The sequence below is a fragment of the Nuphar pumila genome, chromosome 9 (genome assembly GCF_984573655.1).
Source record: "Nuphar pumila chromosome 9, dmNupPumi1.hap1.1, whole genome shotgun sequence".
In the NCBI taxonomy this organism is placed as follows: Eukaryota; Viridiplantae; Streptophyta; class Magnoliopsida; order Nymphaeales; family Nymphaeaceae; genus Nuphar; species Nuphar pumila.
The window spans coordinates 125,938,510-126,082,688 of record NC_143257.1 but is presented as its reverse complement, the minus strand read 5'-3'; the positions used below and the strand labels follow the sequence as shown (position 1 = coordinate 126,082,688).

Genomic DNA, 144,179 nt, shown 5'->3' with positions numbered 1-144,179 from the left:
GACGAAATTGTCAAGTGAGAAAAAAACAAAAACAAACAACGGTTTTTGCAAAATCAGGAGCCGCCTTCCCCTTATTGCGTAGAGGGGGAGGATAAACCTCACCTCCCATGATCGATGAGTGGGGGTGAGGTTTATCCTCACCCACCGTGAGGGCTTTAAAAGTTCTCACAGTGTGTCTCCTCTACCCGTCGATCAAGCAAGAGAGAGAGAAAGAGAGAGGTGTGAAGAAAAAATTGAAAAAGTTGCAGAGAGAGGGGAAAGCTTATCAAAATCGCCGCCGATGACAGTACAAGTACGAATCCTTCTTCTTCATGATTTTTTCAGTCAATTCGAGGGTTGGCAGCCATGGCTGCTGATGAGTTGCATGAAAAAAAAATGAAAAAGACTTTGCAACAAAGAGAGAGAGGGTCGGTCGGTGCTGGCCCTATGCTACAAAGAGGAAGAGAGAGAGGGTTGACTCTGGTTGTCGACCCATCTACATCTGAGAAGAAAAAAAAAAGATGTAAGGGGTTGTGCCCCTTCAACCCTTTTCTTTATATATGGCGACCAGCCAGGTTAGTCTAAGTGTGACTCAGACCGAACCATGCAGTCTAGGTTGCACTAAGACCAAACCAGGTAAGTAAAAAAAATACTGAATCAAACAGGTTCATATCAGACTGGCCCAAACTGAACTGGTGTGAATCGAACCAAACCAGTTTAGGCCGACTTAGTCAGACTGAACCAGTCTAGGTGTGAACCGGACCGAGTCAAATATGACTGGGTCTCGATTCTCTGTTTGGATCTGGTTTGATATAGACTATACCGAATCTGGGTTTAGTTCGATCTAGTCAGTCTGAAACAATTTAAATGAAAATGGATCTAGATAAATCTGGGTCTGGATCTTGCCTGACAAATCTGGATCCAGGTCAGAGCTGGATCTAGTTCGGATCAGTGTTGAATCCATATCAGAATTGGATCTGGATCCAACTGAATGGATCGGTTCTGGATCTAGTTCAGAATTATATCTGGATCCAGTTTGACAATTTTGAATCTGGATCAGGGCTGGATTCAGATCAAACTCATAACTGGATTAATCAGTTTTGGATCTACATTAGAATTGGGTCTTGATCTAGTATTACAGTTCTGGATTTAAATCAGAAATTAATCTAGATCGAGTTTGTGATTAATTTTAAATTTTGAGAATCCAATTGAGTTTTTAAACCAAGACCAGATGGGTTGAGACTAGGTTCAGTAAACCTAGTACTCTAAGCTCAGACCAAACCTGTTTTGACATAGGATGAGTCATGTCAAATCATAAGAGACGAAATAACCAAATTACCCTTGTATGTACTCAATATTCGATTAAGTAAAACGAGCATAACTTTGCACTCCGAACTCAAAATTGAGTGAGGTTTGGTATGTTGGACTCATATCGTAGAGAAAAATCTCCTTGTCCTTTGATTTTGGTTAAATAAAGGGCACAAAAATCAAAGTCTAACGAGTCAACTCAGGAGGAGTATTTTGATGATTTTATGAAAATATAAAAAGTTATATGTATTAATGTGAAGGTGCTTATATGATGATCAGATCTTACTGTTAGAGCCTCTTAAAACTCGATTACGACTAGAACACAATATTCATATTCGAGATAAGAGATATTATAAGTAATCATAGTTATGAATAAATCATTTTGCATTGCATGTTATTGTTGATGTTGTGTATTAGTATGATTATAAAGATAGCTCTTGAGTGTGAACATGATATGCATAAAATGATCATGCATTGCATTAAAATTTTTATATACACATATTAGTCGTGATATGTCATGCAGATTAGAAAAAGATTATTTTGGTGATAGCATATTTATATAATAACTTGCATTGTGATGAGATTATGATTAGACTTGAATCCTCTTATTCTAGTCATGTCATATGAATTTTACATTGAGATTAGTATGCATAATCACTTAAATATCGAAAGTAACGACTTGTGAAAATGGCTACTTGGTTCGCAACCAGAGTGCAGTCATCATGGAGAGTGAGTCGTCAGTGATTTAACGACGTAGAGACTACATCGTTGCATGTTTAGTATGATATAAGGGAGAAGTCTAATGCATTCTAAGATTGAAAATGAGATCCGTTGTGATCATTTCACGATATCATTCGTGAGAGAATGAGTGAAACATAAGTTTGAGAATAAAGTTTGATGTAATGAACCTAAATATGACTTAAGGTTATATTCATACAGTATTTAAGACTCTAGACAACCATGGATGGTTGAAAGCCATTATGGTTAGGATGTACCATGATTCATGCCGACATTGAGTTTGAGTATGACCTCTCAGCTAGCTACCGATGGGGTCTTCTTGTTGCTTTACAGGAGTGTCTAGTGATTCAGAGATCACTAGAAGTGTATATAGTTCGTTGTCTAGCCAACATTGTATAATTGGGGTATTCTACGTGGGTTGTTACGTCCATTGGCGACTATAATCGGTATAACCAACCTAATATTATAGCTGATATGAGTGAGTGTTTTAGAGAGTTAAAGGAAAAAAATTAAAACATACAAACCTTATGTGGTGTGTCAAAAACTAAACTAAAACTAGAGGCTTAAAGTGTACTACAATTGCAAGTTAAAGTTATTATTTGCTTATAAATATTAATTACAACTGTAGCTTCCAGGCACACTAGCACAAGCATGGCGTGATCGACTAATTCAACAGAGTACTTGGTTGTTTTTATTTTCTTGTCATTGAGTACTCATGTATTTGTTATTTTTTATTATTATTAATGATGAACATTGTGAAATTTCATTAGAAAAAAAAAATTAACTATATTTTCTCTTAGTGAATTTTGTATGCTTTCCTTCTAGAAAGCAATACTAATCAGACTTGAACTCTCGAGATCCCAAATCGAGGTGTTACTACTACTTATCTTAGTTTTTGTTCATAGCATATTCATATCTCAAAGTTACTTTACATGGCTTAGCCATTCAGTTGACTGTGTTGATAAGCCAAGATGGGTTAGATATCACGGTAATAAACCTTAAAGATGATGGCTGATCTTAGAAAAAAAAAATCATGAGGATTTTCTTAATACCAAATTGATGAAAAATCATAAATGGCGTAGAAGAGATGTGAATGATATATATATATATATATATAACAAATTAGAACGGGCATGGATTAAAAAAAAAACAGCGAATACACGTGCATCCAAATAAATCAGATTTTTGGCAGATATAAATTCTATCATATACGCATGTAATAAAATTTTATTTTCAGCAGACGTAAACATATTATACTAACAAGTGAATGAACCAAAACATATATTGGTCTAATTCAAAAATCCAATAAAATCTAAACATTGTTAAAGTAGAAACATGCTTGAATCATAAATCTAGACATCATGAAACAAAAAGAATCAAAGTTTAACTAACCTATCAAATAATAAAAAACACCATCAAAAATCGATTTTCTTTTTTCTTTTATATATACCCAATCATGGAAAAATGCACATCCTAAAAGAAAATCGAACCGATTATTTTCTTAAACCTATACTTGAATCAACCAATGCTATTTTCCTTACCTATTAAGTCACAAGAGAGAGTGCTTGTACGTTTGGTGATGGTTGAACTATGACTAATAAGAAAAATAAACGCAGGTGAGCCTGCTCCTTCACCACTCTCTTCTTTATCACTCTCCCTCTTTCTCTTGCTCTCTCGCCGCTGCCGTCTTGTTACCCTCTTTCTTTCTCTCTTATTGTTGCCGTCTCTCAAAGTCGTGTTTTGAGAGAGAGTGCCCACTTTCTATTTGTTTTAAAAAAGGGGAACTCCCACCTTGGAAATCCTTAGGAAAGGTAACTTTCCAAACTAAAGGCTTTCTTTATAATTTTTTTTAATCATGGCTATGCCTTAAATAAAAAAATCAGTTTCTTAGTTTAAATACGCATCCATACGGGTGGACCATGGATTTCATTCAGGATCCATGATCCATTAAAGGTTCACACCTAAATTAATCCTATTGTTTCAAAATAATAAAATAATATTGTTTTAAACATAAAATATAATTGAACCTAATTTTTTTACGGGGTCTTACACCTAACCTTCCCACCCATCTTCCCCCTACCCATTGTGGGGTTTGGGAACAGGTTTCAAACCGGTTCGTTTCAATCTCACTCCCATGCTCACCTCTCTTGTTTTTACTTAATCGGCATAAAAAAACGGGTTCTCCACAACTTTTTATTCTTAGTAAGTTTTTTTTTTACCCTAAACCGACCCTATTTATTGACCCAAATTACTTCAAATGCCTACCTAAACCCATCAAGTCAAACTGAAACCCAAATGTTGTAGCCCAAATCCATCAAATCAGTCCCAATACTTCTATTTTGAACCATCTTGATTTGAACCCATACCCACTTCAACACTCAACTACACTGACCTTGATCCAAATACCTATTATAACCAAAAACTCTACTTAAACCAACCAGTAACTTCAGTCCTAACTTATATTACCCCAACCAAACTGAACTTGTTGGACCCAATCGATGCTTCAGTTTCAATATGAACTAGGTCAATACCAGACACAACAATATTGTGGGTTTGGATTGAGTTCAACCAAAGATCATTATTCCCAAACCCCAATTCAGAACCAATCCCAACCAAATTCGAGTCCAGTGGCATATTATTATCCAGATTTGATTGCGATCCAACAAAATTTCACCTAATTGCCCACTCCAAATGAGCCCTAGCCGAATCTCCTCCCCTACCTATTTAAACCACGACCCCAACTTAACCCGATATCTAAAATTGATCCAAATCCATTCTTATATCCAAGACAACCCACAAATCCCAAAATCCGATCCCATCAAGGTTAAATGTGTATTGGATCTTGAAGAAAAGTTGAAACAGGAAAATTATAAGCTTCTACATGTCCCTAAAAACACCAAAACTGAAGTAGGTAAGATCCAAACAAAACCCTGTTTCAATGAGCCTACCTTAAAACCTCTTCTAAAGTAAACTCCAAGCCCCGATCCAATTAAAAAATACTTGGATCTGGAACCATGCGATGAATCCAATTCTCTTTAATTGGTTCCCCTTGAGTTTAGTTTGAATCCTAATACCGTAAACCATGAAAAAACTAACTTGGACCAAAACCAAAATCAGTTAGATCCAACCCAAGACAAGCCTTCACATGCTCTATCAATGTCCAAACCCAATTGGATCTATCCCATAATGAACCCTATCAAGCCCTACCTTGTAACTAAATCCAAAAGTCTCTCAAACCCACTTTGTCCAACCCAAGTCTCATAAAAACAACAACCAAACTTAGCTTTCTTTTGGATCAAGCCAACACTAGACAGATTTGACCTGTTTGATCTAGATGTATATTGGGGCTCAAAAGAAGATAAAGGATGGTTTGCCAAGAGTATTCTTGAATTCCTTATGCTTATGAGAGGAACCCTACATGTGTGGGATGGGGGCGGTTAATATTTAAGGGTTTAATATTTGCTACCCTTGTGGGTAAGAACTCCCAAATTATAAAATTTTAAAACTTTCAATGTTTTGGGTTAGTAGAAATCAGTGTTTGGATCTTGTTATTCCAACAAATATGTAAGCTTTTACAAGGGTTAAAACAATATCTTATAATATAACAAAGTTTCAACCCTTATAAAATGATATTTTACTTTGAAAAATCATAATTTTATAGTCAAATAGTTGATTCTTACTATTTTGACCATGTCGTGGCTTGGGTATGACCCGATTTGGACCCATAATGAATTTGACAGGGTCAATGTTTGGTAACAAAGAAAGGAGTCTGATTAACTATTTGGGTAAGACCCATGAAGTCCAATATGGTTTATGAAATTTTATACCAAAATCAGATCCATCCCAAGTTCCATCCACAATATTCAATGTAAAAATATATTATTTTATCTGGTTTGGTTTATGTAATCCTTATCGGATCCAAGTATTGTCTTTCTTAAGAAATATCATATCAGATCCGAATTTGAATATGATATCGACACTTCCTACTCGGATTCGAGTACAAACTCACTTTACGCACCTGTAGAGTGCGTATATTTTAAGTATTATATTTGCTGGAAGTAGCTTCTGTCGGACCTGATATATGATTTGGATCCAACCCAATTACACCCCTACTTCGAAAAGCGATCTGACGAGGCGTTGTCGCCCAAATAGTATAAAGAAAAGCTTAACGGTAATGAGAGAGAGTGCAGGAAAACAAAAGAATGGCGTGCCCGCTGCTCTCTCTCTCTCATGCCCCTTCACCGGGCCGAAGCCACCATTGCTGGAGAGAGACCTCTGCCAGCGATCGTCCATCGTCGAAGAGAGAGATCCATTGTCGGAGGCTCACGCTAGACGTCCTCCACGGACCACCATTATTGAAGACTGACCCACCAGAGAGAGAGAGAGAGACCCCTTTTTCCCAAGTTCCTCGTTGCACCCTCTCTGCCCACTATTGCTCCTCCATCGCGAGACCACCGTCACCCTTCTCAAATCCAGTTGCCTTATATCCACCTGATATCTTTACCACCTTCCTCAAAACCCTCAATCAGAGAGAAGGATGACTCCCATACTTGAAGGAAGATCGTCAGGTCATAGGATTTTGTAGGTTTTGGCTGCCAAGGGTTTGAGCGTTTGGGTTTGATCGGTAGGTTTCAATAGTTCTTGATCACTGGGCGACAAGGTTTTGATCAATAGGGGTTTGAGCAACCCAGGTTTGATCGAGCAGGGTTCTACAAGGAGCATCCATTGTTGACCTCATGAGGTAAATAATTCTGTCATCTCCCTTTCCTTGTGTCTCTTCCTTTTTTCCAATCTCTATTGCCTTCTCTTTTTTAAACCTGCGTGGTTGTTCTCTCTTTCAATCACCTCAAGCACCCCTGGCGGTGCCAGAGCAGGTTTTAGGGTTTCTTTTAAAGGGGTTTCATCTTCTCCCATCCTCTAACCTATTGGTTGGAGGGATGACTCTTTGTCTCTCTCACTGTTGCTGCTTACTCTTGCCATCCTGCCAAGGTAATACGTAGCTGATAAGTTTCGTGCAATTCTGTGTCCGTGGTTTAATGGGCAAATTAGAATTGATATTTGTGCACTTTATACCAACTAAAGGTTGCTTCCTTTGTGTCTGTATCTATTCTTACTGAGGTTTATGAAAGTTGACATCTGAAATTGGTCTATCGAGGTGTCAAGATAGCAATAACCCAACACAGTCTACATGTGTGGGATAGGGGCTGTTAATATTTGAGGTTTTAATATTTGCTACCCTTGTGGGTAAGAACTCCCTAATTATAATATTTTAAAAATTTCAATAGAAATTAGTCTGTGGATGTAAGTTTTTACAAGGGTTAAAGCAACATCTTATAATGTAACAAAGTTTCAACCCGTATAAAATCTTATTTTACTTTGAAAAATCATAATTCAATAGTCTTGATTCTTACTATTTTGATCATGCTATAGGTTGATAAGGTTTGGTAACAAAGCAAGGTGTCTGATTAACTATTCGGGTCAAGCTCATGAAGTCCGTTATGGTTTATAAAATTGTATATCAATTCTGAGTTTCATTCATAATTTTTAATGTAAAAAAATATTATTTTATGTAGTTTGGTTTATGTAATTTTTATCGGATTCAAGTATGGTCTTTCCAAATTTGAATCCGATACCGATACTTCTTTATATCCATTCTGAGTTTCATTCATAATTTTTAATGTAAAAAAATATTATTTTATTTTGTTTGGTTTATGTAATTTTTATCGGATTCAAGTATGGTCTTTCCAATTTTGAATCCGATGTTGATACTTCTTACGCAAATCCGAGTACGTTATTTTAAGTATTATATTTGCTGAAAGTAGCTTCTGATTTAGATCCTACCCACTTACACCCTATTTCGGAAAGCGATCGTGCGGTGTCGCCCAAGATCCTACCCACTTACACCCTATTTCGGAAAGCGATCGTGCGGTGTCGCCCAACAGTACAAAGGAAAACGGTAACAAGGGTGAGCGCAAGAAAAAGGAAAGAATGGCGCGCCCGCTGCTCTCTCTCTCTCATGCCCCTCACCGGGCCGAAGCCATCATCGCCGGAAGAGGTCAATCGTCCCTCGCCGGAGAGAGATCCACTGTCGGAGGCTCACTCCAGACGTCCTCCACGGACCACCGTTACCGGAGACTGACCCGCGCGCGAGCGCGAGAGAGAGAAACCCCTTTTTCCCAAGTTCCTCTCTGCCCACTATTGCTCCTCCATCGCCAGACCACCGTCACCCTTCTCAAATCCAGTTGCCTGCGAACCATCTTTCTCAAATCCCTCTTACTTTCCCCATTATCCACCTGATATCTTTACCACCTTCCTCAAAACCCTCAATCACGGAGAAGGACGACTCCCATACCTGAAGGAAGATCGTCAGGCCGCAGGATTCCATAGGTTTTGGCCGCCAGGGGTTTGAGCGTTTGGGTTTGATCGACAGGTTTCGATAGTTCTTGATCGCTGGGCGACAAGGTTTTGATCGACAGGGGTTTGAGCAACCGGGGTTTGATCGAGCAGGGTTCTACTTCTACAACGAGCATCCATTGTTGCCCTCACGAAGTAAATAATGCTGCCATCTCCCTTTCCTTGTGTCTCTTCCTCTTTCCCAATCTCTATCGCCTTCTCTTTTTTAAACCTCATCGGTTGTTCTCTCTTTCAATCACCTCAAACATCACTGGCGGTGCGAGAGCAGGTTTTAGGGTTTCTTTTAAAGTGGTTTCATCTTCTCCCATCCTCTATCCTATTGGTTGGAGGGATGACTCTTTGTCTCTCTCACTGCTGCTGCTTACTCTTGCCATCCTGCCAAGGTAAGACGTAGCTGATGAGTTTCGTGCAATTCGGTGTCCGTGGTTTAATGGGCAAATTAGAATTGATATTTGTGCACTTTATACCAACTAAAGGTTGCTTCCTTTGTGTCTGTATCTATTCTTACTGAGGTTCTTTATAGGTTTTTTATGGAAGTTGACATCTGAAATTGGTCTATCGAGGTGTCAACATAGCAATAACCCAACATTCTTCATTGTAACTCCCCTCCCCAAGAAAGACGTGCACACAGAAGGTGAGGTCTCTCTCTCTCAAACTATCATGGTTAGGGTTCGTTCCCCTGTTCATCAGAGATGTTTTAAAATTTTATTAGTAGTCTTCAGTTTCCTGGGAATGGTTCGTCTCACCTTTTTCTTGTTGGTGTTGCTAAATCTTAACGGTATTGATGTTCAAGTGAAAGAGAACGAGGGCAGCTTCTGTAAAGTCCAAGACAGTGAAAGAGAGAGTTCATGCTCAATTACTTTTTATTACGGGCCTTGCTGGATCTCATCCCTCTTTGCTTAATTTATGTTTTCCTATTTGTTGAGTGTTAGTATGTCAGAGTATGCTGCTATATCAAAGGTTCTAAATATTGGTTTTCTGTTCATGATTATTTTTGTAACTTTGTTGCTTAGACGTTTCCTGATTGCCTCTTCAAGTCCGTAGGTGTGGGTGTTCTTGCCTGAAACTGAATGTATTGATTAGGTTGCTACAAGTTCATCCCACATAGTATCGACTTATATACCTGTTATATTAAAAAATATCATTAGAATGGACATATCCCTGGATCTACAATAGTATCCATGTGACACGGATTAGTTGCAGTGATTGAGGTAAGATTTTCCTCTTCACCGTGTGGGCAATGGTGGTACATACTGATCTTTATTATTAATATTTTTTACATATTGATCTTTATTATATATATATATATTTATATATATTGAATCTGTCTTGTGCTTATTCCAAAACCTAGCATCAGACAATTCTCTTGGTTGCCGCACTAGGAAACTTAAGTACAGCCTCACAAAGACAAGCATCTTGGTTTGATAGATGCCAATGGTCTATATGGTCCATTCACTTGTTTTCGTTATATATATATCATTTACTGCTTAAAATGAAGGTGAATCAAAATTAATTGTTATTCTCCTATTTCTTATATTTCATTATCAATGATAGCAATAAAAAACATACATTTCTATAAGTCAGCTCTTATATGTACCTAATCTTAGAATTATGAACCTGATGTTAATGTGTATCTTTCTCTATGCTGCAGATGTAATTTTATTATTCTTTTTATGTGAATGTGTAGATGGATTCACCAATCTCAAGTCCACTGAGCCCATCCCAATCAAACAATATGGTGCCACCTCCTCCTCCATTGATGAATGCACCAATAGGGCCTTGGATGGATGCAACAAATTCAATCCTTCAAAGCGTGCTCCCTTGGGCTGAGACTGTGATCAGGTTGCATGGGAACAACTCCACATTCTCAAGTCCCAGTTTGTTTCTAAATGAACAGGAACATCCACACAAAGTATGTTTCCCCTATCTTTCTGTTATTTTTCATTTGTCTATGTGCATGTGCACCTCTTATGTTTAATGTTAGAATGAGTTCATCTGTGTTGAACAGCACTGACGATATTTGGTCAAGGTGCTTTTCTTCTCTTTGCTCATGTGATTTTGAGCTTTGTACTAGTTCTGCTAATTACTAACCTTCTGACTTAATAGATTGAATTTTACTGATACTAATTGAATCTAGGGTTTAAAATTGTATGTATTTAATGTGCTATTTTGAAAGTAAATGTTTCACATGACTGTTGGTAGCCTAATGGTTGTATAAACTTTCAATGCATGTTTGAGATTGGGTAAATCTATCTCAATTGTGTTGTTTATTTTTGTGTTTATCTTCTTGGTATTGATGCATATTTGTTAAGAATTATGCATAAAGCCATTTTTTGTATCTCTTTGTAAAATTTTGGCTTTTTTCAAAGCACTTCCCCCAACAATTATTCATAATGATTATTCCGAAATGTTGATGGTTGCCTTGACCTTTCCATCGCTAGTATATATTTTTTTCACTATATCCATGTTAGTATGGATAGATATTGATCGCTTGGCTTTAATGGTAATGACTATTAGGCTGATCTTCCAATTGAAATGAATTCATTTATTTACTGCTGAATAAGGTGGTGGTAGATTAGCCTAGCCACTTGGTTGGCAATCATTATAGTTCCTTTTACTAGTCCCTGGCTCTATCATTTATGAATATACTTGGCCATTAGAAATTTGTGGACAATATGCAAATTTTATGATTAATGATCAAGGGAAGTATTTGAACAATAGCTCTTTCTGCTATGGATAAAGATGGACCTGTATCACAATCAAATCATAAAGAAACAGAAAAAGCTGAAGGGTACCATGCATGATGTATTTCTCATGCTCCCATGTTAGCCTTGTCCTATTTGTTACAATAAGGAGATGATTGCCATGGTGAATGTGATAAAAAATGGGTGAGGAGGCCGACCGTGGGTTTGTGCCTTAGCTGGATTTCATATTATACCAATTATTCAATCTTTTAAGGATTATCAACTTCAAAATCCAGGCTTTTCTTATAGAAAGAACTGGTGTGGTACCTTATTTCATTTGAAATTGCAATGTCCTGTTTGAGGTTGTATATATATTATAAATATTAATTTGAAAAACTTGTAAAGAAAATTTGCTTTGTGATGACTTTTCCATGGCTTTCCTTTTACAAAGTGTTTTAAGTTTGAAAGTTTTGAAACAACTTGGTTGTGTTCATACAAAATACGCATAAACATATTTTTTGTTCAAAAACATATTTTAACATGTCCACACACATTTGCTAAAATGATTGATATACTAGTTTCAAACCGATGTTTGAGTGTCTTTTTGTTAGAGAATTTCAAAGAAAGTGATTTTTTTTATTATAGAAAATCAAAGATATTTTTCAAAAGCGTCACAAAATAGTTTGGGAAAGCAAGTTGTTTTCATTAATGAAAGCATCACAAGTATTTTTCGAAAATCTAGGTACTTCAAATAACTACGATGTCTAAAAGATTTTGAACACATGGAAAAATGTTTAAAGCCAAGTTGTTTTCACTATTCGTTTATCAAGGCATCACAAATATTTTTTGAAAATGTTGGTACTTAAAATAATTTTGATTTTTAAAAGCTTTTAATAATGTCTTTCCATTTCGCATGTTTGTTCTAATTTTGGTCTTTCATTTGAACTCTGTAAAATGTTTTAATTGCAAATAACATTGAGTTTTTAAAGCTTTCTTGGACTAGTACAAATGTTTTCAACACCTACCATAATTGAGTTTTCAAAGTTAGAGTATTTTTGAGGTTGCATTATTCTGAAATATTTGATCGTGATTTTTTTTCATACAACAACAACAACAACTACGCCTTCATCCCAAAACAATTGGGGTCGGCGATATGAACCAACAAAGAAAATCATTATGGGTCTTCCACATGAATCCTTCTCCTCCAATCATTGGTTTGAAAGTTTTGAATTGTTTGGGTTGTATGCATATAAAATATGCATAAAGTTATTTTTTATTGAAAAACAAAATTTAACATAATTTTCAGTTCTAAATGACTTTAAAAAGATGTGCTTTGTTCTAAAGGTGTTTTCTCTATTTTGATCTTTTATTCCAACGCATGGAAACGTTTCTAACTTAAACCAAAATTAAGTTTTTAAAGTTTTTGAAAACAAGTAGAAAATGTTTTTAACTTCTATCAAAATCGAGATTTCAAAGCTTTTGAAATTAAGTTGTGGTAGTACTTCTTTGCCGATGTAATAATGCTTAGAAATTTGAATGGTATTTTTTTCTTGCAATTGTGATATTTTAGTAAGTTTCACGATGCAAAACCTATGCTTACAAGAATTTGAGTTTTAAGATGTACATTAACGAAACCTAGATATTTTCTTGTTACCATTAGATTTAGTTTTGTCCAGGCTGGTTTGAAGGCTTTAGCTTTAGGTCATTGTTGTGGCTTTGTTGCTTGATTGTGGTTAGGTCTATCCATAGGATTTATATGGTATCAAGTCACAGCCAATACATGAGCTATGCTTAGTATACTAATGGGCTTTAGTCACCAACTTGTGAATAGGTTTCATTGCTCTATTGATCGTTTTACCTCATCGCATGCATTATTTTTGAAAATATCTGTCATAATTTTTCTTAGTACAACTTCATACTTACATGCCTAGGAAGCAGTGAAAAGCTTCAAGTCTTTAATGTGAAATAATTCTCTCAAAATCTTCTTCATGATTTTATTTCTCATTTATTGTCACCCCTAATCACTATTAAATTGTCATAGTGGAGAATTCTCGTACTCGACTTGGTCAACGGTGCTATTGAATCGTTCAAGTGCTTCTATACATCAATCCATTTCTTGAGGTTGCTCACTTTTGTGAAAGAGAATGATAGATGCTACACATCTAATGTCCTTTGGTTTAAGTTTATTTCTATTATGGCCATAAATGCAAGCGTGACATGTTTGTGAAATATCCTAGGGATGTCATATAGTGATTTTGATTTTTAAATTCAAAATTCCTTGGATTTTTTTTCCATGAGCTTCACTAGGCTTGGTATTTATCACATTGGGGCCATGAAAACACATTATATTGATTGTTGTCTAGTCTATTTATTCCTTACCACAAAAGATGAGCAACTAGTATTGAGGATCTATTTCTACCTCAGTCACTCAAGGTCCACACGATTGTGGAATTTGAGATTCTTTTACCTGTATAAAGTACGATTCAGTTCCCTATATATGTGCCTACAAAATGATGCTTGTGGTGACGGCTCAGAGATCTTCTAAGTAGTAATATATTCATCTAACCTTATTGCTAAAAGGGAAGATCTTCAATATTTTCAACTCTCACGAACCTAAAGGTACAAAAAAATTTAGACAATAGTTATTGCCAAAGAACTAATAGGTGAAGGTTAGAAAAAAACTAAAAACATGTTATGCTCAAAGCTACATTTTTTAAGAATTGAAGTAGGACAACCATGGACAACTTCTTTTCAAGAGGTGAAGCTTGAGAGCAATCAACAAGTTTAATGCAATAGAGAAGTGTGAAGATGATTTATAGGAAGATAGTTCTTTCTTGCTTGATGCGTATTTGTGATGCTAAAATCAAGACAAAGATGTTTATCTTGGTGAATGCAATGGAAATAGGGTCAAGAGGCCTCTTATGGGTTTATATCTTACCCGGATTTCAGTTGATACAAGTCTTTAATCTTTTAAGCATTATCATGTTCATGATCCACGTTTTTCACATGGGAGGAATTAGTGTGGTACCTTATTTCATTTGAAATTGCAATGTCCTGTTTGAAGTTCTATATATTATCGTTGTTAGTTTGAAAAAAACTTGTAAAGCGAATGCGTTTTGTCACGACTACCTTGGATTTTTTTTTCTACAAAATGTATAAAGTTTGAAAGTTTTGAAATATCTTGGTTGTGTTCATACAAAATATGCATAAACATAATTTTTGCTTGAAAACATATTTTAACACGTATAATTGCTAAAATGATTGATATACTAGTTTCAAACCGATGTTGTAAGTGGCTTCTCTTTAGAGAATTTCAAAAAAAGTGGCTTTTTATGTAAAAAATCAAATATATTTTTCAAAAACATCATGAAAAAAAGTTTGGCAAAGCAAGTTATTTTCATTAACAGAAGAGTCACAAATATTTTTCTAAAATGCTGGTAGTTAAAATAATTCTGATTTCCCAAAGGTTTTAATAATATGCGGTTCCATTTCAAATGTGTTTTTTCTAATTTTGTTCTTTCTTTTGAACACACGAAAATGTTTTAATTGCAAATAATATTAAGCTTTTAAAGTTGTTGTAGTACTTCGGCTGCATTATTCTAAAATATTTTAATGTTATTTTATCATATTTTCCTTTGTCATAATATATAAAATTTGAAAGTTTTGAATTGTTTGAGTTGTATTCATACAAAATTTGCAGAAAGTTATTTTTGATTGAAAAACAAATTTTATCCTATTTACCCACATTTGCTTAAATCATTGTTTCATATACGAGTCTCAAATTAATATCGTCAATGGAGTTTACTTCAGAAAATCCAAACAAATCGACTTTTTCTATTCAATCAAAAGTTTTTTTTGAAAAGAAAGAATTTGAAATACTTTGAGTGGTGAAGTACTTAAACAAAAGGCTTATTAGAAAGTTTTTTGACACAATAGTTTTTTTTGAAAATGTAGGTACTTGAAATAATTTTATTTTAAGTCTATAAGTGTTTCATTCTAAAAGTGCTTTTCTATTTTTAGTCTTTAATTCCAATGCATGAAAATATTTCTAACTTAAACCAAAATTGTGTTTCAAAGTGTTTGGAAATAAGTAGGAAATGTTCTTAGCTTCTATCAAAATTAAGATTTCAAGGTTTTTGAAATTAAGCTGTTGTAGTACTTCTTTTTCTTTGTTGATGTTATAATGCTTAAAGATTTGGATGGTAATTGTGATATGTTACTAATTTTCTTGATGCAAAACCTATACTTACAAGATTTTGAGTCTTAAAAAGTGTATTAGCGAAACTTTGGTTTGTTCTCGTTACCACTAGATTTAGTTTTGGTTATGCTGGTTTGATGGTTTTAGCTTTAGGTCATTATTATGGCTCCGTTGCTTGAATGTGGTTAGGTCTATCGAGTGGATGTATATGACATCCAATCATGGCCACTAAATGAGCTATACGTAACTTGTGAATACCATTGCACCATCGATTCTTTTACCTCATTGCGTTTACTATCTTTGTAAATATATCACAGATTTTCCTTAGTACAACTTTATACTTAATTCCTAGGAAGTAGTGTAAAGCTCTGAGTCCTTAATGTGAAACACTTCCCATAAAATCTTCTTCATAATTTTAGTTCTCATTTATTGTCACCTCTAATCACTGTTAGATTTTTATAGTGGTGACAAACTCGACTTGATTAATAGCACTATTGAATCCTTGGGACCAACCTCTTAAAATATAGCATCAATACATCAATCAATTTCTTGAGGTTGCTCACATTTTTGAAAGGGAATAGTAGATGCTATACATCTAATGTCCTTTTGCTCAAGTTTGTTATGTTGTAGAGTGATTTTGTTTATAAGATTCAAAATTCCTTGGGATTTTTTTTCTCCATGAGCTTCCCTATGCATGCTATTTATCACTTTATGGTCGTGAAAGCGGATCATATTGATTGTTATCTAGTGTATTCATTTCTTACAACAAAAGATGAGTTGCTAACTTTTTTCTCAATCACCCATGGTCCACTCAATTATGGGATTTGAGATCATTTACTTTTATAAAGTATGATTCAGTTCCCTATATTTGTTCCAACAAAATGATGTGTGATCATTACTCAAAGATCTTCTAAGCAATAATATATCCATTTAACCTTACTGCTTCAATGGAAGATATGTATTTTCAACTCTCACATAGAGAAAGTTAGACAATAGTTATTGTCAAAGAATTTTATGTGGAAGGAACATGTAATACTCAAAGCTATATTTTTTAAGAATTGAAGCAGGACGATTGTAGACAACCTCAAGTTCGATGCAACTGAGAAGTGTGAAGATGTTATATAGGAGGAAATTTCTTTCTTGTTTGAGGTATATTAGCGTCCTTACAATTAAAAATGAGATGATTACCATTGTGTCTGTGATCGAAATGGGGTGAGGAGGTCTGTTGTGGGTTTATGCCTTAGCTGTATTTCATACGATACCAATTGTTTATTAACTTCAGAATGTGGGTTTAGGCCTTGGCTGTATTTCGTGCGATACCAATTGTTTATTAACTTCGGAATGCAGGCTTTTCATATAGGAAGAACTTATGTGGTACCTTATTTCATTTGAAATTGCAATGCCCTATTCGAAGTTATATATACATTGTAAATCTTATTTTGAAAAAAACTTGTAAAGAAAATGCTCTTTGTCATGACTACACTAGCTTTCCTTTTACAAAATGTTTGAAGTTTGAAAGTTTTGAAACATCTTGGTTGTCTTCATAGAAAATATACATGAACATATTTTAACAAGTCTACACACATTTCCTGAAATTATTGATATACTAGTTTCAAACCGATGCTTCAGTGGAGAATTTCAAAGAAAGTGGCTTTTCTGTAGAAAATCAAAGATATTTTTCAAATGCATAAAAAAAAAATAGTTTGGCAAGGCAAGTTGTTTTCATTAATGAAACTGTAAAAATAATTTTCGAAGACGTGGGTACTTAAAATAATTTTGACGTCTAAAAGATTTTGAATACAGGGAAAATGTTTGGCAAGCCAAGCTGTTTTCACTTTTCGTTTATCAAAGCGTCACGAATATTTTATGAAAATGTTGGTACTTAAAATAATTTTTATTTAAAAAATGTTTTAAAAGTACGTGTTTCCATTTCAAATGTATTTGTTCTAATTTTGGTCTTTCATTTGAACACGAGAAAATGTTTTAATTGCAAATAATATTGTGCTTTTGAAGTTTTCCTGAACATGTATGAAATGTTTTCAACGCCTACTAGAATTGTGTTTTCAAAGTTGTCATAGTACTTCTTTTGTGGTTGCATTATTTTAAAATATTTAAATATTATTTTGTCATGATTTCTTTTTGCATAATGTATCAAGTTTTGAAAGTTTTTTTGAACATGTATGAAATATTTTAAACACCTACTAGAATTGAGTTTTCAAAGTTGTAATTATTCTGTGGGTGCATTATTCTAAAATATTTAAATGTTATTTTATAGTGATTTTCTTTTGCATTATGTATTTTAAACCAAAATTGAGTTTTGAATTGCTTTTGTTTTATTTCTATAAAATTTGCATAATATTAATTTTTCTAACTTATTTACACATATTTGCTTAAATCATTGTTTCATATATGAGTCATATTATTGTTATCAAAATTTCAAACAAAGCGACTTTTTCTATTCCATCGAAAGATTCGTTGAAAAGAAGGAATTTGAAACTCTTTTAGTGGGGTGAAATACTTAAATAAAAGGCTTATCTGAATTTTTTTTGCCACAATAGTTTGTTTTCACCAATCATAAGGTGGTGCACATTTTTCGAAAATGTTGGTACTTGAAATAATTTTTAGTTCTAAATAGATTTTCGAATAAGTGCTTCATTCTAAAAGTATTTTTTCTATTTTATTTGATTTGAAATTGCAATGTCCTGTTTGATAGTTTGGAAAAATTTGTAAAGGAAATGCACTTTGTGATGATCAATTTGGCTTTCCTTTTTTAAAATGTATGTCATAGAGTGATTTATATACTAGTTTCAAACCATTGGTTTAAGTGGCTTCTCTTTAGAGATTTCCTTTTTCAAGATGTATGTCATAGAGTGATTTATATACTGGTTTCAAACCATTTGGTTGAGTGGCTTCTCTTTAGAGTTTTTTAAAAAAACTATTTTTTCTGTAAAAAATTTAAGATATTCTACGAAGGCATCATTAATGAAAGAGTCGCAAATATTTTTTGAAAATATTGGCACTTAAAATATTTTGATTCCTATAAGTTTTTAAAAATGTCTTTATGTCTGAAAAGTGTTTGTTCTAATTTTGTTCTTTTATTCGAATACAAGAAACTGTTTTAACTTTCACAAAATATTGAGCTTTAAATTTTTTCTGAGAATTATGAAATGTTTTCATCACATATAAGAATTGAGTTTTTAAAGCTGTTGTAGTACTTCTTCTTTAGTTTTATAATTATGAAATATTTAAATGTTATCAAGTCATGATTTCCTTTTGAATAATGTATCAAATTTGAAAGTTTTGAAATGTTTTAGTTGAATTCATGCAAAATATGAATTAACATATTTTTTGCTGAAAAACATATTTTAACACGTTCACACGTAATTGCTTAAGTGTTTGTTATACTAGTTTTAAACCAATGTTGTCAAGGGCTTCTCTTTAGAGAATTTCAAAGAAAGTGGCTTTTTCTGGAAAAAAATCAATGATATTTTTTGAATGCATCATGAAAAAAAGTTTGGCAAAGCAATTCGTTTTCATAAACGAAAAAGTTACAAATATTATTTTAAATGTAGGTATTTAAAATAATTTTGATTTCTAAAAGTTTTGAAAAATATGTGGTTTCGTCACAAAGTGTTTGTTCTGATTTTAGTCTTTAATTCGATTACAAGAAAATGTTTTAACTGCAAAAAATATTGAGTTTTATAAGTTTGCTTGAACATGTATGAAATATTTTCAACACCTACCAGAATTGAATTTTCACAGTTGTAGTACTTTTGTGGTTGCATTATTCTAAAATAGTTAAATGTTATTTTGTCGCAATTTTCTTTTGCATAATGTATCTTAAACCAAAATTGAGTTTTGATTTGTTTTTGTTGTATTCATATAAAATTGGCATAATATTACTTTTTATAACTTATTTACATACATTTGCTTTAATCATTGTTTCATATGCGAGTCAAATTAATATTGGCAATGACTTTTACTTCAATAAATTTCAAACAAAGCTACTTGTTCTATTCAATTGAAAGATTCGTTGAAAAAAAGAATTTGATACTCTTTTAGTGGGGTGAAATACTTAAATAAAAGGCTTATCTGAAATTTTTGTGCCACAATAGGGTGTTTTCACCAATCATAAGGTTTGGCACATTTTTCGAAAATGTTGGCACTTGAAATAATTTTTAGTTCTAAATAGATTTTCGAATAGGTGTTTCATTCTAAAAGTGCTTTTTCTAATTTATTTGATTTGAAATTGCAATGTCCTGTTTCAAGTTTTATATATTATGAGTCTTAGTTTGAAAAAATTTGTAAAGAAAATGCACTTTGTGATAACCACTATGGCTTTTCTTTTTCAAAATGTATTTCATAGAGTGATTTATATACTAGTTTCAAACCATCAGTGACTTTTCTGTACAGATTTTCAAAAAAGTGTTTTTTTGTAAAAAAATGAATGATATTTTTCAAAGGCATCATTAATGAAAGAGACAAATATTTTTCGAAAATATTGGTACTTAAAATAATTTTGATTCCTATAAGTTTTTAAAAAGGTATTTACGTCTGAAAAGTGTTTTTTCTAATTTTGTTCTTTTATTCGAACATAAGAAAATGTTTTAACTTCAAAAAATATTGAGCTTTAAAATTTTCCTGAGAATTATGAAATGTTTACATCATCTGCAAGAATTGACTTTTTAAAGTTGTAGTACTTGTTGAGCTTCACTATTATGAAATATTAAAATTTTATCCCATCATGATTTCCTTTTGCATAATGTATCAAATTTGAAAGTTTTGAAATGTTTAGGTTGTATTCATGCAAAATATGCATTAACATATTTTTTGTTCAAAAACATATTTTAACACGTCCACACATAGTTGCTAAAGTGTTTGTTATACTAGTTTCAAACCAATGTTGTTATTGGCTTCTCTTTAGAGAATTTCAAAGAAAGTGACTTTTTCTATAAAAAATCAGTGATATTTTTTGAAAGCGTCATGAAAAAAAGTTTGGCAAAGCAATTCGTTTTCATAAACGAAAGAGTTTCAAATATTTTTTTTAAATGTAGGTACTTAAAATAATTTTGATTTCTAAAAGTTTTGAAAAATATGTGGTTTCGTCACAAATTGTTTGTTCTGATTTTTGTCTTTAATTCGATTACAAGAAAATGTTTTAACTGCAAATAATATTGAGCTTTTAAAGTTTTCTTGAACATGTATGAAATATTTTAATCACCTACTAGAATTGAGTTTACAAAGTTGTAATTCTTCGGTGATTGCATTATTCTAAAATATTTAAATGTTTTTTTGTCATGATTTTTTCTTTTGCATTATGTATCTTAAATCAAAATTGAATTGTGAATTGTTTTTGTTTAATTTGTATAAAATTTGCATAATATTATTTTTTATAACTTATTTACACACAATTGCTTAAATCATTGTTTCATATGTGAGTCTCAGATTAATGTTGGCAAAATTTCAAACAAAGTGACTTTTTCTATTCCATCGACAGATTCATTGAAAAGAAAGAATTTGAAACTCTTTTAGTGAGGTGAAATACTTAAATAAAAGGCTTATCTTATTTTTTTTGCCACAATAGTTTTTTTCACCAATCATAAGATGGTGCACATTTTTCGAAAATGCTGGTACTTGAAATAATTTTTAGTTCTAAATAGATTTTCGAATAAGTGTTTCATTCTAAAAGTGTTTTTCTATTTTATTTGATTTAAAATTGCAATGTCCTCTTTGAAGTTCTATATATTATGAGTCTTAGTTTGAAAAAATTTGTAAAGAAAATGCACTTTGTGATGACCACTTTGGTTTTCCTTTTTCAAAATATATATCATAGAGTGATTTATATACTAGTTTCAAACCATTGGTTTGAGTGGCTTCTCTTTAGAGACTTTCAAAAAAATGTTTTTTTCCTTAGAAAATTTAAGATATTTTAAGAACTTATCATTAATGAAAGTGTCACAATTTTTTTTGAAAATATTGGTACTTAAAAGTGAGTTTAATATGAGTCAGATAGATTTTTTCCTACTTAGAAAGAGAGATAGGGGTTGTTGCATCGATTGTAAGGTTATACCTGAAGAAAGTGTAGCTACACAACATAGAGTCTTAATTTTAGATCTTAGAATTAGAAAATGCCGCAAAAGGGATAGACATAGGATAGATCCTAGAATTAAGTGGTGGGCACTGAAAGGAGCTAAACAAGGAATGTTTGTAGAGCAGGTAGTTAAGGAAGCTGATTGGTGCTTGAGGAGGATTCAGAATCAATGTGGAATAAGATAGCGGGTGGCATGAGAAAGGTGGTTAAGGAGGTATTGGGTGAGTCTAAAGGCGGTGCACCGCTAGGTAAGGATACATTATGGTGGAACGAGGATGTCAAATTAACTATTAAGGTTAAAAGAGAGTGTTATAGAAATCTAAGAGTCGTGATAATGAGAATTTGGAGAAGTATATGATAACAAAAAAGGAAGCTAAAAAAGTAGTTCGAAACGCGAGGGCTAAGGTATATAAGGAGGTTTATGACAAGTTGGATACCAAAGAAGGCGAGAAGGATATTTATAGGCTTGCAAAGATGAGAGTTAGGAAATCGAAGGATTTGGGTATGGTTAGATGTATCAAAGATGAAACGCAAAGGGTTTTAGTCAAAGATGAGGAGATTAAGGAGAGATGAAAAGATTATTTTGATAAGCTATTTAATGGAAGTCATGCTCAGGATCTTGGAGACTTCTCCATTCCTTTTTATGAGATGAATCGTGACTTCATGCGCAAGATTCAAAAGAAAGAAATTGCAGAGACTTTGAAGAAAATGAAATCAAGAAGGACAGTTGGCCCAGATGGTATACCTATCGAGGCTTGGAAATGCTTGGGTGAGAAAGGTTTAGAATGGTTGACAAATCTTTTAACAAGATTTGGCGGACAAATAAGATGCCTAATGAGTGGAGGAAGAGTACTTTGGTGCCTCTATATAAGAATAAGGGTGATATACAAGATTGCACAAACTATCGTGGTATAAAACTCATGAGTCATACTATGAAACTTTGGGAGAGGGTGATTGAGTATAGGTTGAGGAAGGTTGTCATGATATCGGAGAATCAATTTGGTTTTATGTCTGAAAGATCAACTATGGAAGCTATACATCTTCTTAGACAACTTATTGAGAGATATAGAGAGAGGAACAAAGATTTGCATATGGTTTTTATTGATTTGGAGAAGGCATACGATAAAGTACGTATGGATGTTCTCTGGTGGACAATGATGAAGAAATGTGTTTCTCTCAAGTACATTAGTATAATTAAAGATATGTACGATGGAGTAGTAACCAATGTCCGCACTTGTGGAGGGGTGACAACCAATTTTCCTGTAACGGTTGGGTTACATCAAGGATCTGCATTAAGCCCTTTCCTATTTGCTATAGTGTTGGATGAGCTTACGAGATCAATTCAAGAAAATGTGCCGTGGTGTATGTTGTTTGTTGATGATATTGTTTTGATTGATGAGTTTAGAGTTGGGGTTAATGCTAAGTTAGAATTATGGAGACAAACATTGGAAGCAAGATGTTTTAAGTTGAGTAAGAGTAAGACAGAATATATGGAATGTCGGTTTAGTAAGCAACGAAGTAGTGATGGGAGTGTAGTGAAGCTTGGTGAGTAAGAAATACCGGTGGATGACTGTTTCAAATATTTGGGATCTATCATTCAAAAATATAGAGAAATTGATGGAGTTTAAATCATAAGATAAAGGTTGGGTGGATGAAATTAAAAAGTGCAACTGGAGTGTTGTGCTATCGAAGAATGCCATTGCAATTGAAGGAAACGTTTTATTGGACGATAATTAGGCCCACTTTACTATATGGTACGGAATGTTAGGCTGCCAAGAGACATCATATTCAAAAAATGAGTGTAGATGAGATGCGTATGCTTAGATGGATGTGTGGAAATATAATAAAAGATAAGATTCAAAATGAGGAGATACGTAAGAAGGTAGGCGTTGCATCCATTGAAAATAAGATGAGAGAGAATCATTTATGGTGGTTTGGACATATTCGGCGAAGGCCTAATAATGCTCTAGTTAGAAGGATGGAGAAATGGGAAAATATATTCGTTAAAAGAGGTCAGGATAGGCCTAGGAAGACATGGATGGAGATGATAGGAAAGGTTATGAATGCTTTGAACCTCGTCGAGGACATGGCATTGGATAAAAATGATTGGTGGAGAAGGATTCATGTGGAAGACCCAGAATGATTTTCTTTTTTTGGTTCATATCGCCGACCCCAATTGTTTTGGGATGAAGGCATAGTTGTTGTTGTATTGGTACTTAAAATATTTTGATTCATAGAAGTTTTTGAAAATGTCTTTACGTCTTAAAAGTGTTTGTTCTAATTTTGTTCTTTTATTCGTATACATTAAAATGTTTTAACTTTCACAAAATATTGATCTTTAAATTTTTTCTGAGAATTATGAAATGTTTTCATCACCTATAATAATTGAGTTTTTAAAGTTATTGTAGTACTTTTTCTTTAGTTTTGTTATTATAAAATATTTAAATGTTATAAGTCATGATTTCCTTTTGCATAATGTATCAAATTTGAAAGTTTTGAAATGTTTTAGTTGAATTCATGCGTAATATGCATTAACATATTTTTTGCTCAAAAACATATTTTAACATGTCCACACGTAATTGCTAAAGTGTTTGTTATACTAGTTTTAAAACAATGTTGTCAAGGGCTTTTCTTTAGATAATTTTAAAAAATCGCTTTTTCTGAAAAAAAATCAGTGATATTTTTTGAAAGCGTCATTAAAAAAAGTTTGGCAAAGCAATTCGTTCTCATAAACGAAAGAGTCACAAATATTTTTTTAAAAAATATTGGCACTGAAAATAATTTTGATTTGTAAAAGTTTTGAAGAATATGTGTTTTCATCTCAAAAGTGTCTCAAAAGTGTTTGTTCTGATTTTAGTCTTTAATTCGATTACAACAAAATGTTTTAACTGCAAATAATATTGAGCTTTTAAAGTTTTCTTGTACATGTATGAAATATTTTGAACACCTAATAGAATTGAGTTTTCAAAGTTGATGTACTTGTGTGGTTGCATTATTCTAAAATATTTAAATGTTATTTTATCATGATTTCCTTTTACATAATGTATCTTTAACCAAAATTGTGTTTTGAAGTGTTTTTGGTGTATTAGTATAAAATTTTCATAATATTATTTTTTATAACTTATTTTCACATATTTGCTTAAATCATTTTTTTCATATGTGAGTCTCAAATTAATTTTGGCAAAATTTCAAATAAAGCAACTTTTTCTATTCAATCAAAATATTCGTTGAAAAGAAAGAATTTGAAACTCTTTTAGTAGGGTGAAATACTTAAATAAAAGGCTTATCTGATTTTGTTGCCATAATAGGTTGTTTTCACCAATCATAAGGTGGTGCATATTTTTCGAAAATGTTGATACTTGAAATAATTTTTAGTTCTAAATAGATTTTTGAATAAGTGTTTCATTCTAAAAGTGCTTTTTCTATTTTATTTGATTTAAAATTGCATTGTCTTGTTTCTTTCTTTTCTTTTTTTAAACTGTAGAGTGATTTATATACTAGTTTCAAACCATTGGTTTCAGTTGCTTCTCTTTAGAGATGTTCAAAAATGAGTTTTTTTTTTGTAAAAAATGAAAGATATTTTCTGAAGGCATCATTAATGTAAGAGTCACAAATATTTTTTGAAAATGTTGATACTTAAAATAATTTGAATGCTAAAAGATTTTAAGAATGTCTTTACGTCTGGAAAAATGTTTGTTCCAATTTTGTTCTTTTATTCGAACACAAGAAAATGATTTAACTTCACAAAATATTGAGCTTTAAATTTTTTTTGAGAATTATGAAATGTTTTAATCACCTACAAGAATTGAGTTTTTAAAGTTGTTGTAGTACTTCTTTAGTTGAATTATTATTAAATATTTAAATGTTATCAAGTCATGATCTCCTTTTGCGTAATGTATGAAATTTGAAACTTTTGAAATGTAGTTGTATTCATGCAAAATATGCGATTTCATAGAAATGTTTGTATTGTCAACGGCTTCTCTTTATAGAATTTCGTAGAAAGTGGCCTTTTCTGTAAAAAATCAATGATATTTTTCAATTGCGTGATGGAAAAAGTTTGGCAAAGGAATTTTATTTTCAATTTTGGTCTTTTATTCCAATGGATGGAAGTGTTTTTAACTTAAGCCTAATTTGAGTTTTAATTTTTTTTTAAACAAGTAGGAAATATTTTTAACTTCTATCGAAATTAAGATTTCAAAGTTTTTGAAATTAAGTTGTTGTAGTACTTATTTGGTGATGTTATAATGCTTGGAGATTTGAATTGTAAGTTTTTTAATGCATCTGTGATATTTTACTAATTTTCTCGATGCAAAACCTATAGTTACAAGATAGTGAAACCTAGATATGTTCCCTTTACCATTAGATATAGCTTTGGTTATGCTGGTTTGAAGGTTTTAGCGTTAGGTCGTTATTGTGGCGTTGTTGCTTGGTTGTGGTTAGGTCTATCCAGTGGATGTATATGACATCATGTCACGAGTCACGACCAATAAGTGCGCTATGCCTTGTATACTACTGGTAAAGTGGTTGAGTTTGTTTAGAATCCTTTGATTCTTTCAAACATTATTAAATGTTTCACTGGCTTTAGTCTCCAACTTGTAAATATGATTCATTGCACTATCGATAATTTTACCTCATTGGAGGCATTATCTTTGAGAATTTCTATCACAAATTTTCACTAGTACAGCTTCATTGTTGTATGCCTAGGAAGTATTGAAAATCTTTGAGTCCTTAATGCTAAAGAATTCCCACAAAATCTTCTTCTTGATTTTATTTTTCATTTATTATCATCCCTTGTCACTATTAGATTATCATAGTGGAAAATCTCGTACTGGACTTGGATCATGGCACAATAGAATCCTTCGGGCCTCCCTTTTAAGATATTGCTTCTATACCTCAATCCATTTCTTATTGTTGCTCACGTTTATGAAGCAGAATAATAGATAATATACATCTAGTGTCCTTTGGTTCAAGTTTGTTCCTATTATGGCCATAACTGCGAGTGTGGCACTTATGTGAAATATCCTAGGAATGTCAGATTTATTTTGATTTTTAAATTTAAAATTCCTTGAGAAACATTTTCTCCAAGAGCTTTACTATGCTTGGTATTTATCACATTGGTGGTCATGAAAATGCGTCATATTGATTCTTATCTTGTGTATTTATTCCTTACCACAAAAGATGTGTGGCTAGCTTAAGGTCCATGCGACTGTGCGATCTGAGATTGTTCACTTGTGTAAACTACGATTCAGTTCCCTATATTTTTGCCAACAAAATTATGTGTGTGGTCACTGCTAAAGATCTTCTAAGTAGTAATATTGCCATTTAACCTTCACTACTACAGGGGAAGAACAATTTACACTCTAAGCTACATTTTTTAGAATTGAAGCGGGACAACATTGGACAAATTCTTTTCAAGAAGTGAAGCTAGAGAACAATCTACAACTTTGATGCAACAAAGAAGTGTGGAGGTGGTATATAGGAAGATAGTTCTCTCTTGCATGAGGTGTATTCCCATCGTTGCAGTTAAGGCTAAGATGGTTACCTTGGTTAGTGCCATGGAAATGTTGTCAAGTGGCTTGTCATAGGTTTACGTCTTTGTGGGATTTTGGATGGTACCAAAGTCTTTCATATTTAAAGCACTGTCAACTTCAAGATCCACGCTTTTCTCATAGGAGGAGCTCGTGTAGTACCTTATTTGATTTGAAATTGCAATGTCCTGTTTGAAGTTCTATATATTATGAGTCTTAGTTTGAAAAAATTTGTAAAGAAAATGCACTTTTTCAAAATGTATATCGTTGAGTGATTTATATACTAGTTTCAAACCATTGGTTTGAGTGGCTTCTCTTTAGAGATTTTCAAAAAAGTGTTTTTTTTTTGTAAAAAGTGAAAGATATTTTTTAAAGGCATCATTAATGAAAAAGTCACAAATATTTTTCGAAAATGTTGGTACTTAAAATAATTTTCATTCATAAAAGTTTTTAAAAATGTCTTTACGTCTAAAAAGTGTTTGTTCTAATTTTGTTCTTTTATTCGAATACAAGAAAATGTTTTAACTTCAAAAAATATTGATCTTTAAATTTTTTTTGAGAATTATGAAATGCTTTCATCACCTACCAGAATTGAGTTTTTAATGTTGTTGTAGTACTTCTTTAGTTGCATTATTATTAATTATTTAAATATTATCAAGTCATGATCTCTTTTTGCGTAATGTATCAACTTTGAAAGTTTTGAAATGTTTGAGTTGTGTTCATGCAAAATATTCATTTACATATTTTTTCTCGGAATCATATTTTAACACATCCACATGTAGTTGCTAAAGTGTTTGTTATATTAGTTTCAAATCGATGTTGTCAACGACTTCTCTTTAGAGAATTTCAAAGAAAGTGGCTTCTTCTGTAAAAAATCAATGATATTTTTCGAAAGCATCATGAAAAAATGCTTGGCAAAGCAGTTGATTTTCATAAATGAAAGAGTCACAAATGATTTTTTAAGTGTTGGTACTTAAAATAATTTTGATTTCTAAAAGTTATGAAGAATATGCTTTTCGTCTCAACAATGTTTATTCAGATTTTAGTCTTTAATTCGATTACAGGAAAATGTTTTAACTGCAAATAATATTGAGATTTTAAAGTTTTCTTGAACATGTATGAAATATTTTAAACACCTGCCAAAATTTAGTTTTCAAAGTTGTAGTACTTCTATGGTTGCATTATTATAAAATATTTAAATGTTATTTTGTCATGATTTCCTGTGCATAATGTATCTTAAACCAAATTTGAGTTTTGAATTGTTTTTGTTGTATTCCTATAAAAATTGTATAAAATTGTTTTTTATAACTTATTTACACACATTTGCTTAAATCATTGTTTCATATGCGAAATTTTGAAACAAAGTGACTTTTTCTATTCAATTGAAAGATTCGTTAAAGAAAGAATTTGAAACTCTTTTAGTGGGGTGAAATACTTAAATAAAAGGCTGTTTTCACCAATCATAAGGTGGTGCAAATTTTTTGAAAATGTTGGTACTTGAAATAATTTTTAGTTCTGGATAGATTTTCGAATAAGTGTTTCATTCTAAAAGTGTTTTTTCTACTTTATTTGATTTGAAATTGCAATGTCCTGTTTGAAGTTCTATATATTATCAGTCTTAGTTTGAAAAAATTTGTAAAAAAAATGCACTTTGTGATGATCACTCTTGCTTTTCTTTTTCAAAATGTATGTTATAGAGTGATTTGTATAGGAAAATGATTTATATATTAGTTTCAAATAATTGGTTTTAGTGGCTTCTCTTTAAAGATTTTCAAAAGGCATTTTTTTTTTTGTAAAAAAAGAAAGATATTTTTCGAAGGCATCATTAATGAACGAGTCACGAATATTTTTCGAAAATGTTGGTGCAAATGTTGGTACTTTAAATAATTTTGATTGCTAAAAGTTTTGAAAAATGTCTTTATGTCTGAAAAGTGTTTGTTCTTTTTTTCGAACACAAGAAAATATTTAAATAACATCACAAAATATTGAGCTTTAAATTTTTTATAAAAATTGTGATATATTTTCATCACCTACCATAATTGAGTTTTTAAAGTTGTTGGTGTACTTCTTCTTTAATTGCATTTTTATGAAATATTTAAATGTTATCAAGTCATGATTTTCTTTTGCATAATGTATCAAATTTGAAAGTTTTGAAATGTTTGAGTTGTATTCATGCAAAATATGTACACAATTTTTTGCTCGAAAACATATTTTGACATATCCATACATTTTTGCTAGTGTGATTGATATACTAGTTTCAAACTGGTGTTGTCAACAACTTCTCTTTAGAGAATTTCATTGAAAGTGTTTTTTTCTGTAAAAAAACGATGATATTTTTCGATAGTGTTGATGAAAAAAGTTTGGCAAAGCAATTTTATTTCCAATTTTGGTCTTTCATTCCAATGGATGGAAGTGTTTCTAACTTAAGCCTAATTTGAGTTTTTAAAGTTTTTTAAACAAGTAGGAAATGTTTTTAACTTCTATCGAAATTAAGATTTCAAAGTTTTTGAAATTGAATTGTTGTAATACTTATTTGCTGATGTTATAATGCTTGGAGATTTGAATTGTAATTTTTTAATGCAACTGTGATATTTTACTAATTTTCTCGATGCAAAACCTATAGTTACAAGATTTTGAGTTTTAACAAGTACATTAATCAAACCTAGATATGTTCCCTTTACCATTAGATATAGTTTTGGTTATGCTGGTTTGAAGGTTTTAGCGTTAGGTCATTATTGTGGAGTTGTTGCATGGTTGTGGTTTGGTCTATCCAGTGGATGTATATGACATCATGTCACGACCAATAAGTGAGCTATGCCTTGTATACTAATGGTAAAGTGGTTGAGTTTGTTTAGAATCCTTTGATTCATTCAAACATTATTAAATGATTCACTGGCTTTAGTCTCCAACTTGTAAATATGATTCATTGCACTATCTATCATTTTACCTCATTGGATGCATTATCTTTGAGAATTTCTATCACAAATTTTCACTAGTACAACTTCATTGTTGTATGCCCAGGAAGTATTGAAAATCTTTGAGTCTTTAATGCGAAAGAATTCCCACAAAATCTTCTTCATGATTTTATTTCTCATTTATTGTCACCCCTTGTCACTATTAGATTATCATAGTGGAGAATCTCATACTCGACTTGGTTCATGGCACTATAGAATCGTTCGGGGCTCCCTTTTAAGATATTGCTTCTATACCTCAATCCATTTCTTCATTGCTCACATTTATGAAACAGAATAATAGATGATATACATCTAGCGTCCTTTGGTTCAAGTTTGTTCCTATTATGGCCATGACCAGGAGTGTGGCACATATGTCAAATATCAATGTCGTAGAGTGATTTTGATTTTTAAAGTTTTTTAAACAAGTAGGAAATGTTTTTAACTTCTATCAAAATTAAGATTTCAAAGTTTTTGAAATTAAGTTGTTGTAGTACTTATTTGGTGATGTTATTAAGCTCGTAGATTTGAATTGTAATTTTTTTAATGCAACTGTGATATTTTACTAATTTTCTCGATGCAAAACCTATACTTACAAGATTTTATGTTTCAATTTCAATTTGGCTAGTTATTGCCTTTTCAATGTTAATTTCAATATTGATGCCAAAATTTGTATTTTCATTTTTCTAACCTGGTAACCCTTCGATCCCATTCTGTCGAAAATGGCTGCACAAGCTGTTTTTTCATGGGAGCTGACATAGAGCAAGTTAAGGCATCAAGTTAGACTATTAATCAACTGCAACTATACCTTTTCAATAGGCACTCTGTAGATGCATCTCGAATAAAAAGCTGATAAATTTCTACATATTAAAATAATTAAAACCATCTAAAACATCCGGAGCAAGCACTCCAAAGCGATCAATGAACTCATTAAAAGTTCTTTTAGTTGCGTAGCCTGCACAACTTATCCTGTTTGCCTCTCGCACTCCTTGGAATATGTAAGAGTTGTTCTAGTGAGAATTTTTAATGCCTCGTAACTTTAACCGGAGATGCAAAAGCATCAATGTCTACTTACCCCACATCTCTGTTGGCTTAAAACATTGAAATTTTCAAAAATCCCTGGCTTCAAGACGGTATTTGGTTTGACACTTCTGATCTAATGAGGGTCTGTGGTACCTAAAGTCTCCATAAGTGCTTGCAGTTGTTATTGAAAGAGAGAAGATACCAAAATCAAGATTAACTACACTGCCAAAACATATAGGTAGCGTCATGTTTTTGACTTATGTACCTTGAAACGGGTACCAATTGAGGAGAATTTGGATGATTTTGAAGTCTCATCAGGTAGAGGGGGGAAGAGGTTTGCAACAAAAGAACAGTTGGAGGCATTTTGTAGAGCTTCATGTTCTGCTGCAACATAATCCTTGTTCTTGTCAAGGAACAGATCTGCTTGGTAGGACCTGAAAAGAAAAAAAACCCGAATGTTTAAGGCTATAAAACTTGACTTTGCTTACATCAGCGGCATAACATTCATTCTGCAAGATAGTTGCTACCGTGGAAATTAATTAGAGGAGTTATTATCTAGGACTTACATCACCAGCATAATGGTTAATTGTGAAGTTAGTGCGGGCAAGTTTTGGCTTGCTGAAGCATTATTGGCCTTTATATGTTTGGTACATCTTCTGTGCAAATGTTTCATGAGTAGATTTTGGGAACATACTGCAGAAGCATATCATGGTGCTATGTCAGTTCCAGCAACCTAGCTTGTAAATCAATATTTCTTGGTCATGCATGTCATAGTTCCTATGGAAGCATTTTATGATCTGTGATAGATTAATGCACTTTAAATTTTGTTAGCTTTGATTTATGTTCTTCCTTGGATAGCATCTAATGCATGTTTTGTCACAAAACAGTTAAGAAAACAAGCAGAAATTTTAAAGATAAATTCATGATCTTAGCAATCTAAATTTTAGGTGATTAAATTCTTGGACATAATGTTTATTAGTTGTGTAGCACTAACATTTTACAAATGATGTGAGGCACTTGAAAGACATACCATGCCTCATCTAGAAGTGAGATTATTCCTTCTGGTTTCTGCATTTGACACACTTAAGATATGAACATATCATCTATTTTGATAGAAGTTTCAGACAAAAAAAATTTGATACACTTCCACTTTCACAAATTACTTATCATAAAAACATCAAAGTTTGACAATCATATACCTTTTTCAATACGATCCATGACATCTTGATTGTCCACAAATTCAACATAACTCCAATTAATCTCTTCTCTTGTATACGCTTCCTGCTCCATATACATAACTGCTCAAAACTGTCATATACATTGGCAATGAATTAGACCAATATGTCGACCCGCATGTAGGTTGAGATGAATTCTTGGAGAATATCTCAACATCTTTATATGTGGCTAAGCCTACCTGTTTCACGTTGAAAGTCTCAAAGACTCCAATGATGTTAGCTGCACTAGGATCCTGACCTATAGAACTGTTGATCTTGTCCATAATCCTGCCATTGTTTTCCCTTGAAAAAATTTATCGTGTCACATTGTGTCAAAATATATGTAAAATTATCCTCCCGAAAACTAGAGTGCAAGATGTACAATAGATGAAATTTAACATAAATAGCTGGGACCAGCAATGAACAGAGTTGCTTGATCGGGACTCAATGCTTCAACAATTTAGTTGAGAGATACACTGATATAGTTGAAAATTTTCTAGCTTGTTGTCATGATTCAGCTACATTACACACAAGAAGTTATCTTTTAGCTTGACAACGAGGTTTCTTCAACTTTACTGGCAGCAATCTTGAAGTATGTTTTACAAAAGGTCTGGTTTTATGTTGTGTGCTTCGGCACAAAGAAATGAAGTCCAAATTTAGCACTTACCAGTCAAATAGCCTAGAATATATTGTCTTTGCCAAGGCATCATGACTTAGTGCTGCCGGTGTCACTATAACACGCTCACATAGGGAGTCCTCAAGAGCCTTGACATCACACCTGATAACAGCATCTTATTTTATTTTCCAGGAAATTAAAACGAAACAATTTCAACAAAAGAATATGACAATAAAGTTATCATCATCTTACATCAGAAGCTCTGCTGCAGTATGAATGTGGTATCTTGCTTTGTCATCTTTCAATTCAGGAGAATCAGCTTCCTTCTCCTTTTTGAAGTCAATATTTCCAAGATGGAGAATTGCTGCCACTACACAGAATATAGCTTCCTGCAACCTAAAACAGTATATCTATGCTCGGTGGTTGATGATTGAAAAAAATAGAAAATTCATATTTGAATTGGAAAAATAGAAAGATGTAGTTTTACTTCCATCTAGAACTCACCTGCTCTTCTTGGTTTATTCCAACGACATCCATGACATTTGTGGTCTCTAGATACTCTCTTCCATCATTCACAATTGATACTTCATAGTAGTTACTCTGATTGAGATTATGAAATGTTCTTGGATCCTTAACCTTTAATTTCTTGGCATCGTGAAAATAAACATTAGTTGGTTTGAATGTGTAATTTATATACTAGTTTCAAACCATTGGTTTCAGTGGCTTCTCCTTAAAGATTTTCAAAAAGTGTTTTTTCTGTAAAAAATGAAAGATATTTTTCGAAGGCATCGTTAATGAAAGAGTCACAAATATTTTTCGAAAATGTTGGTACTTAAAATATTTTGATTCCTAAAAGTTTTGAAAAATGTCTTTACGTCTGAAAAGTGTCTGTTCTAATTTTGTTCTTTTATTCAAACACAAAAAACTTTTTAAGTTTCACAAAATATTGAGCTTTAAAATTTTTCCGAGAATTATGAAATGTTTTCATCACCTACAAGAATTGAGTTTTTAAAGTTGTTGTAGTACTTCTTCTTTAGCTTTATTATTATGAAATATTTAAATGTTATCAAGTCGTGTTTTCCTTTTGCATAAAGTATCATATTTGAAAGTGTTGAAATGTTTGAGTTTTATTAACATGTCTACACGTAGGTGCTAAAGTGTTTATTATACTAGTTTTAAACCAATGTTGTCAAGGGCTTCTCTTTAGCGGATTTCAAAGAAAGTGGCTTTTTCTGTAAAAACTTAATGATATTTTTCGAAAGCATTATGAAAAAAAGGTTGGCAAAGCAATTTCTTTTCTTAAACGAAAGTCACAAATATTTTTGTAATATGTTGGTACTGAAAATAATTTTGATTTTTAAAAAGTTGTAGTACTTCTGTTGCTGCATTATTCTAAAATATTTTAATGTTATTTTGTCGTGATTTCCTTTTACGCGATGTATCTTAAACCAAAATTGAGTTTTGAATTGTTTTTGTTGTATTCATATAAAATTTGCATAATATTATTTTTGTATTACTTATTTACACATTTTCTTTAATCATTGTTTCATATGCGAGTCTCAAATTAATGTTGGCAAAATCTCAAACACAACGACTTTTTCTATTCAATCAAAAGATTCGTTGAAAAGAAAGAATTTGAAACTCTTTTAGTGGGGTGAAATACTTAAATAAAAGTCTTATTTGAATTTTTTTTGCCACAATAGACTGTTTTCACCTATCATAAGGTGGTATACATTTCTCGAAAATGTTGGTACTTGAAATATTTTTTATAAGTGTTTCATTCTATAAGTGTTTTTTCGATTTAGTGGAATTGCAGTGTTCTATTTGAAGTTCTATATATTATGAGTCTTAGTTTGACAAAATTTATAAAGAAAATGCACTTCTTGATGACCACTCCACTCTCGCTTTCCTTTTTCAAAATGTGTTTTCGTCTCAAATGCGTTTGTTGTGATTTTAGTCTTTAATTCGATTACAAGAAAATATTTTAACTGCAACTATAATATTGAGCTTTTTAAGTTTTCTTGGACATGTATGAAATATTTTAAACACCTACCCGAATTGAGTTTTCAAAGTTGTAATACTTCTGTGGTTGCATTATTCTAAAATATTTTAATGTTATTTTGTCGTGATTTCCTTTTGCGTAATATATCTTAAACCAAAATTGAGTTTTGGAATTATTTTTGTTATATTCGTATAAAATTTGTATAATACTATTTTTCTTAACTTATTTACACACATTTGCTTAAATCATTGTTTCATATGTGAGTCTCAAATTAATGTTTAGCAAAATTTCAAACAAAACGACTTTTTCTATTCAATCCAAAGATTCGTTGAAAAGAAAGAATTTGAAAATCTTTTAGTGGGTCGAATACTTAAATAAAAGGCTTATATGGAAGTTTTTTGCCATTTTCACCAATCATAAGGTGGTGCACTTTTTTCGAAAATGTTGGTACATGAAATAATTTTTAGTTCTAAATAGATTTTCGAATAAGTGTTTCATTCTAAAGGTATTTTTTCTATTTTATTTAATTTGAAATTGCAATGTCCTGTTTGAAGTTCTATATATTATGAGTCTTAGTTTAAAAAAATTTGTAAAGAAAATGCACTTTGTGATGAACACTCTGGCTTTCCTTTTCAAACTGTATGTCATAGAGTGATTTATATACTAGTTTTAAACCATTGGTTTGAGTGGCTTGTTTTTAGAGATTTTCAAGCAAGTGTTTGTTTCTGTAAAAATGAAAGATATTTTACGATGGTGTCATTAATGAAAGAATCACAAATATTTTTCAAAAATGTTGGTACTTAAAATATTTTGATTCCTAAAAGTTTTGGAAAATGTCTTTACGTCTGAAAGGTGCTTGTTCTAATTTTGTTCTTTTATTCAAACACAAAAAACTGTTTTAAGTTTCACAAAATATTGAGCTTTAAAATTGTTATGAGAATTATGAAATGTTTTCATCACCTATAAGAATTGAGTTTTTAAAGTTGTAGTACTTCTTCTTTAGCTTTATTATTATGAAATATTTAAATGTTATCAAGTCGTGTTTTCCTTTTGCATAAAGTATCATATTTGAAAGTGTTGAAATGTTTGAGTTGTATTCATGCAAAATATGCATTAACAAATTTTTTACTCAAAAACATATTTTAACATGTCTACACGTAGGTGCTAAAGTGTTTATTATACTAGTTTTAAACCAATGTTGTCAAGGGCTTCTCTTTAGCGGATTTCAAAGAAAGTGGTTTTTTCTGTAAAAACTTAATGATATTTTTCGAAAGCATTATGAAAAAAAGGTTGGCAAAGCAATTTCCTTTTGTAAACGAAAGTCACAAATATTTTTGTAATATGTTGGTACTGAAAATAATTTTGATTTTTAAAAGTTTTAAAGAATATGTGTTTTCTTCTCAAAGGTGTTTGTTCTGATTTTCGTCTTTAATTCGATTGCAAGAAAATGTTTTAACTGCAAATAATATTGAGCTTTTAAAGTTTTCTGGAACATGTATGAAATATTTTCAACACCTACGAGAATGGAGTTTTCAAAGTTGTTGTACTTCTGTGGTTGCATTATTCTAAAATATTTTAATTTTATTTTGTCGTGATTTCCTTTTGCGTAATGTATCTTAATCCAAAATTGTGTTTTGAATTATTTTTGTTGTATTCGTATAAAATTTGCATAATATTATTTTTTTATAACTTATTTTAACACATTTGCTTTAATCATTGTTTCATATGCGACTTTTTCTATTCAATCGAAAGATTCATTGAAAAGAAAGAATTCGAAACTCTTTTAGTGGGCTGAAATGCTTAAATAAAAGGCTTATATGATTTTTTTTTGCCGAAATAGGTTGTTTTACCAATCATAAGGTGGTGAACGTTTTTTGAAAATGTTGGTACTTGAAATAATTTTTAATTCTAAATAGATTCGAATAAGTGTTTCATTCTAAAAATGCTTTTTCGATTTTATTTGATTTGAAGGTGCAATGTCTTGTATGAAGTTCTATATATTATGTGTCTTAGTTTGAAAAAATTTGTAAAGAAAATGCACTTTGTGATGACCACTCTCGCTTCCTTTTTTAAAATACATGCCATAGAGTGATTTATATAATAATTTCAAACCATTAGTGGCTTCTCTTTAGAGATTTTCAAAAAGTGTTTTTTTTTTGTAAAAAATGAAAGATATTTTACAATGATATCATTAATGAAAGAGTCACAATTCATTTTCGAAAATGTTGGTACTTAAAATAATTTGAATCCTAAAAGTTTTTAAAAATGACTTTACGTCTTGAAAAGTGTTTGTTCTAATTTTGTTTTTATATTTTGAACACAAGAAAATGTTTTAACTTGATAAAATATTGAACTTTAAATGTTTTTTGAGAATTATGAAATGTTTTCATCACCTACAAGAGTTGAGTTTTTAAAGTTGTAGTAATTCTTCTTTAGTTGCATTATTTTGATATTTTTAAATGTATCGAATTTAAAAGTTTTGAAATATTTGAGTTGTATTCATCCAAAATATGCATTAATATATTTTTCACTCAAAAATATATTTGAACACTTTGTTATCCTGGTTTCAAACCAATGTTGTCAAGAGCTTTTCTTTATTGAATTTCAAAGAACGTGGTTTTTTCTGTAAAAAATCAAAGATATTTTTCGAAAGCGTCATGAAAAAAAGTTTGGCCAAGCAATTCGTTTTTATAAACGAAAGTCACAATTTTTTTTTAAATGCTGGTACTAAAAATAATTTTGATTAATTTTTTTTCTAAAAGTTTTGTAGAATATGTGTTTTCGTCTCTTTTCTGATTTTAGTCTTTAATTCGATTACAAGAAAATGTTTTAATTGCAACTAATATTAAGCTTTTAAAGTTTTCTTGAACATGTATGAAATATTTTAAACACCTACCAGAGTTGAGTTTTCAAAGTTATAGTACTTTTGTGGTTGCATTATTCTATCATATTTAAATGTTATTTTGTCTTGATTTTCTTTTGTAATATGTATCTTAAACCAAAATTGAGTCGTAAATTGTTTTTGTTGTGTTCGTATAAAATTTATTTAATATTATTTTTATAACTTATTTACACACATTTTATTAAATCATTGTTTCATATGTGACTCTCAAATTAGTGTTCGCAAAATTTCAAACAAAGCTACTTTTTCTATTCAATCGAAAAATTCGTTGAAAAGAAAGAATTTGAAACTCTTTTAGTGGGGTGAAATACTTAAATAAAAGGATTATCTGATTTTTTTTCCATTTTCACGAATCGTAAGGCGGTGCACGTTTTTCGAAAATGTTGGTACTTGAAATAATTTGTAGTTCTATGTAGATTTTCGAATAAGTGTTTCATTCTATAAGTGTTTTTTCTATTTTATTTGATTTGAAATTGCAATGTCTTGTTTGAAGTTCTATATATTATGAGTCTTAGTTTGAAAAAATTTGTAAAGAAAATGCTCTTTGTGATGACCACTTTGGCTTTCCTTTTTCAATATGTCATAGAGTGATTTATATACTAGTTTCAAACCATTGGTTTGAGTGACTTCTCTTTGGAGATTTTGAAAAAAAGTGTTTTTTTTTTGTAAAAAATGACTTATATTTTACAAAGGCGTCATTAATGATATAGTCACAAATATTTTTTGAAAATGTTGGTACTTAAAATATTTTGATTTCTAAAAGTTTTTAAAAATGTCTTTACGTCTGAAAGTATTTGCTCTAATTTTGTTCTTTTGTTCGAACACAAGAAAATTGTTTTAACTTTCACAAAATATTGAACTTTAAAATTTTTCTGAGAATTATGAAATGTTTTCGTCACCTACAAGAATTGAGTTTTTAAAGTTGTTGTAGTACTTTTTCTTTAGTTTTATTATTATGAAATATTTAAATGTTATCATGTCACGATTTTCTTTACATAATGTATCATATTTGAAAGCTTTGAAATGTTTGAGTTGTATTCATGCAAAATATGCTTTAACAATTTTTTTGCTCAAAAACATATTTTAACATGTCCACACGTAGTTGCTAAAGTGTTTATTATACTAGTTTTAAACCAATGTTGTCAAGGGCTTCTCTTTAGAGAATTTCAAAGAAAGTGGCTTTTTCTATAAAAAATCATTGATATTTTTTGAAAGCATCATGAAAAAAAGGTTGGCAAAGCAATTCGTTTCCATAAACGAAGGTGTCACAAATATTTTTTTAAAATGTTGGTATCAAAAGTGCTTGTTCTGATTTTTGTCTTTAATTCGATTGCAAGAAAATTTTTTAACTGCAAATAATATTGAGTTTTTAAATTTTTCTTGAACATGTATGAAATATTTTAAACACCTACCAGAATTGAGTTTTCAAAGTTGTAGTACTTCTGTAGTTGCATTATTCTAAAATCTTTTAATGTTATTTTGTCGTGATTTTCTTTTGCATAATGGATCTTAAACCAAAATTGAGTTTTGAATTGTTTTTGTTGTATTCCTATAAAATTTGCATAATATTATTTCTTATAACTTATTTACACACATTTGCTTAAATCATTGTTTCATATGCGAGTCTCAAATTAATGTTGGAAATGGTTTTTACTTCAGAAAATATCTAACAAAGTGACTTTTTTTATTCAATCGAAAGATTCGTTGAAAAGAAAGAATTTAAAACTCTTTTAGTGGGGTGAAATACTTAAATGAAAGGCTTATCTGAATTTTTTTTGCTACAATAGGCTGTTTTCACCAATCATAAGGTGGTATACATTTTTCAAAAATGTTGGTACTTGAAATAATGTTTAGTTCCAAATTGATTTTCGAATAAGTGTTTCATTCTAAAAGTGCTTTTGCTATTTTATTTGATTGAAAATTGCAATGTCCTGTTTAAAGTTCTATTCTTTATGAGTCTTTGAAGATATTTGTAAAGAAAATGCACTTTGTGTTGACCACTCTGGCTTTCCTTTTTCAAAATGTAAGTCATCTAGTGATTTATATACTAGTTTCAAACCATTGGTTTGAGTGATTTCTCTTTAGAGATTTTCAAAAAAGTGTTTTTTTCTTGTAAAGAATGAAAGATATTTTACGAAGGCAGCAGTAATGAAAGAGCCACAAATATTTTTTGAAAATATTGATACTTAAAATAATTTGAATCCTAAAAGTTTTAAAAAATGTCTTTACGTCTGAAAAAGTGTTTGTTCTAATTTTTTTCTTTTTATTCGAGCACAAGAAAATGTTTTAAATTCATAAATTATTGAGTTTTTAATTTTTTTTTGAGAATTATGAAATGTTTTCATCATTGAGTTTTTAAATTTATTCTAATCCTTCTTCTTTAGTTGCATTATTATGAAATATTTAAATGTTATCAAGTCATGATTTTCTTTTGCATAATGTATCAAATTTAAAAGTTTTGAAATGTTTGAGGTGTATTCATGCAAAATATGCATTAAGATATTTTTTTCCTCAAAAACATATTTTTACATGTCCACCCGTATTTGCTAAAGTGTTTGTTATACTAGTTTGAACCCGATGTTGTCAACGGCTTCTCTTTTTATAAAATTTCAAAGAAGTTGCTTTTTCTGTAAAAGACCAATAATATTTTTCGAAAGCGTCGTGGAAAAAAGTTTGGCAAAGCAATTCATTTTCATAAACGAAAGAGTCATAAATAATTTTTTAAAATGTTGGTAGTTAAAGTAATTTTGATTAATAAAAGTCTTGAAGAATTTGTGTTTTCGTTTCAAAAGTGTTAGTTCTGATTTTAGTCTTTAATTCGATTTCAAGAAAATGTTTTAATTGCAAGTAATATTGAGTTTTTTAAGTTTTCTTGAGCATGTATGAAATATTTTAAACACCTACCAGAATTGGGTTTTCAAAGTTGTAGTACTTCTGTAGTTGCATTATTCTAAAATCTTTTAATGTTATTTTGTTGTGATTTTCTTTTGCATAATGGATCATAAACCAAAATTGAATTTTTATATTGTTTTTGTTGTGTCTGTATCAAATTTCGCAAAATGTTGGTACTTGAAATATTTTTTAGTTCTAAATAGATTTTCGAGTATGTGTTTCATTCTAAAAGTGCTTTTTTGATTTTATTTGATTTGAAATTGCAATGTCCTGTTTGAAGTTCTATATATTATGAGTCTTAGTTTGAAAAAAATTATAAAGGAAATGCACTTTGTGATGACCACTTTGGCTTTCCTTTTTCGAAATGTATATCATAGAGTGATTTATATACTAGTTTTATACCATTGGTTTATGTGGCTTGTCTTTAGAGATTTTCAAAAAAAGTATTTTTGTTTGGAAAAAGTGAAAGATATTTTTCGAAGTTATCATTAATGAAAGATGACAAATTTTTTTCGAAAATGTTGGTACTTAAAATAATTTTCTTTCCTAAAAGTTTTTAAAAATGTCTTTACGTCTAAAAAGTGTTCTAATTTTGGTATTTTATTCGAACCCAAGAAAATGTTTTCACTTCAAAAAATATAAAAATTATGAAATGTATTCATCAACTACCAGAATTGAGTTTTTAAAGTTGTTGTTGTACTTCTTCTTTAGTTGCATTATTATGAAATATTTAAATGTTATCAGGTCATGATTTCCTTTTGCATTATGTATCAAATTTGAAAGTTTTAAAATGTTTGAGTTGTATTCTTTAAAAATATGCATTAACATATTTTTTGTTCAAAAACATATTTTAACAATTCCACACATAGTTGCTAAAGTGTTTGTTATACTAGTTTCAAACCGATGTTGTCTACAGCTTCTCAAAGAAGGTGGCTTTTTCTTTAAAAAATCATTGATATTTTTGAAAGCATCATTTAAAAAAGTTTGGCAAAGCAATTTGTTTTCATAAACGAAAGTGTCACAAATATTTTTTTAAATGTTGGTACTTAAAATAATTTTGATTTCTAAAAGTTTTGAAGAATATGTGTTTTCATCTCAAAAGTGTTTGTTCTGATTTTAGTCTTTAATTTGATTACATGTAAATATTTTAACTGCAAATAATATTGTGCTTTTACAGTTTTCTTGATCATGTATGAAATATTTTCAACACCTACCAGAATTGAGTTTTCAAAGCTGTAGTACTTGTCTGGTTGCATTATTCTAAAATATTTGATTGTTATTTTGTCGTGATTTTCTTTTGCATTATGTATTTTAAACCAAAATTTAGTTTTGAATTGTTTTTGTTGTATTCGTATAAAATTTGTATAATATTTATTTTTTATTACTTACTTAAACACATTTGCTTTAGTCATTGTTTGATATGTGAGTCTCAAATTAATATTGACAAAATTTTAAACAAAGCGACTTTTTCTATTCAATCGAAAGATTCATTGAAAAGAAAGAATTTGAAACTCTTTTAGTGGGGTGAAATACTTGAATAAAAGACTGATCTGATTTTTTTTTCCATTTTCACCAGTCATAATGTTGTGCACTTTTTCAAAAATGTTATTTTGTCATGATTTTCTTTTGCATAATGAATCTTAAACCAAAATTGAGTTTTGAATTGTTTTTGTTGTATTCTTATAAAATTTGCACAAAATTATTTTTTATAACTTATTTACACATTTGTTTAAATCATTGTTTCATATGCAAGTCTCAAATTAATGTTGGCAATGACTTTTACTTTAGAAAATTTCAAACAAAGTGACTTTTTCTATTCAATTGAAAGATTCATTGAAAAGAAAGAATTCAGAACTCTTTTAGTGGGGTGAAATACTTAAATAAATGGTTGTTTTCACCAATTGTAAAGTGCACATTTTTTGAAAATGTTGGTTTTTGAAATAATTTTTAGTTCTAAATAGATTTTCGAATAAGTGTTTCATTCTAAAAGTGTTTTGCTATTTTATTTGATTTGAAATTGCAATGTCCTGTTTGAAGTTCTATATATTATGAGTCTTAGTTTTAAAATGTTTGTAAAAAAAATGCACTTTGTGATGACCACTCTGGCTTTCCTTTTACAAAATGTATGTCATAGAGTGATTTATATAGGAATGTCATAGAATGATTTATATACTAGTTTCAAAACATTGGTTTCAGTGACTTCACTTTAGAGATTTTCAAAAATAGTTGTTTTATCTGTAAAAAATGAATTTTTTTTTTCGAAGGCATGATTAATGAAAAAGTAGCGTATATTTTTTGAAAATGTTGGTACTTAAATTAATTTTGATTGCTAAAAGTTTTGAAAAATGTCTTTATATCTAAAAAGTGTTTGTTCTAATTTTGTTCTCTTTTTCAAACACAAGAAAATCTTTTAATAACTTTACAAAATATTGAGCTTTAAATTTTTTTTGATAATTCTGAAATGTTTTCATCACCTGCTAGAATTGAGTTTTTAAAGTTGGATTTCTTCTTCTTCTTTAGTTCATTATTATGAAATATTTAAATGTTATCAAGTCATGATTTCCTTTTGCATAATGTATCAAATTTGAAAGTTTTGAAATGTTTGAGTTGTATTCATGCAAAATATATTTCTTGCTCGAAAACATATTTTGATACGTCCATACATAGTTGCTAGTGTGATTTATATACTAGTTTCAAACCGGTATTGTCAATGGCTTCTCTTTAGAGAATTTCATAGAAAGTAGCTTTTTCTGATATTTTTCGAAAGCGTGGTGGAAAAAGATTGGCAAAGCAATTTGATTTTCAATTTTGGTCTTTCATTCCAATGGATGGAAGTGTTTCTAACTTAAGCCTAGTTTGAGTTTTTGAAGTTTTTTAGACGAGTAGGAAATGTTTTTAACTTCTTTCAAAATTAAGATTTCAAAGTTTTTGAAATTAAGTTGTTGTAGTACTTATTTGGTGATGTTATAATGTTCAGAGATTTGATTTGTAATTTTTTTAATGCAACTGTGATATTTTACTAATTTTCTCGATGCAAAACCTATACTTGCAAGATTTTGTGTTTCAATGTTAATTTGGCTAGTTATTGCCTTTTCAATGTTAATTTCAATATTGATGCCAGAATTTGTATTTTCATTCTTCTAGCCTGGTAACCCTTCAATCCCATTCTGTCGCAAATGGTTGCACAAGCTGTTTTCTCGTAGGAGCTGACATAGATCAAGTTAAGGCATCAAGTTAGGCTACTATTCAACTGTAACTATACCTTTTCAATAGGCACTTTGTAGATGCATCTCGTATAAAAAGCTGATAAATTTCTACGTATTAAAATAATTAAAACCATCTAAAACATCAGGAGCAAGCACTCCAAAGCTGTGGATGAACTCATCAAAAGTTCTTGTAGTTGGGTAGCCTGCACAACTTATCCTGATTGCCTCTAGCACTCCCTGGAATCATGTAAGAGTTATTCTAGTGAGAATTTTTAATGCCTCATGTATTTTTAGTACGGCTGAACTTTAACAGGAGATTCAAAAGCATCAATGTCTACCTACCCCACACCTCTGTTGGCTTAAAACATTTAAATTTGCAAAGATCCCTGGCTTCAAGACGGTATTTGGTTTGACACTTCTGATATAATGAGGCTCTGTGGTACCTAAAGTCTCCATAAGTGCTTGCAGTTGTTGAAAGCGAGAAGACACCAAAATCAAGATTAACTACAATACCAAAACATATAGGTAGCGTCATATTTTTGACTTATGTACCTTGAAGCGGGTACCAATTGTGGAGAATTTGGATGATTTCGAAGTCTCCTCAGGTAGAGGGGGGAAGAGGTTTGCAGCAAAAGAACTGTTGGAGGCATTTAGTAGAGCTTGATGTTCTGCTACAACATAATCGTTGTTCTTGTCAAGGAACAGATCTGCTTGGTAGGTGACCTGAAAAGAAAAAAAAACGAATGTTTAAGGCTATAAAACTTGACTTTGCTTACATCAGCAGCATAACATTCATTCTGCAAGATAGTTGCTACCGTGGAAATTAATTAGAGGAGTTATATCTAGGACTTACATCACCAGCATAATGGTTAATTGTGAAGTTAGTGCGGGCAATTTTTGGCTTGCTGAAGCGTTTATGGCCTTTATATGTTTGGTACATCTTCTGTGCAAATGTTTCATGAGTAGATTTTGGGAACATACTGCAGAAGCATATCATGGTGCTATGTCAGTTCCAGCAACCTAGCTTGTAAGTCAATATTTCTTGGTCATGCATGTCATAGTTCCTATGGAAGCATTTTATGATCTGTGATAGATTAATGCACTTTAAATTTTGTTAGCTTTGATTTATGTTCTTCCTTGGATAGCATCTAATGCATGTTTTGTCACAAAACAATTAAGAAAACAGCAGAAATTTTAAAGATACGTTCATGTTATTAGCAATCTAAATTTTAGGTGGTAAAATTCTTGGACATAATGTTTATTAGTTGTGTAGCAGTATCATTTTACAAATGATGTGAGGCACTTGAAAGACATACCATGCTTCATCTCGAAGTGAGATTATTCCTCCTGGTTTCTGCATTTGACACACTTAAGATATGAACATACCATCTATTTTGATAAAAGTGTCAGACAAAAATAAATTGATACACTTCCACTTTCACAAATTACTTATCATAAAAACATCAAAGTTTGACAATCAAATACCTTGTCAATAAGATCCAGGACATCTTGATTGTCCACAAATTCAACATAACTCCAATTAGTCTCTTCTCTTGTACTCTTCCTGCTCCATCTTGAATACTTGCTGCACATGAATGCTTTGTTATTCTCTGACTTAGATTTTAGCACATAGTTTGCGCTTTCCATCTGAAGGAAAAGACAACATTACCTGGTTGAAATGCTGTTGCAATTTCTCATTTGTAAAGTTTATACATAACTGCTCAAAACTGTCATATACATTGGCAATGAATTAGACCAATATGTCGACAGGCATGTAGGTTGAGATGAATTCTTGGAGAATTTCTCAGAATCTTTATATGTGGCTAAGCCAACCTATTCACCTTGAAAGTCTCAAAGCCATAAATGTCAAGTACTCCAAACCTATTCACCTTGAAAGTCTCAAAGCCATAAATGTCAAGTACTCCAATGTGGTTACTGACCTATAGAACTGTTGATCTTGTCCACAATCCTGCCATTGTTTTCCCTTGAAAAAAATTATCTTGGCACATTGTGTCAAAATGTATGTAAAATTATCATCCAGTAAGCTAGAGTGCAGGATGTACAATAGAGGAAATTTAACATGAATAGCTGGGACCAGCAATAAGCAGAGTTGCTTGATCGGGACTAAATGGTTCAACAATTTAGTTGAGAGATACACTGATATAGTTGAAAATTTTCTAGTTTGTTGTCATGATTCAGCCACATTACACATAATAAGTTATCTTTTAGCTTGACAACAAGGTTTCTTCAACTTTACTGGCAGCAATTCTGAAGTATGTTTTACAAAGGTCTGGTTTTATGTTGTGTGCTCCGGCACAAAGAAATGAAGTCCAAATTAGCACTTAGCAGTCAAATAGCCTAGAATATATTGTCTTTGCCAAGGCATCAGGACTTAGTGCTGCCGAATCTGGATCAAGAGGCTTTGTTATGTTTCCATCCGATGTCACTATAACAGGCTTACATAGGGAGTCCTCAAGAGCCTTGACATCACACCTGATTACATCTTATTTTATTTTCTAGGAAATTAAAACGAAACAATTTGAGCCAAGGAATATGACAATAAAGTTATCATCATCATACATCAGAAGCTCTGCTGCAATATGAATGTGGTATATTGCTTTGTCATCTTTCAATTCAAAAGAATCAGCTTCCTTCCTCTTTTTGAAGTCAATATTTCCAAGATGGAGAATTGCTGCCACTACGCGGAATATAGCATCATGCCACCTAAAACATTATGTCTATGCTAGGTGGTTGATGATTGAAAATATAGGAAATTCATATTTAAATTGGAAAAATAGAAAGATGTAGTCTTACTTCCATCTAGAACTCACCTGCTCTTCTTGGCTTGTTCCAACCACATCCATGGCATTTCTAGTCTCTAGATACTTTGTACCATCCTTCACATTTAGATAATGAAATGTTCTTGGATCTTTAACCTTCAATTTTTTGGCATCGTGAAAATAAACTTTAATTGGCTTGAATGTGTGATTTATATACTAGTTTCAAACCATTGCTTTCAGTGGCTTCTCTTTAAAGATTTTCAAAAAAGTATTTTTTATGTAAAAAATGTAAGATATTTTTCGAAGGCATCATTAATAGAAGAGTTCGAAAATGTTGGTACTTAAAATAATTTTGATTCCTAAAAGTTTTTAAAAAATGTCTTTATGTCTGAAAAGTGTTTGTTCTAATTTTGTTCTTTTATTCGAACACAAGAAAATGTTTTAACTTCACAAAATATTGAGCTTTAATTTTTTTTGAGAATTCTGAAATGTTTTCATCACCTACAAGAATTGAGTTTTTAAAGTTGTTGTAGTACTTCTTATTTAGTTGCATTATTGTGAAATATTTAAATGTTATGAAGTCATGATTTCCTTTTGCATAATGTATGTAATTTGAAAGTTTTGAATTGTTTGAGTAGTATTCATTTAAAATATGCGTTAACATATTTTTTGCTCAAAAACGCAGTTGCTAAGGTGGTTGTTATACTAGTTTTAAACCAATATTGTCAAGTGCTTCTCTTTAGAGAATTTCAAAGAAAGTGGCTTTTTCTGTAAAAAATCAATGATATTTTTCGAAAGCGTCATGAAAACAAGTTTGACGAAGCAATTCCTTTTCATAAACGAAAGGCATAAATATTTTTTTAAAATGTTGGTACTTAAAATAATTTTGATTTCTAAAAGTTTTGAAGAATATGTGTTTTCGTTTCAAAAGTGTTTGGTCTGATTTTAGTCTTTAATTCGATTAGAAGAAAATATTTTAACTGCAAATAATATTGTGCTTTTGAAGTTTTCTTGAACATGTATGAAATATTTTCAACACCTACAAGAATTGAGTTTTCAAAGTTGTAGTAATTTTGTGGTTGCATTATTCTAAAATATTTAAATATTATTTTGTCATGATTTCCTTTTGCATAATGTATCTTAAACCAAAAATGAGTTTTGAATTGTTTTTGTTGTATTCGTATAAAGTTTACGTAATATTATTTTTTATAACTTATTAACACACATTTGCTTTAGTCATTGTTTGATATGTGAGTCTCAAATTAATGTTGGCAATGGCTTTTACTTCAAGAAATTTCAAACATAGCAACTTTTTCTATTCAATTAAAAGATTCATTGAAAAAAAAGAATTTGAAACTCTTTTAGTGCTGTGAAATACTTAAATAAAAGGCTTATCTCAAAATTTTTTTTGCCACAATAGGCTGTTTTCACCAATCATAAGGTGGTGCACATTTTTTAAAAATGTTGGTACTTGAAATAATTTTTAGTTTTAAATAGATTTTTGAATAAGTGTGTCATTCTCAAGGTGCTTTTTCTATTTTATTTGATTAGAAATTATAATGTCCTATTTGAAGTTCTATATATTATGAGTCTTAGTTTGAAACAATTAGTAAAGAAAATGCACTTTGTGATGACTACTCTGGCTTTCTTTTTTCAAAATGCATGTCATAGAGTGATTTATATAGGAATGTCTTTATATACTAGCTTCAAACCATCAATGGCTTCTCTTTACTGATTTTCAAAAAAAGTGTTTTTTTTTAAATGAAAGATATTTTTCGAAGGCATCATTAATGAAAGTCACAAATAATTTTCGAAAATGTTGGTACTTAACTTTTAGGAATTAAAATTATTTTTTTAGAGAATTTCATAGAAAATGATGAATATACTAGTTTCAAAGAGATGTTGTCAATGGCTTTTATTTAGAGAATTTCATAAAAAGTGGATTTTTCTTTAAAAAATCAATGATATTTTTCGATTGCGTGGTGGAAAAAGTTTGGCAATGCAATTTTATTTCCAATTTTGGTCTTTCATTCCAATGGATGGAAATGTTTCCAACTTAAGCCGAATTTGAGTTTTTAAAGTTTTTTAAACAAGTAGGAAATGTTTTTAACTTCTATCAAAATTAAGATTTTAAAGGTTTCAAAATTAAGTTGTTGTAGTACTTATTTGGTGATGTTATAATGCTTGGAGATTTGAATTGTAAATTTTTTAATGCAACTGTGATATTTTACTAATTTTCTCGATGCAAAACCTATACTTACAAGATTTTGAGTTTTAACAAGTACATTAATGATACCTAGATATGTTCCCTTTACCATTAGCTATAGTTTTGGTTACGTTGGTTTGAAGGTTTTAGCTTTAGGTCGTTATTGTGGCGTTGTTGCTTGGATGTGGTTAGGTCTATCCAGTGGATGTATATGATATCATGTCACAACCAATAAGTGAGCTCTGCCAAGTATACTAATGGTAATGTGGATGAGTTTGTTTAGAGTCCTTTGATTCATTCAAACATTATTAAATGTTTCACTAGCTTTAGTCTCCAACTTGTGAATTGGATTTAGTGCACTTTTGATCATTTTATCTCATTGGATGCATTATCTTTGAGAATTTTCTATCATAAATTTTCACTAGTGCAACTTCACTCTCAACTTCAAGATCCACTCTTTTCACACAGGAGGCGCTGGTGGAGTACCTTATGTGATTTGAAATTGCAATGTCTTATTTGAAGTTCTATATATTATGAGTCTTAGTATAAAAAATTTGTAAAGAAAATGCACTTTGTGATGACCACTCTAGCTTTCCTTTTTCAAAATGCATGTCATAGAGTGATTTATATACTAGTTTCAAACCATTGGTTTCAATGGCTTCTCTTTAGAGATTTTTAAAAAAGTGTTTCTTTCTATAAAAAATGAAAGTTATTATTCGAAGGCATCATTAATGAAAGTGTCACAAATATTTTTCTAAAACGTTGGTACTTAACATAATTTTGATTCTTAAAAGTTCTTAAAAATGTCTTTACATCTGAAAAGTGTTTGTTCTAATTTTGTTCTTTTATTCGAACACAAGAAAATGTTTTAGCTTAAAAAAATAGAGCTTTAAAATTCTTTTGAAAATTATGAAATGTTTATCACCTACCGGAATGGAGCTTTTAAAGTTGTAGTACTTCTTTAGTTGCATTATTATGAAATATTTAAATGTTATCGAAGTCATGATTTTCTATTGCATAATTTATCAAGTTTGAAAGTTTTGAAATGTTTGAGTTGTATTCATGCAAGATACGCATTAACATATTTTTTCCTCAAAAACATAGTTTTACACGTCCACACCAAGTTGCTAAAGTGTTTGTATACTAGTTTCAAACCAATGTTGTCAACGGCTTCTCTTTAGAGAATTTCAAAGTGAGTTGCCTTTTTTATAAAAAATCAATGATATTTTTCGAAAGCGTCAAGGCAAAATTTTTGGCAAAGCAATTTATTTTCCTAAACGAAAGAGTCACAAATATTTTTTTAAAATGTTCGTACTTAAAGTAATTTTGACACGTCCACACGTATTTGCTAAAGTGTTTGTTATACTAGTTTGAAAACGATGTTGTCAACGGCTTCTCTTTTGAGAATTTCAAAAAAAAAGTTGTTTTTTCAGTAAAAAAATCAATGATATTTTTTTAATGCGTCAAGGAAAAATGTTTGGCAAAGCAATTCGTTTCCATAAACGAAAGAGTCACAAATATTTTTTTAAAATATTGGTACTTAAATTAATTTTGATTAATAAAAGTTTTGACAAATGTGTTTTCATCTCAAAAGTGTTTGTTCTGATTTTAGTAGTTAATTCGATTACAATAAAATGTTTTAACTGTAAATAATATTAAGTTTTTAAAGTTTTATTGAACATGCATGAAATATTCGTTAAAAAAAAAACCAAAATTTTCAATTGAATTCAAAGATTCGTTGAAAAAAAAGAATTTGAAACTCTTTTAGTGGGGTGAAATACTTAAATAAAAGGCTTATCTGAATTTTTTTTGCAACAATAGGCTGTTTTCACAAATCTTAAGGTGGTGCGCATTTTTCGAAAATGTTGGTACTTAAATAATTTTTAGTTCTAAATAGATTTTCGAATATGTGTTTCATTCAAAGTGCTTTTTCTATTTTATTTGATTTGAAATTGCAATGCCGTGTTTGAAGCAGAGTTACCGTAAACGTATATGCATAAGGGGAGCGCGCTTCCCCGAGACGCGCTTCGGAAGCGCGAAACGCACACTGAAGCACACGTAAAAAAGAAGAAGCGCATCCCCCTTTAAAGGGGGACGCGTCCCTCTTTAAAAAGGGACGTGTTTCCCTTTAAAGGAAAATGCGTCCCCCTTTAAAGGGAATCGCGTCCCCCTTTGAAGGGGGACACGTTTACGAAATGCCAGTTTTACCCTCAGAGGCGAAGTGCAGGCTCAACGCCTCGCTTCGCCTCATCGCATTTAACAACCTTGCCCCGAGAGGCGTTTCGCGCTTCCGAAGCGCGTCTCGGGGAAGCGCGCTTCCCCTTATGCATATGCGTTTCCGGTAACTCTACTTCAAACATGGCATTGCAATTTCAAATCAAATAATATAGAAAAAGCACTTTGAATGAAACACTTATTCGAAAATCTATTTAGAACTAAAAATTATTTAAGTACCAACATTTTCGAAAAAGCGCACCACCTTAAAATTGGTGAAAACAGCCTATTGTGGCAAAAAAAATTCAGATAAGCCTTTTATTTAAGTATTTCACCCCACTAAAAGAGTTTCAAATTCTTTTTTTTCAACGAATCTTTCAATTGAATAGAAAAATTTGGTTTTTTTTTCAACGAATATTTCATGCATGTTCAATAAAACTTTAAAAAGTTAATATTATTTACAGTTAAAACATTTTATTGTAATCGAATTAACTACTAAAGTCGGAACAAACACTTTTGAGATGAAAACACATTTGTCAAAACTTTTATTAATCAAAATTAATTTAAGTACCAATATTTTAAAAAAATATTTGTGACTCTTTCGTTTATGGAAACAAATTGCTTTGCCAAACATTTTTCCTTGACGCTTTAAAAAAATATCATTGATTTTTTTACTGAAAAAACAACTTTTTTTTGAAATTCTCAAAAGAGAAGCCGTTGACAACATCGTTTTCAAACTAGTATAACAAACACTTTAGCAAATACGTGTGGACGTTTCAAAATTACTTTAAGTACGAACATTTTAAAAAAATATTTGTGACTCTTTCGTTTAGGAAAATAAATTGCTTTGCCAAAAATTTTGCCTTGACGCTTTCGAAAAATATCATTGATTTTTTATAAAAAAGGCAACTCATTTTGAAATTCTCTAAAGAGAAGCCGTTGACAACATTGGTTTGAAACTAGTATAACAAACACTTTAGCAACTTGGTGTGGACGTGTAAAACTATGTTTTTGAGGAAAAAATATGTTAATGCGTATTTTGCATGAATACAACTCAAACATTTCAAAACTTTCAAACTTGATAAATTATGCAATAGAAAATCATGACTTCGATAACATTTAAATATTTCATAATAATGCAACTAAAGAAGTACTACAACTTTAAAAGCTCCATTCCGGTAGGTGATAAACATTTCATAATTCTAAAAAGAATTTTAAAGCTCTATTTTTTTAAGCTAAAACATTTTCTTGTGTTCGAATAAAAGAACAAAATTAGAACAAATACTTTTCAGATGTAAAGACATTTTTAAGAACTTTTAAGAATCAAAATTATGTTAAGTACCAACGTTTTAGAAAAATATTTGTGACACTTTCATTAATGATGCCTTCGAATAATAACTTTCATTTTTTATAGAAAGAAACACTTTTTTAAAAATCTCTAAAGAGAAGCCATTGAAACCAATGGTTTGAAACTAGTATATAAATCACTCTATGAGATGCATTTTGAAAAAGGAAAGCTGGAGTGGTCATCACATAGTGCATTTTCTTTACAAATTTTTTAAACCAAGACTCATAATATATAGAACTTCAAATAAGACATTGCATTTTCAAATCACATAAGGTACTTCACCAGTGCCTTCTGTGTGAAAAGAGTGGATCTTGAAGTTGAGAGTGAAGTTGCACTAGTGAAAATTTATGATAGAAAATTCTCAAAGATAATGCATCCAATGAGATAAAATGATCAAAAGTGCACTAAATCCAATTCACAAGTTGGAGACTAAAGCTAGTGAAACATTTAATAATGTTTGAATGAATCAAAGGACTCTAAACAAACTCATCCACATTACCATTAGTATACTTGGCAAAGCTCACTTATTGGTTGTGACATGATATCATATACATCCACTGGATAGACCTAACCACATCCAAGCAACAACGCCACAATAACGACCTAGAGCTAAAACCTTCAAACCAACGTAACCAAAATTATAGCTAATGGTAAAGGGAACATATCTAGGTTTCATTAATGTACTTGTTAAAACTCAAAATCTTGTAAGTATAGGTTTTGCATTGAGAAAATTAGTAAAATATCACAGTTGCATTAAAAAATTTACAATTCAAATCTCCAAGCATTATATACTTGTTTCAAACCATTGGTTTCTGGTTCTTTTCTTTAGAGATTTTCAAAAAGGTGTTTTTTTCTGTAAAAAAAAAGATATTTTTAGAATTCATCAGTATTGAAAGAGTCACAAATATTTTTCGAAAATGTTGTTACTTAAAATAATTTTGATTCTTAAAAGTTCTTATAAACATCTTTACATTTGCATAGTGTTTGTTCTTTTATTCGAACAGAAGAAAATGTTTTGACTTAAAAAAATATTGAGCTCTAATTTTTTTTTGAGAATTATGAAATATTTTCCTCACTTACCATAATTGAGTTTTTGAAATCGTCGTAGTACTTTTTTAGTTGCATTGTTATGAAATATTTAAATGTTTTCAAGTCATGATTTTCTGCATAATTTATAAAATTTGAAAGTTTTGAAATGTTTGAGTTGTATTCATGCAAAATATGCATTAAAAAACAACAACAACAACAACTACGCCTTCATCCCAAAACAATTGGGGTCAGCGATATGAACCAAAAAAGAAATTCATTTTGGGTCTTCCACATGAATCCTTTTCCTCCAATCATTTCTATCCAACGCCATGTCCTCGGTGAGGTTCAAAGCATTCATATCCTTTCCTATCATCTCCATCCAAGTCTTCCTAGGCCTACCCCGACCTCTTTTAACTAATATATTTTCCCATTTCTCCAACCTTCTAACTGGAGCATCATTAGGCCTTCGCCGAATATGTCCAAACCACCGTAAACGATTCTCTCGCATCTTATTTTCAATGGGTGCAACACCTACCTTCTTACGTATCTCTTCGTTCCGAATCTTATCTTTTATTGTATTTCCACACATCCATCTAAGCATCCGCATCTCAGCTACACTCATTTTTTGAATATAATGTCTCTTGGCAGCCCAACATTCCGTACCATATAGTAAAGCGGGTCTAATAGTCGTCCTATAAAACTTTCCCTTCAACCGCAATGGCATTCTACGATCGCACAGCACTCCAGTAGCACTTTTCCATTTCATCCACCCAACCTTTATCCTATGATTTACATCTCCATCAATTTCTCCATACTTTTGAATGATGGATCCCAAATATTTGAAATAATCATTCACCGGTATATCTTGCTCACCAAGCTTCACTACACTCCCATCACTACTTCGTTGCTTACTAAACCGACATTCCATATATTCAGTCTTACTCTTACTCAACTTAAAACCTCTAGCTTCCAATGTCTGTCTCCATAATTCTAACTTAGCATTAACCCCAGCTCTAGACTCATCAATCAAAACAATATCATCAGCAAACAACATACACCACGGTACATTTTCTTGAATTGATCTCGTAAGCTCATCCATCACTATTGCAAATAGGAAAGGGCTTAAAGCAGATCCTTGATGTAACCCAACCGTTATCGGAAAATTGGTTGTCACCCCTCCACAAGTGCGGACATTGGTTACTACTCCTTCATACATATCTTTAATTATACTAATGTACTTGAGAGAAACACCTTTCTTCATCATTGTCCACCAGAGAACGTCCCTAGGTACTCTATCGTATGCCTTCTCTAAATCAATAAAAACCATATGCAAATCTTTGTTCCTCTCTCTATATCTCTCAATAAGTTGTCTAAGAAGATGTATAGCTTCCATAGTTGATCTTGCAGGCATAAAACCAAATTGATTCTCCGATATCATGACAACCTTTCTCAACCTAGACTCAATCACCCTCTCCCAAAGTTTCATAGTATGACTCATGAGTTTTATACCACGATAGTTTGTGCAATCTTGTATATCACCCTTATTCTTATATAAAGGCACCAAAGTACTCTTCCTCCACTCATTAGGCATCTTATTTGTTCGCCAAATCAAGTTAAAAAGATTTGTCAACCATTCTAAACCTTTCTCTCCCAAGCATTTCCAAGCCTCGATAGGTATACCATCTGGGCCAACTGCCCTTCTTGATTTCATTTTCTTCAAAGCCTCTGCAATTTCTTTCTTTTGAATCTTGCGCATGAAGTCACGATTTATCTCATGAAAAGGAATGGAGAAGTCTCCAAGATCTTGAGCATGACTATCATTAAATAGCTTATCAAAATAATCTTTCCATCTCTCCTTAATCTCCTCATCTTTGACTAAAACCCTTTGCGTTTCATCTTTGATACATCTAACCATACCCAAATCCTTCGATTTCCAATCTCTCATCTTTGCAAGCCTATAAATATCCTTCTCGCCTTCTTTGGTATCCAACTTGTCATAAACCTCCTTATATACCTTAGCCCTCGCGTTTCGAACAACTTTTTTAGCTTCCTTCTTTGCTATCATATACTTCTCCAAATTCTCATTATCACGACTCTTACTTAGATTTCTATAACACTCTCTTTTAACCTTAATAGCTAATTTGACATCCTCATTCCACCATGATGTATCCTTACCTAGTGGTGCACCGCCTTTAGACTCACCCAATACCTCCTTAGCTACTTTTCTCATACCACCCGCTATCTTATTCCACATTGATTCTGAATCCTCCTCGAGACACCAAACAACTTCCTTAACTACCTGCTCTACAAACATTCCTTGTTTAGCTCCTTTCAGTGCCCACCACTTAATTCTAGGATCTATCCTATGTCTATCCCTTTTGCGGCATTGTCTAATTCTAAGATCTAAAATTAAGACTCTATGTTGTGTAGCTACACTTTCTCCTGGTATAACCTTACAATCGATGCAACAACCCCTATCTCTCTTTCTAAGTAGGAAAAAATCTATCTGACTCGTATTAACCCCACTTTTAAATGTTACTAGGTGAGACTCCCTCTTCCTAAAACATATTTTAACATATATTTTAACAAAATATGCATTAACATATATTTTTTTTCTCAAAAACATATTTTAACACGTCCACACGTAGTTGCTAAAGTGTTTGTTATACTAGTTTCAAACCGATGTCAACGATTTCTTTTTAGAGAATTTCAAAGAAAGTGGCTTTTTCTGTAAAAAAATCAATGATATTTTTTGAAAGCATCATGAAAAAAGTTTGGCAAAGCAATTTGTTTTCATAAACGAAAGAGTCACAATTTTTTCTTTAAATGTTGGTACTTAAAATAATTTTGATTTCTAAAAGTTTTGAATAATATGTGTTTTCGTCTCAAAAGTGTTTGGTTTGATTTTTGTCTTTAATTCGATTACAAGAAAATGTTTTAACTGCATATAAAAGTTTTGAATAATATGTGAGTCTCAAATTAATGTTGGCAATGGATTTTACTTCAAGAAATTTAAAACAAAGCGACTTTTTCTATTCAATTGAAAAATTGGTTGAAAAGAAAGAATTTGAAACTCTTTTAGTGGAGTGAAATACTTAAATAAAAGGCTTATCTGAAAGTTTTTTTCCACAATTGGCTGTTTTCACCAATCATAAGGTATTGCACATTTTTCGAAAATGTTGGTACTTGAAATACTTTTAAGTTCTAAATAGATTTCCGAATGAGTGTTTCATTATAAAAGTGCTCTTTCTATTTTATTTGATTTGAAATTACAATGCCTTGTTTGAAGTTCTATATATTATGAGTCTTGGTTTGAAATAATTTGTAAAGAAAATGCACTGTGTGATCACCACTCTCGTTTTCCTTTTTCAAAATGTATTAAAGGAATGTCTTTATATACTAGTTCAAACTTCAAACCATCAGTGTTTTCTCTTTTACAGATTTTCAAAAAAGTAATTTTTTTGTAAAAATGAAAGGTATGTTTCGAAGGCAAAATTAATGAAAGAGTCAAAAATATTTTTCAAAAATGTTGGTACTTAAAATAATTTTAATTCCTAAAAGTTTTTAGAGAATTTCATAGATAATAATTAATATACTTGTTTCAAACCGGTGTTGTGAACAACTTCTCTTTAGAGGATTTCATAGAAAGTGGCTTTTTCTTTAAAAAAATCAATGATATTTTTTTATTGCGTGATGAAAAAAGTTTGGCAAAGCAATTTTATTTTCAATCTTGGTTTTTCATTTCAATGGATGGAAATGTTTTTAACTTAAGCCGAATTTGAGTTTTTAAAGTTTTTGAAACAAGTAGGAAATGTTTTCAACTTCTATCAAAATTAAGATTTCAAAGTTTTTGAAATTAAGTTGTTGTAGTACTTATTTGTTGTTGTTATAATGCTTGGAGATATGAATTGTAAATTTTTAATGCAACTGTGATATTTTACTAATTTTCTCGATGCAAAACCCATACAAGATTTTGAGTTTTAACAAGTACATTAATGAAACCTAGATATGTACCCTTTACCATTAGAAATAGTTTTGGTTATGTTGGTTTGAAGATTTTACCTTTAGGCCGTTATTGTGGTGTTGTTGCTTGGATGTGGTTAGGTCTATCCAATAGATGTATATGACATCATGTCACGACCAATAAGTGAGCTCTGCCTAGTATACTAATGGTAAAGTGGATTAGTTTGTTTAGAGTCCTTTGATTCATTCAAACATTATTAAATGTTTTACTAGCTTTAGTCTCCAACTTGTGAATATGATTCATTGCACTTTTGATCGTTTTACCCCATTGGATGCATTATCTTTGCGAATTTCTATCACAAATTTTCACTAGTACAACTTCGTTCTTGTATGCTTAGGAAGTATTGAAAACACATACTCGACTTGGTGAATGTCACAATAGAATCGATCGGGCCACCCGTTTAAGATATTGCTTCTATACTTCAATCCATTTCTTCAAGTTGCTCATGTTTATGAAAGAGAATAATAGATGACATACATCGAATGTCGTTTGGTTCTAGTTTGTTCCTATTATGGACATGAGCGCCAGTGTGGCACGTATGTGAAATATCCTAGGAATGTCATAAAGTGATTTTGATTTTTGTCCAAGAGCTTTACTAGGCTTGGTATTTATCACATTGGTTGTCGTGAAAATGCATCATATTGATCCTTATCTTGTTTATTTATTCCTTACCACAAAAGATGAGTGGCTAACATTGAGCATCTGCTATCTCAGTCGCTCAAGGTCCATGCGACTGTGGGATTTGGGATTGTTCACTTGTGTAAAGTACAATTTAGTTCCCTATATATGTGATTACAAAATTATGTGTGTGGTCACTGCTCGAAGATCTTCTAAGTAGTAATATTGCCATTTAACCTCACTACTCGAAGCTACATTTTTTAGAATTGAAGCAAGACAACGTTGGACAAATTCTTTTCAAGAAGCGAAGCTAGTGAACAATCAACAAGTTTAACGCAACAAAGAAGTGTAAAGGTGGTATATAGAAAGATAGTTCTTTCTTGCACAAGGTGTATTCTCATCGTTGCTGTCAAGACGAAGATGGTTACCTTGGTTAGTGCCATGAAAATGTGGTCACGTCTTGGTTGGATTTTGAATGTTACCAAAGTCTTGCATACTTAAAGCACTCTCAACTTCAAGATCCACGCTTTTCACATAGGAGGAGTTGGTGAAGTACCTTATTTGATTTGAAATTGCAATGTCTTGTTTGAAGTTCTATATATTTTGAGTCTTAGTTTGAAAAAAATTGTAAAAGAAAGTGCACTTTGTAAAGACCTCTCTGGCTTTCCTTTTTCAAAATATATGTCATAGAGTGATTTATATAGGAATGTCATAGAGTGATTTATATACTTGTTTCAAACCATTGGTTTCAATTGCTTCTCTTTAGAGATTTTCAAAAAAGTGTTTTTTTTTCTGTAAAAAATAAAAGATATTTTTTGAAGGAAGCATTAATGAAAGAGACAAATATTTCTCGAAAATGTTGGTACTTAAAATGATTTTGATTCTTAAGAGTTGTTCTTAAAAATGTCTTTACGTCTGAAAAGTGTTTGTTCTAATTTTGTTGTTTTATTCGAACACAAGAAAATGTTTTAACTTAAAAAAATATTGAGCTTTAAATTTTTTTTGAGAATTATAAAATGTTTTCATCACGTAGCAGAATTGAGCTTTTAAAGTTGTTGTAGTACTTCTTTTGTTGCATTATTGTGAAATATTTAAATGTTATCAAGTCATGATTTCCTATTGCATAATTTATCAAATTTTAAAGTTTTGAAATGTTTGAGTTGTATACATGCAAAATACGAATTAACATATTCTTTTGCTCAAAAACATATTTTAACACGTCCACACGTAGTTGCTAAGGTGTTTGTTATACTAGTTTCAAATCGATGTTGTCAACGACTTCTTTTTAGAGAATTGTAAAGAAAGCAGCTTTGTCTGTAAAAAATCAATGATATGTTTCGAAAGCGTCATGAAAATAAGTTTGGCAAAGCAATTCGTTTTCATAAACGAAAGTGTCACCAATATGTTTTTAGAATGATGGTGCTTAAAAGAATTTTGATTATACTTTTGTTTTCTAAAAGTTTTGAAGAATGCGTTTTCGTTTGTTCTAATTTTAGTTTTTAATTCGATTACTAGAAAATGTTTTAACTGCAAATAATATTTGAGCTTTTAAAGTTTTCTTGAACATGTATGAAATATTTTCAACACCTACCATAATTGAGTTTTCAAAGTTGTAGTACTTTTGTTGCATTATTCTAAAATATTTAAATGTTATTTTGTGGTGATTTTCTTTTGCATTATGTATCTTAAACCAAAATTGAGTTTTGAAGTGTTTTTCTTGTATTCGTATAAAATTTGCATAATATTAGTTTTTCTAACTTATGTACACACATTTGCTTAAATGATTGTTTCATATGTGAGTCTCAAATTAATGTTGGCAAAATTTCAAACAAAGTGACTTTTTCTATTCAATCAAAAGATTCGTTGAAAAGAAAGAATTTGAAACTCTTTTAGTCGGGTGAAATACTTAAATAAAAGGTTTATCTAAAATTATTTTGCCATTTTCACCAATCATAAGGTGGTGCACATTTTTCGAAAATGTTGGTACTTGAAATAATTTTTAGTTCTAAATAGATTTTTGAATAAGTGTTTCATTTTAAATTTACTTTTTCTATTTTATTTGATTTAAAATTGCAATGTCCTGTTTGAATTTCTATATATTATGAGCCTTAGTTTGAAAAAATTTGTAAAGAAAATGCACTTTGTGATAACCATTGTGGCTTTCCTTTTTCAAACTCTATGTCATAGAGTGATTTATATACTAGTTTCAAACCATTGGTTTGAGTGGCTTCTCTTTAGAGATTTTTAAAAAAGTATTTTTGTTTTTTGTAAAAAATGAAAGATATTTTACGAAGGCATCATTAATAAAAGAGTCATAAATATTTTTCAAAAATATAAGTACTTAAAATAATTTGAATCCTAAAAGTTTTTTAAAATGTCCTTACGTTTGTAAAAATGTTTGTTCTAATTTTGTTCTTTTATTCGACCACAAGAAAATGTTTTAACTTTCTCAAAATATTGAGCTTTAATTTTTTTTTGAGAATTATGAAATGTTTTCATCATTTACGAGAATTTAATTTTTAAAGTTATTGTAGTACTTCTGTAGTTTTATTTTATGAAATATTTAAATGTTATCAAGGCATAATGTTCTTTTGCATAATATATCATATTTGAAAGTTTTGAAATGTTTGAGTTGTATTTATGCGAAATATGCACTAACAAATTTCTTACTTAAAAACATATTTTAACATGTCCACACATAGTTGCTAAAAGTTTTGAAGAATATGTGTTTTTTTATCAAAAGTGTTTGTTTTGATTTTAGTCTCTAATTCGATTGCAAGAAAATGTTTTAACTGCAAATAATATTGAGCTTTTAAAGTTTTCTTGAATATGTGTGAAATATTTTCAACACCTACTAAAATTGAGTTTTCAAAGGTGTAGTACTTCTGTGCTTGCATTATTCTAAAATATTTTAATGTTATTTTGTCATGATTTCCTTTTGCATAATGTATCTTAAACCAAAATTGAGTTTTAATTTTTTTTTTTGTATTCCTATAAAATTTGCATAATATTATTTTTATAACTTATTTATACACATTTGCTTAAATCATTGTTTCATATGCGAGTCTTAAATTAATGTTGAAAATGGCTTTAACGTCAGAAAATTTTAAACAAAACGACTTTTTCTATTCAATCAAAAGATTCGTTGAAAAAAAATAATTTAAACTCTTTTAGTGCGATAAAATACTTAAATAAGAGGCTTATCTGATTTTTTTTTCAACAATAGGGTGTTTTCACCAATCATATGGTGGTGCACTTTTTTCGAAAATGTTGATACTTAAACTAATTTTTAGTTCTAAATAGATTTTTGAATAAGTGTTTCATTCTAAAAGTGCTTTTTCTATTTTATTTGATTTGAAATTGCAATGTCCTGTTTGAAGTTCTATATATTATGAGTCTTTGAACAAATTTGTAAATAAAATGCATTTTGTGATGACCACTCTGGCTTTCGTTTTTCAAAATGTATGTCATAGAGTGATTTATATACTAGTTTCAAACCATTGGTTTGTGTGGCTACTCTTTAGAGATTTTCAAAAAAGTTGCTTTTTCTATAAAAAATGAAATATATTTTTTGAAGGCATCATTAATGAAAGAGTCACAAATATTTTTCGATAATGTTGGTACTTAAAATAATTTTAATTCTTAAAAGTTCTTAAAAAGGTGTTTACGTCTGAAAAGTGTTTGTTCTAATTTTGTCCTTTTATTCGAATACAGGAAAATGTTTTAACTTAAAAAATATTGATCTTTAAATTTTTTTTGAGAATTATGAAATATTTTCATCACCTATCGAGAATTGAGCTTTTAAAGTTGTTGTAGTACTTCTTTAGTTGCGTTACTTTGAAATACTTAAATGTTTTCAAAGTCATGATTTCCTGTTGCATAATTTATCAAATTTGAAAGTTTTGAATTGTTTGAGTTATATTCATGCAAAATATGCATTAACATATTTTTTTCCTCAAAAACATATTTTCACACGTCCGCACGTATTTACTAAAGTGTTTGTTATACTAGTTTGAAAATGATGTTGTCAACGGCTTCTCTTTAGAGAATTTTAAAGAAGGTTGCTTTTTCATTAAAAAAAATCAATGATATTTTTTGAAAGCGACATGGAAAAAAGTTTGGCAAAGCAATTCGTTTTCATAAACGAAAGAGTCACAAATATTCTTTTAAAATGTTGTTACTTAAAGTAATTTTTATTAATAAAAGTTTTGAAGAATATGTGTTTTCTTCTCAAAAGTGTTTGTTCTGATTTTAGTTTTTAATTTGATTACTAGAAAATGTTTTAAATGCAAATAATATTGAGCTTTTAAAGTTTTCCTGAACATGAATGAAATATTTTATAGTTTTCAAAGTTGTAGTACTTTTGTGGTTGCATTATTCTAAAATATTTAAATATTATTTTGTCATGATTTCCTTTTGCATAATGTATCTTTAACCAAAATTATTTTTTTGACTTGTTTTTTGTTGTATTCGTATAAAAATTTGATGATATTATTTTTTATAACTTATTTACACAGATTTGCTTAAATCATTGTTTTATATGCGAGTCTCAAATTAATATTTGCAAAATTTCACAAAAAAACGACTTTTTCTATTCAATCAAAAGATTAGTTGAAAAGAAAGAATTTGAAACTCTTTTAGTGGGGTGAAATACTTAAATAAAAGGCTCATCTGATTTTTTTTGCCACAATAGGTTGTTTTCACCAATCGTAAGCTGGTGTACATTTTTCGAAAATGTTGGTACTTGAAATAATTTTTAGTTCTAAATAGATTTTCGAATAAGTGTTTCATTCTAAAAGTGTTTTTTCTATTTTATTTGATTTAAAATTGCATTGTCCTCTTTGAAGTTCTATATATTATGAGTCTTAGTTTGAAAAAAATTGTAAAGAAAATGCACTTTGTGATGGCCACTTTGGTTTTCCTTTTTCAAAATTTATATATTTATATACTAGTTTCAAACCATTGGTTTCTGTGGCTTGTCTTTAGAGATTTTCAAAAAAGTGTTTTTTATAAAAAGTGAAAGATGTTTTTCAATGGCATCATTAATGAAAGAGTTACAAATATTTTTTGACAGTGTTGGTACTTAAAATAATTTCCATTCCTAAAAGTTTTTAAAAATGTTTTTACCTTTAAAAAGTCTTTGTTCTAATTTCGTTATTTTATTCGAACACAAGAAAATGTTTTAACTTCAAAAAATATTAAAATTTTGAAATGTTTTCATCACCTACCAAAATCGTGTTTTGAAGTTGTTGTAGTGCTTCTTGTTTAGTTGCATTATTATGAAATATTTAATTGTTATCAAGTCATGATTATGTATTGAATTTGAAAGTTTTGAAATGTTTGAGTTGTATTCATGCAAAATATGCATTAACATATTTTTTTGCTCAAAAATATATTTTAAAAAGTCCACACATAATTGCTAAAGTGTTTGTTATACCGATGTTGTCAACGGCTTCTCTTTAGAGAATTTCAAAGAAAGTGTATTTTTCTGTAAAAAATCAATGATATTTTTCGGAAGCATCATTTAAAAAAGTTTGCCAAAGTAATTCATTTTCATAAACGAAAGTCGCAATTTTTTTTTTAAAATGTTGGTATTTAAAATAATTTCGATTTCTAAAAGTTTTGAAGAATAAGTGTTTTCATCTCAAAAGTGTTTGTTCTGATTTTAGTCTTTAATTCGATTACAAGCAAATGTTTTAACTGCAAATAATATTGAGATTTTACAGTTTTCTTGATCATGTATGAAATATTTTCAACACCTACCAGAATTGAGTTTTCAAAGCTGTAGTGCTTGGCTAGTTATTGCCTTTTCAATCTTAAGTTCAATATTGATGCCAGAATTTGTATTTTCATTCTTCTAACCTGGTAACCCTTCAATCCCATTCTGTCGCATATGGCTGCACAAGCTGTTTTCTTATCGGAGCTGACATAGAGCAAGTTAAGGCATCAAGTTAGGCTACTATTCAACTGTAACTATACCTTTTCAATAGGCACTTTGTAGATGCATCTCGTATAAAAAGCTGATAATTTTCTACATATTAAAATAATTAAAACCATCTAAAACATCAGGAGCGAGCACTCCAAAGCGATCGATGAACTCATCAAAAGTTCTTTTAGTTGGGTAGCCTGCACAACTTATCCTGATTGCCTCTAGCACTCCCTGGAATCATGTAAGAGTTATTCTAGTGAGAATTTTAATGCCTCATGTATTTTCAATACGGATGAACTTTAGCAGGAGATGCAAAAGCATCAATGTCTAACAATGCCAAAACATATGATATAATGAGGCTCTGTGGTACTTAAAGTCTTCATTCCTAAAAGTTTTTAAAAATGTCTTTACGTCTAAAAAGTGTTTGTTCTAATTTTGTTATTTTTTTTTAACACAAGAAAATGTGTTAACTTCAAAAAATATATAGATTATGAAATGTTTTCATCACCTACCAGAATTGAGTTTTTAAAGTCGTTGTAGTACTTCTTCTTTAGTTGCATTATTATGAAATATTTAAATGTTATCAAGTCATGATTTTCTTTTGCATAATTTATCAAATTTGAAAGTTTTGAAATGTTTGAGTTGTATTCATGCAAAATATGCATTAACATATTTTTTGCTCAAAAACTTATTTTAACAAGTCCATATATAGTTGCTAAAGTGTTTGTTATACTAGTTTTAAACCGATGTTGTCAACGGCTTCTCTTTAGAGAATTTCAAAGAAAGTGACTTTATGTAAAAAATCAATGATATTTTTTCGAAAGCATCATTTAAAAACGTTTGGCAAATCAATTCTTTTTCATAAACGAAAAAGTCGCAAATATTTTTCGAAAATGTTGGTACTTAAAATGTTTTTCATTCCTAAAAGTTTTTAAAAATGTCTTTATGTCTAAAAGGTGTTTGTTTTAATTTTGTTATTTTATTTGAACACAAGAAAATGTTTTACCTTGAAAAAATATAAAAATTATGAAATGTTTTCTTCACCTACCAGAATTGAGTTTTTAAAATTGTTGTAGTACTTCTTTTTTAGTTTCATTATTATGAAATATTTAAATGTTATCAAGTCATGATTTCCTTTTGCATAATGTATCAAATTTGAAAGTTTTGAAATCTTTGATTTGTATTCATGCAAAATTTGCGTTAACATATTTTTTGCTCAAAAACTTATTTTCACAAGTCCACACATAGTTGCTAAAGTGTTTGTTATACTAGTTTCAAACCGATGTTGTCAACGACTTCTCTTTAGAGAATTTCAAAGAAAGTGGCCTTTTCTATAAAAAAATCAATGATATTTTTCGAAAGCATCTTTTAAAAAAGTTTGGCAAAGCTATTCGTTTTCATAAACAAGAGTTACAAATATTTTTTTTGAATGTTGGTAGTTAAAATAATTTTGATTTCTAAAAGTTTTATAGAATATGTGTTTTCATCTCAAAAGTGTTTGTTCTGATTTTAGTCTTTAATTCGATTACAAGTGAATGTTTTATCTTCAATTAATATTGAGCTTTTAAAGTTTTGAATTATTTTTGTTGTACTCATATAAAATTTGTATAATATTATTTTTCATAACTTATTTACACACATTTGCTTAAATCATTGTTTCATATGCGAGTCTCAAATTAATGTTGGCAATGGCTTTTACTTCAGGAAATTTCAAACAAAGCGACTTTTTCTATTCAATTGAAAGATTTATTGAAAATAAAGAATTTGGAACTCTTTTCGTAGGGTGAAATACTTAAATAAAAACGTTGTTTTCAACAATCATATGGTGGTGCATATTTTTCGAAAATGTTGGTTGAAATAATTTTTAGTTCATAGATTTTCGAATAAGTGTTTCATTCTAAAAGTGTTGTAGTACCAGGATTATGAAATGCTTTCATCACCTACTAGAATTGAGTTTTTAATGTTGTTGTAGTACTTCTTTAGTTGCATTATTATGAAATATTTAAATGTTATCAAGTCATGATTTCCTTTTGCACAATGTATCAAATTTATAAGTTTTGAAATATTTGAGCTGTATTCATGCAAAATCTGCATTAACATATTTTTTGCTCAAAAACATATTTTAACAAGTTCACACATAGTTGCTAAAGTCTTTGTTATACTAGTTTCAAACCGGTGTTGTCAATGGCTTCTCTTTAGATAATTTCATAGAAAGTGGCTTTTTCTTTAAAAAATCAATGATATTTTTCGAAAGCGTGGTGGAAAAAGATTGGCAAAGCAATTTGATTTTCAATTTTGGTCTTTCATTCCAATGGATGGAAGTGTTTCTAACTTAAGCCTAATTTGAGTTTTTGAAGTTTTTTAGACGAGTAGGAAATGTTTTTAACTTCTTTCAAAATTAAGATTTCAATGTTTTTGAAATTAAGTTGTTGTAGTACTTATTTGGTGATGTTATAATGTTCAGAGATTTGATTTGTAATTTTTTTAATGCAACTGTGATATTTTACTAATTTTCTCGATGCAAAACCTATACTTGCAAGATTTTGTGTTTCAATGTTAATTTGGCTAGTTATTGCCTTTTCAATGTTAATTTCAATATTGATGCCAGAATTTGTATTTTCATTCTTCTAGCCTGGTAACCCTTCAATCCCATTCTGTCGCAAATGGTTGCACAAGCTGTTTTCTCGTAGGAGCTGACATAGATCAAGTTAAGGCATCAAGTTAGGCTACTATTCAACTGTAACTATACCTTTTCAATAGGCACTTTGTAGATGCATCTCGTATAAAAAGCTGATAAATTTCTACGTATTAAAATAATTAAAACCATCTAAAACATCAGGAGCAAGCACTCCAAAGCTGTGGATGAACTCATCAAAAGTTCTTGTAGTTGGGTAGCCTGCACAACTTATCCTGATTGCCTCTAGCACTCCCTGGAATCATGTAAGAGTTATTCTAGTGAGAATTTTTAATGCCTCATGTATTTTTAGTACGGCTGAACTTTAACAGGAGATTCAAAAGCATCAATGTCTACCTACCCCACACCTCTGTTGGCTTAAAACATTTAAATTTGCAAAGATCCCTGGCTTCAAGACGGTATTTGGTTTGACACTTCTGATATAATGAGGCTCTGTGGTACCTAAAGTCTCCATAAGTGCTTGCAGTTGTTGAAAGCGAGAAGACACCAAAATCAAGATTAACTACAATACCAAAACATATAGGTAGCGTCATATTTTTGACTTATGTACCTTGAAGCGGGTACCAATTGTGGAGAATTTGGATGATTTCGAAGTCTCCTCAGGTAGAGGGGGGAAGAGGTTTGCAGCAAAAGAACTGTTGGAGGCATTTAGTAGAGCTTGATGTTCTGCTACAACATAATCGTTGTTCTTGTCAAGGAACAGATCTGCTTGGTAGGTGACCTGAAAAGAAAAAAAAACGAATGTTTAAGGCTATAAAACTTGACTTTGCTTACATCAGCAGCATAACATTCATTCTGCAAGATAGTTGCTACCGTGGAAATTAATTAGAGGAGTTATATCTAGGACTTACATCACCAGCATAATGGTTAATTGTGAAGTTAGTGCGGGCAATTTTTGGCTTGCTGAAGCGTTTATGGCCTTTATATGTTTGGTACATCTTCTGTGCAAATGTTTCATGAGTAGATTTTGGGAACATACTGCAGAAGCATATCATGGTGCTATGTCAGTTCCAGCAACCTAGCTTGTAAGTCAATATTTCTTGGTCATGCATGTCATAGTTCCTATGGAAGCATTTTATGATCTGTGATAGATTAATGCACTTTAAATTTTGTTAGCTTTGATTTATGTTCTTCCTTGGATAGCATCTAATGCATGTTTTGTCACAAAACAATTAAGAAAACAGCAGAAATTTTAAAGATACGTTCATGTTATTAGCAATCTAAATTTTAGGTGGTAAAATTCTTGGACATAATGTTTATTAGTTGTGTAGCAGTATCATTTTACAAATGATGTGAGGCACTTGAAAGACATACCATGCTTCATCTCGAAGTGAGATTATTCCTCCTGGTTTCTGCATTTGACACACTTAAGATATGAACATACCATCTATTTTGATAAAAGTGTCAGACAAAAATAAATTGATACACTTCCACTTTCACAAATTACTTATCATAAAAACATCAAAGTTTGACAATCAAATACCTTGTCAATAAGATCCAGGACATCTTGATTGTCCACAAATTCAACATAACTCCAATTAGTCTCTTCTCTTGTACTCTTCCTGCTCCATCTTGAATACTTGCTGCACATGAATGCTTTGTTATTCTCTGACTTAGATTTTAGCACATAGTTTGCGCTTTCCATCTGAAGGAAAAGACAACATTACCTGGTTGAAATGCTGTTGCAATTTCTCATTTGTAAAGTTTATACATAACTGCTCAAAACTGTCATATACATTGGCAATGAATTAGACCAATATGTCGACAGGCATGTAGGTTGAGATGAATTCTTGGAGAATTTCTCAGAATCTTTATATGTGGCTAAGCCAACCTATTCACCTTGAAAGTCTCAAAGCCATAAATGTCAAGTACTCCAAACCTATTCACCTTGAAAGTCTCAAAGCCATAAATGTCAAGTACTCCAATGTGGTTACTGACCTATAGAACTGTTGATCTTGTCCACAATCCTGCCATTGTTTTCCCTTGAAAAAAATTATCTTGGCACATTGTGTCAAAATGTATGTAAAATTATCATCCAGTAAGCTAGAGTGCAGGATGTACAATAGAGGAAATTTAACATGAATAGCTGGGACCAGCAATAAGCAGAGTTGCTTGATCGGGACTAAATGGTTCAACAATTTAGTTGAGAGATACACTGATATAGTTGAAAATTTTCTAGTTTGTTGTCATGATTCAGCCACATTACACATAATAAGTTATCTTTTAGCTTGACAACAAGGTTTCTTCAACTTTACTGGCAGCAATTCTGAAGTATGTTTTACAAAGGTCTGGTTTTATGTTGTGTGCTCCGGCACAAAGAAATGAAGTCCAAATTAGCACTTAGCAGTCAAATAGCCTAGAATATATTGTCTTTGCCAAGGCATCAGGACTTAGTGCTGCCGAATCTGGATCAAGAGGCTTTGTTATGTTTCCATCCGATGTCACTATAACAGGCTTACATAGGGAGTCCTCAAGAGCCTTGACATCACACCTGATTACATCTTATTTTATTTTCTAGGAAATTAAAACGAAACAATTTGAGCCAAGGAATATGACAATAAAGTTATCATCATCATACATCAGAAGCTCTGCTGCAATATGAATGTGGTATATTGCTTTGTCATCTTTCAATTCAAAAGAATCAGCTTCCTTCCTCTTTTTGAAGTCAATATTTCCAAGATGGAGAATTGCTGCCACTACGCGGAATATAGCATCATGCCACCTAAAACATTATGTCTATGCTAGGTGGTTGATGATTGAAAATATAGGAAATTCATATTTAAATTGGAAAAATAGAAAGATGTAGTCTTACTTCCATCTAGAACTCACCTGCTCTTCTTGGCTTGTTCCAACCACATCCATGGCATTTCTAGTCTCTAGATACTTTGTACCATCCTTCACATTTAGATAATGAAATGTTCTTGGATCTTTAACCTTCAATTTTTTGGCATCGTGAAAATAAACTTTAGTTGGCTTGAATGTGTGATTTATATACTAGTTTCAAACCATTGCTTTCAGTGGCTTCTCTTTAAAGATTTTCAAAAAAGTATTTTTTTATGTAAAAAATGTAAGATATTTTTCGAAGGCATCATTAATAGAAGAGTTCGAAAATGTTGGTACTTAAAATAATTTTGATTCCTAAAAGTTTTTAAAAAATGTCTTTATGTCTGAAAAGTGTTTGTTCTAATTTTGTTCTTTTATTCGAACACAAGAAAATGTTTTAACTTCACAAAATATTGAGCTTTAATTTTTTTTTGAGAATTATGAAATGTTTTCATCACCTACAAGAATTGAGTTTTTAAAGTTGTTGTAGTACTTCTTATTTAGTTGCATTATTGTGAAATATTTAAATGTTATGAAGTCATGATTTCCTTTTGCATAATGTATGTAATTTGAAAGTTTTGAATTGTTTGAGTAGTATTCATTTAAAATATGCGTTAACATATTTTTTGCTCAAAAACGCAGTTGCTAAGGTGGTTGTTATACTAGTTTTAAACCAATATTGTCAAGTGCTTCTCTTTAGAGAATTTCAAAGAAAGTGGCTTTTTCTGTAAAAAATCAATGATATTTTTCGAAAGCGTCATGAAAACAAGTTTGACGAAGCAATTCCTTTTCATAAACGAAAGGCATAAATATTTTTTTAAAATGTTGGTACTTAAAATAATTTTGATTTCTAAAAGTTTTGAAGAATATGTGTTTTCGTTTCAAAAGTGTTTGGTCTGATTTTAGTCTTTAATTCGATTAGAAGAAAATATTTTAACTGCAAATAATATTGTGCTTTTAAAGTTTTCTTGAACATGTATGAAATATTTTCAACACCTACAAGAATTGAGTTTTCAAAGTTGTAGTAATTTTGTGGTTGCATTATTCTAAAATATTTAAATATTATTTTGTCATGATTTCCTTTTGCATAATGTATCTTAAACCAAAAATGAGTTTTGAATTGTTTTTGTTGTATTCGTATAAAGTTTGCGTAATATTATTTTTTATAACTTATTTACACACATTTGCTTTAGTCATTGTTTGATATGTGAGTCTCAAATTAATGTTGGCAATGGCTTTTACTTCAAGAAATTTCAAACATAGCACCTTTTTCTATTCAATTAAAAGATTCATTGAAAAAAAAGAATTTGAAACTCTTTTAGTGCGGTGAAATACTTAAATAAAAGGCTTATCTCAAAAAATTTTTTGCCACAATAGGCTGTTTTCACCAATCATAAGGTGGTGCACATTTTTTAAAAATGTTGGTACTTGAAATAATTTTTAGTTTTAAATAGATTTTTGAATAAGTGTGTCATTCTCAAGGTGCTTTTTCTATTTTATTTGATTAGAAATTATAATGTCCTATTTGAAGTTCTATATATTATGAGTCTTAGTTTGAAACAATTAGTAAAGAAAATGCACTTTGTGATGACTACTCTGGCTTTCTTTTTTCAAAATGCATGTCATAGAGTGATTTATATAGGAATGTCTTTATATACTAGCTTCAAACCATCAATGGCTTCTCTTTACTGATTTTCAAAAAAAGTGTTTTTTTTTTAAATGAAAGATATTTTTCGAAGGCATCATTAATGAAAGTCACAAATAATTTTCGAAAATGTTGGTACTTAACTTTTAGGAATTAAAATTATTTTTTTAGAGAATTTCATAGAAAATGATGAATATACTAGTTTCAAAGAGATGTTGTCAATGGCTTTTATTTAGAGAATTTCATAAAAAGTGGATTTTTCTTTAAAAAATCAATGATATTTTTCGATTGCGTGGTGGAAAAAGTTTGGCAATGCAATTTTATTTCCAATTTTGGTCTTTCATTCCAATGGATGGAAATGTTTCCAACTTAAGCCGAATTTGAGTTTTTAAAGTTTTTTAAACAAGTAGGAAATGTTTTTAACTTCTATCAAAATTAAGATTTTAAAGGTTTCAAAATTAAGTTGTTGTAGTACTTATTTGGTGATGTTATAATGCTTGGAGATTTGAATTGTAAATTTTTTAATGCAACTGTGATATTTTACTAATTTTCTCGATGCAAAACCTATACTTACAAGATTTTGAGTTTTAACAAGTACATTAATGATACCTAGATATGTTCCCTTTACCATTAGCTATAGTTTTGGTTACGTTGGTTTGAAGGTTTTAGCTTTAGGTCGTTATTGTGGCGTTGTTGCTTGGATGTGGTTAGGTCTATCCAGTGGATGTATATGATATCATGTCACAACCAATAAGTGAGCTCTGCCAAGTATACTAATGGTAATGTGGATGAGTTTGTTTAGAGTCCTTTGATTCATTCAAACATTATTAAATGTTTCACTAGCTTTAGTCTCCAACTTGTGAATTGGATTTAGTGCACTTTTGATCATTTTATCTCATTGGATGCATTATCTTTGAGAATTTTCTATCATAAATTTTCACTAGTGCAACTTCACTCTCAACTTCAAGATCCACTCTTTTCACACAGGAGGCGCTGGTGGAGTACCTTATGTGATTTGAAATTGCAATGTCTTATTTGAAGTTCTATATATTATGAGTCTTGGTTTAAAAAATTTGTAAAGAAAATGCACTTTGTGATGACCACTCTAGCTTTCCTTTTTCAAAATGCATGTCATAGAGTGATTTATATACTAGTTTCAAACCATTGGTTTCAATGGCTTCTCTTTAGAGATTTTTAAAAAAGTGTTTCTTTCTATAAAAAATGAAAGTTATTATTCGAAGGCATCATTAATGAAAGTGTCACAAATATTTTTCTAAAACGTTGGTACTTAACATAATTTTGATTCTTAAAAGTTCTTAAAAATGTCTTTACATCTGAAAAGTGTTTGTTCTAATTTTGTTCTTTTATTCGAACACAAGAAAATGTTTTAGCTTAAAAAAATAGAGCTTTAAAATTCTTTTGAAAATTATGAAATGTTTATCACCTACCGGAATGGAGCTTTTAAAGTTGTAGTACTTCTTTAGTTGCATTATTATGAAATATTTAAATGTTATCCGAGTCATGATTTTCTATTGCATAATTTATCAAGTTTGAAAGTTTTGAAATGTTTGAGTTGTATTCATGCAAGATACGCATTAACATATTTTTTCCTCAAAAACATAGTTTTACACGTCCACACCAAGTTGCTAAAGTGTTTGTATAATAGTTTCAAACCAATGTTGTCAACGACTTCTCTTTAGAGAATTTCAAAGTGAGTTGCCTTTTTTATAAAAAATCAATGATATTTTTCGAAAGCGTCAAGGCAAAATTTTTGGCAAAGCAATTTATTTTCCTAAACGAAAGAGTCACAAATATTTTTTTAAAATGTTCGTACTTAAAGTAATTTTGACACGTCCACACGTATTTGCTAAAGTGTTTGTTATACTAGTTTGAAAACGATGTTGTCAACGGCTTCTCTTTTGAGAATTTCAAAAAAAAAGTTGTTTTTTCAGTAAAAAAATCAATGATATTTTTTTAATGCGTCAAGGAAAAATGTTTGGCAAAGCAATTCGTTTCCATAAACGAAAGAGTCACAAATATTTTTTTAAAATATTGGTACTTAAATTAATTTTGATTAATAAAAGTTTTGACAAATGTGTTTTCATCTCAAAAGTGTTTGTTCTGATTTTAGTAGTTAATTCGATTACAATAAAATGTTTTAACTGTAAATAATATTAACTTTTTAAAGTTTTATTGAACATGCATGAAATATTCGTTGAAAAAAAAACCAAAATTTTCAATTGAATTCAAAGATTCGTTGAAAAAAAAGAATTTGAAACTCTTTTAGTGGGGTGAAATACTTAAATAAAAGGCTTATCTGAATTTTTTTTGCAACAATAGGCTGTTTTCACCAATCTTAAGGTGGTGCGCATTTTTCGAAAATGTTGGTACTTAAATAATTTTTAGTTCTAAATAGATTTTCGAATATGTGTTTCATTCAAAGTGCTTTTTCTATTTTATTTGATTTGAAATTGTAATGCCGTGTTTGAAGCAGAGTTACCGTAAACGTATATGCATAAGGGGAAGCGCGCTTCCCCGAGACGCGCTTCGGAAGCGCGAAACGCACACTGAAGCACACGTAAAAAAGAAGAAGCGCATCCCCCTTTAAAGGGGGACGCGTCCCTCGTTAAAAAGGGACGTGTTTCCCTTTAAAGGAAAATGCGTCCCCCTTTAAAGGGAATCGCGTCCCCCTTTGAAGGGGGACACGTTTACGAAATGCCAGTTTTACCCTCAGAGGCGAAGTGCAGGCTCAACGCCTCGCTTCGCCTCATCGCATTTAACAACCTTGCCCCGAACCCCCGACTCTCACACAATTTTTTTTTGCTACACCCATGTTTGCGCTCCCCCCCATATGAATCCTAGCTACGCCACTGCACTGAATCGATGAGGCCAAGCGAGCTTGTAACTGCGATGAAGCGAAGCAAGGCGTTGAGCCTGCGCTTCGCCTCTGAGGCGTACGCCTCAGGTACTGAGGCGTACGCCTCTCACAACACTGGTTCAGGGGCAGCGTCCCCGATTTTTTTTTGACATAAAATAAAAAAATGGCTACAATTATTAATAAAAATCTATTTCATATGGACAAATCGAACTATTTGCTGCAGTCAGGGCTGGGTAGGACTGGGCTGGGGTACAAAAATAGATAAAAATCTATTTCATATGGAATCAGGGCTGGGCTGGGACTGGGCTTTTAAAAAATAAATAACTGTTTCGGGAGGCTACCGTAATAGTTATTTATTTTTTTCTTTTAAAAGCCCAGTCCTAGTCGGCTAGCCCAACCCTGATTCCATATTAAATAGATTTTTATCCATTTTTGTAGCCCAGCCCAGTCCTACCCAACCCTGACTGCAACAAATAGTTCGATTTGTCCATATGAAATAGATTTTTTTAATAATTGTAGCCATTTTTTATTTTATATCAAAAAAAAATCGGGGACGCTGCCCCCGCACCAGTGTTGCGAGAGGCGTACGCCTCAGTACCTGAGGCGTAAGCCTCAAAGGCGAAGTGCAGGCTCAACGCCTCGCTTCGCCTCATAGCATTTACAAGCTCGCTTCGCCTCATCGATTCAGTGCAGTGGCGTAGCTAGGATTCATATGGGGGGGAGGGCAAACCGGGGTGTAGCAAAAAAAAATTTTTGTGTGAGAGTCGGGGGTTCGGGGCAAGGTTGTTAAATGTGATGAGGCGAAGCGAGGCGTTGAGCCTGCGCTTCGCCTCTGAGGCATACGCCTGAGGTACTGAGGCGTACGCCTCTCACAACGTGAGACTCTCAAGCAGTGTTGTGAGAGGCGTACGCCTCAGAGGCGAAGTGCAGGCTCAATGCCTCGCTTCGCCTCATCGCATTTACGACCTTGCTTGAGAGTCTCACGTTGTAGCAAGGTTTTAAATGTGATGAAGCGAAGCGGGGCGTTGAGCCTGCGCTTCGCCTTTGAGGCGTACGCCTCTCACAACAAATTTTGGATGAGACCTCGAGTGAATTGAAAGAGAGAGGTCGCCAGACGTCAGTGGAAGAGAGAGGAACATACCTGTACAGAGACATTGCCATTGTCGATCGAGGTCTTCGGATGTCAACAAAGGAGGAGGTCGCCGATCGTTTGAGGTCGCAGATCAGCGGAGGTCGCCGGTCGTCGGAGGTCGCCAGTCATCGGAGGTCGTCGGTCGTCGGTGGCCGAAAATGAGAGAGAGAGGAGTCGGGTGAAAAAGCAAAACCTTGAGTCTTCGTTCTTAAGTTTTCACGATTTTTTTAAAATGTCTGTTTTGCCCTTAATCAGAATTTTTGTTAGTTTCTTGTTTTTCACTCTCAATTTCGTTTTGAAAAAGGGTAAAGCTGGTATTTCGTAAACGCGTCTCCCTTTAAAGGGGGACGTGATTCCCTTTATAGGTGGACGCATTTTCCTTTAAAGGGAAACACGTCCCTTTTTTAAGAGGGATGCATCCCCCTTTAAAGGGGGACGCGTCCCCCTATAAAGAGAAGTGCGTCCCCCTTTAAAGGGGGACACACTTCTTTTTTACGTGCGCTTCCCTGTGCGTTTCGAAAGCGCCGCGTTTCGCGCTTCCGAAGCGCGCTTCCCCTTATGCATATGCGTTTCCGGTAACTCTACTTCAAACATGGCATTGCAATTTCAAATCAAATAAAATAGAAAAAGCACTATGAATAAAACACTTATTCGAAAATCTATTTAGAACTAAAAATTATTTAAGTACCAACATTTTCGAAAAATGCGCACCACCTTAAAATTGGTGAAAACAGCCTATTGTGGCAAAAAAAATTCAGATAAGCCTTTTATTTAAGTATTTCACCCCACTAAAAGAGTTTCAAATTCTTTTTTTTTCAACGAATCTTTCAATTGAATAGAAAAATTTGGTTTTTTTTTCAACGAATATTTCATGCATGTTCAATAAAACTTTAAAAAGTTAATATTATTTACAGTTAAAACATTTTATTGTAATCGAATTAACTACTAAAGTCAGAACAAACACTTTTGAGATGAAAACACATTTGTCAAAACTTTTATTAATCAAAATTAATTTAAGTACCAATATTTTAAAAAAATATTTGTGACTCTTTCGTTTATGGAAACAAATTGCTTTGCCAAACATTTTTCCTTGACGCTTTAAAAAAATATCATTGATTTTTTTACTGAAAAAACAACTTTTTTTTTGAAATTCTCAAAAGAGAAGCCGTTGACAACATCGTTTTCAAACTAGTATAACAAACACTTTAGCAAATACGTGTGGACGTTTCAAAATTACTTTAAGTACGAACATTTTAAAAAAATATTTGTGACTCTTTCGTTTAGGAAAATAAATTGCTTTGCCAAAAATTTTGCCTTGACGCTTTCGAAAAATATCATTGATTTTTTATAAAAAAGGCAACTCATTTTGAAATTCTCTAAAGAGAAGCCGTTGACAACATTGGTTTGAAACTAGTATAACAAACACTTTAGCAACTTGGTGTGGACGTGTAAAACTATGTTTTTGAGGAAAAAATATGTTAATGCGTATTTTGCATGAATACAACTCAAACATTTCAAAACTTTCAAACTTGATAAATTATGCAATAGAAAATCATGACTTCGATAACATTTAAATATTTCATAATAATGCAACTAAAGAAGTACTACAACTTTAAAAGCTCCATTCCGGTAGGTGATAAACATTTCATAATTCTCAAAAGAATTTTAAAGCTCTATTTTTTTAAGCTAAAACATTTTCTTGTGTTCGAATAAAAGAACAAAATTAGAACAAATACTTTTCAGATGTAAAGACATTTTTAAGAACTTTTAAGAATCAAAATTATGTTAAGTACCAACGTTTTAGAAAAATATTTGTGACACTTTCATTAATGATGCCTTCGAATAATAACTTTCATTTTTTATAGAAAGAAACACTTTTTTAAAAATCTCTAAAGAGAAGCCATTGAAACCAATGGTTTGAAACTAGTATATAAATCACTCTATGAGATGCATTTTGAAAAAGGAAAGCTGGAGTGGTCATCACATAGTGCATTTTCTTTACAAATTTTTTAAACCAAGACTCATAATATATAGAACTTCAAATAAGACATTGCATTTTCAAATCACATAAGGTACTTCACCAGTGCCTTCTGTGTGAAAAGAGTGGATCTTGAAGTTGAGAGTGAAGTTGCACTAGTGAAAATTTATGATAGAAAATTCTCAAAGATAATGCATCCAATGAGATAAAATGATCAAAAGTGCACTAAATCCAATTCACAAGTTGGAGACTAAAGCTAGTGAAACATTTAATAATGTTTGAATGAATCAAAGGACTCTAAACAAACTCATCCACATTACCATTAGTATACTTGGCAAAGCTCACTTATTGGTTGTGACATGATATCATATACATCCACTGGATAGACCTAACCACATCCAAGCAACAACGCCACAATAACGACCTAGAGCTAAAACCTTCAAACCAACGTAACCAAAATTATAGCTAATGGTAAAGGGAACATATCTAGGTTTCATTAATGTACTTGTTAAAACTCAAAATCTTGTAAGTATAGGTTTTGCATTGAGAAAATTAGTAAAATATCACAGTTGCATTAAAAAATTTACAATTCAAATCTCCAAGCATTATATACTTGTTTCAAACCATTGGTTTCTGGTTCTTTTCTTTAGAGATTTTCAAAAAGGTGTTTTTTTCTGTAAAAAAAAAAGATATTTTTAGAATTCATCAGTATTGAAAGAGTCACAAATATTTTTCGAAAATGTTGTTACTTAAAATAATTTTGATTCTTAAAAGTTCTTATAAACATCTTTACATTTGCATAGTGTTTGTTCTTTTATTCGAACAGAAGAAAATGTTTTGACTTAAAAAAATATTGAGCTCTAATTTTTTTTTGAGAATTATGAAATATTTTCCTCACCTACCATAATTGAGTTTTTGAAATCGTCGTAGTACTTTTTTAGTTGCATTGTTATGAAATATTTAAATGTTTTCAAGTCATGATTTTCTGCATAATTTATAAAATTTGAAAGTTTTGAAATGTTTGAGTTGTATTCATGCAAAATATGCATTAAAAAACAACAACAACAACAACTACGCCTTCATCCCAAAACAATTGGGGTCAGCGATATGAACCAAAAAAGAAATTCATTTTGGGTCTTCCACATGAATCCTTTTCCTCCAATCATTTCTATCCAACGCCATGTCCTCGGTGAGGTTCAAAGCATTCATATCCTTTCCTATCATCTCTATCCAAGTCTTCCTAGGCCTACCCCGACCTCTTTTAACTAATATATTTTCCCATTTCTCCAACCTTCTAACTGGAGCATCATTAGGCCTTCGCCGAATATGTCCAAACCACCGTAAACGATTCTCTCGCATCTTATTTTCAATGGGTGCAACACCTACCTTCTTACGTATCTCTTCGTTCCGAATCTTATCTTTTATTGTATTTCCACACATCCATCTAAGCATCCGCATCTCAGCTACACTCATTTTTTGAATATAATGTCTCTTGGCAGCCCAACATTCCGTACCATATAGTAAAGCGGGTCTAATAGTCGTCCTATAAAACTTTCCCTTCAACCGCAATGGCATTCTACGATCGCACAGCACTCCAGTAGCACTTTTCCATTTCATCCACCCAACCTTTATCCTATGAAAGTTTTGAAATGTTTGAGTTGTATTCATGCAAAATACGCATTAACATATTTTTTCCTCAAAAACATAGTTTTACACGTCCACACCAAGTTGCTGAAGTGTTTGTTATACTAGTTTCAAACCAATGTTGTCAACGGCTTCTCTTTAGAGAATTTCAAAGTGAGTTGCCTTTTTTATAAAAAATCAATGATATTTTTCTAAAGCGTCAAGGCAAAATTTTTGGCAAAGCAATTTATTTTCCTAAACGAAAGAGTCACAAATATTTTTTAAAAATGTTCGTACTTAAAGTAATTTTGACACGTCCACACGTATTTGCTAAAGTGTTTGTTATACTAGTTTGAAAACGATGTTGTCAACGGCTTCTCTTTTGAGAATTTCAAAAAAAAAGTTGTTTTTCAGTAAAAAAATCAATGATATTTTTTTTAAGCATCAAGGAAAAATGTTTGGCAAAGCAATTCGTTTCCATAAACGAAAGAGTCACAAATATTTTTTTTAAATATTGGTACTTAAATTAATTTTGATTAATAAAAGTTTTGACAAATGTGTTTTCATCTCAAAAGTGTTTGTTCTGATTTTAGTAGTTAATTCGATTACAATAAAATGTTTTAACTGTAAATAATATTAAGTTTTTAAAGTTTTATTGAACATGCATGAAATATTCGTTGAAAGAAAAACCAAAATTTTCAATTGAATTCAAAGATTCGTTGAAAAAAAAGAATTTGAAACTCTTTTAGTGGGGTGAAATACTTAAATAAAAGGCTTTTTTTGCCACAATAGGCTGTTTTCACCAATCTTAAGGTGGTGCGCATTTTTCGAAAATGTTGGTACTTAAATAATTTTTAGTTCTAAATAGATTTTCGAATAAGTGTTTCATTCAAAGTGCTTTTTCTATTTTATTTGATTTGAAATTGCAATGCCCTGTTTGAAGCAGAGTTACCGGAAACGTATATGCATAAGGGGAAGCACGCTTCCCCGAGACGCGCTTCGGAAGCGCGAAACGCACACTGAAGCACACGGAAAAAGAAAGATGCGCATCCCCCTTTAAAGGGGGACGCGTCCCTCTTTAAAAAGGGACGTGTTTCCCTTTAAAGGAAAATGCGTCCCCCTTTAAAGGGAATCGCGTCCCCCTTTGAAGGGGGACACGTTTACGAAATGCCAGTTTTACCCTCAGAGGCGAAGTGCAGGCTCAACGCCTCGCTTCGCCTCATCGCATTTAACAACCTTGCCCCGAACCCCCGACTCTCACACAATTTTTTTTTGCTACACCCATGTTTGCCCTCCCCCCCATATGAATCCTAGCTACGCCACTGCACTGAATCGATGAGGCGAAGCGAGCTTGTAACTGCGATGAAGCGAAGCAAGGCGTTGAGCCTGCGCTTCGCCTCTGAGGCGTACGCCTCTCGCAACACTGGTTCAGGGGCAGCGTCCCCGATTTTTTTTTGACATAAAATAAAAAAATGGCTACAATTATTAATAAAAATCTATTTCATATGGACAAATCGAACTATTTGCTGCAGTCAGGGCTGGGTAGGACTGGGCTGGGCTACAAAAATGGATAAAAATCTATTTCATATGGAATCAGGGCTGGCCTAGCCGACTAGGACTGGGCTTTTAAAAGAAAAAAATAAATAACTGTTACGATAGCCGAAGTGCAGGCTCAACGCCTCGCTTCGCCTCATAGCATTTACAAGCTCGCTTCGCCTCATCGATTCAGTGCAGTGGCGTAGCTAGGATTCATATGGGGGGGGAGGGCAAACCAGGGTGTAGCAAAAAAAAAATTTTTGTGAGAGTCGGGGGTTCGGGGCAAGGTTGTTAAATGTGATGAGGCGAAGCGAGGCGTTGTGCCTGCGCTTCGCCTCTGAGGCGTACGCCTGAGGTACTGAGGCGTACGCCTCTCACAACGTGAGACTCTCAAGCAGTGTTGTGAGAGGCGTACGCCTTAGAGGCGAAGTGCAGGCTCAACGCCTCGCTTCGCCTCATCGCATTTACGACCTTGCTTGAGACTCTCAAGCAAGGTTGTAAATGCGATGAGGCGAAGCGAGGCGTTGAGCCTGCGCTTCGCCTCTGAGGCATACGCCTCAGGTACTGAGGCATACGCCTCTCACAACACTGGTTCGGGGGCAGCGTCCCCGATTTTTTTTTTGACATAAAATAAAAAATGGCTACAATTATTAATAAAAATCTATTTCATATGGACAAATCGAACTATTTGCTGCAGTCAGGGCTGGGTAGGACTGGGTTGGGCTACAAAAATGGATAAAAATCTATTTCATATGGAATCAGGGCTGGGCTAGCCGGCTAGGACTGGGCTTTAAAAAAAAATAACTGTTACGGTAGCCTCCCGAAACCAGTTATTTATTTTTTTTTTTAAAAGCCCAGTCTTAGCCCAGCCCTGATTCCATATGAAATAGATTTTTATCCATTTTTGTAGCCCAGCCCAGTCCTACCCAGCCCTGACTGCAGCAAATAGTTCGATTTGTCCATATGAAATAGATTTTTATTAATAATTGTAGCCATTTTTTATTTTATGTCAAAAAAAATTGGCTGATTCACAAATTTTGCTATATGCATTGAGTCTTGGACTCTTGGCTGATTCATGTACTGATTCATTAAATTTGATTTGATGGGCATATTCTGATAAGAATAAATAGAACTAGTCTGCCTATTATCAAGCTTCTACCTATTTGTGATTTCCTGGGTTAAATTAAATATGTGGTGTTTCAAGTTTCAACTGTCTTGTTTGTTTGAGATTTAGTTTGATTAAACTTGATTTTTATGGCTTGATGCTCTCCTCTGTATTAATTACGGGTGTTAATGCTATTAGAAAAAGGAAATCTGATTGGTTTCATAGTTCTGAAATTTAGATTGTGACTGCGAAGCTGTGTGTGATACATATTGTCTGGATTATTTTAAGAAATGAGCATGATTAGTTTATGTGCGTTGACACTGAAGTTGTTTAGTAAACCCCACGGTATTTTACGGGAATTCGATTGCAAGGGGCGTTCATGGTTCACTTTGTGTCTTTTTTTTCCTTTTGTTTTCGCATTCCACTCTCCATCTTTTGTTGTTAATAATAGTTTTTTTAAAGTGTTCTAAAATGAATCTTATACTTTTATGATGCAGGTATATTTGAATGTTCTTTGCTTCATTAATGACCATCACAAGCTATGATCACGATAATTATGATGACGATGATGATTCTTTGTACAATTTGGAGCATGAATCGTCTAGTGGTGTTGTGAAGGACAATGCAAGAAAGGGCAAGACCAAGAGGTCTTCTGATTGTCCATATGAGTTTGACAGAAATGAAAATTGTTTTGATGAGGAAGATGAAGAAGAATATGACTACTATTCTGAAGATGACCAAGATGATGAACCACCTAGCATGCATAAAACAACAGTGTTATGGCGTCATGTATTGAAACAAAAGAAGAGTGGGCAAGGAAAACAAGGTGGAACCCAGGTTTTTATGTGCAGACACTGCAAAAATATTTATCATGGGTCATATACTCGAGTTTTTGCACATCTCATGGGATCTTTAAAGGGACAAAGTGTTGGGATTGCCTTTTGCCCTATAGTTGCAAAAAATGCAGAATTGGCAAAAAAAATTAAGAGGCAAGTTCGCAGAGTGGAGGTTTCATCAAGTGCATTTGAGTTGAGGAGATCAAGAATTGATAATCCGAAGAAGCCTATTAGTATGACTACATCATTTAGTGGAAGCCGAAAAACAGTCGATATTCGTGATACCTTTAAAAAGGTAGAAAGAGATGATGTTGATCACAAAATTATCAGATTTTTGTGTGCAAATGGCATACCTTTCAATGTGTTTCGATCACCATATTGGGAAGAGATGATATCTGCAGTTAGTAAAGTGTCAGGATATAAACCCCCATCATATGAAAAAGCACGAACAACATTGCTTGACAGTGAGAAAGAGTGTGTTCACGGAGAGTTAAATGAATTTCGAGAAAAGTTTGAGAAGTTTGGAGTTTCAATTGTCTAAGATGGTTGGACAAATATCAAGAAACACTTGATAAATATACTTGCCTCAAACTGTTTTGGCTCTATGTTTTTATATGCAAGCAAACTTTTTGAAGACGGGATTTAGACTTGTGGGGCCTTCTAATGTAGTGCAAGTGATTACAGACAATGCAACAAATTGCAAGTTATTATGAGTCGGAGTATCTCAAGATATTATGAGTCGGAGTATCTCAAGATCCCAGCAGTAGGAGGGGTCAAACGAGTTTCTCCTGGTAAAAATTTTATTCTATCTATTTAATAAAGTGTAACGATTTAATTATTTTATTATTTTATTTGCATTTTCTTGTTATAGTTATTAAACTTTTTTTTTGCAGAAAAGAATAATGATATCTTAGACGGTGCAATGCTCGCGCTTGAAGTGATATCTGTTGGAAATGAAGAGCTATCTACACTTTATAGGTCGCAACTTATGGCTTTTGCATCAATAAGTGAAAGATTTAGCCAAAATGCAACAAGAATAGATGCACTGAATCCTACAATGTTGGTGCTTAATTGGTGACGTTTTTATGGTGGTCATACACCTAAGTTGAGAGCATTTAGCCATTAAGGTTTTATCTCAACCTATTAGCACATCTTCTGCAGAAAGAGTGTGGAGCACCTATAGTTATATTCACAATGTTAAAAGAAATAGGCTCAATGAAGATCGTGTTGATACCTTAGTGTATATTCATTCCAATCTTCGATTGATTGACAGGTATGATTAAATTATGTTGTACTTTTGTTTTAGCATTTTTTTCTATCATTGATTATTTATTACCATTCATATTTTATATTCTTGTTATAAAAAGGTGCAACAATCGCTACAAAGAAGGTTCTAGTCAAAAATGGGATATCAATCCAGAACTTCCTATTGTAGAAGAAAATACGTTGATATTGGAGGACATGCGTTGGAGAGATTTGGATGATAGTCCACAACAATCAAGCATTATTTTCAAATCCAAACCCAAAGATGCACAAACACGAGCTCCATTACCTCCAATAATCATACGTACAAATGAAGTTGAAGAGGATACAAATCAATCCAACAAAGCTAATAGAATTGCAGATATACAAGAGCGACCATCAATTCCTCATGGTTGGATTGATCGTTTCTTTAGCAGGAGACTTAGGCAAGGTATGTTGATATTGTATTTTTTATATTTTAAATTATGATTTTTGTATCAGAATTGTTCACAGGAGATAAGAGGGAGAGAGAGAGAGAGAGCAATTCACGAAAGGCTGGGGCGGCACTTCAATGCTCGACCACCAAAACCCTAAGCATTATAAATTAGAAACATATACATATTACAATAATGCCATTACTGAAAACCTATTTAACATGTGTACATATAATATGGATCTGGATCTAGATCCAGATCCATACGCATATGCAATGCTGTATTCTAACACCCTCCCTCAAGTTGTACGTGATTTTGGAGCATGCACAACTTGCTCTTCAATAGCCAAAATTGACGTCCTGTTAATCCCTTGGTAAATAGGTCTGCCACTTGATCTTCTGTTTGAACATGACGTAGTTCTATCTCCTTCATCTCGACTTTCTGCCGTATGAAATGTTGATCAATCTCAATGTGCTTCGTTCGGCTATGCTGGATAGGATTACATGCAATGTTTATTGCGCTTTGATTGTCACATAAAAGAAATGATCGAATAATGTCTCCCCAAGATCACTCAATAAGTGTCTAATCCATGTGGCTTCTGCCGTGCCTGCAGCCATCGATCTGTATTCAGCCTCTGTACTCGATCGTGCCACTGCCTTTTGTTTTTTGCTTCTCCAGGACACTAAATTGTGCCCAATATAAACACAGTATCCAGAGACAGATCGTCTCTCATTTGGATCCCCTGCCCAATCTGCGTCTGTATAAGTGATGAGTGTATGTCCTCTATGCAGATTATCGTTCTTGCGATAAACAAGTCCGTCTCCTACAGTTCCTTTTAAATAGCGTAGAATGCGCTTCACAGCTTCCATATGACCCTCCGTTGGAGCATGCATAAACTGGGATACCTGATTGACAGCATAAACTATATCAGGTCTGGTAAAGGTCAAGTACTGTAACATCCCCACGAGACTTCTATACGTTGTAGGGTTGACACAAAGATGACCATCTTCAGAGCTCAGCCTTTGATGTAATACACCAGGAGTGTTGACTGGTTTGTAATTTGTCATCCCGGCTCTTTTCAGAAGATCAAGAGTGTATTTTTGTTGCATGAGTGTCAATGTGTCTTGTTGTCTGTCAACTTCCACACCAAGAAAGTACCGCAACTCCCCTAAATCTTTCATCTTGAAAGTTTTCATTAAAAACTGTTTCACGTCTTGCACATGACTATCTGAGCTCCCAGTGATCACAATGTCATCAACATATATAAGAAGAAGTATAACAATGTCCGCCTTTTGGTAAAGAAAGAGAGAGTGATCCAGAGAGCATCTTCTAAAACCATAACTCTGAATCTGCATAGAAAAACTTTCAAACCAGGAACGGGACGCTTGTTTCAACCCATATAGAGATTTCCTTAGTTTGCACACCCAGGCAATAGGATCCTTCTCAGCATAACCAGGTGGTTGCTCCATATATACTTCTTCCTTTAAAGTTCCATGCAAAAATGCATTTTTAACATCCATCTGGCTAAGGCTCCAACCTTGATCGACTGCTAGGGATATGATAATACGAATAGTACCCATTTTGACTACAGGACTAAAAGTTTCGTCGTAGTCTTCACCATATTGTTGTGTGAATCCTCGAGCAACAAGTCGCGCCTTATATCTGTCAATACTTCTTTCAGGCTTATATTTTATTTTATAAACCCATTTTGAGCCAACTACATTCTTTCCTTCTGGCCGAGGGACTATTTCCCAAGTCTGGCATTCATGAAGAGCTTCCATTTCTTCATTCATAGCTTCAGTCCAATGACGGGATTGAAGAGCTTGATTAAAACAAGTGGGTTCATCCTGTTTTGTGAGCTGAGACATAAACAACTGGAAATCAAGAGAGAAGGTCTCATAACTCACCCATCGTTGAATAGGATGCTTAATGCGTGACGGCCTTTGAACCGATTCATTGGCGATGCTTTCCTCCACATTCCTCGGCTCTGTATTTTTGCTCCGTCTAGTGTATATTTGTCCAGAGAAACGTTCTACTGGGGGTGGCTCAACTGGAGATAATTCAACATGCATTTGTGAGTCATTCAATTCCCTACTCAAGCCAAAAGAAGAGCAATTTGTCTGACATGTTTCTCCTGTATTAGCAAAGAGGTCTGCGCTCATCCATGGATCATATACTTCTAATTCTCGAGGTGGCAACACTGCAGAGTCATTGACCTGAAAATTTTGTTCGTCAAAAACGACATTTCTGGAGGTCCTAATGCGTTTTGTAGTAGGGTCATAGCATCGATAACCTTTGTATTCATCTGCATACCCAACAAATCTGCACTTGACAGCCTTATCCTGAAACTTATTTCGCAGAGATGAATCAATATGTACATAACATACACAACCAAAAACACGCAGCTCATCGTAAGAGGGATGTTGCCCAAATAAAGTATAATAGGGAGATTTCTGATCCAAAAGTGTCATAGGAAGACGATTTATGATATGAACAGATGTGTGAAAAACTTCTGTCCAGAGACTAACGGCCACATTGCTATCATGTAACATGCTCATCGCGCTCTCGACAATATGCCTGTGTTTCCTCTCTGCAACCCCATTTTGTTGAGGAGTATGAGGACAAGAAACCTGTCGACTTATTCTTTTATCCCGAAGAAAGGCAATAAACTCGTTCGATGAATACTCTCCTCCACCATCACATTGTAAATGCACAATATCACAAGCAAATTTTGTTTTGACCATCGAATGGAACTCCCGAAATATTTGAAAAACTTCATACTTGTGTTTTAAGAAATATATCCAAGTATAACGGGAATAGGAATCAATAAAGACAACATAGTAGCGACTACCAGAAAGAGAAGGAATAGGTGCAGGTCCCCAAACATCGGAACAAATAATCTCAAATGGCTTTGAAGCTCTTTTATTGATAATATGAAAAGGAAGGACATGGCTTTTGCAGAGTTCGCATGAAGAACATTTATTATTATTATCAGAAGATGAACATAAACTAGATGCTGGAAGGAGACCATCGGATACAAGATTTTCAACGAAACCTCGACTACAATGTCCCAAACGACTATGCCAAATATCTGGCTTATTACAATGAGATGAATTAAAAACTTTCAATGAAGGAAAAAACAAAGACTCTGAAGGCGAAGACACTGAAGAACGCTTGGACGACTTCAACTGGAGGACTGGTACTGAGGGTGAAGACACTGAAGGAATCTCCTTGAAGACGTACATGTTTCCTTGTCGCTCCCCCTTAGCGAACGTCTCCTTCGTTCGTAGATCCTTAACATAAACAGAAGAGGGAGTAAATTCGACGGAAGAATTCATATCGTCAACAAGTTTAGCTACAGAAACAATGTTCTTTTTAATATTAGGAGTAAGAAGAACATTGGACAAGTGAAGTGAGGACTTTGACATAGGGATATGTGCATTGCCAGTATGACTAATGGAGTGATAAGTTCCATCTCCCGTAACTATACTACCTTTTTCAAAATAAGGCAATAAGTGAGATAACTTATCCGCATTACCTGTAACATGTGTGGCGGCACCTGAATCAACATACCATTCGCCTTGTTCATTTTGCTTGATCGACATCTGTGACAATGCTGATAACAAAAGTTGTTGCACATCTGTGGATGACACTTTTGTGTCCACAACAGTAACTGATTTGTTCTCAATTTTGTTTATTTTTCCTCTATTCTGTAGATTGAACCAACAATCAGCTTTCACATGTCCTCTTTTGTTACATAAGAAACAAGTGGGCACTCTCCTCTGATTCCCTGTATTAAAGGCCCCTGAAATATTAGGTGTAGGCAAGATACCACGTCCTCCCTGCCCGAAACGTCCGCGCCCTCGGCCTCCTTGATGCCCTCCATTCCCTCGTCCAAAACCTACAGAAGTGTCCATGGCCAAAACTGAATGAGGACGAGATGATTCATTTCCTTCTGCCCTTTGGTTCATAATCATCTCATGCTGGAGAAGTTTCGCTTGTAGGTCGTCAAAAGTGGGCAAGTGAGGAAGGCAGGATAAAGCTGTGGTAAACATGTCAAAATCAGGACCCAATCCATTGAGAAGTTGTTGAACTTTATCTTTATCTGCAATAGCACTTCTAACAACAGTCAATTGATCAGTAATACTCTTCAAGCGGCCTATGTATTCCATGACTGTCATGGAGCCTTTCTTTAAACTTTAAAATTCATTTTTTAAGAACATAACTCGGGCTTCTGATATCTGAGAGTATATCTGAGACAGCTTACTCCACAGATCCGCCGCAGTGCAATCATCTGAAAGAGTAACCAACACTTCTTGAGAGAGTGTTGACGTAATATAAGCAACCAAAGACTGATCCCCCTTCCTCCAAGCTGTATACTCTGGATTCTTAATGGAAATGGTAATTGTGTCACCCTTCTCATCCTTGGTTTCCTGCAAAATGAGCCGTGGTGGTATGGAACTAAACCATCCAAATGTTCATCAAGATCCTGACTCCGTATAAAAGGAAGGATTTGCCTCTTCCAGGTTAAAAAATTAGAATGAGTAAGTTTTTCTGTAACAAGCGGACTCAAGAAATTGGCAGAGGGACCGGATGACGAAGAGAAGTCCATAGCAGTGAAACCATGAATAAGCAAACAAGATGAATGGGAAGAAAATAAAACAGATTTTGAGAACACTTAATCAATCAGTAAACTTTGAATAAGGCATATACCTGTACTACCAAAAATGGCGCACAAAGAACACTTAAAACAACAATAAAACAATCGTTGGTGTTTAGGAGAAGATTGAACCAACACAGGTCTGAAAAACCAGTCGTTGGTGTTAAAAAAAAAAAATTTGCAAACACAAGTCTGAAAAACAATCGTTGAATGAAGAAGAAGGTAAACAAATACCAATGAACGATGAGCACGCTGAAAGGAGAAGGGAAAAAGGTATCAAATTTCAGAAGATGAAATTTCAGATTCAGAAGAAAAGAGAAGATGTCACCACGATCTGTTGATTCAGGATGAAGAACATTCACCACGATCTGTCAGAACTTCTGTTACGCTGGGTTGCTGGGTTGATGTTCACGCTTCTCACGCTGGAACTTACGTTGGGTTGCTGTTCACGCTGGGCTTTGAAGAACCTTCACCACGATCTGTCAGAAATTTTGTTACGCTGGGTTGCTGTTCACGCTTCTCACGCTGGAACTTACGCTGGGTTGCTGTTCACGCTGGGCTTTGAAGAACCTTCACCACGAGCTCTGATACCATATCAGAATTGTTCACAGGAGATATGAGGGAGAGAGAGAGAGAGAGCAATTCACGAAAGGCTGGGGCGGCACTTCAATGCTCGACCACCAAAACCCTAAGCATTATAAATTAGAAACATATACATATTACAATAATGCCATTACTGAAAACCTATTTAACATGTGTACATATAATATGGATCTAGATCTAGATCCAGATCCATACGCATATGCAATGTTGTATTCTAACATTTTGAACATTTTAATTTTTTAAAGTATTCATTACAGTTAATGAAGGAAGGAGCAGAAGACATGGTCGTGGAGGACAAGACACACGTGATGATGTAGAAAGTTCGCGATCTATTGCTAACTTGAAGGGGAAGAGAAAGATGATAGATTAATGAACCCTTGAATTATTAATTATTTTTTTGATGATGTAGTTGGAGTAATCCAACTTAAAAACTTTTATGTTACTTTTTTGTCATGGTTTTGTAATATTTTGTTGGTTTGATATGTACTTTTATTTTGAATCTTGCATGATGAAGTGAAGTAGCACAACAACAACAACAACAACTACGCCTTCATCCCAAAACAATTGGGGTCAGCGATATGAACCAAAAAAGAAATTCATTTTGGGTCTTCCACATGAATCCTTTTCCTCCAATCATTTCTATCCAACGCCATGTCCTCGGTGAGGTTCAAAGCATTCATATCCTTTCCTATCATCTCCATCCAAGTCTTCCTAGGCCTACCCCGACCTCTTTTAACTAATATATTTTCCCATTTCTCCAACCTTCTAACTGGAGCATCATTAGGCCTTCGCCGAATATGTCCAAACCACCGTAAACGATTCTCTCGCATCTTATTTTCAATTGGTGCAACACCTACCTTCTTACGTATCTCTTCGTTCCGAATCTTATCTTTTATTGTATTTCCACACATCCATCTAAGCATCCGCATCTCAGCTACACTCATTTTTTGAATATGATGTCTCTTGGCAGCCCAACATTCCGTACCATATAGTAAAGCGGGTCTAATAGTCGTCCTATAAAACTTTCCCTTCAACCGCAATGGCATTCTACGATCGCACAGCACTCCAGTAGCACTTTTCCATTTCATCCACCCAACCTTTATCCTATGATTTACATCTCCATCAATTTCTCCATACTTTTGAATGATGGATCCCAAATATTTGAAATAATCATTCACCGGTATATCTTGCTCACCAAGCTTCACTACACTCCCATCACTACTTCGTTGCTTACTAAACCGACATTCCATATATTCAGTCTTACTCTTACTCAACTTAAAACCTCTAGCTTCCAATGTCTGTCTCCATAATTCTAACTTAGCATTAACCCCAGTTCTAGACTCATCAATCAAAACAATATCATCAGCAAACAACATACACCACGGTACATTTTCTTGGATTGATCTCGTAAGCTCATCCATCACTATCGCAAATAGGAAAGGGCTTAAAGCAGATCCTTGATGTAACCCAACCGTTATCGGAAAATTGGTTGTCACCCCTCCACAAGTGCGGACATTGGTTACTACTCCTTCATACATATCTTTAATTATACTAATGTACTTGAGAGAAACACCTTTCTTCATCATTGTCCACCAGAGAACGTCCCTAGGTACTCTATCGTATGCCTTCTCTAAATCAATAAAAACCATATGCAAATCTTTGTTCCTCTTTCTATATCTTTCAATAAGTTGTCTAAGAAGATGTATAGCTTCCATAGTTGAAGTAGCAGATTATGTTAATTTTAATTTTAGAGTTTAAAACTTTGTAGCTTATAATTTACAGTTTAGAAATTTATAGATTAAAAATTTAACCATATCTCTATGTAATCTTTGAATTTATTGATTTCTTTTTTTCTATGTTGCAGAGATGACAAGATTTACAACAATCACAACATCAAATAACAAGTCATTTGATTCTTTTGTTGAAAAAGGTATACTTTTTGATCAAATTTAATTGTTTTTTTAATGCATTATTTAGTGCTTCCATGCATTTGTTAAATGGTTGCAACAAGAATGCGAATTATGATCTTCTCTTGACGTATGATTTTTTAAATGCTTGACAGTTGCAATATGATGCATTTGTTAGATAATTACAACTTATATTATTTATTGTCTTAGATACATGTTTTATTTTGTTAATGATGACATAAATCTTATTTTTTGATAAAATAAAAATATATAGTATTATAATTATATTTTCGCTTCCCTTTCGCTTCTCACTCGAATCCTATGTCGCTTTCTTCTTCGCTTCTTAGGTCGCTTCTTAGATCGCTTCCGAGACGCTTCCTGATTCGCTCCTAAGTCGTCCCGCGCTTGCCGCTTCCTAAAATTTTAGAAGTGCCTCGCTTCCCGCTTCCCATATCGCTTCCTCGACTGACAACTCTGGTTTGAAGTTCAATATATTATGAGTCTTATTTTGAAAAAAATGTAAAGTTCAATATATTATGAGTCTTATTTTGAAAAAAAATGTAAAAAAAATATACTTTGTAATGACCACTATGGCTTTTTTTTTCGAAATGTATGTCATAGAGTGATTTATATACTAGTTTCAAATCATTGGTTTCAGTGGCTTCTTTTTAGAGATTTTCAAAAAAAGTGTTTTTTTTTGTAAAAATTGAAAGATATTTTACGAAGGCAACACTATTGAAAGAGTCATAAATATTTTTCTAAAATGTTGGTACTTAAAATTTTTGAATCCTAAAAGTTTTTCAAAATGCCTTTGAGTTTTTAAAGTTGTTGTAATTCTTCTTCTTTTGTTGCATTATTATTAAATATTTAAATATTATCAAAGTCATGATTTCCTTTTGCATAATGAAGCAAATTTGAAAGTTTCAAAATGTTCGAGTTGTGTTCATGCAAAATATGCATTAATATATTTTTTGCTCAAAAACATATTTTAACACGTCCACACGTAGTTGCTAAAGTGTTTGTTATACTAGTTTCAAACCAATGTTTTCAAGGGTTTTACATTAGAGAATTTTAAAGAAAGTGGCATTTTATGTAAAAAATCAATAATATTTTTTTGAAAGCGTCGTGAAAAAAAGTTTGGTAAAGCAATTCCTTTTCTTAAACGAAAGTGTCACAAATATTTTTTTAAATGTTGGTACTTAAAATAATTTTGATTTCTAAAAGTTTTAAAGAATATGTGTTTTTGTATCAAAAGTGTTTGTTCGGATTTTAGTCTTTAATTCGATTATAAGAAAATGTTTTAATTGCAAAATAATATTGAGCTTTTAAAGTTTTCTTTAACATGTATGAAATATCTTAAACACCTACCATAATTGAGTTTTCAAAGTTGTAGTTCTTCTATAGTTGCGTTATTCTAAAATATTTAAATATTCTTTTGTCATGATTTTCTTTTGCATTTTGTATCTTAAACCAAAATTGAGTTTTGAATTGTTTTTGTTGTATTCGTATAAATTATTTACACACATTTGCTTAAATCATTGTTTCATATGTGAGTCTCAAATTAATCTTAGAAAAAATTCAAACAAAGCAACTTTTTCTTTTCAATCAAAAGATTCATTGAAAAGAAAAAAATTGAAACTCTTTTGGTTGGGTGAAATACTTAAATAAAAGGCTTATCTAAAAGTTTTTTTCCACGATAGGCTTTTTTCACTGATCATAAGGTGGTGTACATTTTTCTAAAATGTTGGTACTTGAAATAATTTTTAGTTCTAAATAGATTTTCGAATAAGTGTTTAGTTCTAAAAGTGCATTTTTCATTTTATTTTATTTGAAATTGCAATGTCCTATTTGAAGTTCTATATATTATGAGTCTTAGTTTGAAAAATTAAAAAGCACTTTGTGATAACCACTCTGGCTTTCCTTTTTCAAACTATATGTCATAGAGTGATTTATATACTTGTTTCAAACCAGTGGTTTCAGTGGCTTCTCTTTAGAGATCTTCAAAAAAAGTGGTTTTTTCTGTAAAAAATGAAAGATATTTTATGAAGGCATCATTAATGAAAGTGTCACAAATATTTTTTTAAAATGTTGGTACTTAAAATAATTTTGAGTACTAAAAGTTTTTAAAAATGTCTTTTTATCTGAAAAGTTTTTGTTCTAATTTTGTTCTTTTATTCGAACACAAGAATTTTACTTATTAAATTAGTATTAGGTACGAATATTATTAATATTATTAGTGTTTATGCACCTCAAGTAGGTTTAGATGATTCCATTAAGCATCAATTTTGGGAAGATTTAGATGGAGTAGTACAAGAGACATCTTATGGAGAAAAGCTTTTCATCGGCGGTGACCTTAATGGACATGTAGGCATTAGTAGGGATGGATTTGAGAATATCCATGGAGGCTATGGTATAGGAGAAAGAAATGAAAGTGGAGAAAGGATTTTAGATTTTTGTGTGTCCTATGATATGATCTTAGCAAACACTTGGTTTAGGAAGAGGGAGTCTCACCTAGTAACATTTAAAAGTGGGGTTAATACGAGTCAGATAGATTTTTTCCTACTTAGAAAGAGAGATAGGGGTTGTTGCATCGATTGTAAGGTTATACCAGGAGAAAGTGTAGCTACACAACATAGAGTCTTAATTTTAGATCTTAGAATTAGACAATGCCGCAAAAGGGATAGACATAGGATAGATCCTAGAATTAAGTGGTGGGCACTGAAAGGAGCTAAACAAGGAATGTTTGTAGAGCAGGTAGTTAAGGAAGTTGATTGGTGTCTCGAGGAGGATTCAGAATCAATGTGGAATAAGATAGCGGGTGGTATGAGAAAAGTAGCTAAGGAGGTATTGGGTGAGTTTAAAGGCGGTGCACCACTAGGTAAGGATACATCATGGTGGAACGAGGATGTCAAATTAGCTATTAAGGTTAAAAGAGAGTGTTATAGAAATCTAAGAGTCGTGATAATGAGAATTTGGAGAAGTATATGATAGCAAAGAAGGAAGCTAAAAAAGTTGTTCGAAACGCGAGGGCTAAGGTATATAAGGAGGTTTATGACAAGTTGGATACCAAAGAAGGCGAGAAGGATATTTATAGGCTTGCAAAGATGAGAGTTAGGAAATCGAAGGATTTGGGTATGGTTAGATGTATCAAAGATGAAACGCAAAGGGTTTTAGTCAAAGATGAGGAGATTAAGGAGAGATGGAAAGATTATTTTGATAAGCTATTTAATGATAGTCATGCTCAAGATCTTGGAGACTTCTCCATTCCTTTTCATGAGATAAATCGTGACTTCATGCGCAAGATTCAAAAGAAAGAAATTGCAGAGGCTTTGAAGAAAATGAAATCAAGAAGGGCAGTTGGCCCAGATGGTATACCTATCGAGGCTTGGAAATGCTTGAGAGAGAAAGGTTTAGAATGGTTGACAAATCTTTTTAACTTGATTTGGCGAACAAATAAGATGCCTAATGAGTGGAGGAAGAGTACTTTGGTGCCTTTATATAAGAATAAGGGTGATATACAAGATTGCACAAACTATCGTGGTATAAAACTCATGAGTCATACTATGAAACTTTGGGAGAGGGTGATTGAGTCTAGGTTGAGGAAGGTTGTCATGATATCGGAGAATCAATTTGGTTTTATGCCTGAAAGATCAACTATGGAAGCTATACATCTTCTTAGACAACTTATTGAAAGATATAGAGAGAGGAACAAAGATTTGCATATGGTTTTTATTGATTTAGAGAAGGCATACGATAGAGTACCTAGGGACGTTCTCTGGTGGACAATGATGAAGAAAGGTGTTTCTCTCAAGTACATTAGTATAATTAAAGATATGTATGAAGGAGTAGTAACCAATGTCCGCACTTGTGGAGGGGTGACAACCAATTTTCCGATAACGGTTGGGTTACATCAAGGATCTGCTTTAAGCCCTTTCCTATTTGCGATAGTGATGGATGAGCTTACGAGATCAATTCAAGAAAATGTACCGTGGTGTATGTTGTTTGCTGATGATATTGTTTTGATTGATGAGTCTAGAGCTGGGGTTAATGCTAAGTTAGAATTATGGAGACAGACATTGGAAGCTAGAGGTTTTAAGTTGAGTAAGAGTAAGACTGAATATATGGAATGTCGGTTTAGTAAGCAACGAAGTAGTGATGGGAGTGTAGTGAAGCTTGGTGAGCAAGATATACCGGTGAATGACTATTTCAAATATTTGGGATCCATCATTCAAAAGTATGGAGAAATTGATGGAGATGTAAATCATAGGATAAAGGTTGGGTGGATGAAATGGAAAAGTGCTACTGGAGTGTTGTGCGATCGTAGAATGCCATTGCGGTTGAAGGGAAAGTTTTATAGGACGACTATTAGACCCGCTTTACTATATGGTACGGAATGTTGGGCTGCCAAGAGACATCATATTCAAAAAATGAGTGTAGCTGAGATGCGGATGCTTAGATGGATGTGTGGAAATACAATAAAAGATAAGATTCGGAACGAAGAGATACGTAAGAAGGTAGGTGTTGCACCCATTGAAAATAAGATGCGAGAGAATCGTTTACGGTGGTTTGGACATATTCGGCGAAGGCCTAATGATGCTCCAGTTAGAAGGTTGGAGAAATGGGAAAATATATTAGTTAAAAGAGGTCGGGGTAGGCCTAGGAAGACTTGGATGGAGATGATAGGAAAGGATATGAATGCTTTGAACCTCACCGAGGACATGGCGTTGGATAGAAATGATTGGAGGAAAAGGATTCATGTGGAAGACCCAAAATGAATTTCTTTTTTGGTTCATATCGCTGACCCCAATTGTTTTGGGATGAAGGCGTAGTTGTTGTTGTTGTATAACTTATTTACACCTATGTCACACGGACTCGGCTAAGGAGGTGCCGCACCCGAGTCGACACGCCTCGACATGGGTGCGGCTTCGGACTCGGCCCGGACTCGGTCAACGCCGAGTCAGACTCGGTCAACACCGAGTCGGACTCGGTCAACACCGAGTCGGACTCGGTCAACGAGTCGAGGCCGAGTCCGTCCACATTTTGGACTCGGTCAACTTTGACCGAGTCCAAAAATGTCCATTTCGATTTTTAAATTACATTTTGGATCTGGGTCGGGTCGGGTCCGGACACGACCCAAATCCAAATTTCGTTTGCAGACGAACCCTAAAAGGGGTTTATCGACAAGGGGAGGGGCTTACCCTCTCGATTTTGCCTCTCCCCCTCAGCCCCTGCAGCTTTCTCCTACACCCACACCGGCGATCCAGACTCCGGCGACGGTACGCACAGGCAGCCACCGTCTCCCCCTCCGTCAACACTCAACAGGTATGTCGATCGACCCTCCCTCTGCTCGCAGCCTCCCTTGCACCCTCTGCTCGCAGAAGAGGGGCTCAGCCCCTCTCTGTGCCTCCTATTCATAGAGGAGGAGCTTGGCCCCTACTCGTTCCGCTTATGTCAGGCAGGCCCCTCCCCCCCCCCCGTACCCTCTGCTCGCAGAAGAGGAGCTCGGCCCCTCCCTGTGCCTCCGATTCATAGAGGAGGGGCTCAGCCCCTCCTCGTTTCCCTTTTATCGCAGGGGTAAGAAGTAGGAGTGGGGGAAGGAGGGGGCTCGGCTGACAGGCCAATCCTGCCCCACCGAACAACAGGGGAAACGAGGAGGGGCCGAGCCCCTCCTCGTTTTCCTTTTGTTCGGCAGGCAGGACCCCACCCACCCCCCCTCCCTGCACCCTCTGCTCGCAGAAGAGGGGCTCCGCGTTGTTCGGTAGGAGATGTCAGTGTTTCATTCTAAAAGTGCTTTTTCTATTTTATTTTATTTGAAATTGCAGTGTCCTATTTAAAGGTCTATATATTATGAGTCTTAGAATAAAAAAATTTGTAAAGAAAATGCACTTTGTAATGACCACTCTAGCTTTCCTTTTTCAAAACATATTTCATAGAGTGAATTATATAGGAACGTAATAGGGATTTCTATACTAGTTTCAAACCATCAGTGGCTTCTCTTTAGATATTTTTTCAAAAATGTGTTTTCTTCTGTAAAAAATGAAAGATATTTTTCAAAGGCATCGTTAATGAAAGAGTCACAAATATTTTTCGAAAATGTTGGTGCTTAAAATAATTTTGATTCGTAAAAGTTTTTTAAAATGTCTTTATCTGAAAAGTGTTTGTTCTAATTTTGTTCTTTTATTCAAACAGAAGAAAATGTTTTAACTTCAAAAAATATTGTGCTTGAAATTTTTTTTGAGAATTATGAAATGTTTTCATCACCTTCTAGAATTTAGTTTTTAAAGTTGTAGTACTTCTTCTTTTGTTGCTTTATTATGAAATATTTAAATGTTATCAAGTCAAGATTTCCTTTTGCATATTGAATGTTTTGAAATGTTTGAGTAGTATTCATGCAAAATATATATTAACATATTTTTTGCTCAAAAACATATTTTAACATGTCCACACGAGTTGCTTAAGTGTTTGTCATACTAGTTTCAATATGATGTTGTCAAGGGCTTCACTTTAGAAAATTTCATAATTCTAGTAACTTAAATATCCTTGTTTTTTTCTTTGCATAGTTTTCATAATTCTGCTAACTAATTTCCATGCATTCAGGTTGAGTTGTGCAAATACTTTGTTTTTCATTGTCAAATACCATGCTCACGCTTTGTTAAAATTGAAATATTCTTGCTATGCTTGCTTCTCTGCACCCCCACCCCCTCTTTCTTGCTTTGCTTAATACATGGAGTTGACGTTTACTGTTATGTTTTTGGTGGTTCCCTTTGCCTTTCTATGCTTTGTCTATTGGATTGCAATCTGAGATTTCATTATTGCACAGGTGATAGAGGTATGCTATTTAAATTAGACAGGATGCACATGTTGACAAAGTTAAGACCATAAGTGCATGCATTCTTGAAAGAAGCAAGCACTATGTTTGAGATGGATGTCTACATAATGGCTGAACGTGCATATGCCTTGGAAATGGCTAACCTGCTTGATCCCAAAGGTGTATACTTCATTTCAAAAGTTATTTCACAAGCTGATTGTACCCAAAAGCATCAAAAGGGACTGGGTGTGGTCTTGGGAGTTGAATCTGCCGTAGTGATTCTTGATGACACAGAGATGGTTAGTGTGTCTATGTCTAGAGCTTTCTCAAATTTGAATCTGTGAATATCCTCAAGATTGTTGGTTTGTTTGCTTTTTGTTTACTGAATTTGTCTGTATGACTGAATCAACAAATCATGCAAAAGACTTGTGCAAGCGAATTTGTTATCAATAGCACATTTTGAGGAAAATCTAAAACACAAATCATGATTAAAAAAAATGACCTTGTGTCATCATTGCCAGGATTGCATATCAAGAGCAATAATAAAGTAGTTGGAAGGTTATGGCTACTAGTGTTGGAAGGTCTGTCATTAGCCTTGGCCTGGATCCACTATGATAGTTTTACTAGCACTGGAAGCCATTTTTCTTCTCCTAGATTAAAATTATTTCTTTGGGATATTTATATGTGCATTGGTTGCTTCTTGTGCAATGTGATCAGGTCTGGCATAAAGAAAACCTGATATTGATGGAAAGATACCATTTCTTTGCTTCAAGCCGTCCACGGTATGGTTTCAATGGCAGGTCATTGGCAGAGTTAATGAGGGATGAAAATGAATCAAAGGGGGCTCTTGCCACGATCCTCAATGTTCTCAAACGTGTACATGAGATGTTTTTTGTTCCTGTTAGTCGACATATCATATGTTTTTCAGTTCCCTACATTCTCTTTTTAAGTATTGTTTTTTATCAGCCTTCTGTTTCCGAATCTTGGTCCTGACTACACTAACAGTGATGTTAGAAAGGTAAATTCAAAGCATAGCAGTTCACAGTACAAGTTCAAAAAAGAAGTGCTGATCAACTGATTGTGTTGCAATATGGTTTGAGCAACAGGTATTGAAAGCAATTCGTCAGGAAGTCCTAAAGGGTTGTAAAATAGTGTTCAGTCGAGTGTTTCCAGCAAAATGTCCAGCGGACACCTGTAACACTCGTAATCACAGTAGATCTAGGAACTGAAAAGTCTTGCTGGGCAGTGCAGCAAAAGAAGTTTGTGGTTAATCCTGGGTGGCTTGAAGAATCAAACTACATGTGGCAACGCCAACCTGAAGAGCGGTTTCCTGTCACAAGAATAATAAGAGCAGAGCAGAAGCTTCCTGCAATAATTTCCCCAGTGGAAATCAGTAGGCAGGGTCTTCTGGATCAACTGAACCCTGGTTTCCAGTTGAGTGCTTTGAGCACAATCTGCAGATGATTGTCACCCCCTTTGGACGGTTGCAAAGCATCTCAGTTCAACATGTTTCCCTTAAATTGATTCAGTGACACATGGTGCAGCAACTGAATTTGTGGTAATCCTGTGCAGTTTGAAGCATCAAACTACTTATGGCAGTGCCAACCTGAAGAATGATTGTTTAATCACAAGCAAGAACATTAAGAGCAAAACAAAAACTTCCTCCAGTCATTACCCAAGTGGAAATCAGTAATCCGAGGTCTTTCTAATCAACTAAACTTCTGTATCACTAGCTTTATTTCCTCTTTGGGACTGTAAGCTGATTGCTGTGTGTTGAATCTTTTTGGCCTACTTGGCCTAGTGTATCATTGTAGAATGTTGGTTTTGGTTGGTAGCCCTCGTCATCTTGCCAAGTGATTACCATTCTTACATCTTTTTTCCCCTCTTATCTGATTGATATGATTTAGCAATAGTAATAGTTGTCATGGGACTGGAATTTGCTTATATTAAAAAAAAAAACTGCAGGTTGTGGTGTAAATGTATATAGAATGATCAGGATAGCTCAACTGTTAAAGCAGACAACTGGAAATCCTCCGTGTCACCAGTACCAATCTGGTTCCTGGCATGTGGCAGAGAAAAGGCATATGGATCGTGATACAGTACATGTTCTGATAATAGTGAATCATCGAGGAAAACATGCATCCAGACCTTGCCTACCTGTCTGACCTATATGCTGGCCATCATTTTCCAAACATGCCTGGAAGGTTGGCCATGCTTAGCCTTGCCTAACCTATTTGACCTCATAGTTGTCAACCCACGGACAACATATTCAAGAGGAAATGGCTGATTATATTTGAAAATTTTCCAAAATTCTAATTCACAGGGTTGCAGGAATAGTGAGGACTCAAAAATTTTAGCCCTCGCTGCCAAGTAAAACTATGAAACCGATCAGCCAAAGCTAACCGTCAGCCTATCTGTTAGGCGATTGGATGGCTTCCATTAAGCCCTCAAGGTGCACCAAGTGCAACACGATGTCACCAAATTGGGGCCGTTTGTTTCAAGCAAAAGGCATGCCCCTAGAAAGATCACCGTCCCCATGGGAAACGCCTTCCCCTAAAGGGGAGGTATGGAGCCAATTTCGTAGGGAACGGCTTGCTCCCTACAAAAGTGTGAAGCAAATGCTTTCCTATTGTTTAATCCACTGCAGCAAAACGATCAGCTTTCACACGAAAGTAGGCGGTTTTCCTGTGAAGCAAATGAGGAGTCCTCAGGTTACATGGTGGCCTATGGGAAGACGTTTTCCTTCTTTATGTTGGGAGATTTTGAGAGGCTTTCCATGGTTGATCCTTAACAATGGTTGCCCGCTGGAACATGCTCGTAAATCTCTCACAAAGCCAACAATGATTTCCTATTGTTGTTTTGAACCACAAGAGTACTAAATGAAGTAGCACATAGAAGCATCAAGTTGCCCATAATTCATGATTTTAATGCCATCTGGGCACCAATAAAACAAGTGAATTGATGCCGATCTAATTAAAATTAGCTAGGGTACTTTGGTAATTTTGTAGTGCCACTTAATTGTTAGATGACTAAGGCATTTTATATCCAAACAAATATCACCGTAGCCAAAACAAGTGGTTGGTCTTCTACTTGATGGAGTAATTATGTTCCAAAGATTCATTTGACGAAGCATAATAGGGCATTTAACAGTCGTATCTTATGAGAGAGAGAGAGAGAGATGTACTCTGCAGTGACATAAACAAGGTTCTGGAGGGAATGGATCACATATTTGGTGTCTTTGGCTCGGATATTGTTCATCCATGTAATGAATGGCATGGTGTTGGGGTTTTAGCTCAAAATTATTTAGGTTTCCTGTTATCTTACATTTACTTAATTTAGTGTCATTTATTCTTCCAAGTTTAGTCTCACGTTGAAGAGTGTTAGAGCTCCACTTGGCTTTATATAGTGGGGATGTTGCCTGGCATGGCCCATTAAGACTATATCAATTTGTACCTTGAATTTTGAATTTTGGATCTTGAGCTTTGAATTTTGATTTGGACTTTGAGTTTGGGTTTAAGTTTAAATCTGATTTGGTTTGGTTTTTGACCATTCTTTTTAGCACTTGAGATGATTTTGATCCTCAAGTCTACCACCGACCCTTGATTAACCCCTTTATGAACGTTGATTCAGTCTTAATTCATGCATGAACCGTCAGAACATGCCAACATCTTTGCATGAGAAGATAAATGGTCAAACAGTCCTATAGCGACCCTTTCCTGTTGACCACGACCCTAGTTTTGAATAGATTTGACTTCGCTAAAGCCTTATAATATCCTGTTGACTAAGACCTACTTTTGAATTTTTCTTATTGTTTAGGCCATCCCAAGTCCATTATTAATGGCCATTTAGGCTCCTTGAATTCCCTTTATATACTGGGCTGGGGCCTCGATGGGTAAGGCTCATTGGGGGTATTATCAATTTGAACCGTAAACTTTAAACTAAGAATCTTTGATCATGAACCTTGAATTTGGATTTAGACTTTGAGATTGGGTTTAAGTTTAAGTTTGATCCCGTTTGGTATGGTCTTTAACCATTCTTTTGAGCACTTAGGGTGATTTTGATCCTCAAGTCTAAGACCAACCCTTGATTAACCCCTTTATAAACATTGATTTTGTCTTAATTCATGTATGAACCGTTTTAAACCTTAACCAGAACCTGCCGGGGGAGATAAATGGTCAAACGGTTCTATAACCGCCCTTTACTATTGACCTAATATGAACCTAAGGTCATAGAGGCTTGTCAAGGTACTCAATTTCATTCAATACAAGGCATAATCCTATCTTTGTGAGATCTCAATTATATCCTGAAAGCGTAGTTACATAAATACCCGCCCTTTACTATTGACCTAATATGAACCTAAGGTCATAGAGGCTTGTCAAGGTACTCAATTTCATTCAATACAAGGCATAATCCTATCTTTGTGAGATCTCAATTATATCCTGAAAGCGTAGTTACATAAATACCCATTACACCAAGATCATAAGTGAGACAACTATTACTTCAAAGATTAATGAATATAACATCCAAGCGCACCTAGTTCAAGCTAAGTTGTCTTACCCACTGAGTGAACTATTTTCCAACACAACATCCTACCATTATGGATGAATTGCAATACACAAAAAAAAAGAACATTGAATTCAAATTCAGGTATCAACCTGATTTGAACCATCATATACAAAAATAAATTGCCGAAAAATGGATCTTGTGAACAAGCGCTGATAACTCATGAAATTCAAGCGATGACCACAAACCGTCTGATGTGACTGCGGTGTGAATACAAAGTGAGCTATGCTTCTAGACATTGGATGTTGCAAGAATAAAGAAACCAATTCAATCATCTGAATCTCCCCAATCACTGTATCAAAGGAAAACAACAGTGGCGTCTGACAGAAATCAGCCACCAAATCATACACCAGGTTTTGGTGAGCACGGCCAAGACAACCTCCTCTGCTTCATGGGATCAACCTGACATTGATCCCTCATCTCATGTTCTTCCCCATTGCCTTCAACTGCACCATCTTGCCTTCTTCGGCTTCGTATCACCACATCATCAGAGTTTGGTTCCTCCACTGTAAAACCAGCAGCATTCCACTGAAGTGGTGTCAGACAGTTGGAATCAGCTTGGCCTTGAGAAGCATTGGCTGGTGTAGCCAGGCATGATTGTCCCACACGTAGTCTCTGAAGTGTGGCAAATGAGTCCCTCATTGCAGACATGGCTTCAAAGAAACGAGTGCAAGACGCTAGAGCAACAGGGATAGGACGCAGCATTTCCTGTAGAACTTTAGCCCTTAGGTTGCATATTGTTTACTAAAGCAATGAGATATTTTGGATATAAAGACAAGTCATATGCCAAAGACAATTTGCTAAATTTTTTCATACACATCAGAATCTATTTATAGTGGTAGCAAGTTTCTGCAGGATATTTTCCTAAACTTTATAACTTACCAAGGTTGCCAGACTAAGCAGCAGTATGAAAAGATATGGGAAGCGACATTTTAAATTTATAGGAAGCGGGAAAGAATCAATTTGAAAGCAAAACAAAAATCTAAAAAGCAGTATGAGAATCGAATGGGAAGCGAGATGATATCGAATAGGAACAAATAAAAATAAAAACAAAAAATGACATGATTCTTTAGTGTAAAAGTTAAATTTTTATCAAAATCTAAAAAAGATGGTTACAAATTTAGAGAAAGCATATGAGAAATGAGCAGGAAGCGTGAGAACACATGGAAAACATGAAAGGAATCACGAGAGAAACATATAAAGAAGCACGGACAAAATGTGGGAGAATCGAGATTCCCATCAAGTGGTTAAAATGTAACATATACATAATATAATAATAATAATATGATATATTATTATTATTATATTGTATATATATATATATTTTTCTATTTTTATTTTTTTATGTTATTTACATTATCTAGTTCACTTAGAACTAGATGATAGGCTTTGGTCAAGTTCCAATTGGAACTTGACCAAGCAATCTAGTCGTTGGAACTAGTCCAACGACTAGAAGGGAGAGCTCCTTATGAGCTCTCCCCATTGCTCTTGTATAAATAGGGGTTCAGCCCCCCTCTTGTAAAACCACTTCTTGTAATGCTTTTTAAGCATTTTCTTACATAAATAAAAAAGTGTTATTTATGTGCATTTTTTCATTTTTACCCTTTTGTGGGCTTTGCTTAAAGTGTCTTTTAGACACTTTTGAGTGATCCAAGTGCATTACATGCTATCAAAGCTGCAAGATTATTAGATCTTGGAGAAAAGACGCCTCGATTTTCGTGCCCCCTTATGCAAAAGGTGTGTTATCACCTTATTCTTGCAAAGTGTTTCGTCACTTGGAGAGAAGTGTTTTATCACTTCATTATTAGCTGCAAAATGCATCATTTGAAGGGCTTCAACATCTTTTGTATTGTATCTCTTTCTCTTCTCACATTTTTTTTTCATTTCTTTTCTTCTATCTTTTCCTTTTCTCTTCTGGTAAACGATGGATGACAATGATAAAGTCACCATCATCCCTATGAAATTAAGCGACACAAATTATGTAACATGGACTTAATCATGAAGCACCATATATGGGGTAAAGGCTTATGGGAGATTGTGGATGGTTCTGATTTGGAACCTAAACTATCCCTTACTAAGAAAGAGGGAGATAAAGATGTCCCATTATTAGAAGAAGAAAAAATCAAGGCTCTAACCTCCTATGAAAAAAATGGAAAGAGTGAAAAATGAGACATGCAAAAATAATGTCATGGCTTATCAATAGTGTTGACATTAAAAAATGTTTCAGTCTTGCCAAGTTTGAACATGCCAATAAGGCATGGGAATATTTGAAAAAATATGTATTCCCTTAAAGATATTGCACATGCGTGCAATCTTCAAGAGAAGGTTTGAACGAAGACCCAAGGAGATAAATCAATTCGCAAATATTACAATGGGTTGTCCGAAATCTAGGAAGAACTATCTCTTTTGGAACCAAAATGGCACTGTGCCGAAGACATCGAGCTTCGCCAAAAGCAACTCGATGCTGAACATTTTTACCAGTTTATAACTGGGTTAAGGCCGAAATTTGAGTCCATCAAATCAGCCCTCCTTCACCGGGGAAAAGTTCCTTCTATTGTAGAAACTATTGAAGAATTAACAATGAAGGAAAATCATCTCCGAAAAAGTTTCTCTAAATCTGATGATGATACCGTCCTAGCTGAATCTAGGCCAAAGAATCATACTCACACTTACAGGCCACCTCATTTTGGGAGGCAGAATGGCGAGTTTGACAAAAGAAAAGTTATTTGTCACCACTTTCATGAACCAGGGCACTATAGGCCTCAATGTCCAAAGTAAAAGAAAAAAGATGAAAAGAAGGTTGCATCAGTTGAAGCCGAGCCAAAAGATCAAGATGCGCCCGTTTCTATAGCTCAACTTATAAAGATTTTTCAGCCTCTTCTCCAAGGGATATCCTCTTCCGCTGAAGCCTCAATTGGAGTAGCAGTCGCATCTGTATTCGGTCCAGGTAACTTTCCTTGGCTTTTAGATTCTGGTGCCTCATTTCATATGACCCCAAATTATAAATGGTTATCCGAATGTCTTAAAAATAACTCAAATATTTCAAAAGTCCTTACAGCAGATGAAACATCTCTCAAAATCAAAGGAATTGGATGTTTTGAAATAAACAAAACTTTTTGTATTCCAGAAGTTAGATATATCCCAAAACTAAATTTAAATCTTTTATCTGCTTCTCAAATTTCTGATTATGGATGTAATATATCATTCTCTTCTGATGGATGTTGGATACATGATCGTCAGTCAGGGAAGCTGATTGCGGAAGGCCATAGAAAAGGAGGGTTATATTAGATAGACTTTTTGGAACTACCAAAGAATGTTTTTTGTTTAAATGTTCAGAAATTGGAAACAGACTTATGGCACAAAAGACTTGGCCATCATCATATGTCTAAAATCCAATTCTTTCCAAGTTTGGGAAAATTTTGTAAATCTGAAAATTTTGCTTGTAAAGACTTCATTCTTGGTAAAATGAAAAGATTACCATTTTCTAGTAGAACATTTGTCTCTACAAAACCCCTTGAGTTAATATATTCGGATGTTTGGGGACCCGCACCAGTTATTTCTAAAGGCGGTTTTGCATATTATGTCATCTTTGTTGATTTTTCTAGACATACTTGGATTTATTTTCTTAAACATAAATCCAAAGTTTTTTCCTACTTTCAAATATTTCATAAAATGGTCACAAACAAATTTCAAAACAATATCTCCATTTTTCGCACAGATTCAGGGGGAGAATTTATGTCTGAAGAATTTAAAAACTATCTTAATTCATACGGAATTATTCATCAACGATCTTGCCCAAATACCCCTCAACAGAATGGTCTGACAGAACGCAAACATCATCACATTATGGAGACCACTCGGACTTTGCTAATCGCAAGTCAAGTGCCTAAAGGGTTTTGGGTTGAAGCAACTCTAACGGTCACTTATCTCATAAATAAAATGCCATCTTCTTATTTAGAAAACATATCCCCGATTGAAAAACTTTATGTTGTAGCTCCAGATTACTCCTGACTAAGAGTGTTTGGTTGCAAATGTTTTGTATTTACAGACAAGAACGATAAATTCTCTCCTCGTGCAATCCCATGTGCTTTTTTAGGATATGTTGAAAATCAAAAGGGGTACAGATGCTATGATCTTCAAAATGGTAAATTATATGTGTCAAGAAATGTGACCTTTCTTGAAAAAGGAATTTTTTTTTAAAGTGAAAAATCCAAGGATATTACTGAATATTCCTTTTTAATTGATTTAACTTCAAAATCCAGTGAAGAGGATATTGAATGTATCTCTGACAATGATCAAAGTCCTACTATCTATGAAAATAATAGTGAAGACCAAACCAGTAGGGATGTTAGCTTACAGTATTCAAGACGAAGAATTGGAGGAGAGAAGAAGAGAGGTAAAAAGGACAGAGAGAGAGAGAGTGAGATAGGATCTCTTTTGGGGCAGTCGTTCTTTTTCCTTTTGATAACTTAGGTTTTAATCCATTAAAACCTAAGTTGCTAATAATAATAGCTAACTTTTTTTTGTGTACAGCCATACGTGAATGGCTAGAGTCTTATGGCCTTGGAAGAGATGGAAAGGAGGTAAGAAAGGGGAAAGAAGGAAGGGAAGGAAAATGAAAGAAAGGGGAAGAAAGGAGAGGGAAAGAGGAAGAAAAAAAGGAGCTGGAGAATGCTATACGTGAATGGAGGGAGAGGAAAGAAAGAAAGAAAGAAAGAAAAGAAAAAGGAAGAAAGGAAGAAAAGAAAGAAAGAAGGAAAAGAAGAAAGAAAGAAGGAAAGAAAGGAAGGAGGAAAGGAAAATGAGAGGAGGAGAGAAAGGAAATGGAGAAATAGAGGGGCTGGAGGTTTGGGCGACCACCTTGTGGGTCCCACCTCTCTAAAATAAAATAAATAAATAAAAATCAATAAAAACAAAAACAAGCAAATAAAAAGAAATAGCTTTTTTTTTAATAAAATAGAAATGTAAATGAATGGGCCATCTCATAGCGGGTCCAAATTTCAATTTTGAAATTCATTTTGAAGATTAGAGGGGTAAAATAGTCTTTTCAGAAAGTTTCCAGACGAAACGAGCTATTTTTGACAGTTTTTGAAATGAGCTCGGATTTTGAAGTTCAATACCCCGTTGCGAAGCAAATCCAACATAGATTTTGAAAATTTGAGTTTAAAATAAATCCAGATTGTTTTTCTCGAGAAAATATTTCCAATTTTAGAATCCTGGGGGTAAAAATGTCAATTTTGGAAACCCGGGGTTTGAAATTGATTTCTGAAAACTTTTAAAACTCAATCTGGATTGAAATTTATAAAACTCGAGTTCTGGACTTCGAAAATGAAATGAAATGTGATGAAATGTTATGAAATGCTGAGAAATGATATGAAATGATGAATGACATGAAATGACATGCGAAATGCTAACCCTGAATGGAGAATTTTGGATTTTAAACCCCGATTGGCAGTCGTACCAGCTTAAAAAGCATTAAAATTGATAAAATTTACAAAATGGTTGAAGAAATGGTTTTTGGACTCTACTGGGTTAAAGTGACACTGAAAATTGGGGTTCGAGCTGGATTGAACCGAGATGAGCTAGATTCTAGAGTTTCAGAACTCAAATGAACTGACCAGACACTGACTCAACTGACCTTTCCGACTGAATCTTCAAGAAATACTATCATTTTTAGAGAAATGGTACGGAATGGTCACTAGAGTGAAGTGAATTAGGGATCTGAACTGGCTTCGAGCTAGGACAAAGGTCAGTAATACTGACATGAACTAAAATCAAAGCTCGAACACTAGCTCAATTGGTTGAACTCAGCTCAATTTCAGCTGAAAGAGCTGAAATGGACTAAAATGGGCTCCGGGACACTTAGAAATGGTTTTGAACTGAAACTGGAGCACTCGAACTCCTAGTGAGCTCAAGTTAGACTCTGGGAAATATGACTGACTATGAATGACTGACTCGAAGACAATTGGCTTGGATTTGAGTGAGAAATAAGCTCATTTCTGAAGAAATGATCCCATTTTGACAGGAATGGTCAGAAATGAAAATGATCTATTTATTGTGAGCTCAGATGAGCTTGAAATGACTGATATTCTAAATGCTCTGAACTGACCAGTGAGCTTTGTTGACTCCGACTGACTGGGGTCCGGGATGACCTAAGGGTAAAATGGTAATTTTCCTAATGAAAATGTTGGTAAAATGGTGATTTTCTGAAACTGACTCGGGGTTTGACTCCTACACCGACCTGACAGAGTTAGCACTGCACGAGGAGGGTTATTTGAGAATGGATGAGGAAAATTTAGGGTGTTTACAGATGCCCCTCTTTGCTACTAAGTCGGCTTGAAGACGAGCTTAGTGGCAAAGAAAACACACCAAATTTGGGCTATAAAAATGCCCCAATTAGAAGGATCTGACTGGTTATGAAGAGATTAGCCCTGATAAAAATGGTAGATATGAAATGAAGAATAAAGAAGAAAAATTTTACTTCAAAAGAAGTGAGATTCAGGTTTTGCCCTTAACCTGGATGGGACGGGAAATACTTCGCATAGAAACAAAGCTCAGGTTTAACCCTTAACCTGAGCGGGAAATGAAATACCTCATCAAAATGAGGCTCAGGTTTAACCCTTAACCTGACCAGGAGATGAAATACCTCATTAAAATGAGGCTCAGGTTTAACCCTTATCCTGATTGGGAGGAAAATGATGAGATTCTCGAACGAAGAACCCATGATGGAACCTTCAAACTTCCGCACAATGAATCCGATAGGGGTTTTGCAAAAGGATGAAATTGGGGTCCCTAAAGCTTGAAAAGGGGTTTGATTTTGGGCGCATCATTGCTGAGACTAAATAACTTTTGAAATTGATGACCTTTTGCGAGAAAATGATTGGTGGCTTAACCTCAAGCCGAAATTGGACTGTCTATGGTGGGACAGTGGAGACACAGGGAAGTGTGCGAATCTGAGAGCTGATGCGCTCAGATTATACCAACAGAAGGGAAAGAACCTTAAAAACTCCCGTTATCAAGTCCTTAAAAGGGATAACAACTGACGTCAGGATGCGCCAAAGATGAACCTCAAGCTCTCGCTTCACGTCAGGATGACTAGAAAATATTGTCAAAATGTTGAAAATTGTTGTTGATTCAAAATAATTGAAAATGATGCACATTGTTTTGAAAATATTCTCTCTTTTCTACCTAAAGTATTACCTCCGACTGGGCTTAACTCCGTAGAATCAGAATTCGAATTCGAATCAGAATTCGAATTCGAATTCGAATTCAAATTGCTTGCAATTGACTTTCTTTCAAGGAAGCTATCAATTTCCTTGATATGAACAGAAAAGAGAGTATTCTTGATATTGTGAAAGCAATTGGTGAAAGAATATTGATAATAGAATTTCACAAAATTTAAAAAGGATTCTTTGGCAAATTCGGCAGTCTGATATCCTGGGATTCTTTTCCATGATGATCATTCTGCACTCTTTTTTTTTCGTTTCTTTTTTTTGACAGAATTAGAGCGCTCTTGGGTTTTTGGGGGGGGGATTACATCATCCTTTATTTTGGTGATGTCCTGACTTTTCTCTCTTTTTTTTTTGGAAGGGTACGTCACAAACTCTTTCATCTTGAAGATGCTCCGATCCTTCTTTTCTCTCAGGGATTATATTTGATGATGCATAAAATATACGTTTTATTAACACATTTTCACTGCATAAATGCATCATCTATAGGTTAAGAGCATACACTTAGGTGCATAATGATATTATAGAGCTCTGGTTCGAATTTCATCGAAATCGAAGTTAATTTGAGGGAATTAATGCATTTACAGTGTAACGGGTCAAATCTCGAAGCCGATTTAGAGGATTTGGATCCAAACGTCCATTTGGACCTTGGCTCTGGACCAAAACAACTAGAGATCCATCCCAGCCAACCCAATTCGAGTTTTTCAAAAAATATTTTCTTAAAACCCCCTCCTGCATGAGGCGCCCAGCAATTATTTTGTTTTTAACACTGTTTTTGTAAAAAACGCCCAAAGAGCCCAAAACGTCAAAAGGGAGAACACGCCCAGCCATTCCCTGCCTTTGCTTTGGATTGCATGCCCTAGGGGCACGAATCTTACTCCACCCCCTTCTCAACCCTCACCTCATTCCATCTCCATTGAAGACATGCAGAAAAGCTTGAGATCCAAGCTTTCGTTCTTGCCTCCCTTTCAAATCTCTCCATTTCTTAATCTTCCCTGTTGGCTAATCACTTTGTTGTTGTGTTTTGCAGGTACAGCAGAGGTGGGAAACACTTTTCTCGTGTGGAAGTGCGAAACACTCCACCGACAAGGGCCGGCTCTACCTCCATCCGGTCTTCTACGCCCCCCGATCGAGAATCGGTTTATCCTCCATCTTCGGTGGATTTCCAACGTGTTGCAGCTGTACGACATGGCTCCATGGTGTATTTCCAGCATCAACGAGGTCCCTTGCGGTGCGAAGCCAAGCAAAGTCCGCTCTCTTCTCCCCCTCAGTCGTCGAATCGCCCTGGAGGTTGGTTCTCTCACCCCTTTCTTCTAGATAGAACCTATCTTGTGTGTGAGTCATGTGCTGCGTTTTTTCTGTATTTCGTCAGCCATAGAATAGATATTGTTCATGCATAAACCAGCATGTAGAGTGTTTAGGTGTTGTTTTGTTTAAAATGATGTTTTTAATCCAACGTTGGATGTCTTTAGCGTTGTTGGGTGTGTGCGTGTGATCCAAATATTTTTGTTGTGTGTCTTCCAATTTTATGTTAATAAGTCTGTAGGTAGATCAATTTAGTTGTAATTAGATGTTTGAATTTGTTAGTTCCATTTTAGATTTCGTTGAAGAATATTGAGCCATATTGAATATCGATTGTGGTAGGAGTTTACAATTAATTTACCTTCAGCTATAGTGTTTTTCTGTAGCGTGTTAGTGTTAAAATAGTTACAACTCGTTAATCATTGTTTAGGTGTAGATAGATTTTTAGTATGTATTCGATTTAGTCATTGTTTACTGTAGACAGTTTGTGTTTGGTTAGTCGATTTCTATGTAGCGTTTTCTATGTAGTGTTTTCTGCTTTTGATTTCATGTTCAGTATAATGTTAGGTTAGTTTTGATTTTTCATAATATAAGATGCTAGTTTTAATGTATATTAATGTAGCATGTAATTTAGCTATTGATTAGAGTTAGTCGTTTTCTATGGTGTAGTTGATACTTGAGTTTAGGTTTTACATAATGTTTGGTGCAATTTTTGTTTGATTAAAATTATGTAGATGTAGATAGGTAATATTAGACACATGTAGTAGTTATAGCATAATTAGAATAATTAAAGTTGTAATTTTCATTTTAGCTAATGTAGCATTAATTTCGTATGCTAATTTGTAGTGTAGCATTTCATTCAATAGATTTTGTCAAATTCGTTCTCTCTAGTCATGTCCTTTTGATTATTTGTGCGTAGATTAATTTAGATAGCTTAAGTTTAGTTTAGAATAGTTGTGTAGTTAATTAAAATATATGGAGATAAGGGGTATTGAGGTCATTGTGAGTAGAACCGTTTTTGGTAGGAGTCCATCTCATCCAAAATCGTGATTTGCAATGAAGGAAAGCTTTTAAGGAATGTTATCCAGCCTATTTAAGAAGGAAATACATTTTAAAAAAGGTGGAAACCCATTTGAACTTCCAATGACTTTCCAAAACATGCTCACACGAATTTGGTATTAATTGCAATGCTATATCCTCTTTTCAAAAGAGCCAAACTCGTGTATTGCATTTGTAAGGAAAGGTTTTCAAATGAGCTTTATTGCTTTTAATGAAAAAATGATGAAAAACGCATGAGCTATGGGTTGGACGGTTTTTGAAATCAAAAACTTTCCTAAACTGCTATTAAGGCAAGAATGAGAGAGGATGTTCCCTACCAAATGCGTGTTCTACCTTTTATAAGCCCTAGTTATGACTTGCTTAGTTAGGAGTTAGCATTAATTAGGTGTTAATGAATTAATTCAGTAAGTATTAGAATTAGATTTTAGAAAATCGTGTATGCTTAGGTGTTAACATTAGTTTACATTTAATTTAGGAATTGATGTAGGTTGACATTAGTGTTTTAGAAAATAACCATTAACTATTACCAATTAACCTAGTTAGCTAACATAGGTGGCGTGGACCCTAGTCAATGCTTTATCTTAAAACCGCCCCTTTTTGGAAGGGCAGATTGGAGATGGAACCGAGTGTAGCGTGTTGGACTGGCGAAGAAGGCCGGATGGATGTAGGGTCGGCTGGCTGGGAAGGGGTAGACAGCACCCCTTCCACAGCTGGTGCCCTCCACGTTGTTGCTACCTGCAAACAAGAAGAGATGGGTCGTTAGTTTCAGCAAGGGGAGAAGAAAAGGAAGACATGAAGAAGAAGAAACGTGGGAAACGATAATGGTGGCTAAGAGCAATGGTTGGCAAAACCGAGCCAAACTCAAAGAGGAAGAAGATGGGGCGTATGGGTGGCTGAGGAAGAAGGCTGGAGGAAGAAGAATCGGGCCTGGGGGCGCAGCTTCCAAGGCAAAGACGTCTAGGGTTTTGGGCGTCTCTTTGGTTTTAACGCATAGACCCTCTTTCTAGAATTTTCAGAAAGAGGATTAAAAACATTTTATTCTCTAGGCGCAAAGCATGGAGGGGTTTTTAGCAAAGGTTTTCTAAAAAACAATTTTGGGCTGATGTGGGTTGAAATGGAAGTATTTTCGCTCAGATCCAAGGCCAAAATGGGCCAGTTGGATCCAAAATAACACGATTTGCCCCGAGGTTCGACCCGCTACACTGTAAATGCGATAACTTTCTCTTTTTAAGTCTGATTCGAACGAAATTCAAACCGTAGCTCAATGACATCAATATGCATCTAAGTGTGGGTTCTAAACCTATAAATGATACATTTATGCAGTGAAAATATGTTATGATTACGCATATTTAATGCATCATCAAATACCTTCATGCTAGAATAATTGTTAGTCCTTAGCAATACACCCTACCTTTACAATGAGGATACAGACTACCCGAATACCATGCAAGCTCTTATTAAACAACTAACTCACTTTCGTAGGAATCACGGTTGCATTTAGCACATGCAACAAGCCCTTTAAACCCTTGGGTTACCCCAATGGACGAGCAAGGTCTCGTGAGGGTTTGCAGAGATGCTACCCACAAACATCAATGTCATGCAGAAAATAAAAATCATTTTTAAAAAATATTAGGCAATTAAGAAATTCGTTTCAGCAAACATTTCATGTAATCTACACTCTCATGACAAATTTAGAATTCTCATGCCTCCACAGTAAAAACCTTTTTCTTTCACTTTTCTAAACTTGTAATTATTTATGATTTTTCTCAGAAAGTCAAGTATTATCATGTTATTATTCATTTATCCTCACTTATATATTTTTTGCACAGTATTTCATAATTATTCCTAAGCAATGAATTTTCCTCATTAAGCTCATTCTTTTTCTTTTGATTTTCAATTTTTCACCATTTTTCAATTCTTCTCACTTGAGCACTATTTCAAATATCCAGTTTCGTGACCCGTGTAACGAGCTTTAGGTCAGTGACTCCCAGGCCAGACGACCTTAGGGCACCAGATACAGAGTATCCCTTGGACTTAATTGCTCGAGTCATTAGACCTTTCATTTTAATAGTTTATGTATAGTCTCCCTCTCATCATGTGTAATGTCTCTATCTCTTAGGCTTTCTATGAAGTTCATGTCACGAGCCTTCGAGTCGGTGACTCCCAAACCAGATGGCTTTAGGGCACCAGGTGTAAAACACCCTTCAGACTCTACTTGCTCGAACCACATAGACCACAGATATCGACTAGACAAGAAGATGATCTCCTTCGTTATCATTTTCGTCATGAGACTCAAACACTTCAACTTATGTTTAAGCTCAGCTACTGAGAATCGCGAAGACATCAACAACTAAGCGTAGCTATTTTTCTTTTAAGCTCATATCTCTAAATATTTTTCATTTGTTATGCATACTTATACTTAGTGATTCAAAATAACTTCAAACATTCAAATACCATCTTTTCTTTGAATTTTACATAAATAACTACTCTTTTTGGATTAGATCAGAGAAAAAATTTTCACATGGGGCTTACAAATTTCTAAATTGTCAGATTATGCAAAAACATTCATATATGCTACAAACTTGTTCTTAAAGACCTAATTTTATGAGTTTTTAGCTACCTGACAAAAAAAAATTTAGTGTGCATCTAAACCATCCTCCCATGCTTGAATGACACTGTCCCTAGTGGCATACAAAATATGCAAACATGCAATGCACATGCACACTAAAGAATAATAAAATAAATACGGGAGAAATGATAGATACAACCTGATATGTGTCGGACCTCTGAAGCTGACGATTGACTAGACTTCGCACCACCACTATGCATGTACAAATGCATAGTTTTCTGTTGATCTGACGAATGGTCTGCTCCTGAAGTTGTTTTTTTTTTTATGTCTTGTAACTTGGACTCATGCATTGAAGCACCAAATAATGAGGTATACATGCACGACACTCAACAAAATCCGAAACAAAAATCAAAACAAAACACAAACATAAAAACAATTAACAGTTTTGTTTCTAATATACATACATATGATACACAAGGAATAATAATTAACACAATAAAAGCACTCAAACACAGAGTAACTAAACTATGTCAGACTTATTCTATAAAAACCAATCTAAATCATCAAATTTAACAAATAATCTATTTTAAGCAATGTCAAAACAATCTAATTAATCGCTGAAATAAAAGACAATTCTAATCTAAATCACAAAATCAATAAATACAGGAAATCACCACTATGTTCTCTAAGACTCACATGTCTAATCGCTCATTGAATCATGAAATTTAGTGAATCCTAGGAAAAACATCATGTGAATCCTATATTTTCTAACTATGTTAAATCCTACTGACTAAAACAGATAAAAACAACTAACTAAACACATATTAATAAACTGAAATCTCAGAAATAACAGAATATAATCGTCGTTCCCCGGCAACGGCGCCAAAATTTGATTGAACTTTTGCAGTGGTTATTTTTAAAACATTATTTTCAATAAAAGCATTTGGAAAATCATCAACCAAAAATAATAAAAACCGACTTTCCACTTTCGTGGCGAGTACGGGTTGAATCCTCAGGGAACGGGATACATTCAGAATTATTTCTAAAAATTGCAATTTATTAATATCGTCAATGTTTACAACTAAATTAAATGTTGAAAATCTAATGAAGTTACAAACTAAAATTAAAAATGAACTAAAACAGATTGCTAAGTCTTCTCCGGATCGCCAAAGGTAATTTTGTCTTTTCGCCACACGTGCATTCACACTCACATTTTAAATAGATCTGTTGATCTGTTTCATACTTATCAACCTAAAACAACAAAAATAAAGAGTCAGTAAACAATCACTAATTAATTCTAAGTTACGACTACAATTATTTCTGAACGAATTATTGGATTAAACTATAATTAAAAACAAAGAAAATCAAAACTATCTCTTATGAATCTTTTTCACCCTCGTATAGGGCAACCCTTGCATTAATTCAATCATATGTTTAACCTTCCTCATACTTTGAAGCCAAAAATCATGAAGAATGGATTAAAGCTATGAAAATAGAGTTAGATGCATTAAAGAAAGCCAACACTTGGTCCATCCAAGACTTGCCTCTTGGAAAGAAACCTATAGGCTGTAGATGGGTGTATAAAGTCAAAACCAAAGTGATGGGACCCTCGAAAGGTATAAGGCACGACTCATGGCCAAAGGTTATGCTCAAGAGTATGGCATTGCCTACGAAGAAACCTTTGCTCCTGTGGCCCGAATGACCATAGTTCAAACTTTAATTGCTTTAGCTTCTATAAAAAAATGGCCTATATTTTAAATGGACGTCAAAAATGCCTTTTTAAATGGGAGTCTTGTTGAAGAAGTGTACATGGAAGCTCCGTCGGGTATCAGTCTTCATAAGGGTAAAATTCTTCGTCTTAAGAAAGCTCTTTATGGTCTCAAACAGGCACCAAAAACCTGGTATGAGAGATTTAGTCATGTTATGACTGATATTGGTTTTCGTTCTTGTTTGACTGACACTGCCTTGTTTATTAAGCAATTTGATACAGGTATCATCATTCTTCTTCTTTATATGAATGATATGATCATCACTGAAGGTGACAAACAGGGAGTTGTCAATATCAAAACTCTTCTTAAAACTCATTTTGAGATGTCTGACCTAGGACTATTACGATATTTCCTAGGAATAGAAGTTGCTTATTCTCCTATAGGGTATTTGATATCTCAATCTAAATTTGCCTTTGATATTGTTTGCAAGTCTAGCATTACAGATGATAAGAAAGTAGATACTCCAGAAGTAGTTAATGTTAAAATGAAAATTGGTGATGGAGAACAACTTGAGGATCCTACTCCGTTTAGACAACTTGTTGGAACACTTTCCTACCTTTCCATCACTCGACCAGACATCGCACATGTTGTACACACAGCTAGCCAATTTCAACATGCTCCCACCTCTGTTCACGTGGGAACAGTTTTACGTATTATAAGATATTTAAAGAGTTCCCTCTCACGAGGACTCTTCTTGTCTGCATCGTCATCTTTAGATTTAATTGCTTATACTGATGTTGACTGGGGAGGTGATCCTAATAATATGCACTCAATCACTAGTTTCTGTGTGTTTTAGGTGAATCTCTCATATCGTGGAGGTACAAGAAGCAGCAGAAGGTTTCTCTTTCCTCGACTGAAGCTGAATATAGAGTCATGGCAACCACCACAATGAAAGTTGTTTGGCTCAGATGACTGCTAGCTGATATGGAAGTTGAAGCAACACAAACCTCACGCATGTGTTGTGACAACAAAAGTGCAATCTACATCGCAAGCAACCGGATTTTTCATGAACGCACCAAACACATAGAGATGGATTGCCACTATGTCAGAGAGGAGTACCTGCATGACACCATTGATCTGCCATATGTTATATCAGAATACCAATTAGCAGATTTCTTCACCAAACCTCTTGCAGCTCCCAGATTTCACTTCCTTTTAGAGAAACTTTCGCTCATTGTACCGTAAGTTTGAGGGAGAGTGTTAAAATGTAACATATACATAATATAATAATAACAATATGATATATTATTATTATTATTATATTATATATATTTTTTTATTTGTATTTTTATTTCTTTTTATTTTTTTATGTTATTTACATTATCTAGTTCACTTAGAACTAGATAATGGGCTTGTTGGAACTTGACCAAGCAATCTAATCGTTGGAACTAGTCCAACGGCTAGAGTCCAACGACTAGAAGGGAGAGCTCCTTATGAGCTCTCCCCATTGCTCTTGTATAAATAGGGGTTCAGCACCCTCTTGTAAAACCACTTCTTGTAATGCTTTTTAAGCATTTTCTTACATAAATAAAAAAGTGTTATGTATGTGTGTTTTTACCCTTTTGTGGGCTTTGCTTAAAGTGTCTTTTAGACACTTCCTTTTGAGTGATCCAAGTGCATTCGTGGAAGATCACCATTTCGTTGCACAAGTTTCGAAAGTGATGCTTTCAAAGAGAGTTTCCGGGAAGCACACTTCCAACCAATCTAAGAAGCTTCTGGTAACTCTAGAATTTACACAAAACCAGAATGATAAGGCAGCCATTCTAGGCAACATATTTAACTTCAAGACACATCTAAATTAGCTTGCAAATCATGCTTGACCAATACTCCAATCTTTGGTGCATAGCCACTCTGATATTGCAGGCAAGCATATCTGATTATTATGCAGCATGTTATACATGGGAGCAAGAGAGTAAACAAAGTTGATAAAGCCAACAAAACATAACGACACATTGTGAAAACAAAATGATTAAATTGAAACTCAAACTGCAGACAATGTAATCCAATGATGTGATCTTGCAACCCAAGCACCATGGTGAATAGTCATCAAGATCATCTCCTAGTCAAAAGCTATGTAACAGGGACATGACTGTAGACCTCACTTATCTGTGTCGACACAACAGGACATGGGTATGGGTAATGGGTGTGGCATGAGTACATTCTGGTCCAGATTGGGTTGGGTCGGGTCCAGCCTAGAATTACCCTGAAATCCAATTTCTTTTTTTTTTAAGGTTGCAAAACCCCCCTTTGCCTCGTTCCCACCCTCAGCTGAGTGAGAAGAACAAAGGAGCAGAGGAGAAAGAGGAAGGAAAGAAGAAGAAAGAGGAAAAGGGAAGAGAGAGAGAGAGAGACGGTGGGGATGGAGGTTACAAAGTACCACTTTCCCCTTTATAACAAAAAAATTATCTCAATCCTCCTTTCCTTTTTATTTGCTTTTAAAAAAATTCACTTTGCCCCCTCTCATGTCCAAAAAATATCAGTTTCTGTTTCTTAATTAAAAACATTACTTGTATAAATAAATTACTTTATATATATAGCCGTGTCCCTGCACCCAAGTTTTTTGAATTTGCCATGTCGTACCCGACCCATAGCCGTACCCATGTGACATAGGTCCAAAGGCATCTCTGTTGGGCAAACTTTGGTCTGGCTCCTACGGTGATCAGTATCATGACGTTCATGACAGTATACCAGGGAAACAGGTGGGTCCATGTAGCTTTCACATCTTCAGTCTTCCTCAAATCTTACCATAACAAATTTTTTTTAGTCCATATATGGAACAAACATGATACAAATTATTGATGGCAACCTTTAGAGGATAGAGAATGATACACTGCCAATGCCCACGCCCACTATTAGGGTCTATATGCCCTTTTCAAGTAAATACAGGATCGTCATCAAAACAAACCAGAAAACATATCTACTGAATAGTACTAAGACTAAAAGGATAAGATGTATCAAAATGTAAAACACTACAAAGCTGTCACTTCAAATCCAAATCAGACTTGATAACCTATTCTTAAAATGATAAGCTCTCGAAGTCATCATCCAAGAAAATAACAAGTAGCAAGCAACTATATGACATGCATGGTATTAGGCTTGCAATTTAAAAGCCATTTACTTCTTCATTCCAAATTTCAAGGATAACAGAGTTCAAACAAAGTTCCCTAGATTTCTTTGGAACAAAGAAAACCAACTAAATCAACTCAAGGAACCAACAAATAGATGACTGCAAGATGGCATGCCATTGGAAAGCACAAGTCAACTTACACCCCATACTGTAGGTGATTCTCTAAAGTTTTGACTCCACTGCAGATCTGCAACAGCTGCTGTAAGTGCTCCATAATCACTAGCAGCCTTATGGAGGAGCTCTGAAAATTGTTTCTACATTGCAAGAAGTGAATAATGTTAGTATAGGTACAAAAGCTACACTTAATAACAATAACATGCACTATTTTATCTTCTGATTGAATGCAAAATTATGCACACTACTTTGTTAAGATGAAAACATGCTTGGTGCGCATACAGTAATTTTTCTTGTTCTCCTGCTCCACTAGGAGCAATTGTTAGTCCAATAACACCCATTTAAACCAATAAATTTCATAGATACAGTGTTGAGAAAAATGAACCAAGTTGATGATAATTGAACTTCTAAGGTTGATTTAATAAGTCTACAACTTCAGGATTCTGAGCATGACAACATAGTGGTTTTTCCAATAGCATCCATTTAAAGCAATAAATTTCATAGATACAATGTTAGAAAAATGAACCAATTTGATGATACTTGAACTTCTAAGATTGATTTAATAAGTCTACAACTTCAGCCCCAAAGGGGTTTGGCGCAGTGGGATGCGGCCTAGGCCGCTTGGCAGGTGGTCTAGGCTCAAATCCCATGGGTGTCACCCCTTGCGCAAGTAGAAGCATGGCAACTCCATGGGGGCAAGGGGTAAGCCCAAGGAGTTTTATGCTGCCAGGACAGTTACCGTAAGTACGGCAGGCAAAGCCAGCATGGAGAGTTCTGTTCCTGAGGGCTGTTTCTCCGTGTAAATATAAAAAAAAAAATCTGCAACTTCAGGAGTATGAGCATGCCAACATAGTTGTTCTTTTTATTACTACAATCAGAAGTTGAAAGGAGAAAATGACCATAAGCAAGGATGCAATAAGCACACATGCAGCATCTAGGGCCTGATACATCCTAAAAATATTGAAGTGGTCTCCCATTAAGAAACTTCTATTAGTCTCAACAAAAACCTACATTCTGCAAAAAAGCTACCATGTCTACGCTATGGCTGGTTGGCAAAACCAAAATAACCTTTGAACAAGATATAAATTTCACTGACATTATAGTGTGGTAACACAATGCATGAAAATGAATTGCAAAAAGGACAAGCTAGCAAACAAGGAAACTCTGTTAAACTGCACACATCCATAGAAATGATACATCATCAACAAAAAATGAAACCCGATATCATAGTCACCTGAAATTCTGCCTCAACTGGAATACAGTCAAGCGAATATGGCTGCTGAAGTCTTGCTATGATCCGGTCCTTCCAAACATAAGAAGCAAAAGAGGGATCTTATCAATATTTGGTAACTAGAAAACAGTCCAAAACATTACATGACCTAGAAGATATGTCACACCTCACACATTATCCAGTAATTCAATAGCTGCAGCATATAAAGATCCTTTTTTTATTTTGATGACGAGGAACCCTCGACGAGGAAAACCCCGAGTGGTGCCCCACGAGCACTGTACCTTATGTGGCCCACCTCTGAAAGCTACAGATACACCCATGCGCCAGTGGGGTTTGATCCGTTACCTTCATCTCAGCACCCTCACAGCCCCCCCGCTGGCCAAGCGGGTGACCCCGCGGTGGTATATAAAGATCTTTTTGAGTAAAATGTCCAGATATTTAACAGAAGAGCTATAGATGATGAAAAATACAAATGTTTGAGCAGTATGTGCATATATCCTGAAGACTGAAAACCTGATGTAACATAACAGACAGATGCTTGAAATAGAATAGATGAGCTGCTTGAATATATTGTTGGAATATGTACAATACTGTAACACTCCTTTTGTAATACCCCTCTTCTTGTATATACTATTGTTTATACGGGTAACACTGTACTTTTTCCTCTTTTTGTATTATATCAAAGTTATAAGGGCAGTTTAGCAATTGTATTACTAGGCTGTGAGGGTCGACCCCTTTTATGGTCGTATTCTTTTCTTTGGAAACTAATGGAGTTGCGTTGAGTTCTTCTTCACTTCTTGTTCTCTCATTTTCTTCATGCTATTCTCTTGATATATATGAGCCACAACTACATGCTGCCACTACTTGGCTCAACTACTTGAGCAATCAACAAGCCAGTGGCCGATTGATAAGCCAACATGCTTTTACAACTCTAGCAGAAAACTCTTACTAGTATCAGTTGTAGCCTTTTAGACCCCCAAAACCTGATGAAGCATTAAATGTTTCCCAAACATAGAAGTCACAACTTCAAGGATCAACCAAACTATTTACTACCGGTTATATTGAATCAAAAGCCAAGTTGATTTTGAAGCTCCAAAGATTGTGCGAAATCATGTTAGAATCAGAAACAATATTTCAAGCATACATTAGAAGAACACAGAAAAAAGAATAAACTTGCTCATTTTATCTTTACCTCTTTGTTTCATTTGTTTTTCTTTTCCAACAAGTATAAACCAAGGTTGTCAGACTAGGAAGCAGAAGCGAGAAACGATACGGAAAGGGGAAGCGAGAAGTGATGCATTTTAAAATGTATAGGAAGCGGGAAGCGAGAAATAAAAAAAAATATATAAGAATTGAATGAGAATCAAAATGAAACACAAATAAAAACTAAAATAAAAGTGACTAATATTAAATTTCATGGTTTTTTAGTGTAAGAATTAAATTTTTAACAAAATCTAAAAATGATGAATACCAATTTAGAGAAAGCACATGGAAGTGAGTGAGAAGAGAGAGAAAACACATAAAAACATGAAAAGTTAAGAGAACATATAAGAAGAATAAATGAAGCATCTGAAAAGCATAGAAGCATGGGGGAATCGAGATTCTCATCAAGTTTCGGAAGCGAGGAGTATCGCACTTCCGAAGCGAGTTTTCGGGAAGCGAGCTTCCCACCTATCTAAGAAGCTTCCAGTAACTGGTATAAAACTTTTTGTGTTATTTTCCTCACAGGATCTTTTTCTTTTTTGGAAAGCAAAGAGGTGGGTGGTGAAAAGAATCCAAGTCATAAGTATGGGTCTTGCTGGGATCCAACCAACAAAAAATGTGATGCATGCCTCAAAACAGAGGACTACTAATGAAAAAAACCTTCAGATGGGCAACATTACTTGAAGTGTATATAGACAGAAGTGTGAAAGCATTATCAAAAGAGGGATTAAGATTAAATAAACATAACGGTGTTTTTGAAGATGCTGCTGCATGTATTTGCAACTTTGCAGGGTAAATGAAGATGATTTAATTGATCTTCACTTTGCACCAAGTCCTAGAAAATATCTGTCATTAGATGGTCAGTTTTGAAATCTTAAAGCCAAATATTGGACCCGTGCCCTAATTTCCAAACTCTTCTAACAAAAATACATGAAAATAAGTATCCCTGATATGCAGCCTTTTTCTCAAACGATGAAATAGGAGTATGTAAATAGAGATGGAATGAACCCAGATCTTAGCAATCCAAAATTCATGGAGTAAGTTGTGAATCATGAGCTTCTGCTATGCTAAGGTGACCAACCATTCAGACTCACTTACAAGCTTAATGTTCCAAAAGTATAAAGTGAAAAGATCACCTCAAAATAGGTAAAATCTAAATTGAGAGTGAAGCTTGACCAGACAAAAGATGGGCAGGGTAAGGGCGTCAGCCATCACAAACCTTGTTTTGAATAACATCCTTCAATATTGTAGTCATCCTTGACAAGGACTCACACTTCTTCTCCATTTCACTCACATGAGTAAGATGTGCCAAATTTTTATCATCCTGGAATCAACAGAGAAAGTTCTTAAATGTCATAAACATGATTAAAAGATATCTATTAACTGGTAAAAAAGGTGACTGACATTTCACTAGAGATTAATCTCAACATCTTGTTGCTTCTTAATTGCCTAAAAGCTAGCAAAATTGAAAGCAACAAACCATTTCAAATGTTAAGGCTATGGAACTAATTACCAACTAAAATGTTATTTTCTTACATCAGACTTCCCTTCATAAACTAGGAAGCATAAAAACAAACAAATTACTTTGATATGTCCAAGAATGAATTCTCAAAGGTTTTAGAACAGTGATCTCAAGGTGATAAGTTTATTTATTAAATCCGAAAGAAAAAGCAATCTTTTTGGTGCCTATCGTTTGTGTAAAAACTGAACTAGAGAAGACAGAACTAGGAAAGGACTAAAATTGCAAACAAAAATCCATGATTAAACAAAAAAGTTAAATGAACATCTAAAGCAAGTGAGATGAAAAAAGGAATATCAAAAGACAGTGAACGAGTCAAACAATGTCAATAAACCATAAAGGAAAAGAAAAGACAAAAGAATAATTCGAGAAGATCCAACAAGTAGAGTTGATGCTAAGGAAAGGCTTCCAATTGATAAAGAAGCTTGAAAGTAATGGAAAGGTGCCTCAATATCAAAGTCAGTGTTGTAAAACCCAATCAGTTGACCTGTTGACTTGCTTGAATGGACCCAAATCATTCCATTGGTGGATCAATGGACCCAGGAACCAACCAAACCAGGTGAGACTCAGCTACGTCACAGTCTAACTGACTGACTCAGGCCAAATTGCTGTCACAGGGACACACCACTCAGGGACAGATGTCGATACGACAACAACACAGATTTGACATGATACAATTGGCATAGGACAGTCAACACGGTATCCGCCACATGACACGGTCAATGCAGTCTGATACCCTCAAAATATGCCTAATAAATATTTTTTTTAATTTCTAATGTAAAATATACATATATGTAATTGTATAAATATAATATATATAATTAAAGTATCATACCAAGCAAATCTGCATTGTGTCCCGTACCCGCATCTGCATCCATGTAACAGTTAAATTATGACTCGGTCAAGCCTTACCAAGTTTTGCTGCCGAATTCCCTGGGTTCACCTGCATGAGTTCCTGGGGGGGGACCCCAATCAATTGGGGAAGATGGCTTCCCAACCCTCTTCCCACTCGTTGTGGGAAGGGGGTGAGACAATCATCAGGTGGGAGGGTAAGGTTTATCCTCACCAGCTGTGAGAGCTCTTTCTCTATAAAGAGCCCTCACGGTGAGACTCTCTGCCCATGAGATGAGAGGATAGAGAGAGAGAGAGAGAGAGTTGCAGAGAGTGGGAGGGAGATAGAACTCGAGAATGACAGAGAGAGTGGGAGAAGGTTACCGGAACACGCCGCCAGGAGGAGCCATTGGCAGGTATGCCCTTCCCCCTGTTTGTCCTCCCCATCTTTTTCATTTTTCTTTTAGAAGGCAGGCAGCCATTGCAGAAAAAAAAAAAGAACAAAACCTCCAGCCATAGCTGCCAGCATTGTTGCAGAGAGAGAGAGAGAGAGAGTCGACAACCTCTGGGTAAGGAGGGGGAAAGTAAAAAGGGGTTGTGCCCCTTCTGCTTTAGCCCCAGACCTTTCTACAAAACCGACTCGGTCTGGGGGTAAACCAGATCAAGACCGATCTATCGGGTCTTGGGTCAGTCTGGGTGCAACCCAGACTGAACCAAGAAAAAAAAAAGAAGTCTCGGTCTCAGCCGACTGAACCGGTCCGGACTGAACCTGACTGACTCAGTCGGACTGAACTGGTCTGGGTGTGAACCCAAACCGGGTTGGGTCTATTCAAGACCGACTCAGTTCGGGTCAGTCCAGACCGAGTCTGGTCAACGCGACTCAAACCTGACTCGATCGACCAAACCAGATCGAGTCGCGTCTGACAGGGTCTCAATTCCCTGTTTGGGTCTAGTTTGAACCAAAAAAATGGATCCAGACAAAATTGGGTCTGGATCTAGTATGGAGTTGTTGGATCTAGATCAAAACTGGATCTGGATCCAGTTCAAGATTATTCAGATCTATTCTAGATCCAACTTATAGCTAGATCTGGATCCAATCCATAACTTGATGAATCAATTCTAGATCTAGATCAGAACTTGGTCTGGATCCAGTTTATAATTTAGTAAAGATTTAGTTTGGAACTGAACTAAATCCAGTTCAGTATGTTCCTGACTGGAACAGAACTGAACTAGTCCAGTGTGTCCCTAACTATGACATAACTGAACTCAGTTAGAATAGTTGGGTCCAATACAGTTACACCAAACTGGATATGGACTCATACATGTTAGTAAGTGCATCCATTATGGATTCCCGAGAATTCAATTGAGTTTGAACCCAAACCCAGTTGGGTAGATAGGCTCAGTAAGCCTAGTATTTTAAACTCAGACCAAACTTGTTTTGACCTAAGATGAGTCAGGTCAAATCATAAACTTGAAATGGCCAAATTACCCTTGCGTACCCAATATCCAATCAAGTAAAATATGCATAACTGCACACTCCGGACTCAAAATTGAGTGAGGTTTTGTGCATTGGATTCGTATCGCAAAGAGAAATTTTTTTGTCCTGTGGTTTTGACCAAACCAAGGACACAAAAATCGAGGTCTGACAGATCACCTTGGAGGGGTATTTAGATAATTTTGTCAAAATATAAATAATGTATGTGTATTAATATGAACATGCTTATGTGATGATCATATTCTATTGTTAGAGCCACTTGAGACTCGATTGTAACCAGAGTGCAACATTCACATTCGAAGTAAGGGATATTATAAGTAATCTTAGTTGTGAATAAATCATAATGGGTTGCATGTTATTATTATTGTTGTATATTAGCATGTTTAGAAACGTAGCTCTTGAGTGTGGACATGATATGCATAGAATGAATATGCATAAATTAATTGCAATGAGATGACTATATGCACACGTCAGTCGTGATATGTCATGCACTATATCACACAGACTCTTCTAACAGGGTGTCGCACCCGCACCCAGGCGGGTGCGACACTTGGACATAGCTTCCTTTGTGTTAGGTGAAGTCAACCATACTGAGGTGCATTTCTATCCAAAAGTAGATTCAGTTAACCCTAATCAAGTCTATTTTTATCTATCTATCTATCTATCTATATATATATATATATATATATTTATATTTATATATATACATAAATGCACGCAAATACACATAGTGTTAACTTAAAACTGTTAAAAATTATATATATATCCTCCCCGCACCCAAGTTTTTTTTTAAGTGCCGCATCCGCACCCGCACCCGCATCCACATCTGCACCCGCACCTATGTGACATAGGTTATGCATATTACAAGAGACATTGTCTTATCACAACATATCTATGTTATTATCTTCAAATAACATGCATTATGATGAGATTGTAATTAGCCTTAGGTCCCTTGAATTTGGTGAGGTTGTTTAAATTTAAATTGAGATTAACATGCTTAACCTTTTAAATCCCATAAGTGACAACCTGTGCAAAGGGCTACCTGGTTCGCGGTTAGAGTGCAACCTGTAAAGAGTCTTTCACACAATCAAGTCTACAAACAACTTGACAAAACATACATTCACCCAATATGGTAAACCAAAATAGCATACAAAATGCTCCACAGCACAAACATAAGAATAGTGCATAAATGCACTTGAATCTGAATATGTGAGGTAAAACCCTCTACCTTTGTATATAAATTACAATGGGCAGCATGCCCTTATTTATAGAGAGGTTACATGAGAGGAGCTATTAAAATAGCTGTTGGGCTACTCCCAACAGCTCTAATTAGAGTCGTTGGGAGTAGCCCAACAGCTCTATTCAAACAGTCAACATTTTGACTGTTTGACAGAACCTGACAAAAAGGCTGTTGGCTGTTTTGACAGTCCAACAGCTCTAGTCAATTATGACTGTTTGACAAAAAGACAAAAAATAAGAAAGAAATAAAATTACAAAAATAAATAAATAAAAAAGTATTACAAGAATATAAGTATATACTTTAAATATATAGTTATATACATATATATATATATATATATATATATATATATTCAAGTATATACATATATATGTCATTTTCTAACAATCTCCCTCAAACTTATGGTGAAATCACCGAAAGTTTGTCAAGTAAAAAGTTGAATCTTGGTGAGCATAGTGCCTTGGTGAAGAAGTCAGCAAGTTGATATTCTGATGTCACATAGGGAAGATCAATAGTCTTCTTCAAATATTCTTCACGAACAAAATGGCAATCCATCTCTATATGCTTAGTTCTTTCATGAAATGTATGATTTCGAGCAATGTATATCGAACTCTTATTGTCACAGCACAATCTTGTAGGATTCTGAAGGTGAATCCCCATATCTGAAATCAGTTGTTTGAGCCACACGACTTCCATAGTAGTAGTTGTCATTGCTCTATATTCAGCTTCTGTAGATGATAATGACACCTTTTGTTGTTTCTTGCACCTCCATGAAATCAAAGATTCACCTAGAAATATACAAAAACCAGTTGTTGAGCGCCTGTTATTTGGATCTCCTCCCCAATCAGCATCAGAATATGCAATAAGATCTAAGGAGGAAGAAGAGGACAAAAAGACTCCCTTATTTATAGTGTCTCTGATGTATTTAATAATTCTCATGACTGCACTCATATGAACTGATGTTGGAGCATGTTGAAATTGACTGGCTATATGTACAGCATGGGCTATGTCTGGTCTTGTAATACTTAAATACATAAGAAATCCCACTAGTTGTCTGAAGGGAGTTGGATTGTCCAAAGGAACTCCATCATCGGCTCGCATTTTCATTCCAACAATCTCTGGAGTATCAACAACTTTATCATCTGAAAGTCCTGACCTGTCAATAATATCTGAAGCAAACTTTGTTTGTGACAATATGTATCCTCGGTTAGAGTATGAAACTTCTATACCAAGAAAGTATGTTAGAAACCCAAGATCTGTCATTTCAAAAGAAATTTTCAAAAATTGTTTTACTTTCTTGATTCCCTCCTTGTCACTACCTGTAATTAACATATCATCAACATATAAAAGTAAAATTATAATACCAGCAGAAGAGTTCTTGATAAACAAAGCTGTATCAGTATAGCATGGTTTAAAACCATACCTTGTAATAACATTGTTAAAAGTATCAAACCAAGCTTTAGGTGCTTGTTTGAGGCCATATAATGCCGTTTTTAATTTAAGCACTTTACCTGAAGGAATTATTAATCCAAGTGGAATATCCATATATACTTCCTCATTGAGATTCTCATTTAAAAATGCATTTTTAACATCCATTTGAAATATATTCCAATTTTTAATAGCTGAAATAGCTACAAGCATTCGAACAGTGGTCATCCTGGCAACAGGAGCAAAAGTTTCTTCGTAATCTACTCCGTATTCTTGAGAATATCCTTTGGCAACTAATCTGGCTTTATGTCTTTCCAAGGATCCATCACTTTTGGTTTTTACTTTAAAAACCCATCTACAACCTATTGTCTTTTTTCCTATAGGTAAATCCAGAATTTCCCAAGTATTAGCATCTTTAAGAGCTTCTAATTCTATGTGCATAGCTTTTATCCATTCAGGTAAATTTTTTTGCTTCATTGTAACATGAGGGTTCAAAATATGAGTGGATAGCTATAAGACATGCTCTATGTTTAGGAGAGAATGAATCATAAGACACAAATTTATTTGGGATTCTTGAGGTTCGTTCTGATCTACGAATAGTGGTTTGTTCTGAAGGAATTTCTGATGCTTCATGATTACTTTGATTTACACCTTCATTGAATGCATTTTGATTTCTTCTAGTGTATACTATTGGTTCAACTATTGTTCTATTTTCAATAAGAGGTTCTACATAAATATTTTCATCATTAGACAATAGTTTGAACAAGAAAGAATAATCAGAGTTTATGTCTTCCGACATGTTTTCTTCAAATCCACTTTCATTTTCAACAAAATTAACATTCCTTGAAATGAGAAGTTTATCATTTTTGGTATCATAACATTTAAATCCTTTTTGTGTTTCTGAATAACCAATGAACGCACAGGAAATAGCTTTAGAAGATAGTTTATCTCCTTTATCATTCAAAACATAACATTTGCAACCAAAGATTCTCAGTCTTTGATAGTCAGGTTGATATTTGAATAATTTTTCAAAAGGAATTTCATTAGATAAAGTTTTGGAAAGCATCCTATTTATAAGATATACTGAGGTTAATGCAGCTTCAGCCCAAAGATTTTTTGGAACATTTTTAGCAATAAGAAGAGTTCTTGTAGTTTCCATAATATGTCTGTGTTTCCTTTCTGAAACTCCATTTTGTTGTGGGGTTCTAGGACATGATCTTTGATGTAAAATTCCTTCATTTTCTAAAAATTGTTTAAACTCATTTGACAAGTATTCTCCTCCAGAGTCAGTTCTGAGAATTTTGAGTTTACTTTCAAATTGATTTTTAATCATGTTATGGAATGTTTTGAAGGTTGCAAATACATCTGATTTATACTTAAGAAAGTAAATCCAACAATATCTAGTGAAGTCATCAATAAACACAACATAGTAGGATAATCCGCCTTTAGAGGCTACAGGAGCAGGACCCCATACATCCGAATGAACTAATTCAAAAGGCATTGAGGAGTAAAAAGTTCTTTGACCATAAGGCAAGACTTTCATTTTACCAAGTAAACATTCTTTGCATTCAAAATTATCTTTACAAAGATTCTTGGTAATAGGTACAAAATTTAATTTTCTTATATTTGGATGCCCAAGTCTATGATGCCAAGTCCGTATGTCTTTTGTTTGGGCAGTGTTGCAAAATGATTCCTTTGGAATACAAAGGAAATCCATATAATAGAGATCTCCTTGCCTAGAACCTTCCCCAATCAATTTCCCGGACTGGCGATCCTGCACCCAACATTTACTTGATGAGAAAATGACATCACATCCATGATCCGAGATTTGAGAAACAGAAAGTAGATTAAGATGAAGTTTTGGTATAAGTCTTATTTTCGGAATATAAAAGTTGTTATGTTTTGACAAATCATTTTTAAAAATTCCAACACCCTCTATTTCCAAGGCAGTACCATCGGCAGTGGAAACAAATGATGCATTTGAATTAGGTTGACATTCGGATAGTATAGATCTATGTGGGGTCATATGAAAAGAAGCTCCTGAATCAAGAAGCCAAGAGCACATACCAGGAGTAGAAGAGGTTGCAATGGCCGCTCCTGAGGTAGATCCTTTAAGCAGTGGTTGTAATGCCTCCGTCAGTTGAGATAATGATTTGGTGAGGTCTTTGAGATTCAAAGTATCTTCATCTTGTTTTGATGGTGCAGCCGCAACACGCTTTTCTTGAGGCCTATATTTGTATCTAGGACATTGAGGCCTAATATGACCGGGCTCATTACAATTATGGCAAATGATTTTTGATTCTCCTCGATTCTTATTAAAATGAGGAGGTTTATATGGCTTGATATAGTGTCCTGGTTTTGATGCGGCAAGTGCGCAATACTCTTCTTGACCATTGATAGAAGTAGCAAGCACACTAACATTTTTACTCATGTTTAGCCTAGTCTCTTCTCCACTAAGTTTAGTGAGAATCTCATGAATAGGAGGAGGTGATGAAGATGATAGCAAGGAGGCCCTTGTTTGTTCAAACTCGGGTCTCAAACCATAGAGAAAAGCGAAAAATCTCTCTTCTTCAACTTGAACTCTCCGCATTTCTATACACTTTCCTTCCCATTTGGGTTCAAATTGGGCAAGTTGGGTCCAAATGGAAGATAACTCCATAAAATAATCTCTTATATTCTTATCTCCTTGTTTAATGTTTCTAACTTTTTCTTGGAGATAATACTTGTGAGCCATATCTTTTTCGGTAAACATACCTCTAAGATATTCCCATGCTTCATTTGCCTTTTTGTAACACAAAAGGTTTGAGGCAATTTTTGTCTCAACTCCACTAAGCATCCATGAAAGAATTTTGGCATTTTTCATTTCCCATTCATCTAATTTTTTGTAGTATTCTTCCATGGCTTTGTTTTTTTCTTCAAGACTAGTCTCAACGTCATTTTCACCTAATGTAATTTTGGGAGTGGGTTCAAGAATAGTACATCTTACAAATCCCCACAAACCTTGACCCTTAATGAATGTCTCCAAGTGTCCCGCCCAAATGTTATATTTGCTTCCTTCAAGTTTGAATGGCGGAATGAAGTTGGAGTTGCTTGTGCGGAAAAAATTCACCCATGATGAATCCAAAGAAAAAAAAGGAACCACCAATCACGAAAGAAAGAAGGCACGCTTTACGAGGCAGCTCACCAATGCACGGTTGATCATACACCAAGCTTTGATACCATGTAAAGAGTCTTTCACACAATCAAGTCTACAAACAACTTGACAAAACATACATTCACCCAATATGGTAAACCAAAATAGCATACAAAATGCTCCACACCACAAACATAAGAATAGTGCATAAATGCACTTGAATCTGAATATGTGAGAGGTAAAACCCTCTACCTTTGTATATAAATTACAATGGGCAGCATGCCCTTATTTATAGAGAGGTTACATGAGAGGAGCTATTAAAATAGCTGTTGGGATAGCTGTTGGGCTACTCCCAACAGCTCTAATTAGAGCCGTTGGGAGTAGCCCAACAGCTCTATTCAAACAGTCAACATTTTAACTGTTTGACAGAACCTGACAAAAAGGCTGTTGGCTGTTTTGACAGTCCAACAGCTCTAGTCAATTATGACTGTTTGACAAAAAGACAAAAAATAAGAAAGAAATAAAATTACAAAAATAAATAAATAAAAAAGTATTACAAGAATATAAGTATATACTTTAAATATATAGTTATATACATATATATATACATATACATACTCTTGTATTACGAAAAGTATGTATATATATATATAAATATATATATATATATATTCAAGTATATACATATATATGTCATTTTCTAACACAACCACCATAGAGAGTGGGTCGATGGTGATTTAACGATATAAAAACTCTACCTCGTTGCATGCTTAGTATGATACAAAGTGTGAACCCTAATGTCATTTTGAAATTGAGAATGAGATTCGTCATGATTATTTAACAATGGTACTTGTGGGAGAATGAGTGAAACACAAGCTTAAGAGAAAAGTTCAAAATAATGAACCTAAGATATGACTTAGGGTTTTATATTCACACGATTGTAATGAAAAGAGGCGGAAGCACCAATAGAGCAAAAGGTCACTCTTTAAGAGTGACTAATAGAGCCAAGAACACAAACACCGAATGTGCACACACAAAACTCTCAAATATATAAAATGACTTAAAGTCATAAGTTGGATTTATTGAAGAAGAGAAGAGAGAGGGGTATAAAACTCATGCATACAAGAGGGGAAAACCTCCTCTATTTATAGAGGAGGGAAGCACTAAAGGAACCACAAGGGGGGGCTCCCTTGTAGTCGTTGGGAGCCCCAACGGTCAGAAATCTGACCGTTGGAGCCCCAACGACTACAAGTGTGGGGCCCCCTTGTGGTCATTACAAAAAAGAAAAATAAAGAAAAAGAAAAAAGGGAAAAAAGAAAAAGGTAAAATTACATATGTGGTTTTACAAGAATACCCCTATCGGGTATGAGAAATAGTATATATATACATATATGTATATATATACTTATATATATACGGATGTATATATATACATATTTTAACACGCCCCCTCAAACTTTACGGGGAGAAGACCGAAAGTTTGCTAAGGAGGAACATAAATCGTGGAGTTGGGAGCGCCTTGGTGAAGAAGTCAGCCAGTTGATACTCTGAAGTGACATATGGCAATGTGATGGTCCCTTTGAGATATTCGTCTCGAACGTAATGGCAATCCATTTCGATATGCTTGGTCCTCTCATGAAAGGTGTGATTGCTAGCAATGTATATCGCACTCTTGTTATCACAACAGAGCTTGGTAGGAGTAGAAATGGGAACGCCCATGTCACCAAGGAGACTTTTGAGCCACACAATTTCCATAGTTGTCATTGTCATAGCCCGATATTCAGCTTCAGTAGACGATAAGGAGACCTTCTGCTGCTTCTTGCATCTCCACGAGATAAGAGATTCACCTAAAAAAATGCAAAGACCCGTAATTGAGATACGATCATTGGGATTGTCTCCCCAGTCAGCATCAGTAAAAGCAGTCAATTCAAGAGATGAGGAAGAGGATAAGAAGAGTCCCTTGGAGATGGTATTTTTGATATATCGCACAATTCTCATTACAGCCGCCATATGAATCGTAGTAGGTGCGTGCTGAAACTGGCTCGCTGCATGAATTGCATGAGCAATGTCTGGACGAGTGATGGATAGATAGGTGAGGGATCCAATTAATTGCCGGTAGGGGGTTGGATCTTCAAGAAGGACACCATCTTCAAGTCTTAGTTTCGCATTGATAACTTCGGGAGTCTCAACTTTCTTTTCATCAGATATTCCTGATTTGGTACAAATTTCTGCAGCTAACTTCATTTGAGATAAGATGTATCCTCGTGCGGAATAAGCCACTTCAATTCCTAAAAAATATCTCAAATAACCAAGGTCAGACATATCAAAAGTATCTTTTAACATAGACTTAACATCATTTACTCCCTTTTTGTCATTCCCAGTGATGATCATATCATCAACATACAGCAAAAGCATAATAATGGAGTCACCTGTCCTTTTAACAAAAAGAGCAGTGTCAGTATAGCAAGAAGAAAAACCTAAATTTATTAACACACTACTAAACCTATCATACCATGCTTTAGGTGTTTGCTTAAGACCATATAAAGCCTTTTTTAATTTCAAAATTTTTCCATTTAAATCCATACCTGGAGGCGGTTCCATATACACTTCTTCATTTAAATTTTCATTCAAAAAGGCATTTTTGACATCAAGTTGAACGATTGGCCATTTTTTAACTGCGGCTATAGCAATAAGGGCTCGAACACTAGTCATTCGAGCAACGGGGGCAAAGGTTTCATCATAATCTACCCCATACTCTTGGGCATATCCCTTGGCTACCAATCTAGCCTTATATCTTTCCAATGAACCATCACTCTTAGTTTTTACTTTAAAAACCCATCTACATCCAATGGGTTTCTTGCCATTGGGAGGATCAATGATTTCCCAAGTTTGTGCCTTTTTAAGAGCATTAAGTTCAAGTTGCATGGCTTCATTCCAATGAGCATATTGCTTAGCATCATTGTAATGAGATGGTTCATGAAAAGAGTGAAGAGCAAGTAGGCATGCTCGAAAGTTAGGCGAAAAAGAATCATAAGAAACAAATCTATTTGGTACTTTGGAAATCCGATTTGATCTTCTTTGAGAGGTCTCTTCGAGGGACTCATTTTGGGAAAAATTTTCAAGGGCACAAGGAGGATTTCTCTCATCCCTTCTAGAGTAGACTTGAATTTGTCTTGAAACATTTTCTTCTAAGTTTTGATCATCGCTTGAGTTCTCAACAAGATCTTCACTAAGGGATTCATTAGGATCAATATGATCATCTATGATGTTTTCTTTAGGCAATAAGTCAAATAAGAATGAATAATCAATATTTTCATTGGATTGGTGCGAAAAACCACTTTCCTCTTCAAGGAATGTGACATCTTTAGAGATATAAAGCTTGTTTTTAAGTATGTCAAAACATCGATACCCTTTTTGTTTTTCGCCATATCCTAAAAAAATACATTCAATAGCCCTAGGGGAAAGTTTATCATTCTTGTGAGTTAAAACAAAACATTTACATCCAAAAATTCTTAGTCTTTTGTAATCGGGAGACATATTGTAAAGTTTTTCAAATGGAGAAAGATTTTTCAAAGAGGACGAAGGAGTTCTATTGATAAGATATGTAGAGGTTAGAACCGCTTCGGCCCAAAAGGATTTTGGAATGTTCTTTGAAATTAATAACGTTCTTGTAGTCTCTATTATATGCCTATGCTTTCTTTCCGCAAGACCATTTTGTTGCGGAGTGTTGGGGCAAGAACGTTGGTGAAAAATTACATTCTCTTTCAAATAGTTTTGAAAATCATTGGACATATATTCGCCTCCCGAATCGGATCTACGAATAGATAGATTACCCAAAAATTGGTTTTTGACCATTGCATGAAATTCTTTAAAGAAGGAGAAAACTTCGGATTTGCGACTTAGGAAGTAAATCCACGTGAATCGAGTAAAATCATCAATAAATACCACATAATACGAAAAACCTCCTTTAGACAAAATAGGTGAAGGTCCCCACACATCGGAATGAATAAGTTCAAATGGCCGAGTGGTAAAGTAACTTCTTTGTGGAAATGGAATAGCTTTAGATTTCCCAAAAATGCAATCTTTACAAGACATGTGATTATCTTTACAAGTATTGTTCAAAAACGGAAAAAGAGACATTTTTACAAAATTTGGATGGCCAAGTCTCTCATGTCATATTCCAATACTTTTGTCTTTTACAAGATTGCACGAAGGCTTAGATGGAAGGGTCAAAAAATCCATAAAGTAGAGGTCACCCCTTCTATGGCCTTGCCCAATCAGCTTCCCTGACTGGAGATCCTGCACGGTGCAATCCTTAGGTGAGAAAGAGACTTGGCATCCATGATCAGTGATTTGTGATACGGAAAAAAGATTTAAATTTATTTTAGGAACGATTCTTACTTTAGAAACGAAAAAGTTTTTAAAATCAAGAGATCCAATACTTTCAATTTTTAGTGATGTGCCATCGGCCGTTGACACACAAGAAGATATAGGTTCGGAAAAAATATTTGAAAGAGAATTTTTATGAGGTGTCATATGAAAGGAAGCACCAGAGTCTAGTATCCACATACCTGGAGGTGATGAAGAGTAGGCGATGGCGGCTCCGGATGTTGAAGGAGAAGACTTGAGAAGGTGTTGGAGAACTTCCGAGATATGATTAAGAGTTTCTTTGATGTCTCCTTCTTTGGTACTTTCTTCCTTCTTTGGAGAACTTTCTCCAACGGTGGCAACCTTTCCTTTAAGCTTTGGACAAATCGGTCTAATGTGTCCCGGTTCATTACAATAGTGGCATATGATTTCCTTTCTAGGCCCATTGATATTTTTGTTAAAGTGAGGAGGTCTATATGCTTTAACATTTGATCCGGGCCTATTAACGGCCAAAACCTCATCATTCCTAATGCTCAAGCCAAGTCGAGTTTCTTCTTGACATACCTCGGCAAGAGCATCTTCAATAGGTAGGGCCTTGCTTCTATGGAGAAGAGATGCCCTCACTTGTTCAAATTCCGAGCGAAGTCCATGAAGGAATTGAAAAAAATGCTCATTTTCAATTTGTTCCCTTCTTAGTTCAATATCTTGTGGAGCAACCCATTTGGGCTCAAGAAGGGCAAGCTCATCCCAAAGAGGGGTTAGAGAGCTAAAATAATCCCGGACACTCATGTCCATTTGTTTGGTAGAGCGAATTTTTTCTTGACAAAAGAATTGCCGAGCAAGATCTTTTTGGGTATACATACCCTTAAGAAAAAACCAAGCCTCATTGGCCCTCCTAAACTTGGCAATATTAGCACAATTTTTAAGATCTACATTGTTTATAAACCATGCCAAAATTTTGGCATGGTTACTTTCCCAATCCTCGATTTTGGATTGATGATCATTAATAGCTTTGATGCGTTCATCGTCATCTAAAGCCTTTTCAACTTCATTTTCAATTTTGGTAAGAACAAGAGAGGGTTCGGGAGTAGTTCCCATAACAAAGCCCCAAAGTTTCTTACCTCTTAAATGATTTTCCATAGCGGAGGCCCACATGAGATAGTTGGACCCATTTAGCTTGAAAGAAAGCTCCACTTTAGAGTCACGTTCCATCGGTCACCAAATATTCTTCCTTTCTTCAAAACTTTGAGAGGCACACTTTCCAAGATGACAAAGAGAAGCCCAATCACCAACCGAGCTCTGATACCATGTAATGAAAAGAGGCGGAAGCACCAATAGAGCAAAAGGTCACTCTTTAAGAGTGACTAATAGAGCCAAGAACACAAACACCGAATGTGCACACACAAAACTCTCAAATATATAAAATGACTTAAAGTCATAAGTTGGATTTATTGAAGAAGAGAAGAGAGAGGGGTATAAAACCCATGCATACAAGAGGGGAAAACCTCCTCTATTTATAGAGGAGGGAAGCACTAAAGGAACCACAAGGGGGGGCTCCCTTGTAGTCGTTGGGAGCCCCAACGACTACAAGTGTGGGGCCCCCTTGTGGTCATTACAAAAAAGAAAAATAAAGAAAAAGAAAAAAGGGAAAAAAGGTAAAAAAGAAAAAGGTAAAATTACATATGTGGTTTTACAAGAATACCCCTATCGGGTATGAGAAATAGTATATATATACATATATGTATATATATACTTATATATATACGAATGTATATATATATAAGTATATGTATATATATATATATATATATATACATATTTTAACAACGATATCTATGGATGGTTGAAAGTCATTATTGTTATGACGTAGCATAAACCATGCCGAGTTTGAGCCTGACTTCCCTACTAGCTATCGGTGGGGTCTCCCTTGTTGTTTCACTACAATGCCTAGTGATCTGGAGATTACTGAGAGCGTATGGTTCATAGTCTTGCCAACAATGTAAAATTTGGTGTTATACACAGGTTGTTACGCTTATATACGATTATAACTGATATAACCGACCTAGTGTTATAGTCTGTTGTGAATGAGTGTTAGATTGAGAGAGTTAAGGAAGAAATTTAAAATATACATACCTTGTATGGTGTATCAAAAACTAAACTTAGATTAGGAGCTTAGAGCCCACTACAGTTGTAAGTTAAAGTCATTTATTATTTATAAATATTTTTTATTGAGTTGTAGACTCACTTCCTATATAATTACAAGTGTAGGTTCTAGGCACACTATAGTAGGCAGGACGTGATCAGCTATTTCGACTATGCAACAGGATATATTGTTAGTTTTATTTTTTCGTTATTGAACACTCATACAATTATTATTTTCATATGTTATAAATGATTAATTGAGTCTATTAAAAAAAACAATCATGTTTTCTCTGTGTAAACTCTGTATGCTTTCCTTCTGAAAAGTAATACCAATCAGACTTGGACTCTCGAGGTCAAAGATGGAGGTGTTACAGGTTGATAGTTATTATTGTCTTTGATCCATTAGCTCAATGGATCTCCTACGTGTTCTTATAGTGAAAGTGAAACAAATAGGACCAAAGCATTATTTAATAAGCAATATAAGCATGTTGAAGTGAACATATTCTTTTCCTTCCTTTTCCAACCCCAAGAGATACAATACAAACTGTCACACAATCTGGTGGCCAAAAGTTACATTTTCCAACTTGGACCACCCTTTGTATGATGTAAATATGGGATAAGTCATAAGATAAAACATAACATAAATATGTATTTAAATGTTCACCGGTAATCTAAAAGCTGCGAGAAGATGGCAGCCGCGAGAATCAGAGAAAGAAGTTTACATTGTCATGATGAATGTGCCTGTGGTGTTTTGGAGAATGACAAAATGATTGAAGGACACTTCGGGAAAAAATTGTGAGCCTTTGCACTTGGCAGCACATTGTCCACAGGCTTCTCTTTCAAACACAACAGGAAGGTTAATTTTCTCTTGTTATGCTCCCTCCCATTGCTTATAATGTGTGTTAGTGTGTGCCAATTTTCTTTAACAAGTTTTGTGAAACTAGCATAAATTTGGAAACCAGTTTTAAAATACACCAACTAAAAGTTAGATTTTATTCATGTACTAAACTATCTGCTATAAGTGAAATAATACAAAATAGGAAGAATTTTCCACATGAGAAAAAGATACTACCATTGCCTATAGACTGCTAATCATAGAAATAGGGGTGGGCAACAGGCCAGTCCAGGTTGGACCTACCGACCAAGGGACTAAACATGGGCATGGGCCTGGCCCAGACGTTTTTTTCGGTGGGGGGATTGCCATCCCATTTGCAGGCCATGGCCTGGCCATACTGAGGGTAAAAATGGATACAATCTCGGTCTGTATGGGATGGCTACCTGTGGCCTGCTACCACTTAACAACATGCCCACTCAAAAGTAGCTAAATGAACCCAAATATTACAAGAAACCAGAGCAACTTACTTTGCGGCCTTGAAGTTCCACTTGAAGATTAGCCAAATTTCGTTGCACAGAGGTAAGTTCTCTTAGCACTTTTACCAAATCATCACTCTTGTCATTGATTTTTGATGCATTAGGGAGACTTTGGTTGTCTTCCTGCTTCAATATCATAAACCACAAATAAAATAGTTTGGTAATGATAAGCTTAAAATGTAGATAGTGGAAAATGTTTGAATAGTGGCTGCAAAATATGTTTTGTAATGAGAAGTAAAATCTCAAGAAATGAACAAATCCAGCTTTTATGGATAACCAAAAGAGATTCATGGGGAGAGGGGAGAACGATTACCTGGGCCAAAGGGATCGGGAATCCGAGATCGGAGGCAAGGGATAAAGCATCGGCCATGCCTCCCAGACGTCGAGGGGGCTTCTTTCCTACCCACGTTGTGTCTCCAGCCATTGCCATCACAGAAGCACTAAATCCCCAAACTTGGTGAACCCTGAACTCATGAGACGTGTTTGGCAACGATTGAGATCATAGAATTAAAAAAAATGAACGAAATGTTGATTGATCGTGATAATTAGAAGAAGGCCCATACAAATTTCGCGCTTAATCGTCACCAATTTCCCCTCTTCCTTGTTCTTCCTCGCCCCTATTCGATAGCTAAGAGAGAGAGAGAGAGAGAGACGTTTGGTGGTTGCAGGGAATTGGGAAGGAAGATGGCGTTGATTTGTCACCTGTTTGGAAATTGGAAATGATGTTTGATTCTTGTAGTAGAAAGACAGAATAGGACATGGGTCCCAAACCAAATGGACCCTCTTAGAAAAAGGTTGTAGTGTTGCGGCTATTCAAATTTCAAACACATGATGGTGTTGTACGGAGCATTGGGGGTGTGTTCGAATCCCTTGCACCAATGTTGGGCCTTCGGAACGTCGACTCTTTTAATCTACATCCTAAGGTTTGAAGTGGCGTGGGGCATACTTACTTAGGGCGAACCATCGAAACTCAGCTATTTATGACCTATATAACATGATAAATCGCCACCCAAACTAAAACCTACCAAATTTGTAAAGATTAGGCCAAAAAATTGATATTGCGATATATCACGATGTGTGTTGAGTCTTGAGAGTGAAAAACAAGTTTTTTTAAGCAAGACTGATATTGTTGGGAGATTCAATCTAAAAAGATAAAAAAGTATGATTCCCTAATCCATGTGGTTGATCCTCTTCATCGTGTAGAGGTTTTCAGTGTGAGTTGACATGTAATTGCATGAGTATGTTTGTTTATTTTCAACAACAGTCAATGTGGTGTGGAACCCATGTCGAGACCGGAAATCAATGTTGTGAAAAGAGTTGAGGCTTAGCTAAGGCTCCACCAAAATATGAAGAGAGGCATAAGCCTCAGGGTGTAAAGGATAAGCCTCACAAGCATAAATTAAATATAAAAAAATAAAAATATTCAAAATGCATAAATAAATAAATAAATGTTTTATTCATACCAACTAACATATAGAAAATTAAAAACAAATACCAAAAGGTACAAAGAAAAATATATAACAATAACATTAATGCAATTTGATCTATCTAAGTATCTAACTAGTAACTAATAAAAATATGAGCATTCAGCCAAATGAAAAGTCACCTATGTTGGTCTGCCGGCAAGACACCACTGCCTCTATGGTTGCTGCAAAAAAACAAAAACGAAAATAAAAAGAAAGAAAATAAAAAAAAAATACAAAGAGAAGAGGGAAGAGAAGGAGTCAGATGGGTCCAGCGGCCAGGCTCTTACTATCAAAAGATGGTCGTTGCGGTGGAAACTGCCAAAAAAAAAAGAAAAAAAAAAAAGGAAAGTAGAAGGCAAAAGAACCACCTCCCACCTCATCCCCGGCCATCAGAGGCAATCGGTGGTGTAAGGCGACTCTCCAATGGTCGGCAAATCCCTTGCGAACCGACGAAACTTACCAAAAAAAATAGAGGAGAGAAAGAAAAAGAAAAAAAGAAAAAAAAAAGTGTAAGAGGAACTCACTGAACTTCGTCGAGTTTCACCTCTCATCGATCACCGAACGCGGTGCCAGAGGCGGTCGGAGGCAGATGGAGGAGGGACAAGAGAGAGAGAGAGAGAAAAGAAAAATAAACAAAGGGAAGAATATGGGCCAAGAAGGATTACGTCAATTTTTAAACTAAAATTGTGAGAGGGTGTTGTGTGTTCTCCTCGAAACACAAATTCACGTGTTTCGGTGTGTACGAAGGAATATCTTGGGACCTGCGATAATTCATATGCCAATATTGCCCACGATGACTTTATAATAAAATAACATATAAAAAAGGTAGATATACTTTTGACGGAAATGTCCTCCCGTAAGATAGATATGCGTTGGATGAAAATGTCCTCCCGCTCCTCGTATATAGATTTGCATGTTCCGCCTTTGTTTTTAGATTGTGCTACAACACATGGCCACCTTCTCGTTCCTGCCTTGTTTTAGATAGAAAACTTTTCCTGGTTTGTTCCTACCTCGTGGAGATAACTATAAATCGAACAATTGGTTCGATCATTGGTGGGCATCAAAGGGGGATTTGTGGGCCATCGCTTTTTACAGTCTTCTCTTCTTCTTCGTTTTCGTTAGGCAGTATGAAAAAAAACAATGACGCACAAACATTCCAACAAGTGTCATTAAAGCGTCGTGAGTATCTTTCCATGTCATCATGTTATTGTTAAAGAACGTATGTCATCGTGAGTGTCATTAAGCCGTTGTTTTCTTATTGCAGGTAGATTGTATCATTTCAACGGTTAAAAACTTGAAGATATTTGTAAGGCGGTGGGATCTTCTGACAAGAATGCTTGGTTACAGATGCGAGCACGAGCCTCTACCTCATTCGGTATCATCCATTCACTCAGTATATACAATATAACCAAATCGCGGTTGTAGTAACATGTATATCGATTTGTGAGATATTGTTTTGCTTGTTAATATCGATTTATAATATATTATGTTGAATTATCGTATATCGATTTGTAAGATATTATATGTTTTCTAGTGTCGATTTGTGAGATATTATTTTGTTTGTTGATATCAATTTGTAATATATTATGCTGAATTGTCGTATATCGATTTATAAGCTATTATGTATTTTTAGTGACAATTTGTGAGATATTATTTTGTTTGTTAATATCAATTTGTAATATATTATGTTGAATTGTTGTATATCGATTTGTAAGATATTATGTGTTTTCTATTATCAATTTGTGAGATATTGTTTTGTCTGTTAATATCAATGTATAATATATCATGTTGAATTGTTGTACATCAATTTGTAAGATATTATGTGTTTTCTATTATCGATTTATGAGATATTGTTTTGTTTGTTACTATCGATTTGTAATATATTTTTTTGAATTGTTGCATATCGATTTGTAAGATATTATATGTTTTCTATTATTGATTTATGAGATATTATTTTGTTTGTTAATATCGATTTGTAATATATTATGTTGAATTGTCGTATATCAATTTGTAAGATATTTTATGTTTTCTATTGTCGATTTGTGAGATATTGTTTTGTTTGTTACTATCGATTTGTAATATATTTTGTTGAATTGTCGTATATCGATTTGTAAGATATTATGCTGAATTGTCGTATACTGATTTGTAATATATTATGTTGAATTATCGTATATCGATTTGTAAGATATGTGTTTTCTTGTGTCAATTTGTGAGATATGATTTTGTTAATATCGTTTTGTAAGCTATTATGCTTAACTAATCGGTAGCCATTGTTATATGCGTCTTGAATAAATCGTAGTAAACGTATGCGCTGGCTAACGCAAATTGATATTTTGCTCATGACAGTGTTGAGCATATCAACTAGTTTCAGTGAAGATGATGTATCTCAATCATTGAAAAGTCATGGAGCAACGGACATCCATACTATCAACGCACCTGAAGAATTGAATATGTGCACTAATGATGCACATGATAAGAAGGGTGCAGGCATTGGATTCACTCTTGCCTTAAATATTCCAGCAGACGAAATGCAATTCGATAATGAGGTAGACGATCATGACAGTGCACTTGACAAAGGTGCAAGCACCTCAAGTCTACATGATAGTACACTTGACTTTGTTCCCATAGAGGGAATGCAGTTTAACAATGAGAAAGCTGCATACAAAGTTTACAATGATTATACCTTAAAACTTGACTTCAATGTTAGAAAGTATTCTTGGGCAAAAAATACACAGGATGTCATGGTGAGAAAGGCATATGTTTGTTCTAAGCAAGGTTAGAAGAAGTCAAGTGAAAATCTAACAAGGAGCAAGCCAGATTCAAGATGCGGTTGTCCAGCGAGAATGGTGTTAAGAAGACTTCTGAATAAGAAATATATAGTTCGTACTTTAATCAATGATCATAACCATGAATCAGCCGCTTTATTTATGACTCATATATTAAGGTCACATCGTAAAGTAACTGAAGCGCATGCTACAATTGCTAAAATAGCTGATAGCGTCGGCATTGCACCAAGGAAGACATACAATTTGTGTGTGCACGTAGATGGTGATCGCGAGAATGTATCATTCACACCTATGGATCTAAGAAACCACTTGAGAAGAAAGAGGTCAGAAAACATGAAAAATGGAGGAATATGTTCTTTTGTTGATTACCTACAAAAAAATCAAGCATTGACCCTGGTTTCTTTAGTGCAATGCAACTGGATGAAGATAGGTATA

At 33.8% G+C, this 144,179-nt stretch overlaps 2 protein-coding genes, 2 long non-coding RNA genes and 1 pseudogene across 6 annotated transcripts; 3 read left to right on the top strand and 2 right to left on the bottom strand.

Annotated features, from left to right (window-relative positions):
* Window positions 1–8,018: 8,018 nt before the first annotated feature.
* On the top strand, window positions 8,019–11,109 carry LOC149829328 (uncharacterized). Its single transcript, XM_090017348.1, has 4 exons — window positions 8,019–8,574; window positions 8,708–8,822; window positions 8,963–9,073; window positions 10,127–11,109. Exons 2-4 carry the CDS (start codon window positions 8,771–8,773, stop codon window positions 10,267–10,269), a joined length of 306 nt encoding a protein of 101 aa, XP_089873474.1. The 5' UTR covers window positions 8,019–8,574; window positions 8,708–8,770; the 3' UTR covers window positions 10,270–11,109.
* Window positions 11,110–80,003: 68,894 nt separating this feature from the next.
* On the top strand, window positions 80,004–98,748 carry LOC149829327 (RNA polymerase II C-terminal domain phosphatase-like 4; annotated as a pseudogene). Its single transcript, XR_016434181.1, has 4 exons — window positions 80,004–80,094; window positions 97,812–98,098; window positions 98,517–98,693; window positions 98,728–98,748. The product of XR_016434181.1 is annotated as an RNA polymerase II C-terminal domain phosphatase-like 4 (transcript).
* Window positions 98,749–98,765: 17 nt separating this feature from the next.
* LOC149829326 (uncharacterized) lies at window positions 98,766–99,632 on the top strand. The gene is made up of 2 exons (XR_016434225.1): window positions 98,766–98,817; window positions 98,906–99,632. It is a non-coding gene; the product is annotated as an uncharacterized LOC149829326 (long non-coding RNA).
* Window positions 99,633–102,371: 2,739 nt separating this feature from the next.
* LOC149829324 (AUGMIN subunit 2-like) lies at window positions 102,372–140,181 on the bottom strand. Of its 2 annotated transcripts, none has more exons than XM_090018040.1 (7): window positions 140,056–140,181; window positions 139,806–139,956; window positions 139,484–139,618; window positions 123,185–123,289; window positions 120,766–120,834; window positions 119,558–119,671; window positions 102,372–103,070 (listed from the first exon to the last, which is right to left on the bottom strand). In XM_090018040.1, exons 2-7 carry the CDS (start codon window positions 139,920–139,922, stop codon window positions 102,705–102,707), a joined length of 906 nt encoding a protein of 301 aa, XP_089874166.1. In that variant the 5' UTR covers window positions 139,923–139,956; window positions 140,056–140,181; the 3' UTR covers window positions 102,372–102,704. The 2 variants fall into 2 exon arrangements, with proteins under 2 accessions (XP_089874166.1, XP_089874167.1); XM_090018041.1 differs by having other exon boundaries at window positions 139,484–139,615.
* Window positions 129,216–130,818, bottom strand: LOC149829325 (uncharacterized). The gene is made up of 2 exons (XR_016434224.1): window positions 130,546–130,818; window positions 129,216–130,252 (listed from the first exon to the last, which is right to left on the bottom strand). It is a non-coding gene; the product is annotated as an uncharacterized LOC149829325 (long non-coding RNA).
* Window positions 140,182–144,179: the final 3,998 nt, after the last annotated feature.

Excerpts from the sequence above, each read along its gene's own strand:
- LOC149829328 (XM_090017348.1), top strand. The coding sequence starts at position 8,771 with ATGACTCTTTGTCTCTCTCACTGCTGCTGCTTACTCTTGCCATCCTGC. Across the intron at positions 8,823-8,962 it reads ACTCTTGCCATCCTGCCAAG|GTTTTTTATGGAAGTTGACA; the intron begins GTAAGACGTAGC and ends GGTTCTTTATAG. Across the intron at positions 9,074-10,126 it reads GAAAGACGTGCACACAGAAG|ATGGATTCACCAATCTCAAG; the intron begins GTGAGGTCTCTC and ends GTGAATGTGTAG.
- LOC149829324 (XM_090018040.1), bottom strand. The coding sequence starts at position 139,922 with ATGGCAATGGCTGGAGACACAACGTGGGTAGGAAAGAAGCCCCCTCGA. Across the intron at positions 139,619-139,805 it reads TCCCGATCCCTTTGGCCCAG|CAGGAAGACAACCAAAGTCT; the intron begins GTAATCGTTCTC and ends ATGATATTGAAG. Across the intron at positions 119,672-120,765 it reads CAGTTGAGGCAGAATTTCAG|AAACAATTTTCAGAGCTCCT; the intron begins GTGACTATGATA and ends CTTGCAATGTAG.